Source organism: Lynx canadensis, chromosome B1, assembly GCF_007474595.2.
Source record: "Lynx canadensis isolate LIC74 chromosome B1, mLynCan4.pri.v2, whole genome shotgun sequence".
Classification (NCBI taxonomy): domain Eukaryota; kingdom Metazoa; phylum Chordata; class Mammalia; order Carnivora; family Felidae; genus Lynx; species Lynx canadensis.
Window position 1 is genome coordinate 52883292 of NC_044306.2, and position 141963 is coordinate 53025254.

The 141963-nt window shown below is 45.5% G+C and overlaps 3 protein-coding genes across 11 annotated transcripts; 2 read left to right on the forward strand and 1 right to left on the reverse strand.

Annotated features, from left to right (window-relative positions):
• The first annotated feature begins 1226 nt into the window (after positions 1 to 1226).
• On the forward strand, positions 1227 to 16990 carry NEIL2 (nei like DNA glycosylase 2). Of its 4 annotated transcripts, XM_030312724.1 has the most exons (6): positions 1414 to 1575; positions 1906 to 1994; positions 3515 to 3654; positions 8685 to 9037; positions 13830 to 14026; positions 15949 to 16990. In XM_030312724.1, the coding sequence occupies exons 3-6, from the start codon at positions 3517 to 3519 to the stop codon at positions 16260 to 16262; spliced, it is 1002 nt and encodes a 333-aa protein (XP_030168584.1). In that variant the 5' UTR covers positions 1414 to 1575; positions 1906 to 1994; positions 3515 to 3516; the 3' UTR covers positions 16263 to 16990. The 4 variants fall into 4 exon arrangements, with proteins under 4 accessions (XP_030168582.1, XP_030168584.1, XP_030168583.1 ...); XM_030312722.1 differs by lacking the exons at positions 1414 to 1575; positions 1906 to 1994 and adding an exon at positions 1227 to 1346; XM_030312723.2 differs by having other exon boundaries at positions 1414 to 1994.
• Positions 16991 to 26379: 9389 nt separating this feature from the next.
• Positions 26380 to 67442, forward strand: FDFT1 (farnesyl-diphosphate farnesyltransferase 1). 4 transcript variants are annotated; one of them, XM_032592875.1, is made up of 9 exons: positions 26387 to 26574; positions 35840 to 35937; positions 36775 to 36958; positions 43324 to 43452; positions 46830 to 47021; positions 54613 to 54789; positions 55870 to 56022; positions 63670 to 63895; positions 64330 to 67442. In XM_032592875.1, the coding sequence occupies exons 1-8, from the start codon at positions 26476 to 26478 to the stop codon at positions 63889 to 63891; spliced, it is 1254 nt and encodes a 417-aa protein (XP_032448766.1). In that variant the 5' UTR covers positions 26387 to 26475; the 3' UTR covers positions 63892 to 63895; positions 64330 to 67442. The 4 variants fall into 4 exon arrangements, with proteins under 4 accessions (XP_030168591.1, XP_032448766.1, XP_030168590.1 ...); XM_030312731.2 differs by having other exon boundaries at positions 26380 to 26574; positions 63670 to 67442; XM_030312730.2 differs by lacking the exon at positions 26387 to 26574 and having other exon boundaries at positions 35499 to 35937.
• On the reverse strand, positions 67184 to 88782 carry CTSB (cathepsin B). 3 transcript variants are annotated; one of them, XM_030312732.2, is made up of 10 exons: positions 88656 to 88758; positions 76339 to 76489; positions 75268 to 75353; positions 74376 to 74490; positions 73045 to 73163; positions 72149 to 72234; positions 71749 to 71892; positions 71109 to 71225; positions 69989 to 70117; positions 67184 to 69488 (listed from the first exon to the last, which is right to left on the reverse strand). In XM_030312732.2, the coding sequence occupies exons 2-10, from the start codon at positions 76462 to 76464 to the stop codon at positions 69391 to 69393; spliced, it is 1020 nt and encodes a 339-aa protein (XP_030168592.1). In that variant the 5' UTR covers positions 76465 to 76489; positions 88656 to 88758; the 3' UTR covers positions 67184 to 69390. The 3 variants fall into 3 exon arrangements, 2 of the variants coding, with proteins under 2 accessions (XP_030168592.1, XP_030168593.1); XR_004343516.1 differs by having other exon boundaries at positions 68497 to 69488; positions 69989 to 71892; positions 88656 to 88782; XM_030312733.1 differs by lacking the exons at positions 73045 to 73163; positions 75268 to 75353; positions 76339 to 76489; positions 88656 to 88758 and having other exon boundaries at positions 68497 to 69488; positions 74376 to 74449.
• Positions 88783 to 141963: the final 53181 nt, after the last annotated feature.

Below are 141963 nucleotides of genomic sequence, written 5' to 3' on the forward strand. Positions count from 1 at the left end.
TGAGTCAGCCAGGTGCTCCTGGTTTCTTAACTCTATAGCCCTTTGGCCTCAGCAGAGCCTTCTTAGGCACCATTCATTCCAAGAGCTGAGGCAATGATTGCGTTCTGTCTTCCTTCCTAACTCAGCCAGAGTCTAGAGAATGGGGATTTAGGGGCTCCAGAAGCTACTGTTTGTCCAGATCCTACAGCAGGGGGCATCCTGATGGTGAGGCTGTTCTCCAGAAGAGGCCAGATATACAAAGAGGGAGACTAGAAGGTTCTCAGGGGATCCCAGTTTCCAACCTGGAAATTCAGCACCTGTAAACCTCATCCCGTCCCCAGGGTCCCTCCATGCTGAGGAACTTCAGTATCCCAAGCCTCCCTAGCCCTCCTCTCCTCACTTCCTGCCCCATCCCCTTTAGTAGAAGGCCACCTGTTCCGTTCCCTCTCAGTCAGAAAGACACCATCTGGTAAGGGACTGGGCCTGTCTCCTGTGCTGGCCAAGTCCTCCTCAGGATCCTCTCGGCCAGGGTCTATGGTGCCTGCTATCCTGGATAGTTTCCAGAACACCTGCTCTGGCTCTTCCCCAAACTTCCCTGCTGTCTTCTTGGAAAGTGCTGGCTCCCCATCCTCTTTGGAGAACTAACAAAGGAACATTCATTTTTAAATAATCTACCGTTTTATCTTTATTACTCTCTGAAATAAAATTTTAAATATTAATTTTAAAGCAAAATTTGCTTAGGGCAAAAATTAAATAATAATATTCAAATAATATAAAGTGAAAGATCCCACCCTTTAAAAATTTCATGAGACTTTCTTGAAACTTGTTTCCTTTCCAAAATGACCTAAGCTTGGACGCCGTGCGAAATCAACTCAAAAAAGGTTTTGCCCGAACCACCCAAAGTTCTCCTATTCAGGAATTTAACTTTTCACTATAGTTGCCTGTCTCCATTAGACAATAAACGTTCCCAAACGCGGTTTGCTGGTCTCCTGCAGGTGCTCGATATCTGCCTCTCTGTGCCCTTCCCTCCCTTTCTCCCGCCCTTTACGCCCAACACGCGGCCACCCCCTCAGCCTCGCGCCCTCCCCAGCCAGAGCAGGGCCCCGCCCCCTGCGCTCTCCCCCCCTCCCTCTCGGGGGCGGAGTCCCGCTCCACCACACGCCCCGGCCGAACACCGGAGCCCTGCCCCCCTGGGGGAGGAGCCTGGCGCTACCCCGCCCCTCCCCGCCTCGGGATCTGGACCTGCTTCTCCCGGGACCGTTCCGCGGGTAGAGCCGGGCGCACGCCAGCCTCCGCGTCCTCTCCGTCCTGTGCTCGGAAGCGGCGCCGTGGTCCTGGGGCGGGCTGAGGGGTGCGGGCCGCAGCCGGTGAGTTCCGCCGGCCGCCCCCGCCGTGGCCCGCGCCTGCGGGGAGGGAGGAGCAGGCCAGGACGGTGCAGGCCCCTTGCGCAGCGGTGCGCGGAGCCCCTGCGGCCGGGAGTGCCCGGTTTTCCCGCGGCCTGCGCGGGGTCGTCACCAGCTACCTGCGCGACGACGCAGTGACCGACAGTTTTAGAAGCATCCTTTCCGGAATCCGCACCCGCGGCCCAATTTTTTGGTTGGTTTGTTTACCGCTGTGAGTCCCTGCATTTACCCCTGGGAGGTTCCCCCCCGTGCTCTTCAGCCCTGTCTCTGCGGCTGCCCATCTCCCTGCCTCGCCCTGGGAGACTTAGGGAAAAGTAGCCATTTTAGAGCCACCCTCGGGGATTGAGTGGTTTACCTCAAGAAGGGAGGACGCCCTGAAGCCCCTCTCCTCTGCCGATTTCGGCGTGGCCGCTACGAAGCCATTAACCAGCCTCACGGCGGTTAGCCTCTCTAAGGAGGGGCCTTGAGAGTAGGCAAGATGTCCCCATCAAATCTTTGTCCTTTCCCCTTCTGGTCCCTTCAGGCTATGGCAGAGGTAACTTGCTGCCCAGTTTTACATCTCCATAAGTATACCTAAAAGAAATACGCCCCTGTGTCAAGAAATTTCAAAGGGTAAGTGCATTTCAGATGGACGCTTTTCCAGAAACTTCCTCCGTTGGAGATGGCCTGGGTACAGAGAGCTGGTTGAGGTTTAGGTCCGCTCCAGTCTGGCAGGTCTCCTTGCAATCCAGAACTTTTTGTCAGTAAAGCCTCTCCAGTATCTTGAAGGCCTGATTAAGAGAAATAGCACTACTTTTTAGCGAATCTAAAGCACCATCAAATTTAAAATACACATTATTGAACGTGCTGCTAATTAAACTATGAGAAAGAAGGGGCGCCTGGGTGGCGCAGTCGGTTAAGCGTCCGACTTCAGCCAGGTCACGATCTCGCGGTCTGTGAGTTCGAGCCCCGCGTCAGGCTCTGGGCTGATGGCTCAGAGCCTGGAGCCTGTTTCCGATTCTGTGTCTCCCTCTCTCTCTGCCCCTCCCCCGTTCATGCTCTGTCTCTCTCTGTCCCAAGAATAAATAAACGTTGAAAAAAATTTAAAAAAACAAAACAACAATAAAAAAAAAAACTATGAGAAAGCACGCATATAGTAAGAGGCATCCCCATTTTGGAAAACTTTAAATGTTTTTTAGAACTGCTGAAATACGATAGCTCCCACCATACCAGGTACCTGCTTAGTTCTTTGGGGTTTTGTCATAACTTATAGAGTCTTGTGCAGGTGAGGAAATGGATGGTTAAGTAGTGTGCCCTGGTTAAGGGGAGGGGTGGGGTGGGGAGGGACTCCTAGCTGCAGGAAACCTGGGTACAGGCCACTCAGACTCAAACATCTGAATGCTTATACGTAAACTCTGAGTGAACTTGGGTGATTGGGGGCAGAGAGAGATGGAGGTCACAGATAACCATGGATCAGGGTTAAAACAACCCTAGCTGTTTGCAGTTACCAGGAATAATTATCTGTAGTTAAGCTGGATGTGGCCTCTCCCTGCTCGCAACGAACATGACCCCCTGTCTGCACTTGTCATGGTTCTGAGCTCTGTATTTGTCATCACACACACAGAACCCCTACTAGTGGGGTGGTCCTGGGAAGACCACATCCACATCTGTGTCTCTGTGTCCCTTACAGCCTTCTCTTCCATCACCATTTCTCCCCTAAAAGTGGGGAGAGAAATCAGCAGCAGTGGGTTGGAATAATTTTGCTGAAGGGGGAGGACAGGGAAAGTGTGGAGAGGAGTTTGGGGCCCACGGTGCAGGCAAATTACCTAGGGCCAGCTCCCGTCCAAGCCGCCACAGGAGCAAAGTGGAGGCTCCCATGACGTGATGCCTAGCATGCTGTTGGTGTGTAACAAGTTTGCTGCATGAAGAAAGGTGAGAGGGACTGGAGAAGGAAACTGGGCCATTACTGGGGAACTGGCCCACACCCTGGCACAGCTGATCCTTCTCTTTGATCTGACCCCTCTTCTCAGCCACACTCTCTTTTTGGCCATCTATACTCTTCAAGCTGATGGCAAAACACAGCTGCTTGGAACTTGGCACCCATAAAAAATGCTAGAGAAAAGCTAGCTTCTTTTCCCCACTTCTGCCTGCAGGGATGCCAGAAGGACCATCTGTGAGGAAGTTCCACCACTTGGTCTCCCCCTTTGTGGGGCAGCAGGTGGTCAAGACAGGGGGCAGCAGTAAGAAGCTAAACCCTGCCAGCTTTCAGTCCCTGTGGCTCCTAGACAACCAGGTGAGTTGATTTGGGCTTGATACCTCACATAAATGGGCTGGCTCCATCAGCATGTCCTGTGACTCCCGTAGAATTTATCTCTAGGGGCGCCTGGGTGGCTCAGTTGATTGTGTGTCCGACTTCGGCTCAGGTTATGATCTCGCGGTCTGTGAGTTCGAGCCCCATGTCAAGCTCTGCGCTGACAGCTAGGAGCCTGGAGCCCGCTTCCCATTCTCTCTCTCCGCCTCTCTCTCTGCCCCTCCCCTGCTCATGCTCTGTCTCTCTCTCTCTGTCGAAAATAAATAAACATTAAAAAAAAAAAAAAGAATTTATCTCCAGACTTGCCATGCTGTCGCTTCCTTGAGCCCAAGACAGCCATGCTAAGACCCCATGCAGCCTCTCCTCTGAAAGAGCATAGCCTTCTGATCTAGATTCCGGTTGGCTCATCCTTGCCCTGAGCATAAGTCAGAATTGCCTCAAGGAGGGTCCCAGGGCTCCTGTGGTCTGACTTGTGGCTCTTCCTCTAGGCCTGCTTCTTACCCTGCCCTAAATCTCGCTTCCAATCATATTGAACTATCTGGAGCTCCTCTACCAATCCTTCTTGCTCAGGGTTTTGACATGCTGCTCCCCTGCTTGGGCAAGTCTTCCTTTTTTCCCCAAATCTGCCCCATTCTTATCCCTTCATGTGACCATGGTAATTCCTTATTTTCAGGATTCAGCCTTGCCATCACATCCTCTGAGAAGCCTGCCTGCCTGCTCTAAAGCTGGGGAGAGACTTCTCTGTGCTTCCAGGCCCCCCTACCCTGAAAGGCGGGCGGGGGTGGGGGGTGGGGGGTCCTCCAATTGAATTTGTTTTACTTGTTGAATGGAGGAGACAGATAAACAGGTCAGGGCCTGTGCCCTCATCAGTATTGTATGCCTAGCACTAAGCTGAGTGCCTGCTCTTAGGAGGCATATATATGGTAATTACCTATAGAAAAAATAAATTAGCTCTGGTTTTTAGCTGTGTGCTCCTAAGCAAATTGCTTAATCTCTTAGCTCTAGTTTCTGCAATCATAAAATGGGGATAAATCACTTACCAGTTAAAATTGTATTAAACCGACTTTATGCCTGGCACAGATAGGCGTTCCATAAATGCTAATTCTCTTTTTTCCACCTTACCCTTCACACACCCCCCCTCAGGTTATAAAACCATTCTTGGTTAGAACTGAAAGAGGTCTTCTAGAGCTTCACGTATATTTTCAACGTTTGGAGATGGGGGCTCAGAGAGGTAGAACTCTCAACCCAAGTTGACATAGCTACCTGGAAGCCGGCTCCCCTGACTTCCAGGTCTGTGCTCCTCCCACGGGAGCCTTTGGACTCTTTGACCAGATGCTACACTGCAAGGTTTGCAGGGGCAGGATTATATCCTTTCACCTCTGGATCACTAGCACTTAGCCTGTGCCCGCCACAGAACTAGCTCTCCGAGAATATATATGGAATGGCTGAGTGGACTGAAGAATGTGTGGAAAAGGAAATCTCGAGACAGAACTGGGAGCCAGTTTCCTAGAAAACCAAGGTAGAAATTGGGTGTTGTGGAAGCCTGAGAACCCTGCGGGACATGGCCTTGGGGAACAGCCTGGCATGTGGGTGGTAAGTTCTCATCACTGCACTTCCTTCTCTGCACGTCTCCCTCCTAAGGGTCCAAGAGTCGAATTTGGAAAGTAAGACCTGGATGGACAACAGAGGAAACTGTTAGGTAACAGTGAACGGGAAGGAGAAGAGCATATGATTAAGCCCCATTTGAGGGCCTCAACAGAGAAGAGGTCCTTGGGGCCTAGAGTAAAAGACTTCATGAAGGAGGTGGGATTTGAGTTGGACCTTGAAGGATGTAGGAATTTCGATGGACCAAAAGGAAAAGAAGGGTATTTCAGGTTTCTGAAGCAGTTACAGACAGGAATGAGAACAGTGGGCTGATGAAGCAGGGAAAAGATTGGCCCCACTCTGTGCCACCTGTTTTTCTGGCATGTCACTTTCCCTGTCTTTCCTTGTTGGTTCTATATCTGGAATTGTGTTTGATTACTCATGACAGATTCAGAAGAACAGCTTATTCATGTCTGGAGGTTCCTCCGTGCCACCCCCTGCCCCCCGCTCCCCCCTTCACTTCCTTGACATAATGGGAAGTCTAGAGGAGGCAGTCCAGAGTGGTATGGGAACAACACAAGATCATTAGGCATCAGGGTCTCTGCTTTCCCCTCCCTGGGGTGTGACTCTCATCCTCATGATGATAACATGGCTGCTGGGATTCCAGCCATTACATTCTAGGGAGGAAGAAAGAGGGATAGGGCAGAAGGGACCTGAAAGCTGCTTGTTCACCTGTTTTATTTTACTACTTTTTTTTAAGTTTATTTATTTTGAGAGAGAGAGTGGGGGAGGGGCAGAGAGAGGAGAGAGAGAATCCCAAGCAGGCCCCCTCACTAACAGTGCGGTGCCTGATGCAGGGCTCCATCCCACAAACTGTGAGATCATGACCTGAGCTGAAACCAAGAGTCAGACATTTAACTGACTGAGACACCCAGGCTCTCCATGGTTCACCTGATTTAAAGAGCTTTTCTGGAAACCACATTTGACCACTCCTGCATATGTATCACTGGCTGCCCCATCTCTAAGGGAGTCTGGGAGACAGAGATTTTTAGCTGAGAATATTGAGGTTCCCATAATTCAGCAGGTTTGTCAGTAGGGAAGAGGAGAGAGGGAGCTTGGGAGGCAGTCAACAGTCTCCCTACACCAGGTTCCATATCTTCTTTGTTTTTCCCTCTCATTTTGCAAAGCACACACTCCAGGAGCTGCCTGAGAAAGAGTGCATGGGGGATAAGTATTGAGTCCTTACATGGCTGTTAATGTTTCTATTCCATCCTTTTTGGGTGGAGTGGGAGATCTAATCCAACCCCCCTACATACTTAGACTTTTAACCAATCCTCCAATTTAAAAAAAGTCCGTAACAGCCTTACTGAGATATAATTGACATAACATACAATTCAGCCATTTAAAATGTGCAATTTGGTAGTGTTTAGTATCTTCACATAGTTTTACAACCATCACCACAATTGATTTGAGAACATTATCATCTCCCCAGGAAGAAACCCTGTGCCTGTTAGCAGTCACTCCCCATTTCACCCCAACTTTCCACCCCTAGCCCTAAGCAACCATTAATCTATTCTCTGTTTCTATAAATTTGCCCCCCCCCTTTTTTTTAAACATTTCACATATATGGAATCATGCAACATGTATTCTTTTGTGACTGCTTTTACTGAGCATAATGTTTTCAAGGTTCATCCATGTTGTAGCATGTGTCAAGAATTTCCTTTTGAAATAATGAGTTTCCAGAGGGAAAGAGTGGAGACTTACTCATCTGTATGCCCCTCAGAGCCTAGCGCACTGCCTGGCACATTGTATAAGCTCAATTAATGGTCAGTTAATTGAAGTAACAACAATTTCACAGGAATTTAAAAGAGGGACAGTAGAAATTGCCAACAGTGTCTTGACCTAGGCATTTTTTGACCTGATGAATGTTTTGATCCTCAGGGGCATTTGACAGATACAGCATTATACCAACATTGGTGAATTTTCATCAAGACGGTATTTTCTGGAACAAAGCCTGTTTTTGCCCACTTAATTCTTGCTCACTTTTTTATGTAGCTCAGTTAAAGCTGTTTCTAATATGTGGCAGCAAACTGCCGTGCTCAGACTTGCAGATGAGTTATTCTGGAATTCTTTAGAAAGGTAATGCCCTCTTTTAGGGAGAGGATTTCGAAGAACTACAGTTATAATGTGTATACTCACTGACAAATTGGAGATGACATCAGAACTGTGTGATCTCTAAGTACGTACTTTGGGTGGCTGAAAAAGCAACATAGGCGATTCCATTATTGACGCCGGGTGTTTTGGTTTTGCCTGAATTTCAAATCATGCAGATCTGGCTCATCCTGGAATCTGGACATGCATATTCCATACTAGGGCTAGCAATATGAAAATAGAATACGAAGCAGCTGGAACATTCTTTTACATACATTTCCCTTTCTCCTCTTTTACTGAAATCATTTTCATTGGGATGAGGTGAATTCTTATTACATTTTATATACATTTTATGGTTTGATTCATGGATCAGTTTTTGTTGATCGATACTCAATTTTTATTGATTATAGTTTTTTATTGTGAGTTCTCTTGTGGTTTCTTCTGAATCCAATTTCAGTGAGTTGAGAAGTACCAGTTTTTACAATGTGTAAAATACATTGTGTATTTAGAGTGTACACAGTACTTTAGCTGCTGTCAATTTGTGTGGTGTGTGTGCTGGCTATTTCTAACAAAGAAAGGTATTAATTAAATACAAGAATGACAATTTGCATTTACTTCTTAGCCAATCCGTGAAAGCATTTCCCCTCAGGAATTCTAGGGTGGTCCTGCTGTATAGCATGGATCTGTGTCGTTGCTAATCTAAGTCTTCTGCTTTCAATCACTTTGAAAACTGTGTGCTGACTGCCCACACCACTTGAGTGGAGAGCAAAAGGCAAGTACAAAACATTCAACTTGGGAGAGCTTCATGGAAGAGGCAAAAAGGGATAAATTTGCATTCAGAGAGATACCTGCATACCCCTTTTCTCGTCTTCCCTTCTTTGGGGCTGTAAGCCTGTCCCAGTCCATTCAGACTACTTTAGCAGAATACCACAGATGAGGTGACTTATCAACCACAGAAATTCATCTCTCACAGTTCCAGAGGCTGGAAATCCAAGATCAGACAGCCTGGCGGCTTGGGTGTCTGGCGAGGGCCTGCTTCCTGGTTCATAGACCGCCACCTTCTTGCTGTCCTCATCTGGTGGAAGGGGTATGGGAGCTCTCTGGGGTCTCTTTTAAGGGCACTAATCCCATTCATGAAGACTTCACTCTCATGACCTAATTATCTCCCAGAGGCCTCACCTCCAGATACCATCACACTGTGGGTTAAGTTTGACTGTACAAATGTGGGGAGAACACAACTCCATAACAAAGGCTTAGATCACTTTCATTTTTTTCAGGTCCATGGAAAGAAATTATTCCTTAGATTTGATCCAGATGAAGAACTTGGGTCCCTTGGCAACAACTCACTACCGGAGCCTCTGCAGGAAGGAGAGAAGAAGGAAGAGGCTGAGGACCAAAAGCAGGCCTTGGGGCCCAGCAGCCGGGAAATCAACCGGTCCTCTCAGTCCCTGGAGCGTGTTGTTCCCAGTGGAGACAATGGTTTGGAGTGTTTGCGGGGAGACACTCCCACAGAAGGTGCTGAGAGGTGGCTGCAGGTCAGCTTTGGTTTATTTGGCAGCATTTGGATGAACGAGTTCTCCAGAGCGAAGAAAGCAAACAAGAGGGGTGACTGGAGGGACCCCATTCCAAGGTAATGGCGTGGTTGAGTGGGCTGTGGGCTGTGGCTCTGCAGTGTTTAACACAACGCCCCCGTGCAGGCTTGGGGCTAGGCTCTGTGGGCTCACTCACATGGCTATCCTCCCTGCTCTCCAGCTGCACACTTCCTAGGAGAGAGAAGACACTTCTGTGTCTACCCATAGTAGACAGCAGTCTGTGGTCTGTACTCAGAGAGCGGAGGAAACATACTGGGGCAGCTTAGAAAAAGGGAAGAACTTTCCCAACAGGTGTGGCTCCTGAAGGGGGGGATGGCTCTGAAGGACATTTTATGGCTTGACTAGTGCACTGTGAGAGCAATGCCTTGGTGTGTAAGTCTCTGTCCATTTCCAGGATTATTCCCTTAGTACGGATTCCCAAAGGAGTCATTGCTGGTCACGGAGAACGCACATTCTCATGGCCTTGCAGAAGTGCTCACACTTGGCTGGATTCTTTTATATTTATATATATGTGTATATGTATATATAAAGCTTATGGATATATGGATCTGTAGATATGATCTATAGATATAGCATGTATATATTATACATTTTTTTCCATGGGGGTAAAATATGTTGGTCAGAGTTTAATGGATAATTTGTCCTGAGACCTTGAAAACTTACAAATCAGGGGCGCCTGGGTGGCTCAGTCGGTTAAGTGTCCGACTTCAGCTCAGGTCACAATCTCACGGTCCATGAGTTCAAGCCCCGCGTCGGGCTCTGGGCTGATGGCTCAGGGCCTGGAGCCTGCTTCCGATTCTGTGTCTCCCTCTCTCTGTGTCCCTCCCCCGTTCATGCTCTGTCTCTCTCTTTCTCAAAAATAAATAAACGTTAAAAAAAATTTTTTTTAAAGAAAAAAAGAAAACTTACAAATTAGAATGTACATCTCAGCACTGTGGGAAGGGACAACCAGGTAGTCCTGAGGCTGAGGCTGAACCCCCTGTGCACTCTCAGAAGACAGATAATGAAGATTAAGTTTACTCTTATTATGATGCCCTTACTTTATGCAAGTCTCAATATTTTAAGCCACACAGTATGTGCACAATCGCAGATAATGGCGGGGAAAATAATGCCACTAAATAAATTCACAACAAAAGATTTCATGTGTCTGTTTGCCATCTGGATGTCTTCTTTGGAAAAGGGTCTATTCATGACTCCTGCCCATTTCTTCACTGGATTATTTTTGTGTGTGTTGGGGGGGGGTGTTGAGTTTGATAAATTCTTTATGGAATTTGGATATACCCTTTATCTGATATGTCATTTGCAAATATCTTCTCCCATTCCATTGGTTACCTTTTAGTTTTGCTGATTGTTTCCTTCACTGTGCAGAAGTTTTTTATCTTGATGAGGTCCCAATAGTTCATTTTTGCTTTTGCTTCCCTTGCCTCTGGAGACATGTCAAGTAAGAAGTTGCTGCAGCTGAGGTCAAAGAGGTTGCTGCCTGTGTTCTCCTCTAGGATTTTGATGGCTTCCTGTCTCACATTTAGGTCTTTCACCCATTTTGAGTTTATTTTTGTGTATGGTGTAAGAAAGTGGTTCAGTTTTATTCTTCTGCATGTTGCTACCCAGTTTTCCCAACACCATTTGCTAAAGAGGCTGTCTTTTTTCCATTGGATATTCTTTCCTGCTTTGTTGAAGATGAGTTGGCCATACATTTGTGGGTCCATTTTTGGATTCTCTGTTCTGTTCCATTAATAAACATATTTGCTTTTGTGCCAGTACATACAGTCTTGATGATTACAGCTTTTTGTAATACAGCTTGAAGTCGGAATTGTGATGCCTCCAAGCTTTGGTTTTCTTTTTCAACATTACTTTGGCTATTCGGTGTCTTTTTATTTATTTATTTTGAGAGATAGATTGAGATTGTGCACAGGGGAGGGTCAAAGAGAGGGAGAGAGAGAATCCCAAGTAGGCTCCAATGCTGTCAGCACAGAGCCTGAACACGGGGCCGATCCCACAACCATGAGACCATGACCTGAGCTAAAATCAAGAGTCAGATGCTTAACTGACTGAGCCACCAGCACCCCAGGGGTCTTTTCTTTAAATCTTCTCTTGCCAAGTTATATCTGTTTTTTTTATCCTTCATGTTTTATATTTTCCTTTGTCCCCCACCCTACTCTTTTTCTTAATTAGGCTTACCAGAGTTTTATCAACTTTGTTCGTCTTTCAAATAAATAATACTAGTTTTATATACTCTATAAGGGAAGAGTGTCTACTCATTTTCCAAATGTTTGAGTGGGGTCATCATTTTGTTGTCATTTTATTACTGGATTCTGATCAGGACAGTCAGCCTGTAAATTTTCTACTTTAGGCATCTGTTAAGATCTGTAGCCAAACACATCATTGATCTTTGCTTACATTTTTATGTACGTAAATGAAGATCAAAGTAAAACATTATGAAACTGTTAAGAATAGGTTATTGCTTTGAGAACTCAAATTTTCTCTATCCTTGCTTATTTTTTTATTTAATATGCCAAGTGTGGGAAGAAGAGTGTTAAAATCCTCTAGGGTGATTGTGGTTTTATAAAGTTTCTCCTGTCTTTCTAGTGTGTTTATGTTTTTGCTGCCCTGTTGTTCAAGGCATCAAAGTCTCTGACTCTCATAGGTTCTTTGTAGCTTTATTATTAAATAATAACATACATTCTATTTGCCTTTAATCTTGAATTCTGCCTTTCCTGATGTGAATAATGCTACTCTGGTTGGCCCCCCATTTGGTCTTTTTCTACTTAGTTATAGGCATGCTTTTTCATTGATGTTAGGTATGTTTCTTATAAACAGTGAACATCTGGCTTTCGTAGCTATTTCTTTTAAAAAAAAATTTTTTTTTCAACGTTTATTTATTTTTGGGACAGAGAGAGACAGAGCATGAACGGGGGAGGGGCAGAGAGAGAGGGAGACACAGAATCGGAAGCAGGCTCCAGGCTCTGGGCCATCATCAGCCCAGAGCCCGACGCGGGGCTCGAACCCACGGACCGCGAGATCGTGACCTGGCTGAAGTCGGACGCTTAACCGACTGCGCCACCCAGGCGCCCCAGCTATTTCTTTTTAAGTTGACTTATTTATTCTGAGAGAGAGCGTGCAGGGGAGGGGCAGAGAGAGGAGAGAGAATCCCAAGCAGGCTCCACACCAGCAGCCCAGAGCCTGACACGGGGCTCCAACCCATGAACCATGAGATTGTGACCTGAACCAAAACCAAGAATCGGATATTCAATTGACTGAGCCACCCAGGTGCCCCGGCTTTGGTATCTCTTTAAAGTCAAACCGAAACTGTGTTTTGGAATGGGGTAGCTGCAGTATTTGGATTTCTTCCATTTGCCATTTTATTTTATCTTGTTTCTTTCCTTCTGTTGGATTTTTCAAGTTTTTTTTTCCTCTTTTTAACTCCTGTTAATTTGGAAGTGCTTCTGTTCATCTTCTTTCTATTGCTAATAATCTTGTCTTTAAATTAGACCTTTGTTTTTTCTTAGCTAATAATGACTGAGTTTTTAATGACATTAAGTGAATGACACCTGTCCCTTATTATTGAAACTGGTTTTTTGCTCACTCTCCTTCATCATTCTGAGAGGAGACCTTTAAAATGTCTCTACTTCACTGCTGCTTTTCTGTCATACCCACCCTATCTCCTGCATTTGCTGAGATCGTTTAGAACCTTAGTTCCAGGTTGTTAACTATATAATAGTATTAATTATGTGTAGGTAAATTAATTAATATTAAAAACACATGAACATGGGTATCTTCTGATTCAAGAATGCCTTCCTAACACATTACAGTTCTCCGGTGTGCTACTGTATAGTCTGCTTAGATCTCACAATAAATATTACACAACCCAGTGCTGCCCCTTATGACCCCCCCTTTTCATCTCCCCTTGGCTTGAGGTCCCTGCTGCTCTCATCCCATTGGAAAGTTAGTCTTCCTTGAGTAGTTAACCTCAGTTGCTATGGTAGATGTGTCTCTGAGTCCTCTTCCTCTGAAGTTGTCCCTTCACTTCCACATAAGGTGCCAGCTACGTCAGATACGTGGATATTCCCTTTCAGATGTGGAGTCCGGTTGCGGTCTGATTATCTGCCCTCACAAAGTAACCCATTGTTTCTTTATCAAAGTTCCTAAAGTTTCTCCTCTGTCCTTGGAATTCAGGAAGCCCCTGGGAGTACATGTGGGTATGGATTTCTCAGTAAATCTTGCCTGGACTGGGAGTAGTGGTACCTCTTTAGTATTCATTTCTCTGTCCTTCTTAACGAACTGTGTTTTGTGCAGGTAGCCACACGTGCTGGGCTTTAAGACTTTTCTGTGTGTTCCACATTGTCTTCAGTGAACATGTATTGCTGTGATCAGAGAAATGAAGCGATACAGATGTCTTCTTTTAATCACCGCATTTAGCCCTGAGATTTTTCTGATGCTGGCAGAGCCATCCCTTTTCTCTTTTGGGATCTTAACTTCCCTGGGTTAATCTTTTTTTTTTTTTTTTTTTGTTAATGTTTATTTCTGAGACAGAGACAGAGCATGAGTGGGGGAGGGGCAGAGAGAGAGGGAGACACAGAATGGGAAGCAGGCTCCAGGCTCTGAGCTGTCAGCACAGAGCCTGATGTGGGGCTCAAACCCACAAACCAGGAGATCATGACCTGAGCCGAAATCATTCACTCAACCGACTGAGCCATCCAGGTGCCCCATGGGTTAATCTTGACTGTGGAGTGGGAGCACTATGGATGTCTGGCCTGACTCTCGAGTGGGAACTGTGTGTATAAAATGTATGGACTGAAATGTATGGACTTACGATCTTTTCTTTCTTCCCAGGTTGGTCCTGTACTTTGGCGGTGGCGGCTTCCTGGCATTTTATAATTGTCAGATGGCTTGGAGCCCTTCCCCAGTGGTCATACCCGCTTCTGACATCTTGTCCGAAAAGTTCCATCGAGCACGAGCCTTGGAAGCTCTGAGCCAAGAGCAGCCTGTCTGCTATACACTGCTGGACCAAAGATACTTCTCTGGTTTAGGTATGACTGATGGGAGAGGGAGGAGACCACCCCCCCCCCCCCCCCCCCCCCAAAGTGTGCCAGTACTGCTGGTCTTGAGGAGGTCATTTAATCTCTTCAGCTTCACTTCCCTCATCTTTAAACTGAGGGAGTTAGATTAGGCAATTTCTAACTTCTCTCCTAGCTGAAGAATTCGTATCCTAATTATATTATAAGCTGGAGTCTGCCGGTGGCCACAGTCCAGTGTAACTTCCTAAGGGGCAGGAGCCCTGTCTTCTTCCTCCTTGAATGCTCCACTGCCTGGTGCGGTGCCTGGCACCCGGCAGGTACTCGATCACCTGATCCGTATCTGCTGGGAACTGAGAGCTGTACAGTTTGCTGAGGGAGAGCACCGCGTTCGCTGGTGGGGCCTCTCTTGGGCAGGTGGAGCTGCCTGCTGGCCGAAGCACACAAGCCTCAGGCCTCCTCTGGGAGCTTAAAAGAGATGACCAAGGAAGCAGGTTCCCTCTCTCTGTGCAAGGGTCATGAGCAATGAAACTGTGAGCGCTTTGAGGCGGGGAGAGCTGAGCACTGTGAAAACTAGAACAGCCTGAACTAGAAAAACTTACTGCTCTTCCTGCTTCAGCAGAAGAATAAGTGCACCTGTGATTGGCTGCTGAGGCAATCGAGCGAGCCGGTGATGACAAAATCACCTCATAGCCGAGGCCTCGTGTTGCCTGCCGCAGCCACGGCTCACCTCGTGAGCAGGGAGGAGGCCCAGGGGCTCACCAGACAGCGGCCTCACATTTTCACAGTAAGACTGTGGGAGTCCCTGAGCCCTGAGGAATAAAGAGACCCTTACAAGTAGCCTTTGGGATATTTATAGCGGGAGCTAATGCTCTACTAACTAGTCATTATTACTAACCATAGTAATAACAGCCAACATTTTTTCAAGTGACTCTAATATGCCAGGCACGTGCTTTCATTCTTACTGTTTCTCTGTAGGATAGTTACTTATTACTTTTCCCTTTATTCAGATGAAGCAACTAAAGCAGAGGACACATTGCAGATAAATGGTACAGCTGAGCCGTGAAACCGGTTTGCCAGTGAATTGGTCATGCATCCAGTCCACACATGCTGAACACTTGCTTTCCGCCACGCTCAGCTTCCCCTCTTAAGGAGGTTATTAATGGCCTGGTGAGCATGGACTCAGGTCACCACAACTTAAGATAGATTGTGGCAAATGCCTAGTAGAGATTAAAGAAAGTGCGCTGCTGGAACATTTTGAAGAGAATCAGTTAACTGATTCTGGAAGGAGGGCTCAAGGCTGACTTCAGAGAACGTGGCAGCAGTAGAAAAATAATGAAATAATACCTCTTAAACACTTTCTACTTCAGGCATTATGCTTGACATTTTAAATAATAACAGCTAATATTTATTGAGTATTTTCTGTGTACCAGCCACAGTGCTCAGCATTTGTGCTTGTGTGTGTGTGAGAGAGAGAGAGAAAGAGAGAGAATTCTCATTTACTGCTCACAAAAGCAGGTAACCAAGCCCCATTTTACAGCTGAGGAAAGTGAAGCTTACAGAAGTTAAGGAACTTGCCAGAGTTACATAGCTAGGATCTGGTTGAGCAGGGGTTCAAAGGCAGATGGTCAGGTTCCATAGCCTGTTTTGATAACCTCTTTGCTGTAACATGGACCATGCCTAAGTTTACTTCATTCCGTCTTCACAGCAACCTTAAAGGTAAGTATTAGCAAACCCGCTTGGGAGACAGGAAGTTGACTCAGGATATGTGACTTGCCCAAGAGCCTCCAGTCCATGGTAGAGCTGGCTCCATGTCTCCTGGAGGAGCCCCCTGCCGCCATCTGACCAGCTACAGTTTGCTCTACTAACTTTGCAGACCGCGCTCCTCATGGATGTGTTCTTTTTCCTTCCCTTGCCCTCTCCCTGCCTCCTCCCAGGGAACATCATTAAGAACGAAGCCTTGTACAGAGCTGGGATCCATCCCCTTTCTCTTGGTTCCCTCCTCAGTCCTCCGCATCTGGAGGCCCTGGTGGATCACGTGGTGGAGTTCAGTGCCGACTGGCTTCGGGGCAAGTTCCAGGGCAAACAGCAGCACACGCAGGTCTACCAGAAGGAGCAGTGCCCCGTCGGGCACCAGGTTATGAAAGAGGCATTTGGGCCTCCAGGCGGCTTCCAGAGGCTCACCTGGTGGTGCCCGCAGTGCCAGCCCAGGCTGCCACCTGATGAGCAAGAGCAGGGCCGGCTCTCCTAAGGCTCTCTAGCCCCTTCTTCATAACACTTTGCCCTGCAGGGGCTGATTCCTGAGTGTCAGGAAAGCGGGCACTGTCAGTATGTGGGACTGGGCACAGGAAGTGGAGGGCAGCGTGGGTCGGGGGCGGGGGGCGGGTGTCAGTACCATTGCTGTCCATCTCTCTGGTGTTCTAAGGCACTTTCTACAGGGTTAGATTTTTTTCTTTTCTCTAGTTTTGGTTAATTCTTCTTATCTAATTCTGCCATTGTGAAAGATGAGAAAAATTATGACAACGGTAAAGGGAGAAACCTCCCAGTGGGGTATTGAAAGTGATAGCATATGGAGAACAGCTATGCCTCCACATTGCTTTGCAGGCCTTTGGTTTTGTTTTTGAAAGCTTGGTTGGTTTTCAGGCCCTCCATTTGGAAAAAGGAGTTGTCTCTCTTTGTTCCCTTAGAGGGATCCAGGGATGAGGATGGAGTAGCACATGAGGGTAGTGACCCACCTGGATCCTTTCCTGTGGGATGGAGACCCCGAGAGAAGGGTGGGAGGAAGAGAGGGACCGGGAATTGGCTACCTTCCTGCCATGCCCAGTGGGCTTAAGAGAAAAGCTGCTTATTTCCTCCTTAAGGTGTTGATATGTTGAACAGTGCAGGAATCGAGGATTGTGGAGACATGTTGTCAGGTTGTTAGCAACATGTCCAAGAAACGAGGACAGTGACGTGAAAATAAAGCTCTTTGTTCTTTTCCGTTGTTGTCTTTATTTGGTAGTCAGGGCTCTTAGGCTGTAAATACCTGAGCTCTCGTGAAGGCGGCTGTGTAGGACTGGCTGAGTTGGTCCGACGGGTCCACTGAAAAGGAGCAGGGCAGGGAGGGGGTGAACACACACCTGCTCTTCTGCCCGTAGGTGTGCTGCATTGCCATGAAATGTGGCAGAGCACAGATGGATTTATTTCCATGCGCCAACCTCTGGCCTGTAGAAGACAGTGATTTGCATGAGCAAAATGGAAAAACGGTAAATATTTTAAGGCTTTCCTTTACATTCATCTCTTATGTCATCAAGAGTTGTTAACACTGGGGAAAGCCACTTTATGGCAGACCTGTAACCTGTAGGGACAGTTAACATGTACCGAGTACTTTATGAGGAAAGCTGTTAGCCCAGTTATTGCCATATAATCTGCAAAAAAACCTTTCGTGGAGATAAGTACTCACTGTTACAGTCTTTGTTTTGTAGATGAGGAAACAGAACTCTAGACTAGAGGCTGAGGAAGTTGCTTAAGATCACACAGTTAACAGAGTTCAAGGGCACACACATATCACTCACAACTTTGTGGTTCCTTCTGTACAGGCCTCTATAACTGTGCCCCCATACTGACCCAGGTGATGACTGACATCAGTAGGGGTATGTCCCTAAAAGTAGCCAAGTTTCCTTCAATGCAGCACCTCTGAAAATATGACCTTAGGAAGAAGCATCACCCCGATGTCTCGCAAATGAAGGGTTCTGTCATCAGATAATGCCTTATTCCCCTCGTGGTGCTTTGTGGACCTCATAAAAGGCTCCCAGAAATTCTGCAATGAAGCAAAGTGCTCTTACTTTGCCCACTGTTTCCAAACCTTATTTTACCATGAAACGCATTTCACCTTTACTCCTCCTTGGAACAGAGTGTGGAAAAGGCAAACTTCTTCAAGCACCATTTGAATCTGCTCTCACATGTGCCTCTCCACTGTCTGTTTTTCCTTTGGATCATTGCCTGCAACCAATATCAACAACCCCATTCAGTCATGACTTTTTTTTAAAGTTTATTTTGAGAGAGCACACAGGCGAGTGGGGGAGGGGCAGAGAGAGAGAGAGAGAGAGAGAGAGAGAGAGAGAGAGAGAGAGAGAATCCCAAGCAGGCTCCCCACTGTCAGTGCAGAGCCCGATGTGGGGCTCAATCTCGTGAACCGTGAGATCCTGACCTGAGCTAAAATCAACAGTCGGATGCTTAACCGACTGAGCCACCTAGGTGCCCCTCAGTCATGACATTCTTATATCCAATCTAAATCATTTCTGCTTTCTTTGTATTTCTTTCATAAATATCTTACACAATTGTACCTTAGTTACCTTTTATACTTTACAGAAGTGCCATTCTTTCGGCCTTAGGCTGTATACGAGTCAGCTAGGGTTGCCTGACAAAATAGTATGGCATGGGAAACTTAACAGAAATTTGTGCTCTCATGGTTCCAGAGCCTGAAGTCTATCGTCAAGGTGCCAGCATGTCAGTTTCTCCTGAGGTCTGTCTCCTTGGCTTACAGCTGCCTTCTTGGTGTCCCCACAGGGACTTTTCTCTATGTGCAGGTACTAACTGGGGTCTCTTGCCCTCCTTAGAAGGATACCAGTCCTATATATAGGTTAGGGCCCCACACTTACGACCGCATTTAACCTTAGTCACCTCTTTAAAGATCCTATCCTAATATCCCACATGGCAGGTTAAGACTTCAATGTAAGAGTTGACTGGGGAGAGAATGGGGGTATTCACTTAAATTAGTTTGTAAAACCCAACTTCCAGACTGGATACTGTGAAAATACTATTTGAGTAATAGACTGCTTTTTGTATCTATAAGAATTATTTATCCACTCTTGCATGTATGTGTGTGCATGTATATATATTATATGAAAATGTTATGTGTGTGTATGTGTATATACATATGCATATACGTATATATATGTTTCCTGAATTCAAATTTATCTTTCTAACTCACATGGGAAAACCTAAGTGTAAAATATTAGGTATGAGCTAGGGCAGTGACAATGTCCAGACTGTTTCCTCTAAGTCAACATCTTATCAGTACACTTGGTCCAGAGTACAAGAAGGGGAATGGCCTGGGAAGGTTCTAGAGACACGGGAGGGTTGGGCACTGTGGCCTGTGTGTGGGTCTATCCCATTGTGATTGGTAGAAAAGGAAGGAGAAAAACGCTGTGGCTGCTGTTGATAAAAGAAGTGACAGAACTGGAAACAGCAATGGGAATGGAACGGAGGGGAGGTGCAAGGGCAGTCACGGGGTCGAGCTCCTAGGTGTCTAGATGTGGACACTCGAGGCCGGGGTTGGAGAGGGAGAGCTGAAGATAGCTCAAGCCTGGCGCCTGAGCTAGAGGAGCTTCCCCGCTGACGGATAGGGAAAATCAGTGAGGAGGTGAGCAGGTTCTGGGGAGAAGATCAAACTTGAGGCATGTTGAGCTGGAGAGGCACCTGTACGGCACCAGAGCTGGGGAGGACAGCGTAGTTTGGAAGTAGACCTGGTCCTCCACAAGTGCAGGCCGGGCTGAGAGGCACGGATGTGAGAGCTTTCCTCGTAGCACGATGCTCAGTTAGAGAAGGTTAACAAGGGCCATCACATATCATGAGAAAAGATGGCGGTCACAGTGGGACCTTAGAGAATGTCTTGTGTTTAAGCGGCAAGAGCAGAAAGAGAAGCCAGTCAATGAAAGATCAAGTATAACAGGAGGAAAAGTCAACTTCAAATAGAAGCTGATAGTCCATAATACTGGCTCATGCCAAGTTGAAGGAGGAGAATGAGAAGAGGCCTTTGGATTTGCCAATCAAATGTGAGGTCATGAGAGCCTTCAAGAGAACAGTTGCACAGGGTGGCAGCCAGTCTAAAGGGGCTCAGAACTGCACGGGAGCTGAGGAAGTAGAAGTGATGAGGATGGTGTGCCCTTCAAGAAGGTTAGTCTTGAAGGAAATGAGAACGAAGAGGTCAGGGAGGAGATACTTATTAAAGGCTGGATATTGGGGCACCTGGGTACTTCAGTCGGTTAAGCATCTGACATCGACTCAGGTCATGATCTCAGGATTCATGGGTTCGAACCCCGCGTTGGGCTGTGTGCTGACAGCTTGGGGCCTGGAGCCAGCTTCAGATTCTGTGTCTCCTTCCCTCTCTCTATCCCTCACTTGCTCATGCTCTGTCTCTCTCAAAAATAAATTTAAAGAAATAAAACATTTAAAAAATTAAAATAAATAAAAGGTGGATATGGTGTGAGGATTTGTACGTAATTAGTTGAGAGGAAAAACTAGACAGCACAGTAGCGCTGGCACTTAAAGATGACCAGGCAAGGATAGGAAGAGAAAAATAGATCTGGAGGAAATTTGCTGAAGGTGAGATCTCTTTAAGTACAAAGGAGGAGGGGGCGAGTTTTGTAATAGCTGTTCTGGGAATTTAGAGCCACTTAGGGTTCAAGGGAAGGGTTGTAGAGCCACACTGAACACGCAGGGTGAATTGCTCTACCTCCCGACTTTCTCCAGCAGTATCCAGTAGCCAAGCCTCCAAAACAATGAAATGGATGTTGTATTAACCCACATCTGAAAGTGGCCTGGGGGCGCCTGGGTGGCGCAGTCGGTTGAGCGTCCGACTTCAGCCAGGTCACGATCTCGCGTTCCGTGCGTTCGAGCCCCGCGTCAGGCTCTGGGCTGATGGCTCGGAGCCTGGAGCCTGTTTCTGATTCTGTGTCTCCCTCTCTCTCTGCCCCTCGCCCATTCATGCTCTGTCTCTCTCTGTCCCAAAAATAAATAAACGTTGAAAAAAAAAAAATTGAAAGTGGCCTGGATAAGAATGGTAGAAGGCCAAGAAGGTGAATGAGAATCTTTATTATTTAAAGTGTTTTTATTATCTTTTAAATTACAGATATCAAAAGATTCAAGTGATAAAGTTTACAGAATAGGGACACTTCTTCGATGGCTCAGTTGGTTGCATATCTGACTCTTGATTTTGGCTCAGGTCATGATCTGTGTGCGAGATCAAGCCCCCAGGTCAGGCTCTTTGCTTGCTGACAGTGCAGAACCTGCTTGGGATTCTCTCTCCCTCTGCCTCTCCACCCCCCACCCCACCCCCACTCACATTCTCTCCCTCTCTGAAATAAAATAATATAAACTAAAATAAGATAAAATAATAAAGTTTATAGAAAAACATGGAAGAATCATCCTTACACCTGCTCTGTCCTCTCAGGAGGACTTCTTATTTCTCTGACTTCACTGACTTACCTAAAGTCTGTAGAATGGGGAAGATACAGCACCTACCAACAGTTGAGTTGTAGGTGTTGCTGTTGGCACCATCAGAACTTCATCAGAATTACACAGACTGGGGGGGGGGGGGGGGGAGGGCGCCGGGGTGGCTCAGTCGGTTGAGCATCCGACTTCAGCTCGGGTCATGATCTCACGGTTCATGGGCTCGAGCCCCATGTTGGGCTCTGTGCTGACAGCACAGAACCTGGAGCCTGCTTTGGATTCTGTGTCTCCCTCTCTCTGCCCCTGCCCTGCTGTGTTCTCTCTCCTTCTCTCTCAAAGAATACATAAACATTAAAAAAAAAAAAAAGAATTACACAGACTGGGTTCTGCATGGAAGAAATGTGGAAGCAGAAACGTGGAGAGCTGACAGAAACCACAGCTACCATGCTCCCCTCTAAGATTTTATTCATCATGGCAGGAGGGTGTCAGAAAGTTTTAGTTGGTCCTGAAAGGAGGGAGGAAGGTGTGGCATAAGCGGAGGGAATGGGAGCTAGAAAAGAGGTGATGGTGGTACAGAAACAACAGCAGGGGTGGGGTGGTGGGGGGGGTAGAACAGTGAAAGTACTCTTATCCTGTGCCTTTTGGATGGAAGGAGAGGCTTTTGCTTGACAGAATTGCAGGTGAGGGATGGGATTCATAGAGGGAGAGACCAGGTTTCACTTAGAAGTAAGGAGAGGTGAGATTTGTATTCAACAGATTTAGGGGAAAGATTTATTTATCTCATGAGCTGGAGTTATGTGATGACTGACATTGTGAAAAACTTGGTATTTAATGTTGGGTTTCAGTGGCCCTAGCCATTCAATAAATTTTTTCTTTCTCTTTCTCTTTCTCTTTCTCTTTCTCTTTTCCTCTCTCCTCTCCCCTCTCCTCTCCTCTCCTCTCCTCTCCTCATCCTCTCCTCTCCTCTCCTCTCCTCTCCTCTCTTACTCTTCCTCTCTCTCTCTCTCTTTTTTTAAAATGTTTGTTTATTTTTGAGATAGAACACGAGTGGGGTAGGGGCAGAGAGCAAGGGAAACAGAGAATCGCAACCAGGCTCCAAGCTGACAGCAGAGAGCCTGATGCAAGGCAAACTCACAAGCTGTGAAATGTGACCTGAGCTGAAGTCGGACACTTAACCAACTGAACCACCCAGGTGCCCTGTAATAAAGATTTCTTAAATGGCTTCTAAGTGCTGGGTCTGGGAACACAAGGATAAAAAAGACAAGAAAACCCCTACATTAGTAGCAGGAGGCTGGCTTATTACAAAAAGCATTAAAAGTGTTTCCGTAGGTTATGGAAAAAAATGTTGTGTTGAGGGTGGGGAGGATAAGTGAGTGCCGATCTTGTGTTCTAAAAGTTCCAGTACAGAGGTGCCTGGTAGTCTCAGTGGAGCATTTGACTCTTGATCTTGGGGTTGGGAGTTCAAGCCCCAAGTTGGGTTTGGGATTGCTTAAAAATAAAATCTTTTAACGGGGTGCCTGGCTGGGTCAGCCAGTGAAGTGTCTGACTCTTGATTTAAGCTCAGGTCATGATCTCACGGTTCACAGGTTTGAGCCCAAAGTTGGGCTCTGTGCTGACAGCGTGGAGCCTGCTTACAATTCTCTCTCTCCCTCTCTCTGCCTCTTCCCAACTCCTGCACTCTAGCACACACACTCTCTCTCTCCCAAAGTAAATAAACTTTAAGCCGTATATATAAAATATAAAATCTTAAAAAAAGTAAATTAAAAAAATGAAAATAAAAGTTCTAGTACAGTCCCAATTTCAAGCATTGTTATTCCACAGAAAGTAGTGGAGGTTTTGTTATGTGGCAAGCACTGTGCCAGGTGTTACATTTCGACATGGTCTCTGGCCTTGAGTTCACAGTGAAGAGACAGAAAAGAGATTTGGGACCACACCAATTTCAAGATGAGAGCATCTGGTGAACATGATCCAACTACTAAGGTTTATGGAAATAAAGACTACTGAGATAACAAATGAGGCCCTTTATTCAGAGCTTGCTATATAGCAAGGGCATCAGCCACTGTCACTTGTCATCCGCATCTGGCAGAGACTCAGGCAGGGGAGTGGGAAAGCTTTATAATGAACAAAAAGGAAGGACTCAGGTGTGCTGACTGGAGGATGTTGGCACAGAGAAGCTGGAAGCAGGCTACCTGGCAGCTGGGTATCTTACGCGATTTCTTTGGCTTTCTGTGGTTGTTCTTGAGTTGAAAGGAAGCGCAAGAGAGAAGTTACTGACCTGGCCCTGACTATTCTGGGCCTGCTGCTGCAGAGGTTGTGGGTCAGAGTGTTGCTATGGTATATGGTCTGGCCATTGACTATTTGTATACGTAGTCTCTGGTTGGGCACACAGGTCAGACTCAGGGAGCTGGATTAGGATTCAACCATGTCTCTCATAAATACCAGCACCATTACGCAACCGCATCTGGTGTGGTGTGGAAGCTCTTTGGGGTCAAAGCTCATCTTGCTCATCTTTGTTTTTTTCAGTGCCTGCCACATTGCTGATGTTCGGTGGATGCCTGTTGAATCTAAAGAACAGATAATGGTGAGGCCAGGGAACTTCAGAAAAGGATTTCCGAAGGAGGGGATTCCATTTAAGCTGTAATGAACGTGAGGTGGGTGGCTAGATGAGGAGCAAGGGAGAGCATGCTAGAGGTGAATTACTGGGGCCGAGACTGGGGTATACTGTGGCCTGTTTGGGGTCTGCAGGTGCTGCCAGGGCTGGGTCAGGGCTAGAAGTTAGGGTAGTGATGGGATAGAAGGTGGCTAAAATCCAAAAAAAGGAATGGAGGTGCCAAATGATGAGAGAGCTTTCTTTCTTTCTTTCTTTTTTAAAGTTTATTTATTTTGAGAGAGACAGAGAGCGGGGCAGAGGATCTGAAGTGGGCTCTCGTGAACCTCGAGATCATGACCTGAGCCAAAGCTGGACGCTTAACCGACTGAGCCACCCAGGCACCCCGAGAGAGTTTTTATTTCATGCCAGAATCATTAATATTATTGAAAGGCATTTCCTTTGAGGAATTTAAAATTGAAGAATTGTAGGCAAGAGGGTAATATAATGAAGTGTGTGTTTTAAATAAATTAAGCTGTCACTAGGCATGCATGGAGAGAGAGAGAGATGCGAAGTTGATTTCAAAATAGTTTGGGAGAGGGGCGCCTGGGTGGCGCAGTCGGTTGAGCGTCCGACTTCAGCCAGGTCACGATCTCGCGGTCCGTGAGTTCGAGCCCCGCGTCAGGCTCTGGGCTGATGGCTCGGAGCCCGGAGCCTGTTTCCGATTCTGTGTCTCCCTCTCTCTGCCCCTCCCCCGTTCATGCTCTGTCTCTCTCTGTCCCCAAAATAAATAAACGTTGAAAAAAAATTTTAAAAAAAAAACAAAAAAAAAAAAAAACAAAATAGTTTGGGAGAGAAGATGGGACTTAAACCAAGATGGATCAGAGAGGAGAGATTAAGACGAGAGATGTTTGTTTCTTGGACTCTAGACTTGATGAATGATTTCAAAGGGGACAAGTTTAGGGAAAGGAGAAGTTAGGGATGACATCTGGATTTGATAATTTGGCAGCTGAGAGGTTGTTAGTGCTATTCACCAGAAAAACAGTTTCAGTGGGAGATTTCAGTTATGGACATGTTAAGCTTGCACTGTTTGGGGAACACCAAAGAGGGGGTCCGGCTCAGTTCAGTAAACGTTCATTGTGCAACTAGTATGTGTCGGGCACTGTTCTAGATACTTGGTGTGTTAGTGAACAAAACAAAGATCTATCTCATCTTCCTCCAGCAAGAGGAAACAGACACTAATCATCATAAGTAAACCTTGTATTATATTAGCACATGATAAATTCTATGGAGAAAACTAGAGCAGGATGGGGATCAGCAGTGCGGTGGGCGTGGGGGGACAAACGCCGTCTAAAATAGAATGATCCGGGTGGGCCTAAATGAGAAGGTGAGATTTCAAGGACATGAAGGAGCTGGGTATCTGGCGGTAAGATCTTGCAGGAAGGGTGAAGTGAACAGCTATACAAAAAGGCCCTAGGGCCAGAGAAGGGGAGAGAGAAAAGATGGAAGCCAAAGAGGTAATGGGGGTGGAGGGGTAATGATACAGGCCTTTGTAGACACTTGTAGGGACTTAGGCTTTTACTAAACAGGGAAGAGGTTTCAGGGTTTTAGGCAGTGATTGCATCTGGCTTAAATTCAAAGTGATTGCTGGTTGCTGTGTTAAAATAGATTGGGTGTGGGAGTGTGCAGTAGCAAGGCGTTTCTAGGACTGGAGAGATCTAAGATGGAGATACAAATTTCCACATCCCTGTAACAGAGGTTATAGAAACGCTTCAGATTCATTTTGGGGACAAAGTGGGGTCTAAAACACTTATTTAAAAGAGGTCCTGTTGTTGAATTTCCAGGAGTGAGTGGTATCAGCCAGAAAGAAGTGAAAGGCTTTGTGAAGCGGGCAAAGAAGGGGTGTTACTGCTGGGGCAGGTGCCCGGGATTCCATGGGGTTGCAAGGGCCGCGGATGACTCTGCCAAGCTTTTGCTCTCCTGTGTTGCAGTAAGCACCTACACCTTGGTGGTGGGCCCACTCGCCTTTTGCTTTGCGCGGATCCAGCACAGGAGGTGCGCGGCGGCTCTCAAAGCGCGGCACTGAAGGGCTAATCTAGCCGACAGGACAAACACGAATAAACAGGTGGAGGGATTACTGACGAAATCATAGCGGACTGTCGCCCGCTGGGCTCTTCTCTGCTTGGTTCTCACCAAAAGCCCGCGCTTGAGCCAGAATCCACTGCACCTACGCCGCAGCGCCCTGGTTTGGTTCCCTCTGTGCTCGAGCCCCAAGCTCCACCTAGAGAGAGGGAAAAGGCCCGCCCCCATAGAAGCACCAATCCCGTTCGCCTGTTTCTTTCTCATCTCCAGTTAGCTTAGAGGGTGTGGTCGTCACGCCAGACTCGTCCTACCGTCGATTGGCCGGCGTCTGCCTGGTGCGAGCGGTCCTAGCCAATCAGAGACCGTCAGTCCACCCCGCGAGCCCACGAGAAGCGGCGCGAGAGCCAGGGACCCGTTGAGATGGGCGGGATGTGGGCGTGGCATCATGAACTGGGCCCGCCTACGCCCCGCCCCACCCGCCGCGCCTCTTGGCTTTAATCTTTTGCTGTGTGCGGGCGGGTGTCCACCGGAGGTATACCGGGAGGTGAGCACTGATCCCCGGGACCCGCCGCCCGCCGCCAGAATGGAGTTCGTGAAGTGCTTGGGGCGCCCCGAGGAGTTCTACAACCTATTGCGCTTCCAGATGGGGGGCCGGCGGAAGGTGATACCCAAGATGGACCAGGTGGGCCGAGCATCCCTGCATCCTGGCTGGGGCGGGGCGGCTGCGCGCGGCGCCGGGCCTGGGGCCTGGCCGACCAGGCCCAAAATCCTGGGCGGAGGGTGCGGCGAGCGGGTGCCAAACGCCTCAGGCGCTCTTCTTCCCTCGGGGCGACAGACCCCCGCCCCTTCTGGCGGCCCCACCGGCCCAGCCTAACTCTGCTTTCCTAACCCCAAATGGGGCCCAGGTGGTAGGCCTCCTCTTCCCACTCCAACCTTACCCCAGGTTGTCTTGATGTTTCTGCTCTTTCAAGACATTGCTTGCCAGGTCGTTTTCCTTCACTTTTCCTTCTGTCCTTGAGCGTTGATGTTATCTGTGTCTTAACTGGTGATTGCAAAATTGAGATTGTGTGGGTAGATTAAGTGGGGGAGGACCTGTGAGAGAATTTGGTGAATGTAAAAAGCTATGCAGATATTGTCCCAGTACCTTTTCTGGAATGAAACCTTGCTCATCCTTCCAGTTTTCGGTTACATCACTTCTTCTATAAGCTTCCCTCACTTTCCTTGGGTCTGATCAATCCCTTATTCTCCAGTGCTTCTTAGGTTTTTTTTTTATAACACATATTTACTCTTCCAAGCTCTTTAGTTACCTGCATGTCTGTCGTTTAGCAACATTGTTGGTTGCTTGAAGGCCAGACTTGGTTTTATTTATTTATATTTCATCTGCCTCATTCTTGTATCCTTTGTTAAGTGAATGCTTACAAAGGTATTTATTCCAACAAGAAACTTACTCTTAAGTGATTAGTGGATGAATAAATACATTCAGCCGAATTAGTGGGTTGTATCAAAAGTTTTAAATTCTTTTTGCCAATGGAAACATCACACATACTATTTTTTGCCTAAATGCACTCTTAATTGGTGTCCTTTATTAAGTAAACACTTTAAATTTCCCATCAGAAAATTTTTTTTCATAACTCAGGATCCATGTCATCCTTCAGGGTCTAGCTTCAGTCAGTGCCACCCCTAGTGACCATTCAGCAGACATTTTTAAACACCTGTTTTGTGCTAGATGTTATGGTGGGTGCACCGTGGCAGGATGTCATGCACAAATAGGACACACAAAATGCTCCCCATCTTGTCAAGTGAATAAGACATTGTAAGACTGTTCACAGAAAATTTAGAAAAGCACCATAACAAGTTACCTGTGAAACTCCCTCAACCATTTTCTCTAGTACTGCTTACCTTATGTCGGCCCCACCTTATGTCGGCCCCACCGTCTTGAATGGTGGTCCCCAAATCCCTTTCAGATCCAAGATTCTATATTTGATTCTGGATTTTTAAGCTATTTGGATGTGGAAATCTTGTTCGATGTACCTTTGGTGAATTAATGAATAAAAGGTGGGTACACTACCCCCAAGAAACCTCTAGCGTTTTAAACAAGATAAACTTAAGTAAATGTGGCAGAATATAGTAAATGCATAAGGACATTTATAAAAGGGAAAAATCACTTGTGGCTGGGACAGGGGAGTCCTTTTTTGAGGGATGCTCCTGTGCCTTGTTCAGTAGGTATTTAATTAGAGATTCTTACTGAGAGTTTTTGGAGCTTTCCTGAAATTATTTGCAAACATTTATGTTAGTGTACATTTGTGTGTTTTGAGAGAACAGTGTCCACTATTATCCTATCCTTCCAGGGATCTGTGACCCAAAATACATAGTCACTGCTTTACAAACCAGTTTGTACAGTCTCCTGGGCACTACCTGTGACAAGTAGTTAACTGCCTCTGGAGACTTGCCCACTTCACCCCCCAGACATTTTTCGATTTTAGGAAGTGCTACCTTCTAGTACAGTAAGCGGGATTGTTTCACTATGTTCTCCCCCTGGAGCCAGGGTCTAATCCATGTTTGTAATCCAGCACTTGACATATTTTAAGAGAACGCTCCTGTTCTTAGGAATACTGATAGCCAGGCCAAATATTCTATATTCTTCCTTTAGTTATTCATTATATGTTATTCTTTCCAGATCATTTACCAGCCTGTTCTCTCTCCCTTTAAAGTCTAGTGTCCAAAGTTGAACAGTACTCTTTCGGGTTGGTCTGCGCATTTCAGAACTTTAAATTCCTTCTTTATGGATGCAGTATTTCTATGTAACATAGTTGAAGACTGCTTTCGCTTTAAAAAATGTATTTTAATTATAAAATATTTCAAGCAAGTAGAAAAATACTGGAAAAACTCTAACAAACCATTTTCTATTTCCAAGATTAACTATATCGTATAGTAAGTGTTTGCTATATTTGCTTCATCTTTTTTTTCTTAAGAAATAAAAGGGCCATATACAACTAAAGTCCTTTTCTCCATCTTACCTCCCTATCACATTCACTGTCTTTTTTAGGCAGTCTCATCATGCTGTGGGCTTAGAATTGGGGTCAGTCAGATTCCTAATTGCACTTGTTCAAGACCTTTTATTCCATCTTGATGCCCTGATGAAACACTTCAAAAAAAAGTACATACATATATATATATATATAATGTTTTATTTATTCATTTTTGAGAGGTGGTGGAGGAGCAGAGAGAGAGGGAGACACAGAATCTGCAGTGAGCTCTGTGCTGACAGCAGAGAGCCCAATACGGGGCTCGTGACCTGAGCTGGAGTCCAATGCTTACCCGACTGAGCCACTCAGGTGCCCCTGTGCTGAAACACTTTTTAAACCTAGATCTTTACCTTTTAGGTAAAGGGTTTCATAATAATGGCTAACGTTTATTGAGCTCTTTGTGTGTGCCAAGCATTATTTTATACACCTCCTTGCATCTATTTTTTAAACCTTCCAGTAATCTTATGAGGAAGGTACTGTTATTTTTCCTGTTTTATAGATGAAGAACAGAGACATAGAGAGGTTAATTAATTGCCCGAGGTCTAGTTATTCAGGGGTGGAGCCTGTCTTTGACTCTGGCTGTCTGACTGCAGAGCTCATTCTCTAAACCCCACCATGCTGCTTATCAGTCAGGTGATGGACCACAGAGACGCCTCAAACAGAGGATTATCCAGATTCAGCTAAAATTGACCCACTTGAGTGTGATGGACACAGGGTGGAAAATGCCCACTCTGATGTGTTCACAATCTAATGGAGAATAGGTGTACAAAAGTAAGATAGCCTAGGGAGTGCCAAGTATTCTTAAGTACATTTTGATTTCAAGAAATTTTAGTGAAATTAGAAATGTTTTAGAGGGAAAAGTTTTCAGAAAACACAGGAAAAGTACTTTGTAAAGTGTTAGATTTAGTTTAGTGGGGAGGATCTTCAGTAAAAGCTACCATGAGCCAGGTTATATAGGACTAAGCATGATGTGTGTGGGATGATGAGGAAACCAACTTGGCTGAAATGAAAGAGTGAAAGCTAGAAGTATAAAATTCATTAAGTGCATGTGGGAGTCCAAAAGCTGAGCTGTGATCAGTAAAGCAGGTGATGGTTAAGAGCAGAACTATGACACAATGAAAGCAACATTTTTGGAACACAAATTCGACAAGTGGGTGGGATTGGGAAGAAATTATATTGTGAGTTAGAATAATCAAATTAATAATGATAATAATTACCTAATAATAGCAATGGACATCATTTATTGTGTTCTTATGTTTGCCAGGCACTACGCTGAGCTCTCCAAGTCTGTTATCTCAGTGTATTAGGTTAGCTTTCGCTGAGTAACAAACCATTCCAAAACTGAGGGACTTAATTCTGGAGACTGGTTACACACCAATGTGAATGTATTTAACACTGCTGAACTGAACACTTAAAAATGGTTAAGGTGAAAAAAAAAATGGTTAAGGTGATAAATTTTATGTATATTTTACCACAATTTACAAAAAAACTCAGTGACTCAGAATATCAACAACTTTAGTTCATAGTCATCTGGGAGAGCTCGGGAGTTCTACTAGTCCGGGCCAGTTTGGTTGATTTCTTCTGGGCTTGCTCAGCTGGCCGGCTGGCTTATGGCTGGGCCATCTGGTGGTTAGCAGGCTATAGGCTGCAGTGTTAAGGGGAGACCAGGCCATATGTGTCTCATCATCCAGCAGGCTAGCCCTTGGCTTCCGCATGGCAGCTGGAGTTTTCAAGCCTCTGTTGGAATCACATTTGCTACTGTTTTATTGACCAAAAATACTCACAAGGGAACCCAGATTCAAGGATGTGGAGAAAAACCGTATCCCCTGATGGAAAGAGCCATAAACTCCTGTGGCCAGTTTGTAACTCATCACACTTAGTCAATCTTGACAACAGCCCGAAAGTGAGAAGTGTTATTGTTACTGCTATTTTACAGATTAGGAAACAGTGGCATAAAGCAATCAGATAAATTCAAAGTCACCTGGCTTGCAAGAAGTGGACCCAGGATGCCAACTCAGGCTAGTCTGAAAACCTCCATGCTTCTAGTTTGCCCTCGATGAAGAGCTTAGGTTTGACTGGCCTCAGATAGCTGATTAGATCCCACCACTGTCACTCCTGGTGCGTCCCAGATACTCTATAATTCCTAGTTCCTTTCTTCCCTTCTTAATCTGATGTAGATTAGCTTCCTTCCCTTCCCTTCCCTTCCCTCCCCTCCCCTCCCTCCCTTCCCCTCCCCTCCCCTCTTCCTTCCCAAATATGTGACCACCAATTGCATGTCAGATACCATTTTAGGTGCTGAAGATATAACAGCAAACAAGATAGGTGAAGACCTTGCTTTTATGAGCCTTACTTACATGCTAGAGGAAGAGAGAGAAAATGAAAAAAAGCAAATACAGTTCACCCTTGAACTACATGAGTTTGAACTGCACAGATTTACTTATACATGGATTTTTTTGATAAATGCAGTACAGTACTATAAATGTATTTTCTCTTATGATTTCCTTTATTTATTTATTTATTTATTTATTTTACACGTTTATTTATTATTGAGAGACAGAGAGACACAGAGCATGAGCAGGGAAGGGGCCAAGAGATGGAGAGACACAGAATCCGAAGCAGGCTCCAGGCTCCGAGCTGTCAGCACAGAGGCCAAAGCTGGGCTCGAACTCACAAACCATGAGATCATGACCTGAGCCGAAGTCAGACGCTTAACCGACTGAGCCACCCAGGCGCCCCATGAAGTTTGTTTATTTTTGAGAGAGAGAGAGAGCGCTAGTGGAGGAGGGACAGAGAGGGGGACAGAGGATCTCAAGCAGGCTCTGCTGTGCTGACAGCAGAGAGTCCAGTGTGGGGCTCAAACTCACAAACTGAGGTCATGACCTGAGCTGAAGTCCGATGCTTAACCAACTGAGCCACTCAGGTGTCCCCCCCCCCCCCGACCTTAGGATTTTCTTAATAACATTTTCTTTTCTCAAACTTACACATATGACATACGAAATTATTTGTTAACTGACTTTATGCTATCAGTAAGGCTTTTGGTCATCAGTAGGTTAATAGTAGTTAAGGTTTTGGGGAATCAAAAGTTATATGCAGATTTTCTACAATGTGGGGGTTAGCACCCCTTACCCCAGAGTCTAGAGACTTGACTTCTCTCATTCTCAAGTCTCCTCTATCAAATAAGAGTGTTGGAGAAAATGGTAGCCTTGGTTATTCCTAGAGAGAGAAGTGGTAAGGAGGTAGGAGAAAGACCTTCCACGCTATAATCTCTTGATTTTCTTTTTAAGTGAGACTCTTCTAGCTCCAAGATTTGATGAACAATACAGTATAATATTATTTGTTTTGTTGCCTGCAGCTTTTCTGAGTCCTTTTTAAGCCCAAAGAGCCATTAAAAAAATAGTTAAATAGAGGAAACATAGGACCATACGTTTTCCTTAGCTTAACATGATCTTAGTTTCTCTCTTAATTAACAAAGAAACTGCGGGGAAATGTACACTTCATAGATATTGACGGCTGACTATTTCTGTCACAAAAGGATTTGGCTGTAGGATTCAGGGTTCAGTAAACTTAATTTATACTGAATTTTTAGGAGCGTTTCAGTAAATAGGGACTTGCTGCCACCTGCAAGTTGTATGACATCACTCAGAGGGGCACATAGTGGAAAAAGCAGATGTTTCATAATGATGCATTTCTGGCTTCTATCAAGTCTAAATCCTGACTCTTAGCTGAATAACTTTTGGTAACTTAAGCTCCAGGCAGCAGTTTCTTCATCTAGAAAGTAGAAATATTGATCACAGGCCCTTGGCCACAATTTCCCAACTGGCAAATGATCTGAAAATGAGGAGCGTTTTCATAAATGTGGCTCAAAATCATTTGGCAGCAAACCTGCCCTGAATCGAAATGATCCTGGCTTAGTATATTCACACTGCTGTGCAGAAGAAATATTAACAATTAATTATGGGACGTTACTCCATAACAACCGAGGCTGTATGTGCTTCTTATTGCCTGCTTTCTACAACACTAAAAATTCTGAATTCTGCACGCATCTGGCCATGAAGATTCGATGTAGGTGGGTGTAGGTCTGTAATATCTTCCTTAAAGCGTTTTGTATGGGTAAAAGGTAATGTCTGTATTGTGCTTAGCACGTAGTATCTGCCCAGCATATGGTAGTTATTAATCTGATTGTTACATAAATTTGGCTTCGTGTATAGGGTTTCTCCCTATTCTGGGCGATCTGTGTTAAAGTCTTAAGGAAAGCTGTCAGAAGGGTTGGTAGCTTGTGGAACTTGAGGCTGGAGCCCCAGTCCTGGAAGCTCAGTCTTGCATTTCTGGCCACTGCACACTCTTCCTCCAAATGCCCTTCATCCCTGTTTTCTCTTACTTGAGAGTTCTCTGGAGTGTACTTCATCTCAGACAGCAATGGATAATGTCAGGAGGCTCTAGGGACAGGCAGCAGTTAGCCCTAGACTTTTTTCCACCCTCCCCTGCCTGCCAACTCATGTGAATCAAGCAGTGGAAATTTTTATAGTGAGCAGAGTTTTTTCCAGTGTTTAGTAGTTAGAGCTTCCTATATCTTCTTGATAATTTGAAGAACTTACTGCTCAGAGCGAGGAACTGAAACAAATAGGTGGCCGAAAAAGAATGATGGAAGGAGATAGGGAAGGGAGTTATTGACTTTGTTTTAAGAGTGGAGGAGGTGTTGGTAAGGAGGGGTAGTATTCTTTAAGGTTGCTGCTGCCCAGCTTTTTAATGGAACTCATGGTTAGAAATCAGCCCCAAAGCCATTAGGTATAGCTGAGGATTAAAACATTTGGCAGTGTGGAGAAAGGCATCATTGTGGCCTGGTAACAACAGTTTATGTGGAGAGCTTGCCATGGAGATCAGTAATAGCTGTTGTTCTGTTTCTTTTGTTTCATTGTGAAGCCTTGCCTCTCCATACTTGAGAGGGAAGGAGTTGGTGAATGGTTTTTAAATACTCTGAATGTATTCATTTATTCATCAAACCTTCACTGAGTATTTTTATATGCCAGACACTGCAGTAAATGATTTTACTAATATACAGTACTCAGTAAATATTAATTTTTATTAATAATTAAAGTTTTTTAAAATGTTTATTTATTTTTGAGAGAAAGAGAGAGAGAGAGCGTGAGCAGGGGAGGGGCATAGAGAGAGGGAGACACAGAATCCAAAGCAGGCTCCAGGCTCTGAGCCATCAGCCCAGAGCCCCACACAGGACTCAAACCACAAACCACCTGAGCCAAAGTCGGAGGCCTAACCAATTGAGCCACCCAGGCACCCCTTTACTAATAATTTTTTTAATTGAACATTTTTTTAATTGAACATTTTTTTAATTGAACTGAAATGAAATTCTCATGAGTATATGATATTTTTTTTAAAGGTTAACTCTCTTGACAGTATGATATGCATCCATGATAGGAAATTTAGTTAATATACACATATGAAAAGGACATGGGTCCACTGGGGTTCAGGGTTCATCGTTAACATTCCAAAGTGGTATATCCAACTAGTGATATGCCATATGTATATTTTTAACCACTGTCCTGTTTGATATTTCAAATGTTTCCTTCTCTTACAAAGACAGTGAAGAGACTGGGGTTGGGGGGAGAGTAAGTATATGGAAACTCTGTACTTCACACTGAATTCTCTTGTGAACGTAAAATAGCTCTAAAATTAAAGTCTGTAAAACACACACATACACACACAGTCAACAATTCTTTGAGATGTGCTTGAATTGAAAACATGGCTTTTTTTTTTTTTTTTCTAGAAAAATGATTCTCGTTTTCCTTAGGGAAGAGTAAAGTTCAGGAAGCAGCTCATTACAGCTCACTAGTTTGAAAGAGAAAGAGGATTAGAAATATTAAAAGTAACTGCTAGCTTTCCAGGGGATAGAAGACGTTCAACAGGTGTTAAAAGCCAGAGGTGGACAGTAAAGTGCGAGAAACAGGTTTTATTCGGAAACACTAAAGGGGAAAAGAGACCCCAGTGTAGACTTGGGCTCAATTTCGAATACGACAAGGAAGAGTGGGGATTTCTAGCCAAGGAGCAGAGTGAAGGGGTCGGTGGATGGAAAATGACTGAGATGAAACATCTGGGGTGAGGGGTGTTCTAGCTAAAGGATCTAACCTAAAGGGATTCTTGCTGGAGGCAGGCCAGGGCGATGGGATGATGGGAGATGAGGAACCCTGCAGGACGGTCAAGGTGATCGGTAGCAGGATTATTGCTAAATTTGGGCGTTGCGGGGATAGGCACAAGCACAGAAATGTAAGGTTCAGAGACCCCGACTTAAGTTTGGTCAAGGAGAGGTTCTGTCATCAGGAGGAAAAGCCAGCTTGGCAGAGTGGACAGGGCTCCGCCAGCCATCAGTGGGTTCTGCGGCCTCGGGGAAGACCGGGAGGAAGGTGGGGGTGGTGGAGGGGTCTCCCGCCCCGGGGCCGCGGGGGCGGGGCTGACCTCAGGAGGGCGGTGCCCCCCCCCCCCCCCCGACTGGGTGGGCGGGGCAGGCGGAGGCGCGCAGCCGCTGGGCCTACCGTGCTGGCCTGGTGGGGTGGAGGGAGAGCCCGCCCCGCCCTCTGGGGCACGCCTCCCGGATCGGCTCGGGTCTATGGAGGAAAAATTCTACGCCAGCCCTGCATTTCCATGGCAGCAGCCGCCTGCGGCACCAAGGCCATGTCCCTGTTCAAGCGGACCTTGGTGCTGAGCCCCGCCGCGGCGCCCCGGGGTACGGGCGCGGGCTCCCCGCCACGCGGCTGCCCCTTGCCTCCCGCCGCCTGGCCCTCCAAGGACTGGCCGCGCGGAGAGGGCGTCTGCGGCAGGCTGCGGAGCCCTCCGGTGGCCGGCCGCCTGCCCCATTCCCACTCCTGCTCCGCCGCGTCTCCCACCGCCGTGTGTCTTCTCTGCCCGCAGGATTCGCTCAGCAGCAGCTTGAAAACTTGCTACAAGTATCTCAATCAGACTAGTCGCAGTTTCGCAGCTGTCATCGAGGCGCTGGATGGGGAAATGCGGTGAGTGGCCAGACAGCTCCTTTTTGCTTGGGGCAAGAAGGCTTTTCCAGGGGACTTTGAGCCACTCGAAGCTACTTTCTGACAGTCCCTATCATTTCAGTCTCTGCTTGTGGCTCAGCTAGAACGTGCCCCACTCATGCCCCACCTGAGTGAAGGCAATGTCTCGTTGGAACACCCGTGTATTTACTTTAGAATGCCCTTCCAGGCAGTTAGCCATCCAGTAGTTGCCCTGTGGGCCCAGCTTCAGGGAAGCGGGGAGGAAGGGGGGGGGGGAGTGGATGGTGGCGTTTATTAACTTTTTTTAGTCCTGGCAGCAGAACCTGTCTCTGAGGAGGTCATGCATTTTTTTTTCTTGGCTTCCCTTATGCTGCTTTGCAATTCTAGTATATGGGGTTAATTCTCCCCAAGTTGCTGCTGTGCAGGCTGCATACATGAACCCAGACCAATTGCCTTGGTGTATGATAGCATTTATACCGAGAAGTTTTAGCGTCTTTTGACATTTTAATCTGCAAAATATTTGCTCCATGTAAACACTTGGTTTGCTGATCTTTGTATGGTTGTTCTACAGTAGTTAAATGTAACTCATTCTGGGAGTAGTTGTGACATCCAGCTGCTAGGTTTTTTATTTCGTGTTTTATAAATAAACCACTGAAGTCCATTGCTCCCATCTAAGAAAAGAAAGCTGAGATGGCTCACTAAGTACAAAAGGGTTTGGCTCTCCTTTCAGAGTTCTTTAGAGGTAAGGCTATAGGAGGTTTGCATTCATGACATGTTATTTTAAAATACGTATCTTTGGATGTTTATCTGTTACATTAATAGTTCTTCCATTTTTTACAGCCATGCGGTATGCATATTTTATCTGGTCCTCCGGGCTCTGGACACTCTGGAAGATGACATGACCATCAGTGTAGAAAATAAGGTCCCACTGTTGCACAACTTCCACTCTTACCTTTATGAACCAGACTGGCGGTATATGGAGAGCAAGGAGAAGGATCGACAAGTGCTAGAGGACTTCCCAACGGTAGTGGAATTACAAATGTCTTCTGCCTATGGTTGTGTTGATAACTGATGATATAGTTGGCAGCTAGCCCCCATACCTGGAGAGAGCAGTAAATAAGCAGTCTGAGGACAGTGTCATATACTGTGCTGGGTAAGAACTCTGGTAGCCAAGACTCTGAAGCCAGACTGCTACCTCTTCCACTTAGTAACCGGTGCTTAGTGATGTAGCCTGTCTAAACGTCAGTTTCTTCATCTATAGAGATAATAATAATACGTACCTACCCATAGTATTGCTGTGAGATTTCTAAGATTTAACACAGGTTAGAATGGTGTTAGCTTCTATTATTGTTACCAGTATGCTGCTGAGAAGTCCAGTATTTCCTTCTTCAGAAAGTTACATTCTAAATCCAGTGTGGTAAAAGATGGATTCTCAGGCTCGTTCACAAAACCCATTGCCATGTAATACAGCCGAAGGCTTCTGGTACCCTTAACCTGGTAGTGTGGATGTGTTGTTCTTGATGTTGTTCTTGATGGGTAGTTGCCATGGGGTAGGGAGCAGGCTCTTAGCAGCTGGGGTGAGGACTGACAAGCACAATGATGCCCTGCCATTTATGGCCTTTGTCTGTGCCTTGGTTTCCTCATTTGTAAAGTTAAGAGCTCTCAGGATTGATAAGTTCATATGTATAAAGTACTTAGGGACACCTGGATGGCTCAGTTGGTTGAGTGTCCACCTCTTGGTTTCAGCTCAGGTCATGATCTCAGGGTCATGAGACAGAGCCCAGCATTGGGCTCCATGCTGAGGGTGGAGCCTACTTCAGATTGTCTCTCTCTATCTGTCTATCTCTCCCAGTCTCCCTCTGCCCCTCTCTCCCACTCACGCTCCCTCTCTAAAATAAAATAAATAAATGAACATAAAGTACTTAGAAGATTGCTTGCTGCATACTAAGTATTCTATAAATACTAGGTGTTTAGTCCATTTTGTTGGAGTAAAGTGGGTTATAATTAAACTCTTGAGCTTTAGAAAATTGACAAGTTTATGTTACACGTGTCATTAGGTCTTTTCTGGAATTTGCATGTCTTATCACACAAATAAGTGTTTCTTTCATATCTTATATATAAAGGTTTGATTTAGCAAAGTCTCATGTTCTCTAAGAGCCCAAAGAAGCCCTTCTTTTTATGCACAATTTCTAGAATCTGGGGGGAAGAATAGTCCTCACGTGGCTGTTGCCATTGAAACAGGTCTATATTCCAGTGGGGAGGGGAGGAATCCACCCATTACAGAAGAGTGTTTGAGCCACTCCTTGGGTGAGGAAGGGCTATTTCAGAGTACTGAGATCATACCTTCACTGTCAAAGACAAAAATAAAATACGGTATGATTCAAACCAAAAGAAAAAGTCTATGAGGAATTAATAGGTGGAGCTGATCCAGTGCACTGCTATGATACAAGAGAGGAAGAAGAACCTGGGACGCGTAATTAGGTGAGGAATTAGAGCTCTCACCTAGAGAGGGTACCAGTGATTTGACTCTTCCAGGATACCTCTCACATGAGCAGAGGTTGGGTTTCCTCTGACTGGAAATCCACAGACATTCACTGATGAGCTTGTGACACTCCACTAATGCAGAGAAAGTGCTGCAGACAGAGTCCCAGAGCCTTTATTTATTTATTTGTTTATTTTTGAGAGAGAGAGAGAGAGAGAGAGTGCGAGCGGGGAAGGGGCAGAGAGGGAGACACAGAATCCGAAGCAGGCTCCAGGCCCCGAGCTGTCAGCACAGAACCTGATGTGGGGCTCAAACCCACAAACTGTGAGATCATGACCTGAGCCGAAGTCAGATGCTTAACCAACTGAACCACCCAGGCGCCCTGCTCCCAGAGCCTTTATTATTGATGTGTATTCTCACTTTAAAAAGTGATATTCTAGTTAGAGCCTCCAAAACCAAAAAAAACCTTCCAAACTACTTTTGACTTGAGTAAATTCATAACAAATAATTTCTAGTCATGGGAAAATGTCATAGGTATTTTAAAAATCAAGGTGCCCCTATCCACTCAGAAAAAATGGATATGAAAATGTGTGAATGCTAGAATAATTTTTGGGGGGTAGAGCTGATAAATGTTTAGATAATTCCAATATGCTTAGAAAACCAAAATCTTCTCCTTTATAAATACTGCATTGCAATGGAAAAACGACAGTTTGTTCAAGAAAATTGCACCATTAAATCTATCTTTTCCTGTGTTGGGGAGTAGAGTGAGAGCTGACAGGCACTTCTGTCCTGAAAGCAGAGACTAGCCCTGGAAGAGGAGAAGGGAGCAGAGAGTACAGGCCAGGCATCATTATTTTGCTGTTGTTAACCCTTCATATCCTTATGAATGTGAAATCTATGGGAGCTAGGTGTTTTGTGAGAGTGTAACTGTGTTTTGTTTTGTTTTTTAATTTTTTTAAGGTTTATTTGTTTTGAGAGAAAGAGAGGGAGTGAACAGGGGAGGGGCAGAGAGAGAGAATCCTAAGCAAGCTCCATGCTGTCAGCCTAGATCCTGATGCGGGACTCGAACTCATGAACCATGAGATCGTGACCTAAGCTGAAACCAAGAGTCAGACGCTTAACAGACTGAGCCACCCAGGCGCCCTGTGAGAGTGTAATTTTGAATTGGAGGTCCTTTCAGCCTTTTGTTCGAGTGAGATAGAAATATATGGAAATTCACGGTGCCTTACTTTCTTAAGGAAAGGTTTGTGCACATGCTGATCACTCCCACCATCTCCTTGAAATAAGATACACAGTTTGAAAGGTAAAGCCGTCTGGTTAGGCGGACAGTCAGTTTTGGGCAAGGGCCTAAAGGCAGAATAGATAACTTGGCCTCACTCACAGTACTGCTCTTTCTTAGACATGGCACGCAGCCATTTCTTTTTTTATGTTTTATTATTTACTTTTGAGAGAGAGGGTGTGGGGGAGGGGTAGAGAGAGAGGGAGACAGAGGATCTCAAGCGGGCTCCAAGTTGATAGCAGAGAGCCGGATGCGGGGCTCAAACTCACAAACTGTGGGATCATGACCTGAGCCAAAGTCAGACGCTTAACCGACTGAGGCACCCAGGTGCCCCGCACAGTACTGCTCTTAGACTGAAGCAAGGAGGGCCTTACTCTGAGGCAAAAGGGGGCTCCTCACTCTCAGCTCCCCTTCTAGACTATGCTCTGAGTGTCTGGAATTCCCTACCCTCAATTCCCTGAGCCACCACACCCCTAGGCCTCCTCGTGCTGGACAGAGTGGGTGCAGCCTGGGAGTGGGATCAGTGGTCTGCCCTGCTGCCTTTCGGAACCCAGTCCTGAGGGAATTGTAAATTCAAACCTGAGGCCTTCAGGCTGTTGTGGAGGTATCTCTGTCAAGGCAGGAGAACAGAACGTACTGTTTCACAAGTTACTCGTTTAACAAGCGACTGATAATTTTAAGATAACTTTCATCCCAGGCAGTGTGGATTTTAGGCATAAGCCTAGACAGAGAGTTCTGTCTAAGTGCACACTTCCTCAATGTGTGTGCCTTGAGATTGAACCTGGTATTTTATGCTTTAGTGGTCAATACTTGAAAGTCAGGCTTTCTAGAACTCTCATTGTACATTATGGATGAGATATCTTTTTCACCTGGTACTAGTGGAAACTAGCAGTCTTCAAGATAACATGGGGTTATTTTTAAATGATAATAGCAATAATAATATTTATTGAGCTGTGAATTAGTTACAAAGTATATTGCATTAGTGATTTACTATTTGTATGATTTTCTGTTAATGTAGTTTTAATATTTAATCACTGGCATATTTCACTGCTCTTTTATTTTTTTTATTATATATTTTAATATTTATTTTATTTTTGAGAGAGAGAGAAAACATGCAAGCAGGGGAGGGGCAGAGAGAGGGAGACAGAGGATCCGAAGCAGGCTCTGGGCTGACAGCGGAGAGCCCGATGTGGGGCTCAAACTCAATGATCCGTGAGATCCTGACCTGAGCTGAAGTCAGACGCTTAACCGACTGAGCCACCAGGCACCCCATTTACTGCCTTTTTAAAAATTGGTCAAAAACAGGACTTGGCAAATAAGCGAAGGTAGAATTACCTGGTGTTTTGATCATAATGTCCTGAAATTTATAGGGAATTTTTAGTATAGGTTAATGGAAATGTCTTGCTACCCTTGACCCCTACTTTGGTGTTTGGCCTTTCTCCATTATACGAGCGGATTCACCATGCTATCCTTGAGTGTGACTCAAGGACCTAGAAATCTGTAGTTGTGAAGCACAGTTACCTGGAGGGACAGTAAAAAGTCCTCATGGCTCAGGGCGCCTGGGTGGCTCATTTGGGTGAGTGTCTGAATTCATCTCAGGTCATGATCTCACAGTCCTGAGTTCGATCCCCGTCTCAAGCTCTGTGCTGTCAGTGCAGAGCCGGCTTCAAATCTTCTGACCGCCTCTCTGCCCCTCCCCCGCTTGTGCTCTCCCAGAAATGAATAAATATTTAAACAAAAACCGTCCTTGTGGCTCATTTCACTCAACAGAGCTTGCTGTTGCTCCTAGAGAGTATGTGAAACTGGGTGCCAAGCACGGAGGAGCCCCTTAGTGCTCTCCCTCCCTCAGGTGTCTGGGAAAACATAGGGCTCTTCACTGTCACCCTTTTTTTTTGTTGTCGTTAATATTTGTTTATTTTTGAGAGCTAGAGAGACAGACCGCGCATGAGCAGGGGAGGGGCAGAGACAGAGAGGGAGACACAGAATCCGGAGCAGGCTCCAGGCTCTGAGCTGTCAGCACAGAGCCAGAAAGCGGGGCTTGGACTCATGAACTGTGCGATCATGACCTGAGCTGAAGTTGTACCCTTAACCCACTGAGCCACCCGTGCGCCCTCCTAGATATTTTTGTTTTCATTTTTTGAATTCTATAATTAGATAATGGTAAGTCCCAAAAAGTTGTTGAAGGGGATGGTTCACAGTCAGCAGTGAAGTGTTTCTTTTGGTGTGCTTGATTTTAAGAATCTAAGCCGCTCCTCTTTCCTCACCTCACTGGTCTTTGTTCTCATAACCAGAATGACCTAGTCAAGGATCTGTTGAAAGAATGGGGTCCTAAGAAGATTCAGGGATTCAAATGCCCTTTGATAGAGTTGCTCATTTGTTTCAGTCTGTAATAGAAATGACTTTTTGGCTTTGTCTTCCAGCTGTTCTGGAAAGAACAGTGTTCTGGAAAGATTGGATTGATTTTATGGACTTTTGGGATTGTTTTTAATTTCAATTTTTATTTTTGGGGGGAGAGGGAGATTTTTTTGCACTGACAGTGGCGAGCCTGATGTGGGGCTTAAACTCACAAACCGAGAGATGATGACCTGAGCTCAACCGACTGAGCCACCCAGGCACCCCGGACTTATGAGGTTTAACAGTTTATGTTATTCAGAGTAATGGTAAAATATCTTAGGCCTCTGAATCCCGTGCTGTGCCACCAGCTGGTTTTTCCTCAGGTCCTTACGTATAGGTGTTTCTTGAACAAGTTTTTCTAACATTTCTGCAAACACAGACCAAGTCATTGTCACACTTCTGATGATTAATAAAGTCTGTTAACTGTTTTCAGTATTGTGTGTTGCCTGTATTAATATTTTGTAGCATTTTATGAAGTTTCATGGTGTTTCCATATTGTGTTTTGATCACCTATAAACACTTCTTTGAACTTAGGACGTTTGTATAATAGCAGTGAATTTAAAAAATATCAGTATGATTTCTACATTAGAGTTTGGGTTATGGAAAAAAATGTTGGGTAGCATGCCTCAGGTTGGTAAATTGAGTTGTTTGAGGAATTAAAATGTATAGCCTTCTAGAGGGGAGACACTATAACTTCAAGATAGAAATTTGGGAATTGATGATAGAAAATGGTTGGCTGATCTCCTCAGTAAACTGTACAAGGGGCATGAGTTTCTGGTCCTTTCCAAGGCTGTGTATCCCCATTGCCTAGAACAATGCTTGTTGTGGGGGAAGTGCTTGATACATGTTTGCAGGAATGAGTCTCCCATCCCATGAGGTTTGTCTAAAATGGGGCATTCTTCCTAAAATTCTTATGTTTATGCCTACTCTATATTGAGGCATCTTATTTATTATATAATGGAAAGATGAGCATTGTGAGATTTTGAATTTTCTTTTGAGTGTAGAAATCTTAGCATTTTTAGACCCTTCTATTTTAATAAATATAAAATTTCTGAGTTTATTATTCAGTATATAGACTAGCATAACCTAGATGTTAGGCTTATAGATGAATCATTTGGGAGCCTTAATGGGTTCCACTATTGCTTTGTTTTACAATCTATAGGTAACCATGTTGGTTCCCAATGTACCTACATGTTTCATATTTTCTCTGTTTTTTGTGTGATTTCTATTTCAGATCTCCCTTGAGTTTAGAAATCTGGCTGAGAAATATCAAACGGTGATTGTTGACATTTGCCGGAAAATGGGATTTGGGATGGCGGAGTTTTTGGATAAACACGTGACATCCGAACAGGAGTGGGACAAGGTGAGCGGTTACAAAGCAGTGTTGGTGTGTGGTACGTGAGACAGAGCTGAGGATGTTCACTGTCAAGTTCAGAAAGAGGGATAAAGTTGTCTACCCGTTCCAGGTTTTCTGCTTTTACAACCCATCTGTTTAGTTTGAATGGCTCATCATAAACACTTAATATAGGGGCTTATCCTTGAATACTTGAACTAATCCATGCCCTAGAAGGAGTTTACCAGTAAGTCAGGCCAAAGTAGATACAACTTGCCCCAGGGGTACAGATGTTAAGCTTCTAAAAGTGTCTCTGACTCACTGTGATATTTTAGATAAATGGCCAAATTGCTTCATGTAGTATAAAGATATCAGTGGTTTTCATATCTTAAAATTTTTTTTTTTTATTATTTTCTTCCGTTTCTGAGTACATGTGTATGTGTACACACCTTAGTATCTGAATCCTTTCTCCAGTTCCATCTTAACACAAGATTACATTTTATTTGTTTATTTATTCATTCATTTAAAGTTTATGTATTTTGAGAGAGAGAGCATGAGGAGGGGGAGGGATGGGGGCGGGGAGAGAATCCCAAGCAGGCTCTATACTGATACCCAGAGGCTCGATCTCACAAACTGTGGGGCTCAGTCTCGCAAACTGTGAGCTTATGATCTGAACCGAAATCCAGAGTCAGATGCTTCACGGACTGAGTCATCCAAGTGCCCCTACCCAAGATTACTTTTAAACTCAGTGCCAGCTTGACCCCATTTGTTTGGGAGAAGTAGACATCCCTCAAACTGTTAAATTTGTATGTGTGTTTCCTTAGAAACAAAAACAAGTTTAATGAGAAACCAAAGATAGTGACTTTGGATCTTGGGTGTGTTGTGCTGAGGAGTGAGCACCTCTCCAACACCTTACCTTTTTCTTTCCCATCATCTCCTTACAGAATTAACACAGTATGAGATGTTCCAAGTTTCTTGACCTCCCTCCCCCAATTCCTATGGTGGTTATAAATGGGTATGTGCGGGGATTAGCGGTGGGAGACCTCACATGGATGAGGTTATCTTCTTCAGGAGACAGAGTAGCTGGAAAGGGCTATGAGAGCAGATGATGTGGCAGATAAAATTATAATGGCTTTTATTTGGCCTGAGTTTATTCCTGAGCAGCAGCTGAATAGGATATTAGGGTAGGAGTAGGGGGCAGGGAGAGAGTGCTTTTCTAGACAAAGTGACCTAATTGACTCTGGGGACTAAAGTAAACATCAGAATACAGGATAGAAGGGAGAGGTCTTGCCCATTTTCCATAGGCATGGTGTTTGTGAGCCTTCTTCGTCACCCTAGTGGAGGCAAAGACATTTTAATCATCTGAATTGTGTACGTATTTTGTATCTTTAATGGTATTCAGGTTGGGATCTCAGAAGAGACACTACTGCATACATATGCATTGGGTGAGTGTAGGTCCAAAGTCCGGCCTCTTAATCCTTCAGTCATCAAAACTTGCTGGCAACGTCTTTGGAACTGCTGGCTTATGCTCTCCAGATGAGCATGCGTGTGACTGCTGCTGGGCTATCAGTTGATCAATTTAAAGTTAAAGCTGAAAGAACTCCTGGCCAAGAATCAGCACTCGTTAGCTGCATGGTAGCTTCCTTTTCTGCCCTGCAGACCTACACAAGGAACCTAATGATTGGTTGTTGAATACAAGTTCTGATTAGATCAGTACTTTAATGATTTCCCCCTCTCTCTTTAACTGTGGAGGAGGAGGACTACCTCCATTCTAGGAATATTTCTATCCAAAGAACCATTATCTTAAAATATACTTTTCCTTGGACAGCTCTATGGATGTACTCATGTTTTTTAGTTTCTAGTAGTTCTTTGGAAATTTATAGTTTCCCACAGCTCATTTCTGTCTAATTTTAGCATATCTTTACTCTTTCCAGATTCTTCCTTTCCTAGACCGTATTTCGAGTGCATTCTTTTTGCCGTTTCATTGTGCCCCTTGATTGGTCTCTGGCTTTGTGTTACTTTCAACCAAAGACCCTCCTCTGTGGTCTTTCCCTAATGTTTACCCTTCCTAATGTCCTCCCCAGAGTGTACCTTTAACTGCCCTCCACTTCTAAAATTGTCTAATGGACATTAATTTCATAAGAGTATTGCATTAAGTTGTCTTGCAATACTCTTCTCAGGAGAGGATAGCTTTGACAAGCCACTTTTATGGAGAAAAAGTCTTTGACGATTAAGAATGACGTTTGCCAAGATCTCTTTTTAGGAGAGGCAGTTTTATCGAAATTGTTAAATCCTGCCTTTACGCCAGACCACCTGGCTTTGAGTCCCTGGCCTCTGACTTCTCAGATGAGTGATCTTGGACAATTAACTGACTTCTTTTCTGTCCCAGCTTCCTAAAATGGTGGTAATAATAATACATGCCTCAGGGTGCTGGGTGGCTCAGTCAGTTCAGTGTCAGACTTCAGCTTAGGTCATGATTTCACGGTTCGTGAGTTCAAGCCCTGCATTGGGCTCTGCTGTCAGCACAGAGCCTGCTTTGGATCTTCTCTTTCTCTCTCTCTGCCCCTCCCCCGCTCTTCTGTCTTCTCTCAAAAATAAACAAACATTAAAAAATTTTTTTTTTTAATTTTTTTATTTCAACGTTTATTTATTTTTGTGACAGAGAGAGACAGAGCATGAACGGGGGAGGGGCAGAGAGAGAGGGAGACACAGAATCGGAAACAGGCTCCAGGCTCTGAGCCATCAGCCCAGAGCCCGACGCTGGGCTCGAACTCACGGACCGCGAGATCGTGACCTGGCTGAAGTCGGATGCTTAACCGACTGCGCCACCCAGGCGCCCCAAACATTAAAAATTTTTTAAAAATAATACGTGCCTCATAAAGGTGTTTGTGAGGACTGAATATGCAGAGTGCTTAAAACAGTGTCGAGAACATAGTAGTTGTACTTTGTTCTTCTGTATAATGAAGATTTTGAGACACTGCCAGATCTCTAAATGTCTTCAATATTAAACTCTACTTACTATTCTAGTTTCTATTAGAATATTCCTAATTCCCTATGGCCTTCACTCTCAATTTTAGATCTCAAAAAGTTTACTGTACTAGTTTATTTTTTCAGTAACCTTTTATTCAAGAAGTAATGAATGTTCACAGTAGCAATACAGAAAATGCAGGTGAAACAAATAAAAACATCACACGAGCCAGAGATCAGAGATCTCTGCACATCCTTTTTGGATGTTTTTTTATTCCTTATATGTCCATAGTGTATATTTGTGTCTGAATCAAAATGAGATGTTGTACTTTCTGTTTGGAACCTGTTTTTGTTTTTGCTTTTGTTTTGTAGTTAATGATCTTTACTGTTTTCATGTCAGTAAATACATATTAAAGTACTTTAAAAATAATCTTTTACAGTACTGTCACTATGTCGCCGGGCTGGTGGGAATTGGCCTTTCCCGTCTGTTCTCAGCCTCAGAGTTAGAGGATCCCCTAGTTGGTGAAGATGTAGAACGTGCCAATTCTATGGGCCTGTTTCTGCAGAAAACAAACATCATTCGTGATTATCTGGAAGACCAACGAGAAGGAAGAGAGTTTTGGCCTCAAGAGGTAACAGAGTTAGGGGATTTGGGAAAAATAATGTCAAATACTTTTCTGAACACAAAACAAATCTTTTGGTTGCAAGTGATAGAAACATGAATCAAACTGCCTGAGACAACGGAAGAGAGTGTATAAAACAGGTTAAGATTTAGTTTGCTTCAGGGTGGACTGGCCAAATCCACAGGTTCAGTCGTGTGTGTGTGTGTGCGCGTGTGTGTGTATGTTTGTGTGTGTGTGTGTGTGTGTGTCTTTTCCCCCTTCTTTCTATCTCTTGGACAGGCTTTCTCCCAAGTAGTAGGTGTAACAACCCATGACTCACAACTTATTATCTTAACAGAAAAGTCCTTAGGAAGGCCTACTTGGTGGGGCTTGGTTCCTGTGCCCATCCCATAATCAGCTGCTGTAGCCAGAGGGCTGAATACTTTGGCCAGACCTGGATTATCTCTGCCCAACACACATAGATGGATTCCCCCCACCCACCCCAGGAAGAAAGATGCTAAATAAATAGACAGAAACTACAGATGTTCATTATAAGAGACCAGAGTTGATCTTTGACTCAATTTTAAAAAAACAGGGAAAGGAAAGACTTGGACGTTGGTTTTATTCAGAAAGAAAGCTATAAAATATTTTTCCTTATTTTTTTTTTAATTTAAGTAATCTCTACACCCAATGTGGGGCTCAGACTCACGACCTCAAGATCAAGAGTCTTCTAACTGAGCCACCCAGGCACCCTGGAAAGCTAGAAAATCTTATGACTATTTCCTACATTTGCCTATTGATTTCCATAAAATGGTTTCCTAAAACCAAGTGGTTTTAAAGTGGAAAAAAAGGTGACAGAGTAGGGAAAATATTTGCAACTTACGCCACAAATAAAAACTGCTAAAAGTTAAGACCAGTTACCCTATAGGAAAATGGAGAAAGAGGTGAGAACAGATCAAGGAAAGAAAGATCATTAAACAGCTGAAAAGATAATCAATCTTACTCCTAATGAGAAAAATTCACATTAAAACTACCCTGGGCTGAGACGCCATAGTTTGTCAAGCTTCCCAGGGGACTACTGTGCAGGCAGGGTTGAGAAGCAGCTCTTGCACACCCTTCCTTTGACACCAGTCCTCAAAGAAGGGGAGAGATTCGTGTGAGGACCTACAGTGAATGAGTCAGTGGCCGCTAGAAGGGACGCCCCAGTCTCCTGGATCCCTGCCAGGGTCTGTCCACCGTATGACACTGCTTCTCACACAAGCGCATCACCCAAGTGTGGTTCATGAGTACCAGCTCTGCAGTCCTGCACATATTTCACTTCCCTCTTTCTGTAAAATTGAATAGTTTATACCACAGGGTGGTGGTGTGCATGAAGTGTCCTGCACATATTTCACTTCCCTCTTTCTGTAAAATTGAATAGTTTATACCACAGGGTGGTGGTGTGCATGAAGTGACATAAACTGCAGCCCAGGGTGCTTAATGAATGTCAGTTCAAATAGCCTAACCCAAAAAAGATATAAAAGAATCCTGAGATACTATTTCTTGCATTGGACTGGCAGTCAAAAGTTTGATAGGCCTGAATGAAGCAAGATTGGGGAACCAGGCACTCTTGTGTGGCCGGTGAGCGTATACTGGTACAGCCCTGAGGCCTGGCAGTTTGGCAAATGACTCATATGGGCGCATATGGATTCAGTGTTGTTTGTAATAGTTACAATTTATTAACAACCCGGATGTCCCTCTACACAGGACTGGTTGAATGAACCTATGGTATATTCACCTGGTGGAGTGCAAGAAGAACTATACTATTACGGAGTAATCTCCAGGCTATATTATTAAATGAAAAAAACAGGTGCACAATACCATAGTTTTGTGTTTTTGTTTTTTACTTTTTATTAAAATTTTAGTTAGTGAACATACAGTGCAGTATTGGTTTCAGTAGAATTTAGTGACTGATCACTTACATACAACACCCAGTGCTCATCACAAGTGCCCTCCTTAGTTCCCATCACCCATCTAGCCCATCTCCCACCCACCTCCTTCCACCAACATTCCAGTTTGTTCTCAATCATTAAACGTCTCTTGTGGTTTGTTTCCTTTTTTTCCTCCTTTTCCCGTATGTTCATCTGTTTTGTCAAATTCCACTATGCGTGCAATCATATGGTATTTGTCTTTCTCTGACTTATCTCAACAGCAGAGTTTAAATGGAAGGATAAACCAAAAGTAATAAAAGGTTTTCAGTAATCATATTGTGAATATTTTTGTTGAAATACTGAAACTATTACAGAAACTTGGCAACATAAGGTAAATAGGCAATTGTGTTCTTATCAGTCTAAGAACCAAGGTTTTTCAGTCTAAAATACAAGATACAAATAGGAAACAAGTTAAGCAAAACTCCCATAATCCTGAACTGAATTGGAAATATCAGTATGAACTCATGATACAGATTCTTTAAAAAAAAAAAAGTCTACCTCTGTTTAGCAACAATGACCAAACCAGTAGTAATATGTACCTCTGGTGTTCCAATTTGGTCTTTTAATACCATTTCCCAGTATAAGGAACAGTAAGGGCAGAAAATACATAAAAGGAGCTTGAAATATACTGTCATGCCAGAAAGTAAGGGAACTATCAAAGTAAAAAGTACAGGATAAAGAGGCACACAATCCAATTTGAAGGGGCTTTCACTGGCACATATGGAACACTTCGAGTACCAAAAAAGAATAAAAATGGCAATGGGTTAAAACACATCAAATGTGTTTAAATAAAAATGAGCATGCACCTCTTGATGAAAGATGTTGGTGTGCTGTTTTATCAAGAGGCACGTAATGTCTGATTTTTGCCCACTTTTGATGTTAGCAATCAGGCTTCATCCCTAGTTCTGTTCATTTATTAGGGTTGCGAAATAGTATTTTTATCACAGCTTTATTGAGACAGAGTTCACTTACTATATGCAGTTCATCCTTCTAAAGTTTTTAGTGTTTTTTTAGTATGTTCACAGAGTTGTGCAACAATCACAATTAATTTTAGAACATTTTCATTACCCCAGAAAGAAACCACATGCCTTCGAGCAGTCACGATCTGTTTTCCGCTGATGCCCACTCCCCAGCCCTTGGCGACCAACCATCTTCTTTCTGTCTCTGTACATTGGCCTGTTTTGGACCTTTCGTATAAATGGAATCCTATATTATGTGACTGACTTCTTTCCCTTAGCGTGATGCTTTTAAGGTTCATCCAGGAGGTAGTATGTTATCAACACATTATTCCTTCTTATAGTCAAACAATATTCACTTATATAGATATGCCACATTTTATTTGTTTATCAGTTGAGGAATATTTGGGTTGTTTCCACTTTTTGGCTTTTATTATTTTTTAATGTTTGTTTATTTTTGAGAGAGAGAGAAAGAGCAGGGGAGGGACAGAGAGAGAGGGAGACAGAGGATCTGAAGCGGGCTCTGTGCTGACAGCAGAGAGCCCGATGTGGGGCTTGAACTCATGAACCATGAGATCATGACCTGAGCTGAAGTTGGATGCTCAACCAACTCAGGTGCCCCCACTTTTTGGCTGTTATTAATATGCTGTGAACATTTGTATACAAGGTTTTGAGTGGACATGTGTTTCCATTTCTCTTGCATATATATACATATAGCTTGGAGAGGAATTGCTGCTTCATACAGCTACTAACCTTTGAGGAACTGCCAGACTGTTTTCCACAGTGACTACACCCTTGTGCCAGTCCTATCAGCAGTAAATGAGGGTTCCAGTTTCTCCACAGCTTTGCCAATAGTTCTCACCTTTTTTTATGTATGTGTTTAACATCTTTTTTTTATTGTGGTAAAGTTTATGTAATAGAAGATTTACCATTCAAACTATTTTTTAAGTGTATAATTCTGTACCCTTTAAACAATAACGCCCTACTTCTCCATATTATCTATCTTTTTTTATTATACCCCTCCTCGTGGGTGTGAAGTGGTTTCTCATTGTGGTTTTGATATGCAATCTGATAGCTAATGATGTGGAGCATTTCATGTGGTTGGCCATCTGTATATTTTCTTTGGAGAAATATCTATTCAGGTACTTTTTCTGAAAACTACTAAAATACTTTCAGATATTTTAATGGTATTGTTTGTCTTTATTATTGAGTTGTAAGGGTTCTTTCTGTGCTCTGAATACAAGTCCCTTATCAGATACGTGATTTACAAATATCTTCTCCCAGTCTGTGGGTTATCTTCTTCCTTTTTTGATGTCTTTTGGAGCGTAAACGTTTTTAATTTTGATGAGGTCCAATTTATCTAGTTTTCCCTTTTGTATTGTGCTTATGTAAGAAACCATTGCCTAATCTAAGGTCATGAAGATTTATGCCTATATTTTCTTCTAAGAGTTTTATAGTTTTAGCTCTTAATTGAGTGCTTTGATCCATTTTGAGTTAGTTTTTGTATGTGGTATGAGGTAGGGGTCCAGCTTATCATTTTGCACAAATGTCCAGCTGTCCCAGTACTATTTGTTGAAAAGATTGTTCTTCCCCCCATTGAATTATTTTAGCACCCCTGTTGAAAATCAGTTGACCCTAAATATGAGGGTTCATTTCAGGACTTTGAATTTTATGCCATAAAATAAGAACTTTTTAATTCTATATTTGTGCCTTCCTTTATTAGCTGGGCAGATTTTATAGGAGATATGTTCTCTCCTTTATTATTTGCTTATTGAGTGGTACAAATCACGTATGGAAGGCAGTACATATATTTGATTCTTTCCTTTACCTAGCTTTTAAGATAATTTTCTGTCACCCTCAGAAGGTGACCAATTAGTTATCTTTTGCTGTCATTATAAACTTATAGATTAAAACATATTTGGGTTTAATCGGTTGTAATTATTCTCATTATTAAAGCTTAAAATTTCCCTTCTTTGGTCGGGAATAGATTCAGGTTGGCTCTTGAGTCCTCATGACCCTTAATAGTCTATGATAGCTTCCTTGCCATTTGATATGTGAAGATGTTCTAAACTCATTTTGTACATTTACTAAGATCTGGACTCCTCCAGCTATTCAAGAAGCTCAGGGAAGACACCTGGGCTAATGGAAAATAATAGCCAACACCACACTTGGGCAGGATAGTCATTGCTCTTGGGGTAGTCCGTGTGTGTGTGTGTGTGTGTGTGTGTGTGTGTGTGTGTGTGTCTAGTTTTAAAGCTAAAATACCTTGTAATTTATATTGATAAATTTACAAATGCCTTGTAAATTTGTATTGATATTTCCAATTCAAACACAGGACAATAGAATGGTTATATAATCGCTTCCTCTATATTATATCTCTACCTCATTTTTTCCTCATTGAGATTCATATTTCTCAGGGAAATAAGAGATGTCAGAATTAGTATATGCTATAACTACTCATCTGCTTTTTTTCCACATTACAGATCTTGCAGTCTCTGAATAGTGATACTGATGCTACTACCACCAAATATGCTTACGGACAGTAATTCAAAAAAAATTTTTTACATATGATATCCTAATTGCCAATTTTTTATGATTATATTTATATCTGAATCGTCAGATCAGATAGCCATTACCACCGTAATATCTCCCTTTTCTCCTTTATTTTGTCTTGGTTTATGCTCACTACCAGCCTTTATGTTGATGTCTCTAACCATTTTGGTTGTCTCAAGCTCGTACTCTGGTAGATAGGAAAGAGCCATGAGAATAATAATTCTCCATGTTTATACATATTGAAGATAATTTGTGTCCTTGATATTTGAAAGTCAGTTTTTTCTAGCTATGAAGTTTTTAGCTCATAGTTTTGAGTACCTTAAATGTGTTACTCCCATTTTCTTCTGCTTTTACAGACTGGCTGTTGAAAATATAATGATCGTTTTCTTTTCCTTGTAAGTTGCGGGTTCTTTTTTGTCTTGGTGGTCGCTCCCTAGACTTATTATCAGTGAAGAGGCCAAAAGGTGCTATCCTAATTCTGTCATCCTTTCTGCATCTATCAGCAGGAAGTTTGGATTTTGTAAAAATGGTAGTGATGGTGGCAGCAGCATGGTTTGGGGATTTTTCTCAAATTCTCAAAAAGAGATGAAACAACTCGACAAAAAAATCCAAACAAACACCCAAAACCCAGCCCGTGGATAACCTGTACAAAGCACCCCCAGGAGCTCCAAGACAAAAGTGGGCACAGGCGAGATGCCAACGCCACAGATAGAACCTGCATGATGGAACAAGACGGGCCAAGTGTCAATAATTGTTGAGGCTGGTGGATGTATACATAGGGGTTTATTAACTATTTTCTCCAAGTTCTGCAGATCTTGTACCATCATTGATCTAGTACCATCAATCTGAGTGTGTTTAAGGTGCAAATTAAGAATGGATAACAAATTTGACTTTCCATAGAATCTCCTAGTCCTATTAGGCCAGTCATGTATTTGGGGGAGTGCATAAGGTTACAATGAGTGTCATTCTTTGGGCGGCTTAAGAGTTTTCAAAAATGGGGTGCAATGGCTCAGTTGGTTATGTGTCTGACTCTTGATTTCAGCTAAAGTCACGATCTCACAGTTTGTAAGTTTAAGCCCCACGTCGGGCTCTGTGCTGACAATATGGAGCCTGCTTGGAATTCTCTCTCTCTCTCTCTCTCTCTCTCTCTCTCTCTCTCTCTCTCTCTCTCTCTCTCTCTCTCCCTCTCCCCCTTCCCTGCTCTCACTTTCTCTCTCAAAATAAATAAACTTAAAATAAAAAAAAAAATACTTAAAAAAATGGTTACCAAAGATGAAAGTAAGTTTTATGCTAGCTTCAGAAACTACTTTATTTTTTTTCTGATGTTTAATTTGTGTGTGTGTGTGTGTGTGTGTGTGTGTTTGGAGAATACGAGCAGGAGAGAGGGATTGAAGGAGAGAAAGAGAGACTCTTAAGCAGGTTCCACACTCGGCACAGAGCCCGATTCGGGACTCAATCCCACGATCCTAGGATCGTGACCTGAGCCGAAATCAAGAGTCAGACACTGAACCGACTGAGCCACCCGTGTGCCCCTAGAGATTCCTTTAAATATTAACATTAAAAATTGTCAAATCAGTCCCACCATTGGAGTTGAAGATGTTATTTCACTTTTGAGTTACTAAGATCCAAGGAGGTAATGTTCTCATAGTACAGACTTAGCTCATTTTCCCCAAATACGATTGTTTGGCAGCATTCTGAATTCTCGGAATTGGGTACGTAATGTTAATCACTCATTACTTGGAGACCTGACCATCTTCAGAATTTTACTGTTTAGCCTGCAGTATTGTTGTAGCTGGTTTTGTATATATCTGGTTATTTTTTTCAGGAGTAGACTAATGCCTTCTGAATAACACGAGTTTTCTTTATCTGAAGTCATTAAAGTATTGCTGTAGTACATGCTGTACTAATCTTCCCAAAAGGACAATTTCCCAGAAACTTAACTGACTCCCAGGTTGTGATCAGACCCTGACTGGCTGTCACAAATAGCCCCTGTGTGGAGCTTAAAACAGACTTGATCTTGGTGAAAGAGGAGTCCGCAGCTAAGAAAAACTTTACTGTCTATCATAGTTCTTATTCACGAAGATTCTTTCGTGTTGCTTGGAAACCTTCTTCCCTTATGCACATGCCGACTTCTTTTTTAAGGTTTGGAGCAAGTATGTTAAGAAGTTGGGTGATTTTGCTAAGCCACAGAATATTGACTCGGCTGTGCAGTGCCTGAACGAACTTATAACCAACGCACTACACCACATCCCAGATGTCATCACTTACCTTTCAAGACTTAGAAACCAAAGTGTGTTTAACTTCTGTGCTATTCCACAGGTATGCAGTGCTGCTGTTCTTGTTGTAGAAGAGAGGTGGAAGCTACAGGCAGTGGTGTGGTGGTGGTGGTGATGGGGGTGGATAGAATGCATTTACTATTTTGGTTTGCTGTATTCGGAATATGGTTCCTTAAAAAGAGGACTCTGGTCTGTTTTCTTTTGCTGGCCAAGAGGCAGACAGTGTCTCACCATACCTCCCCTTTGCTCTATGACCACCACCCTCAGCTCAGCCTCGCTAGATCCTTATTCTCACAGTTAAATCTAGGGCTTTGGCTTAGATTTATGGGGAGTGCTGGGTAAAATGTAGGTGAAGGTGTTGTCATTACAAAGTCTTAAGCGCCTAGTTTTTGCTGTGATTTTCCTAGACTCATGAGAACAGAACCTGACCCTATGGACCTAGCCCCTCAATATCCTAGGAGCTTACACTTTTTAAATGCCTTACCAATTACTTTAACTCCAGTAAATGAAAGTTCTAGGATTTAACTGATTTGGAAACTCGATTTAATCTTTTAATGGCCAATCTTGAATGGTTGTTGGAGCTAAAATCTGTAGGCTTGACATGGGTTTCCGTTTATCCTAGAAATAATACACCTTTGAGCTTGGGAACTATCCCTCCTTCCCATTTGTGCCCTACCCCCTCCTCCATGCTGGTTTTTTTCATGTATGATGGTTATGTTTGTTGTAGGAAAAATAGAAAATTTTTTGCAGATATTATTTTGAGATATATTTTTCAGCTCTATGACTCATTATTCTAGCATAGAAAATGTTGTATTGGCTCGTGTTTGTTTTTTCCAAATAAAAAGTTTTCATGGTCAAACCAAAGAATCATTTAAGATTGCAAAGATCACTTGAGGCTGTTGTTGAGGAAGGGAGGAGTGGGAAAGGTACAAGTTTTGATATGCTTTCTTCATGGGTACTTTTTCTTGGTTAGTTACATCTTAGCTCTTTGGCACTTTCTTATTCTGTAGAAGATTTTTTTTTACGTTTTCACAATGGTGATTGCTTATAGTACCATTTCTTTTCTTTCATGAAATGAAATGAATTAGCATTTTCTTTTGTCTCCCCCACCTTATATCTGTAGGTAATGGCCATTGCCACTTTGGCTGCCTGTTATAATAACCAGCAGGTGTTCAAAGGCGTAGTGAAGATCCGAAAAGGACAAGCAGTAACTCTAATGATGGATGCCACCAATATGCCAGCTGTCAAAGCTATAATATACCAGTATATGGAAGAGGTGGGTTTCTATGTAACTACATGGATAATTTCTAGCTATTTTTTATAGTATTTAAATAATGTCATTGTTTAAATAGTTTATATTTGAATATTAGATGATCCTAACAACTTATTGTGTTATGGTATAAAGAGACAGGACAGGAGTTGGTCTCCTTTATTTGGAAAGTTCGTGTATGCATGAGTTACTGATTGTTCAGAGTTGCACAGCACCCTGGTGAGAGTGTATAAAGGCAGCAAGCCTTTAGGGTGGAGCTCCTAAGCAGAATCATAGGTTTTGAGCTGGAAGCTGATGTTAGAGGCCAGTCAGGCTTTTTGTTTTATGGGTGAGAAAAATGAGGCTAAGTCTTTTGGATGCAAATGCAGTATCTGACTGAGTAGATCTGGGACCTCAGTCCATCCACATTGCCTCACACCCAATCCAGTACTTTCTATGACTTCATAGGCCTCAACTGAGAAACCACAGTAGGGAATTTTGGCAAAGGAAAACCATCAAGTTGCAATGATATCTAAATTTTTTTTTCTTTTTTTATAATTCTTTTAATGTTTTTATTTATTTTTGAGAGAGAGAGAGAGAGAGTGTGCATGCAAGTGGGGGAGGGGCAGAGAGAGAGGGAGACGCAGAATCCGAAGCAGGCTCCAGGCTCTGAGCTGTCAGCACAGAGCTCGACGTGGGGCTCAAACCCACAAACTGCGAGATCATGACCTGAGCTAAACTCGGATGCTTAACCATCTGAGCCACCCAGGCGCCCCGATTTCTAAATTTTCTAATGCAAATCTCATTTCAAGTACCAAAACCATCCTATAAAACAGAACATACTTGTTCGAGTCAAATATCCTTCTGTGGAGGGTATAATATATGACTAGGTTCAAAAAAGCCTTTTCTTAGAGGCTAAAACTCTAGGTCCTAGATCAGTGGTTCCTTTGTTTTTTTTTTTTTTTTTTTTTAATAATGTTTGTTTATTTTTGAGAGAGAGTGTGAGCAGGGAGTGGGCAGAGAGAAAGGGAGACACAGAATCAGAAGCGGGCTCCAGGCTCTGAGCTGTCAGTACAGAGCCTGATGTGGTGCCTGAACCTACAAACCACAAGATCGTGACCCAAGCTGAAGTTGGATGCTTAACTGAGCCACCCAGGCACCCTAGCAGTGGTTCTTAATTGGAGATACTTTAGTACCCCCTTCCCTGCAGGGGACATTTGGCAATGTCTAGAGACTTTTTTTTTTTTTTTTTTTTTGACTGTCACACTAGGGAGCTGGGTGGCTCTGAGATCCTTAGGTATGTTCTTACTGAAGATTGAAATACTACAGAAATACATGAAAACATAATAAGATCTTCCTCCCCCCGCCCCCTCCCAGAGGTAACTATTGCTGTCAATAGTTTTCTGCCTCCTTCCAGTCCTCTGGCTATGCCTTTACAGGGATGCACTTGGTAATAGTGGTTTCCTCTAAATAGAATTCTGCAAAAACAGTTATTTCCTCTGATTTCTATGGCATATTGCACATTCTCCTTGGAGTTACGCCCTGTCTTCTGACGAGCTTTGGACTTCAGCATTTCTACCAGAGGTACCTGTAGAAGGCGTAAGAGAAAACTAAAGAAAAATTTTTTTAATCCTAAAATTCTTTTAGTGACTTACGTGTTCAGCTATTGACCAAAAAATTTCTGCTTATGAGATTTGGGACGGTCTGATTCACCATATAGCCAGCACTTACTCTGAGCTTACTGTGTGCCTGGCATAGCAACCAACAAGGTGGGTGCTATTAATATCAAGGAAACTTGAGGCTGGTGCCATAATTTGGACCCAGATCTGGCTGACTTCAGACCATATGCTGTTCACTACAATTCTAAGGGGGTTGGATTATCCTTTCTAAACTGAGTAGTACTTTATTAGGCACTTTTTCTCTGTTTTGTATCAGTTAGAATCCTTTTATGTAGTGTGTAGTTCAGAGAATATTTTAGTTTTAATACTGACCACCGATTTCAAAAAACCATTTTTAAAAAATGTTGTTTGCTAGTTCCGTTACTATATTAAAATTCAGATTTTATCTGGTGTTTTCCTTACCCATTGGAATTAAATCCTGGTTGTGATCAACGGTTTGATTTGGGGCATGGGTACCCACACTACAGCTGACTGACCTCCCCGCCCCTACTGCTTTTGTAAATAACTTTTTATTAAAACACAGCCATGCCCATTCGCATATGTCTTGTCTGAGGCAGCCTCAAAATACAGTAGCAGAGTTGAGAAGCTGCCACAGAGGGTGACCCACCAAGCTGAAAATAATTTCTGGCCCTTTAAGGAACACTGATTGAGGTCATCGGTTTCTAAAGCTACTCTGGTGAAACCCAGCGTGATTTGGAGGAAACATTAATACTTGATTTGATTCAGAAAAATCTCAAGTCTTTCAAGTCCAAAGGAATAAAATGTGATAATGGTTTTAATGTCCTCATGAATGAAATTTCAAGTTAAAACTTTTTGAAGACCACAAGTTGTCTGTTTGCTGGTGTCCAGATATTAACCCTGATCCTACTTCTCACTGACCAAGTCTGTCCTTTGCAGGAAGACTGCAAGTCTTCTGTCAGCTTGGGGAGCCTGGGTGGCTCAGTTGGTTAAGCGTCCGACTTTGGCTCAGGACATGATCTCATGGTTAGATTGAGTTCGAGCCCCACATCGGGCTCTGTGCTGACAGCTCAGAGCCTGGAGCCTGCTTTGGATTCTGTGTCTCCCTCTCTCTCTGCCCCTCCCCCGCTTGCTCTCTCTCTCTCTCTCTCAAAAATAAACATTATTTAAAAAAAAAAAAAAAAAGGTTCTCAGATTAAAAACAAAAAGTTCTGTCAGTTCCCTGGGCTTAACTGGTGGTAACAAGAATGCACTTGCAGGGGCGTGTAAAGGTCTCCTCATGGGACTCTAATATTTACAGGAGGAGTTAGAGGGACACCGAACCTTCCTGAGGAGGTGGGCGCTGCTCTTCCACACCCTCTGTCCTCTGGAGCAGCCTCAGCTGCAAACCAGTCTGGATACCTGTCAGCTGGCGAGAAGCTCAACCAGCTATTTTGGGACAGAAACAAATACTCAGGCAAACGGCCAGAAGCTGTTTCCTTCTGTGCCAATGCTCACTCCTCGGCGAGGGCGACCTCTCCTAAGCGGGCACACCTTCCCATTTCACGCTACGCTGTGCTTCCTCTAGAGCATCATCCTGCTCTCCAGGCCCTTTTTGTGCTCACAACTCACAAGTGTTGTGCAGCATCGGTGGCCCTTGGGCACTTGCTAGAGCCTCACCCCTACTCAAACCTGTTGACTCAGAATCTGCCTTTACCAAGATCCCCAGGTGATTCCTGTGAACATAAAGTTTGAAAAGCACTGCTGGGGGCGCCTGGTGACTCGGTTGAGTGTCCGACTCTTGATTTCGGTTCAGGTCATGATCCCTGAGTCCTGCCGGCCTCACTGGTCCAGGATCCTGCTTAAGATTCTCTGTCTCCCCCTCTGCCCCTTCCCCTCTCGTGTGCTCGCTCACTCTCTCTCTATCTCAAAACAAGAAAAGTACTGCTGTACATCCATCTTTTCCTTCTCTGCTGACTCTGCCTTTAACCACAGGAGGAAGTACGAGATTATATGTTGTGAACTGTCTCCACTTCTCTGTCCATCTCTCCTGTGTGAGCCTAACCCCTGCAGGTATGCACTCCTGCTCCCGCCTCTCGCCCCCTCAAGATCCGCCTCCTCTTTATCTAAAGCCCCCTCCTTTTTGGGTCCCTCCTCTAGTTTGTATTTGCACTCTGGCCACTCGGCTTCAAAAAGTAAACAGATCAATACTTGGCTTGACTTTGCTCCTCTCTACCTCATCCCCATCCTCCTCTCCCTCACAGTTAAGCTTCTCAAAGGATTCATGTACTTCATGTTATCGATTCCCATTTTTTTCTCAACCCACCTCATCCTAGCTTTTGTTCATTCCTTGTCAGAACTTTTCTTACTGAGGTGATTTAATGACCTTCTAATGACCAGTTTTTGTTTGTTTAAAGTTTATTTATTTATCTTGAGAGAGAGAGTGGGGGCAGAAAGAGAGGAAGAGAGAGAACCCCAAGCAGGCTCTGCGTTATCAGCTCGGAGCCCAACACGGGGCTCAGTCTCCCCAACTGTGAGATCATGACCTGAGCCAAGATCAAGAGTTGGGCGCTGAGCCAACTGAGCCACCAAGACTGAGCCACCAAGGCAGTGCTCTAATGACAAATTTTTTAAAAATTCGACACTGGATCTTTCTCACCTTGAAAGCCCTTCCCTGTCTTGGCTTCTGTGACGCTTACCTCAGGTTTAACCTCTTACCCATCTGTCTCCTCCCTTGCCTTTCTGGCTCCTTATCTCCCAGAGTTGTCTTGATTTTCGTTTCTTCTGGCTGCACAAAATGTTCCTGGCATTCTCTTCTATGGCCAGGCTGTTTCCTCCACCCCATGCTTCACTCCAGACTTGATTATTCCAGTTCAGTCCTTGGTCATAAACCTTTTTTTCTTTTTTTTTTTGACGTTTATTCATTTTTGAGAGAGTGAGCGAGCAAGCAGGGGAGGGTCAAAAAGAGAAGGAGACACAGAATCTGAAGTAGGCTTCAGGCTCTGAGCTGTCAGTACAGAGCCCCATGTGGGGCTTGAACCCACAAACCACGAGATCATGACCTGAGCCTAAGTTGGATGCTCAACTAACTGAACGACCCAGATGCTTCTAAGCCTTTTTTCTTTTTTCTTGTGGTTAATGACATTAGCTGTTCATACTTGTCAGAATTTTGTGTGCATTAGCCTTTGACCAAGCAATTCTAGGACTTTACCTACACAATTAACTAGAAAATGTACAGAGACGCTGATTGTAGCATTTTGTCCTCGGTCCTTATTGGGAGGGGGTTGATTATAAATTATAGTGTGTTCACATTACGTAGGTTGTGTTTAAAAGGAATGACCTCTTTTTCTAGGTTCTGGCATTAAGAAATGTCCATAGAAGCTCCTGGCTCAGTTAAGCGTCTGACTCTTGATCTCAGCTCAAGGGTCATGAGTTCAAGCCCCGCATTGGGCTCCACAGTGGTCAAGGAGCTTACCTAAAAAAAGAAAAAAAGAAATATCTATAAAAAATTATGTGAGTGAGACACATAGGTGGCTCAGTCGGTTAAGCATACAACTTCAGCTCAGGTCATGATCTTGCAGTTCATGAATTCGAGCCCCTCGTCAGGCTCTGTGCTGACAGCTCAGAGCCTGGAGCCTGCTTCAGATTCTGTGTCTCCCTTTCTTTCTGCCCCGCCCCCACTCTGTCTCTGTCTCTCTCAAAAATAAATAAACACGAAAGAACATTTTAAAAAAAGATTAAAGAAATTATGTGAGTGAAAAAAGTCAAATTACAGCATAATATGTTTATAACCTATCTTAAAAATAAAGTGTATAATTTCATATACACAATATAGTCATATTTATACATTATATAGAATAGCCATTCTGTATAGTGTGTAGACTATATAATACATATATATAACCTTTTATATGTTTTTATATTGGCTTATATGCACATGGCAAGAGGTATAAAAGTAACTACACCAGTATATGATAATACTGTATTATTGTGTATGACATTTCATACGTTTTTATCTGAGGTTATAAGGGCATAGTGAGGAAAAGTATAAAAGTAACTATACTGGCCTGTGGCTGAGGGGCAAGTAAGGGAATTTTGGCTCCTTTTTTAACTTTATTTTTGTATTGCTTGTTTTTATAAGCTTAACTCCATTATCTAAATTTTTTTGAAAAGAAAGAGGAAATTGTAGTTTCAATGAAACCTTTTTCTTCTTCTTTCTAGAGCTATTCTTGGTATCATAATATTAGGTATCAGATATCATTAGCATATTTCTGTAGGCATTTTTTTCCCAGTGAGCTCTCTGCCCATTGTGGGGCTTGAACTCATGATCCAGAGGTCAAGAGTCACATGCTCTACTGACTGAGCCAGCCAGGCACACCTGTGGGCACATTCATTTATTTTCTTGTCCTACTAAATCGCAGCTGTGCCCTTTCAGTGGTGAGGTGGGAGGGTGGCAAGAATATAATCTGTCTCTGGAAAAAATACCCATTATATCGTTCAGTTGGTTAAGCGTCTTACTTCAGCTCAGGTCATGATCTCACAGTTTGTGGGTTTGGGCCCCACACTGGGCTCTGGGCTGACAGCCCGGAGCCTGAAGCCTGCTTCACATTCTGTGTCTCCCTCGCTCTCTACCCCTCTCCTGCTTGTGCGCTCTCTCTCCCTCTCTCTCTCTCTCTCTCTCTCTCATAAATATTAAAAAAATATTTTTTTTAATACCCATTATATAATGAAAGTCTGGGGAAAAAAATTATTTTAAAAATATGCCCGCTTTGTAATCTTCCTCCTTTTTGTCTCTGGGCTCACATCATTGTCCCTTTCCCCCTCAGTCATCTCTTAACTGCTTTGTCAGCTTAGTGAGGGCCTCCTGTGTGCCAGGCTCGGTGCTGGGCTGGAGGCAGAAAGGTAAGACGTGGTGCCTTAGAGGCTCGCAGTCTAGTGAGGGAGGCGCATAGACATAGATGAATTCAGTGCTAAGTGATAAGGTAGGAGTCTGTGTAGGAGAGTGGCATGTGGCCCAACCTGAGAGTTCAAGGCAGGTTTTCTAAAAGACTAATACCTAAGACTTGGGCAACAGGTCAAGTTAGCCAGGTGAGTTAGCCAGGTGAAGGAGTGTGACAGGGGCATTCCGGGCAGAGGGAACGGTGTGAGCAAAGGGGAACAGACGCATGCAGAGCATCAGAAGTAGAAGACGACAGCGGGTAGTTGTTCTAGAGTGAGAAGAGACAGGTGGGGAGTGGCACGCGAGGCCGGAGAGGCCCAGTGGGCCCAGGTCATGGGTGGCCTCGCGTTCCACATCACGGAACTCAGAGCTTATTCAGCTGGTGATAGGTAGCCACTGAGGGTATCAAGCAGAGGTTTTTAGTTTCTTTGGTGACAGCGTGGAGAGCAGGCGAGTGGACTTCAGGGTTCAGGCAGAAGGAGAGTCAGGAGCTCAGGTTGGAGGTTGGTGACAGCTCAGATGAGAGGCATTGAGGGTCTAGCCGGCAGCAGTGGCTGTAAGCATGGAGGCGAGGCCTGGATGCAGCAAAGGTGTCAGGTCTGTGGAGGTGGAGGAGGGTGAAGGCACCGGGAAGACTCGAGGATAACTCTCTGGTGCCCTGCTTCTGCTCTCGCTTTTCTTCATCTAGCCTGTTGCCCACACCACAGATTCCATCTTGTTTGGCTGTGTTCGCCCAGTCTTCGCGATATCATTTCCCCTTTTCTGTGTTGCTCTCCTCCAGCCCAAACTATGCTGACGTTACCAAGCTCCACTCTGTTCCTGGCTCTGAGGCGTTGGGGATGCGAAGACCAGGGAGGACCTGGGTGGCTCCCCAAGTACAGGCCTCCTTGCTTGCTCCCTAGGACAGGCTGTGGGATTACCGGGCCTCGGTTGACATCCTGCCTTATTAGTGGAGTGACTTGGAGTTTCCTTTCATGTTCTCTGAATCTGTTTTGTAAGAGAAATGTGGATATAAAATACCTACCTGTTTAGGGTTATTGTAAGAAGTAGACACAGAAGATAAAGTTCCTAGGACTCCATAAGTGGCACTTAACTATTTTTTTTTCCTTTCTTTAACAGATTTATCATAGAATTCCCTGCTCAGACCCATCTTCTAGTAAAACAAGACAGATCATCTCCACCATCAGGACACAGAATCTTCCCAATTGTCAGCTGATCTCCCGAAGTCACTACTCCCCTATTTACCTGTCATTTGTCATGCTCTTGGCTGCCCTGAGCTGGCAGTATCTGAGCACCCTGTCTCAGGTCACAGAAGACTATGTTCAGACTGGAGAGCACTGATTGGGTAAGAGTGGGAGCTAACGCTCGCCGTGGAATAGACTGACCTTTCCTTCAAGGAAGGATGTTGGTTTCCCCCTCCCCCCTCCATTTCCCTCCTGCTCTAATTCCTAAGAGAACTCTGTGGACTTGGACCTTTAGAAACTGTGACATGCAGTTGAGAAGATGACGATAAAAGGGAAGGATAGCTCACCCTTGGCTGGCAGGTACTTGTGGGCGTGCTCACATCTGCGCAAGGTGGCCAACAGCCGGGCGCTCCTCGCTGCAGGGCAGAGGAAATGGTTGCGTATGGGGTTGCTGAGAGATCTTATTTCGTGTGAGTCCTGGCTAGAATTCTAATGAAATGTATTTAATTTGAAGCAACCTCGGAATACATGTCCTAGCAGGAAGTGAATTTTTCTCGGTTTGGTTCTGATTTTTCTCATTTTGTTTTCTCTTCAGTTGATTGGAATGTGGCAGATGTCATTGTTTGTAGCTCTAGGTGGTGGTCCCACGTTTCCTAAGAATGCAACTGTCTTCTGCACGTGAAGGCTAAGGATTCACTTCTGGGTGTTCTGGAATGGTTTCCTCATTTAAAAGGAGATTAGCTTTCCCAGAGAAACTGCAGGATTGCCTTTGGCCCCATTGTAGAAGACTGGCCTCCAGTCAAGGCTGACTTTTTGAGAAGACACCATATGTAAAGATACGTTTGTAAAAAAGAATGGAATTACTCTGCATTTGTCAAGGGCAGTTCACTTGAAATCCTGGAGGCACATGGCAAATAAGAACTCAAGAGCGGAGTTAGTGATCGAGGGCCAGGGGGCCTGGCCCGCTGCTGCCCGCAGAGCGGACCAGAGCAGTACCAAGAGCGAGGATCCAGCTGCCTGGCCCCAGCTCCACGGCGCCCGCCGGAGATGAGCAAGTGACAGCATTGCCTCACTGCCCAGCCCGTAACCTGCATTAACTCTGCCAGCCTACTCTAAAGTGGGCCGATTCTCTTAGCCGCAGCAGATTTCATTACATCCAGGGGGCTTGTTGTGGTTGTGGTTGTTGTTGTTATTGTTTTGTCCTTTGTTTCTGTTTTTAAAAAAAATCACGTTTATACACTGAAGTTTCAACAAAGACAAAAATATTTTCAGGTGATGGGCTGGGAAGCCGAATGTACTTAGCCTAATTCTTCTAGCATCGCTGTTTGCCTTCTTCTTTACTCCCATGCAGCCGGGGTTGGTGATGCGTTCTCACCCAGTGACTCACCGAGAATCTCAGCCTGGACCAGGGAGGACCCCTCTCTAGGGGTGTTTGAAAAAGCCCCTCAAGCTGAGCAATCACTGTCGTAGGGCATTAAAGTGCTTTCTAGAAGCCATTAATGCTCTCCATGTACATAGTATATAGTCTACTCTTTTGCTGCTGTCCTTTGTGGATGGTGACTTAATCACAGAAGTTGAGGGTTTTCCCCAGCAATAATATTGGCCTTGCATTGTTATACGCACATCCACACTGATTTTCGTCCTGTGACTGCCGCCGCCTGACACAATGGCTTAGTTTTGGTCTGTGGGTTGGTTGATTGTTTTGGGGCTCAGTTGGTTGATTGTTTTGGGGCTCAGTCCTGGACAAACTTGGCACCACGCTGAAGCCAAAGTCCTTTGCCACCTGGAGTACAGCTGTGAGCTGCACTCAACAGTAATTTCCCAAGTAATTTAAACATCGGAATTTGGTTAAAGATTCCAAGGTAGGTTGTTATAAATTTGTGCGTTGAAGTACCAGATTAGTTCTGTCCTGTGTAGAACACAGGACAACTTGGTGGAGAGCCTTGGTCGGATGTGGATGTACTGGAAGTTTTCCTCCTGGCTCACTTGTGACCTGTGCGACTTTCTAAGCTTCTGTAAGGTTTATTAGATGACCTTCTAGGTCCCTCCCAACTGTAAAGCTGTGGATTTTTTTGTATCGCTGACTTGTGCCAAGGTCTTAGCTCTACTGTCCACTCCTGAGTGCTTTGGAAGACCATTGCCCTTCTGTTTCTCTACTTAAATTGCCATGTAAAATACAGGATACGCAGTTAAACTTGAATTGCAGACATAATAGTGTTTTTTAGTAAAATTATGTCCCCCAAATTGTATGGGACATACTTTTTTCTTTTAATGTTTATTTTGAGAGAGCATGTGAGCGAGAGGGGGAAGGGCAGAGAGAGGAGAGAGAGAATCCCAAGAGGGTCCTGCACTCAGTGCACACAGCCAGACACAGGGCTCCATCTCACAAACCTTGAGATCATGAGAGCCGAAATCAAGAGTCAGACGCTTAACCGACTGAGCTATGCAGGTGCCCTGCACAGGATATATTTCTACTAAAAAATTACTTGATCTGAAATTCAAATCTAATTAAGCATCCTTTATTTTTGTTAAATCTGGCCACCTCACTCTGCTCCACACTAATTATTCATCAAATATTTAGCATCTCTGGCCCATAGTCTACTTGATTTCTACTTACAGTGGAGTATTTTTAGCTTTTCCTCAGAGGAGGATCTGACCCATCTGAATCTAAAATTCCATTATAACAGACCTGAGCAGGAACCTGCTCTCCACACTCTGGGAGCTCCTAGAGCTCCAGGTAAGGCCTGTGCAGACACACAGAGCCACCTATCTCCCTTTGGGAAAGTGCTTGGAGCAATTACCCAGAAGCCCATTCTATCAGAACCATTTCTCTGGGTCCGGCATGCACATGTGCATAGGGGAGGAGACATGGCTAGCCATTTGTTAATTATTCTTAGCAGCTTTGGAAGCAGAGCTCTAAGGCTGTGGTTCTCAGCCTTTAGCATCAGAGTTGCCTGAAGGTCCCAGATTGCTAGGACCATTTGTCTCTCAGGTCTAGGGAGGTACCCCAAAACTTGCATGTTAAGTTCTCAGGTGATACAAATACTGCTGCTGGACAGGAGCCCAGTTTGAGAACCACTGCTCTAAGGCCTTATTCTTCAAACTTGAGTGAACATATTGAATTACCAGGAGTCTTGTTAAATTGCAAATGCAGACTGAGGTCTGGCCCAAATTCTGCATTTCTGACAAGCTAGGTGATGGCCATGCTTTTCAAGTGTAGCTATCTGATGTATGTGAAGAGTGGGACAGGTTCAACTGTGTGCTCAGATGCGAAGTCTAAACTAAAATCACGCCCTTCTCCAGGGAATAAACGAAAAGGCACAGACGGTCACTTCCATCTATCAGGACAGGCACCCCAGGAAAACATGGCACCAATTGAACTGAGGTGACAGGGTGGTGGTCAGTGAGGTAATTTGAGGTTTATGAAAGAATTGACATCGATTCCAATCCTAAATAGACATTGTTTTATTTTCTAACAAAGACTCAAGCTGACCCTGAGGATGCCATGAAGTTCATTTGGGTACTTCGTTTTAGGGCAGCTCTTTCGCCTTCCAGGGGGGAGGATGGGCTGCAGGTGGGCACGTGGCAGACAGGATGGAAACGGGATCATTCAACTCCATTTGGAGAGCAGGTCGAATTTGTTAGAACTACATTGAGGTTATGAATGTCTTCTGATTGCAATTTTAAGAATAAAGTGATTGCAAAATTTGTGGCTTTGGTAGCCTTTGTTAAACACTTCTGAAATGTCGGGTTTCATAAATTTTCCCTTCAGTATTCACCGGGTGTAAGCGCTTATTTGATGATGCAGTTTCGGATTCCTTGTTTTTAATGTTCATTTATTTTGAGAGAGAGTGCGCAAGCTGGGGAGGGGCAGAGCATGCCAACCAGGCTCCGCGCCATCAGTGCAGAGCCCGATGAGGGTCTCGATCCCGAGAGACACGAGGTCATGACCTGAGCCAAAATCAAGAGTCAGAGGCTTAGCTGACTGAGGTACCCAGGTGCCCCTCTGATTCCTAACTTGCAATTCACATCAAAAGTCACACTTTCCATGCTTCTGGAGCGAGTCTACCTCTCAGGGAAAGAAGTCACGTGTTGATAGGCCAGTGGGATGGCTGCAGTTTCCCCCGTTCCCAAGAACTGGTACGCATCTTTGCTTAGGATTCTTAACTAGGCCCATGCAAAGCCACAGTTCTTAACCAGCAGTGTAAATCAGAGACCTAGGGAACTGAGAATATGACACACAGGCTCTGCCTCCATCCCGTTCCCTGTATCGTTCCAATTTTAGTATATGTGCTGCTGAAGCGAGCACTCCATCCCGTTCCAACATCGGAGGGGACCAGGGAAAGCCGGTCCTCCGCTAGGACACCTGGGTCATGGCATCACTGATACGCCATTGCTTGTGTGAATCCTCACACAGGTCACTGCTGGCCTGTAGCTGGTAAAATGCGGAGTATGGCTTTATTCTTAGCTCTTTAAGCAGGGGCAGAGTTCATCAGGGCTTGAGGCAGTTTAGGGGATGAATTTACAGAACAGGGTGGATGAAAACGGCAGAGGCCTAAGAAGAGAGAAACTGGTTTGAAAGTGCAGCTGGGGCAGCGAGGAGTTAAAGTAGGCATTTATCTAGTTTCCCCTAATTGAGGCAAGAGACCCCCGGTTAGAGTTTCAAGGACCCCCAGATGCAGGAAAATGTTGATTCCACGGGATAAGGACAGACAGCAGCTCCGAGTCTACAGACAGCGGGATCCCCACCAGAACACAAGGCTTCACGTTAAGGGAGCAAACTTTTATTGGCACCGTCATTCCTTTCCTTGTTAAATTAACAGAGTGAAGCAGTGATTTTTTAAACGGTTAAAGCTGGCTTCTCCCAAACGAGCTCCACTGTGTCAGGCTGATAGGCCTATTCGCTCACGACCACCCGGTTTTGTTGTAAGGAGACAGCCTGTAAAGCAGGCCAGCTCTTCCAAAAAGTTTCCTCGTTTGTCCGTATGACCAGCTGAGGTGCACAAAATTAAAAACCCCTATTTAAAAAGGAGCCATGCCACGGAGAAGACCAGAGAGGGGTTGTAGCACTGCAAAGCTCAAGGGATGCAGGGCCCTGGGAGAACAGCTTTCTCCAGAGAGCTGCCGCACTATTTTCCTCCTCAACTTACTCCAAATCTAGAAAGTTCCTCGCTCAGAAGTACTGCCGCTGGTGGCAATCTGTCTTGTGAGGAACTCCACTTCCTATTCCTGTGGAAAGCCTACAGGCCCATGTGGATGTTTGTCTCGCTCCCTGGTGCACGCGGGTTGGGGGGGGCGGGGGAGCGGCGTGGAGGTGGCGGCCGCAGGAGTCGGAGCAGCAGGCACTACGCGCAGCACTAGTCTACGGGGGAGGCCTCGCCGTGCCTGCAGCGGGAGCTGATGTGGGCTAAGTGTGCACTGTGACAGCAGGTCCACTGAACGGGCCGGAAGGTGGCAGGCTTCGGATGTGTCTCCTTGGAAGACAGTCTGACGGTAGACACGAGGTTTGGCCCAATCCTTCAGGCCCTGTCCAAAACCTCTTGTATCTCAACTGAATGCAAAGAATAAAAGACATTCCTACCCTCCGTTACCAGCCCAATTGGCTCGATTTAGGGAAAAACTGCCCCGGGGCTGGCAAGACCAGTGCCACAGCAGATTAGATCCTTTTCCAGTACTGCTCAGTGCATGGGATTCCAGCCACAACTTCCGATTCGATTCCACAGTGATCCCGTCCCCGGAGGATTTTAAAGAAGCCTGGGAAGCAAAAGTAATATGCCTTTAAAGTGTGCCTTGGGTTTTGGTCCTTGTCAACATACTCAGACTCACCCCAGAAACACCTAGGAGCGGCAGACCCCAACCCAGCCCTAAAGCAAGCATCAAATCGGCATCGAGGTGCCCTATCGATGTCTACTGTTTGCCCAGGAGCCTGGCACCACATCGTGAGGCCTCTGGACACCACTTCCAGTGGACCCCACATAAACCGGCTCTGCGCCTGGGGCGATGGGGGAACTGTGCGGGCACCAGCGACCTGAAGCTGTCACCTGGTTCACACCACCCTCTCAGGATCAGAGTCTACCCTTATGGCAAGGGAACCCCCAGCTCACTAGCACCCAGAAACCTGGAGGCTCACAGCTGAGCCCCGGGCCTAGTGTTAGGAGCTGTGCAGCAGCTTTTCAGCTGAGCAGAAAAGGACAAGAGGACCACTACGTGCTGGCTCACCACACCCTTCTAGCAGGAAGAGGGCTGCCACTCACCATTGTCGCCCCAGTCAGTGTTCCAGGAGTTGCCAACCAGCCAGTAAGGTGTGTCATTCTCCACGCCCCAGCCCAGGATGCGGACAGCATGGCCTCCCATCATTTCTCCGGTGACGTGCTGGTACACGCCTAAGGGAAAGCCCATTCAGGTAGAGACCAGGCCGATGCCCCATTTCCCATGGCATCCCTGCACCTCAGCCAGCTACCTGTCAGGACAAATGGGGTCCAGAGGGCCCAACGAGCCCTCCCAAAGAACTGCTTGCAAACAGGGTAGTACAAGAGGCCTGGTGTTCTCCCAGAAGGCTCCAGGGGCTCCCACAACGTTCGGGAAGTATTTAAATAGGTTTTTGAAAGCCCAACTCTCAAATATGTTGAAAAAATATTAAAATGGGGGTCCCAACAAAATACGCTTCTTGGTCACCTTTAAAACTAAAGTTACAAATTCTAATTTAAGGAAAAAATGGAATGTTAACAAACCAGTTATCTGTTCTACATACTGGGACTCCACGTAAGGATTTATTTGTCAAAAGGGTTCTATAAAACTTAAAAGAGTTTTAACTGCTGCCCTGGGATACACGCAGAGGAGAAGTAGGAGACAGGCCGGATCGGTGGCGGCGAGCACTGATGGATGAAGAAAGATACAGGCGGAGGTGCCCATGGGCCTGTCAAGCAGGCCATCCCCTCATTGGCCAATCACTTTGTCAAATGAAAATGCATCCTTTTGTAATATGGGTGGGGACTGTTAAAAACTGCCAGCTTTATAACTTTTTCCTTGCCAGAATCATCTTTATCCAATGAGGTTTCATAAAAGTTGAGAGGTTTGAAGTTTTCCGTCTGGCACAATGTAAATGAGACCGAAGTGGTCAGCTATAGACCGTTCATCTAGAATGGGGGGTTTCCAAGAGGGCTCTTGGGCCAGGGGCTGTCCTCATTCCCCGGGTGAATCCCCACAGCCTCCCACACGGCCAGGTGCTTCCTGTCTTCTCATCCACTGAATGTGAGGCATGATCTGGGACGTGGCCAGGACAAAATGAGGTCTTCTTCCTTGATAGAGTCCTGGTGGTCCCCCGGAACCCAGACCTCCTCTGCTCCCACTGCCATCAGAGGGGCCAATACATACCAGACTTGTACAGCAAGAAGTCCGAAAACACAGAGAAGGCCGCCTCTACAGGGCCATTTTTGTAGATCTCCGCCATGATCTCTTTCTCACTGTTTGACACGCTGTAGGAATTGCATCCTGGCAAATGAATCAGCCGAGTGGGGGTTGAGGCGTGCTTCCCACGGTTCCCTCAGTCAACTATGCACTGCTTTAAAGGGGGATTCGCCCAGCCCAGGGGGTCAGGGAAGGCTTCTGCAGAGGAGAATGATGGAATTGGACCCGGAAGCCAAGAAGTGGGAGAGCAGAGCTCTGTATCGGGAGGGGCAGTGAGCAGGAGACCCTGGAAGAAGGGTAGAGTGGCACCCAGAAAGATTCTCGGCCAGATTACTCCTCTGTAAAGCAAGGGGTCTGGTCCCTCCCCACTCAGAGGGTCTGTGACTCTCAAACAACAGGAATCCTGAGGCCAAATTCAGGGTGGAGACATGCAGAAATGCAGCGTGCTGCTCTCTGGCAGGAGAGTCCTTCATAACTTTTCTTTCTCCATCCTGCGTTCCTGACTCAGACTCACTTGCCCTGGCCTCTCCCTTTCTCCGGCCTGGGAAGGGCGTCGGCAGGTCCCCGGGGCCCGGGGTGCTGGGTAGTAGCCCAGGCCCCACCTTACCGTAGTGCTTGTCTTCTTTGTAGGATGGGGTGTAGCCGGGCTCACAGATCTTGCTGCACTTGGGGGTGTCCCCCTCTCCTGTGCATGGGGGCCGGGAGCCATTCACGTGGTGCTCACAGGGAGGGATGGAGTAGGGTCTGCAGCCTGGGGGGGGACCAAGTGGAAAGGAGGGTGTCAGCCGACAGCTTCTTCAGAAGCCCCTTGAAGCAGAGGGCAGAGCTGGGGCGACAGGAGCAGTAGGTCAAATACACAGCACTCCCCACACTGTGCTAACTCTGCCTTCTTCTCCAGCCTCCTGCCCTCCACCCTCAACCGTCACTTTGTAATGCACAATGAGCCTGTTACTGTTCTTTGATATAAAATCCATCTAGCCAGATACGCGCTGATGGCAGACACTCACCTACATGGGAATCATAGAGGCCACCAGAAACCAGGCCTTGTTTTGTCCAGAAGTTCCAAGCTTCAGCAGGAAAGCCCCCATTACAGCTGAGAAAAGAGCCATCCATTAAATTCACTGTGAGAGAAGTTGTAGCTGCTCCCAGACCACTGCCTGAGGCCCCAGGGTTGCAACTGGCCCAGCAGCTCTCCTGGGTCTCAGCCAAACCCACTCATCCCCTCCTTGGCTAGTCACTTCTTCCAGGGAATCACCACCACCATCCTCAACAAGTCGGAACGACTCTCTTCTTCCTGTCTACCCCAAACTAGGCTGTGTCCTTCCTGGAACACGGAATGCACATTGCAATTCCCTGGTGTTTTAATACAGAAAATGCGAAGGCCAAAGACTGGTGTGAGGTGAGGCCTTGGCACTGTTTTTTAAACTCCCAGGTATTTCTAATCTGCAGCCACATCTGAGAACCACGTTATAAAACCAAGGCCAGAGCTGGCAAAAAGGCAGGCACCCATCATTCTTAATTACAGAAAACAGACCCCAAGGCTATTACATTTCCTTCAGCAAGAAGAGGGAACAAAGATGACAAAAACCAGGCCTGAGATCTGAAACTTAATCACATATTCCAAGACCATCTGTGTTGTGCCTGGACCCCACCACCCACACCCAGCACTGTGGGGTCAGCCCAGTTTTAGGCGGCTCCCAGAAAAGAGCAGTCACGCCAGGCCTGCTTCTGGACTCCCCAGGTCCCCAAGATGTCCCAGCAAAGGACCGTTATCTGACCTGCAAGTACCACTCCTGTCCTCAGGGAGCCCTCAGCCACTGTCCAGGAGGCCTCGGCCTGGGGGCTCCCAGTGCCATTCCCAGGGGCCTGGCTCCCACAGTGGAGGATGCTGCTTCAGACTCACCCATCCCCACACTGGTCACCACAGCAGGTGAGCATGTCCTCGGCGGACACCTCCACATTGACGTGGCCATTGGTGAGGATGCAGATCCGGTCAGAAATGGCTTCCACAGCCCCAAATGCCTGCAGGAAAACAAGCCCCACGCAGGTGAGCCCCACTCCTGGACTGTGGGCCCCACCGGCCACCGTCCACAGCGTCAGAGGACCACAGCAGGCGGCTCAGACCTTGCTGACTAGTCTCTCCCAAGGTCAGTGAGGGTCTTGGTGCTCAAGCTGGTCTTTAAAGTTAGGAGACCCATCCACCCCACATCTCTATCTGGTCACTCAGCTCATTTCTAAAATGTGGTTTCTGTTAACAGAAAAAACAGCTCACACAAAGGACAAATACTGTATGATTTCACTAATACAAGGTATCTAGGCTGGTCAGTAAGAGAAAGGAGAGGGGTGGTTGTTGGGGGGCAGGGAACGGAGGGGCAGTGTTTAATTTCCACACTTACAGATGACAAGAGTTCTATGGATGGACGACGGTGATGCGTTCACAATAACGTGAATGTACTTAACGCCACTGAACAGTACACTTAAAAATGGCTAGGACAGGGGCGCCTGGGTGGCTCAGTTAAGCATCTGCTTCAGCTCAGGTCATGATCTCGCGGTCCGTGAGTTCAAGCCCCACATCGGGCTCTGTGCTGACAGCTCAGAGCCTGGAGCCTGCTTCACATTCTATGTCTCCCTCTCTCTCACTGCCCCTCCCCTGCTCACACTCTCTCTCTCTAAAAAATAAATGATTAAAAGAAAAACTTTTAATTAAAAAAATGGCTAAGGTAGCTCAGGTCATGATCTCACAGTTCATGGTTTTGAGCCCCAGCTCAGGCTCTGTGCTGACAGCTCAGTGCCTGGAACCTGCTTTGGACTCTGTGTCTCTCTGCCCCTTGCTGGCTTGTGCTCTGTCTCTGTCTCTCAAAAATGAATAAGCGTTAAAAAAAAATTGCCGACCAAAAATGGCTAAGATGGTTAACATACCACGTGCACTTTACCACAGTTAAACAAAATTAAGACAGCTCATTGACAGAGATGGATGTTTCTCCACGAAGCAGAGTAGGAGTCTAATGGTGCTTGCTGATGGCCTGGGACAGCGCATCAAACAGAAAAATAGACAGCCTCACAGCACACACACGGGCCACCCAGGGCACTTTGCGTGTCTATCTATCTATTCTTCCACCACAGATCTTCATAATTTTTATGTTGACAGAAACGAAGGCTCAGCAAGTTCCCATAACTTGCCTAGTCACGGCTGATCTGACAGCTGTCCCCCCGCCTCACTCCAGCCCCTCTCACCCAGCAGGAACCACAGGAACCCTGGTCTCGGATCTCTTTGATGGTCGGGCAGTTAGGCCAGTGTTCCCGGGCATCGAAGTTTTCAGGCAGAACCATGTCCTCGGCAAACGAAACTCTAGATAAAGGAAGGCCTCCGTGACAAGCTCGCATGTCACAAACCACCCCCACCCCTAAAGAGGCCAGTGACTTCGGGCCAGGCCACCGCCTGGCAAGGGAGACACAAGGGAGACAAGCCCAAGATGATGGCTGCAGGGCTGTCCCCTGGGAATTCTGTAGAACCAAACCAGGAATTCTACTGCTCAACACAGCTTCTCATTCCCTATGCTGTTTTCCGGTCTTATTTTCTGGGGTATCTTTCAAGAGTTTTGGCCACAAAGTCCACATAACTGTGTTTCGTCCTCCCCTAACCCGCCCCACACAGGGTCTGCCCAGGGTCCTTGCATCAATTTTAGTATCTTCACCACCGTGTTAAGTCTCATAGCTATTCCATCTGTGTTGTCAGAGATTTCTAATGCTTCTTACAAGGGTAATGTCTACATGAAAATGCCCACTGCAGAGTTCTCTAGAAAAAAATGGAACATTAATGGAGATCATATGACTTTTCTTAAATTCTCCTTAAACCATTTAAGACTGGGTCCATCCCGGTCATGCAGAACCAGACCTGGGGGCCTTTTCCACTGGGGCTCTGAGACACCTGCAGCAGCACAAAACACGGGCACCGGGGGCTGAGCCCTGTCAGGTGGCGTCCTTGCGGCTCTGGGAGGGGGAGACCTGTGGGTGCCAAGGCCTCCTTTCTTCCCTCCTTCCCGCTGTGCCAAACGCACACCTGTGGTTCCCATGGCAGCAGGGCAGGTGCAACAGAGTATCTATCCCCCAGCGAGCAGGCACTCACCTCTGGGGCAACTTGGGCCCACCCAGGATGGTGCCGCACAGCCTCCTCAGGTAGCTCGGCTCCACATGGTAGAAGTTGTGTCCAGCCTGGAAGAGAGCCCCGCCCGCAGCAGTTAACAGAGGGGGTGTCTAGGGATGCGGGTGGACGGAAGTATGCACACCGCCCACATGCAACGCCTGACAAGGCTAGGGCTCCCATCCAGCTCAGCAGAGCGAGGGGGGTTGGGGCCCTCTTAGAGAACACACGTGTCCCCAAATTCGTGGTGAAACCTAACCCTTGATGACACCTGGAAGTGAGGCCTTCGGGAGATGATTACGTCATGAGGGTGGAGACTTCATGAATGAGATTAGTCTCCTTACAAAGGAGACCTCAGAGAGCTGGCCTGCCCCTCCCACTAAGCGAGGACACAATGAGCAGTCACCCATCTGCAACATAAGAGTGCCCTCCCTAGAGCCCAACCATGCTGGCGCCCTGAAATTGTACTTCCAGCCTCCAGAACCACAAGCAATACTTTTCGATTTATAAGCCACCCAGTCTGTGGTATTTTGTTACAGCAGCCTGAAAGGACAAGACAGGTACCCTGCGAGCAGGCCACGATCAGCCCAGAGCGAGCCACACAGGCAGCGCACAGCTCCCAGGCCAGTGGGTGTCTCCTCTGATCTGCTATGTTTACTGATGTCAAGAGAGACGCTCTGCAGCCCTGAACGTGGCTTATTCCTCATTTCTTAATTCCTGAAGCCCCAGGGCTGCGGGCCAGCCAGAATCGAGGTGCTGCCACTACTGATGAGCACTAGCACCTACCATGGTGGGGTTCAGGGTCTTCCTGATTGTGAACCCTTCCAAAGCTCGTTTATCACCCAGTGCACTTCTATGGATGCACACACACACACACACACACACACACAGGGAAGGGAGCAGGTAGGCATGGGCCTGAGTGGCCAGGACTCTCAATCAGACCAACTGTCCAGGACAGAGTGTCCTGTGGGCCACAGCTGCAGCTACCTCCCTCGGGAGTCAGAATGCACAGACCGATCCCCAAAAGGGACACGCACAGAAGTCGCCACAGCCCACCTTCCATGTAGTGTTACGCTTGTTAACATAGTCGACCAGCTCATCCGACAGGAGCTGGAGAGGCGGTCTGCTCTGGGCATTGGTCAGCACCACCAGGCAGCTAAGAGTGGCCAAGAGCTGCCACATTTTGGATGCTGGATCTTAGAGTCACCTAGAAAAGAAAACACACAAGACATCAGGACACTTCTTTCAGTTCAAGTGCTTAACATACACAAGGGTGCCATCTCTGATGGCATGGTTCCAGGGCCAGAAACAACCCAGTAGTCAAAACACCCACGTCCCCTTCCCGGCTCTGCCATCTCTGCCCCCTTCTGTTCCTCAGTGTCCTCTCCTGGAAAGCTTGGGTGTGGTGGCAGAGAGCCCTCAAGGACCATGGGCTCCCAGGCCTCGTATCATCAAAATCCCAACCTATGCCCACATCACAGGGCCGTGCCGTGGACTGAACGTCCGTGCCCCCCAGCCCCCCAAATTCATGGTGAAATCCTAACCCCAATGTGGTGGGATTACGAGGTGGAGCCTGTGGGGGGTGATCAGTCAGGAGGATGGAACCCTTGTGATGGAACCAGTTTCTTATAAGACACCCCAGAGAGCTCCCTTTCCCTTCGGCCATGTGAGGACTCCACAAGAAGTTTGGTGACCTGGAAGAGGGCCCTCATCTGACCATCCCGGCACCCCGACCTCAGACATCCCCCCATCATCCAGAACCAAGAAACAAATTTCCGTTCAGAAGCCACCCAACGTGTAGTATGTGTTGTAGCAGCCCACGGGCTAAGACGGACTGTATTTGCTTCTCCTCCAGATGCCTGGGAGACAGGACAGAGAAAACCACATGGCTGCATTGCAAGCGGCGAGGCCCTTTTGCAGCTGCGTCCTGGTGATGCATGTGGCCTGGGTCTCGGGGGCTGTCCTCAAGCTGTGTCTGAGTCACTGCTGTTCCCTGGATGGTCTGTGGCTATCTTGGGAGCTGAGAGGATGGGGCGCGCACTGACCCGCTGCCTGTCATAACCCCGGGGCCCAGGCCACAAAGCAGGATCGGTGACTCCACAAAACAAATCAATGAACGCAGATACTAAGGCTAAATTGAGTTCAGTGCCCTCCCTACTATTGCCAAACTGCCTCTCCATGGGTCTGTAGAACCCAACCAAGTCTTGGAGACTTTTTTCCAAGTCAGTGCTCTGAAAGAGTCAACAGATTAGGTCCCAAGTAGAGGCCCAATGAGAACAGAAAAATACAAAAGAAAATACATTTCATGAGACACATTCTGGATATAAAACAAGCAAAACACATGGGGCGCCTGGGTGGCGCAGTCGGTTAAGTGTCCGACTTCAGCCAGGTCACGATCTCGCGGTCCGTGAGTTCGAGCCCCGCGTCGGGCTCTGTGCTGACTGCTCAGAGCCTGGAGCCTGTTTCCGATTCTGTGTCTCCCTCTCTCTCTGCCCCTCCCCTGTTCATGCTCTGTCTCTCTCTGTCCCAAAAATAAATAAACGTTGAAAAAAAAAATTAAAAACAAGCAAAACACAAGCGAGCCAAGCCCAGCGTGTGCCAAACTCAGCAGAACCAGGGAAGCAGGGCTGGTTTGGCCAGTGGCACAAGTCTGAGATTTTTCTCTGGTTTTTCCAGTCAGCCAAGGGCTCTGTTTCCTGGTTCAAAGCGGGAGCTCCCGAGAAGGGAAGTCATCCCATTACAACCACAGTCCTTAGATCTTGGACTGGCTTGCAAGTCAGGAGACGGGCAGTTTCCCGCTCGGCCTCTGAATCACGCTCTTAGGCAAGCAGCTCTAATGAAAGCAAGAAATGCTCTTCTGGGTGTCACAGCACCATGGGGCCTTGTGAGATGCCCACACAGTGGGGAGTGGCAGCGGTGGGGAGAGGGGGAGGATTTCCTGTCCCTGACCTCTGGGGCTTCCAGAGTGACCCATCTCCTCCGGGGTCATGGGGTTACAGGAAGATGCACTGAACATGCCGCCTCCCACAGTGAAGTATGTCTGAGGGAAGATTTAAACTTGGCGGCTGCCTCAGCAACAATTCATCCCAACGAATAACTATGATGGCAGCAAACGATTCTGGAAAAGAGCACTGATGGAGGCTTGCTTTCTGAGACAGTCGGTACATTATAAAACCCTGGGTGACTCCTGCCTGGGAACAGTCTGGTCAACAAAACAGACCATTCAGAAGCATCTCCTATGTGTGGGTGCTCAGCGTATGTGGTACAGGTGGGTGAGGAAACAGCACGTGTCATAAATGGTGCTTGCACATCTGCATCTTGGAAAAAATAGTAAGGCTGAACGTTTACACTTGGTTTCTCACACACGAGAAGCGCTACACGGAACAAAGTTCTTGAATTAAAACAGAAACTGTATGAAGAAAATAAACGCAGTTTAAACAACCTATTATCAAAGTAAGATACTTAAGACTGACGTAAAACCAAGGGACAAGGCTTGCTTACGTAAAAATAAAGCCACTCTTCTAGAAAACAAAATAAAAAGTGACCAACTACAAAATAGTACTTACATATACGCAAAGCTTCATTTCCTTAATATGCAAAAGGCGCCTAAAAATCTGAATAAAAAGAGGGGTGGCTCAGTCGGTTGAGCATCTGACTCTGACTTCAGCTCAAGTCATGATCTCATGGTTCGTGGGTTCGAGCCCCATGTTGGGCTCCACGTGGGGATTCTGTCTCTCCCTCTCTCTGCCCCTATCCTGCTCATGCTTCCTCTCTCCCCCTCCTTCTCTGCTTCTGTCTCCCACAAAATAAAAAACTTAGTAAACTTGAAAAAGAAACCTGAAAAAGCAGAATAAAAAAGTGGCAAATGGACACACACAATGAAGTATAGGAAAAAGAATTACAAATGACCAGCAGATATTAAAAGATGCTCCACCACAGGGAGGTACAGATAAAATTAAGGACTGGCAAAGGCAGACAGCTGGACAGCTCCTGGGGGGTGGATTAGGCGTGGGGAGGCAGAGGTGCTGCGCTTATGAACCCCATGGAGACGATTGGCCTGGCTTTTTGTTTTTTTTAAATGTTTATTTATTTTTGAGAGAGAGAGCATGAGCAGGAGAGGGACACAGAGAAGGGGAGACAGAGCATCCAAGGCAGACTCCAGGCTCTAAACTGTCAGCACAGAGCCCAAAGCGGCCCTTGAACTCATGAGCCGTGAGATCATGACCTGAGTCCAAGTCGGATGGATGCTTAAGCGATACCACCCAGGCGCCAACCCCCCCCCCCCGACCATTTCTATTAATTTGGCGATCTGCACACGCTTTGACTCAACAATTTGACATTCAGAAATGTATCCTACGAGCTTCAAATTCACAGATATAGGTATACAGATGTTTACTGAATATTCTTTGTATCACAGAAGACCAGAAACAAAGCAAGTGTCTACTAACCGCAACTGTGAAGTTACAGTAAATGATTAATAGAATACAAAGTAACCATTAAGATAGGAACTAGCTGAAGCGAGAATCACATTGTACTGATAAGCAAATAAGCCCAAGATACCCGTAAGTGGAAAAAAGCAAGCAGCCGGTGAGTCATGGTAAGCGTGTGAGACCATGAAGCAATATACATTCACATTACCGTTACCACATGTAAAACATAAGGAAAAACATATGAAAGCAATATCTGTGGCGGGGAGATTTATTTTCCACTAACCCCCCCCCCTTTTTTTTAAATTAAATTAACATATTATATTCAAAGTTTTGGTCTTTTAGGAAGAGTAGCCGGAGCTACCAAAACCCCTGAGCCCAAAGGCACTTCCAGTTGATTTCCAGTCAACAGTGAGGCTTTCTCCCTAGTGACTTTCTGCTCAAAACACAGAACACCTTCTTTCCAGTGACTCACAGGGAGGCTGGTGTTCACCAGACCACATCAGGGACCCACGTGACCTCCAACTGTTAGGTGAATGTCTATGTCCTCACATGGCGGAAGGGGCAAGGGAGCTGAGGTCTTTTTAAAAAAAAGTTTTTAAGTTTAATTTGAAAAAGAGAGAGAGGGAGAGAGAGAATTGCAAGCAGGCTCCATGCCATCAGTTCAGAGCCTGATGCGAGGCTCAGACTCACCAACCTCAAGATCACGACCTGAGCCAAAATCAAGAGATGGATGCTTAACCGACTGAGCCACCCAGGTGCCCCTGAGGTCTCTTTTAGAACTTCTGGGCAAAGAAGCAAAGCAGTCAGATTCCTTCCTTTTTCACGGCACCCTCTGAATTACAGCCGGTACCTTCACATTTTCCCCAGATGTAAGAACCTGGCGCACAAACACTGCAGTATACACTCTGGGCACGGTGGGCGTTGAGACCCATGCCAGCAGGTTGGGACCTGAAGAGCCCATCAGAATCACACCCTATCCTCGGCTTTCACTGTGACCTGTCAGGCAGGGGGGACAGGAACGTGGCTGGGTCCTGAGCCAGGCCCAGGTGAATGCTCCCTATATGTCTCCAGGTGGCCCCCGGGGCTTAGCCATCTGCTGAGATATTACATCATAGGCAAGTGGAGAATGGGGGCAATTCCATGGTAGCTTGGATTTTACACAAGATTCCTCTGGTTTTTCTGGTGGCAGAGACCACAGCCACAACCCATTTATCGGACGGTTCTCAGTTCCTGCACTGACGGCTGCCATGGCCATACCCGGGCCCAATTCCTGAGGTCTGCCAGGCCCCCCAGATGTGACGCTTTGGTGCAGTTGCCCTTTTCTTTCAGTTCCACAGGCCCTCCTCCAAATTTCCTGTTAACTTCATTCTCCCTACTCACAACCCTGCGTCAGGAAGAACCAGGGGCCCCAGTGAACTTCAGAGACGTGAGCCTGGAGGGTGGGAGCTCATCTTGAACCAGATTCCCAGCCCCACTAGGACTGAGCACTTCTGAAACTCCTCTTTTCAGCCCAGCCCTCCAGGCACAGGGCTGTGGCATTTGGTGGAAAGTCGGGGTTGAAGTGGTTAATAGCTGCGGTAGCCTGTGGGGCAGAGGAGCACTGGGCTTGGAGTCAGGAGACCTGGATTCAGATCTTCCACTTACTAACTGTGCACCCTTGAGTACCAACCTGTACTGAGCCTCAGTTTCACCACCTGTAAGACGGGGCTAATGACCATTCATTGCTTCAGGTGGAAATCAAGAGTGTCATGAGGGTGGGCAGAAGCCCCTGGTACAGCGCCTGCTCTACAGTAAGAAAGCAATAAAGGGCTGCTCACGTGGGCACGCTTAATGCCCAGGTCCAACTCACTGCCCTGCTTCCTTCCCTCCTCCATCTTCCCTTCTTCCCCCTACTTCTAGCCTGTGCCAGAGAATTCCGGTTCACTCCAAACCGGTCCACAATACCCCTCTATCACAAAGAGTCTGAATTAAAATGAGGTTTTAACCTCAATGAACCTCCAAGTGGGTTTCCATTTTGAGAGTCTGGAGACTGTTGAGCTCAAAGAACATTAAGTCAACTTTCTCCTCCTTGAAGGGGACACAGATGTCCTGAGAGCAGTGGCAATTTGACTTCAGTGAGCGCCAGGCATCTCTCTGCATCCACACAAATCATGCACACTGGACAACCTATGTGCAAATGGTTAAAATAAGCTTGTTAACGTCGGGCTCTGTGCTGACAGCTGGGAGCCTGGAGCCTGCTTCGGATTCTGTGTCTCCCCCTCTCTGCCCCTCCCCCACTCATTCTCTCTCTCTCTCTCTCTCTCTCTCTCTCTCTCAAAAATAAACATTAAAACAAAATTAAAACATAAATAAATAAAATAAGCTTGTTAACATGTTGGTCATGGGTTCCCTGGCCTTCGCATGAAACAGAGCCAGCTCTCACTTCCCCTCTTTTGGGCAAATACTTCCCTTTTAATTTCTCAGTTCTGTGGTCTTTTTTTTTTTTTTTTTTTTTAATTACAGCAGAGAACGAACAGCAAGTCCTTATTCTGTGAGAAAAGAGGGGCCCGAAGTGGATAAGCACTTCCAAGTCACCAGACTCCCTCTCAGGGCGTGGGCTGGTGGAGGGAACATCTGCGGGCAGATGGTGCTTCTAGCCCCGGGTCAGCTGGTCCTCCTGGGTAGACCTGGGGTTCCACTACACCCCTCTGCCATTTTGCCAAGACAACCTCCGGCTAAAAAAGGGCAGACTCTCACATCTCTTTCCTCTCCAAACCCTGCGGCACTTAACGGTTTACATGAAAGCACATCCCACTGAGGGTCTATAGAATGTCGACATGGGCACAGAGGGGCCTGGGGCCAGCTGATCCCGTTAGCCATCCCCCCCCCACCCCCTTATAGCAGAACCATTCCCCAGACTCCTTTGAAGCCATTCCTGGGACTAATGCAGACCTTGGGACTCTGGAAGGTGCTGGAATAAACACAGGAGAGGGGCTGATGCCAAGTCACAGAAGGCTGAGAGTCCTGATATCCCTAAGGACATGCAATCAGTTTGGACTGTCACCAAGCTTGATTTTTAAAAAAGCTTTCTCATGTGACTGTAGAGCCCCTCAGGTAGATCGGATTCGAAATCTGTACTGAATCTAAGGAGACAGGTCTGCAATTTCCACATAAGCCAGTGGCAATCTTGTGGCCCAAACAGAGGAGGAACGCCTGCCTAGCACGTCTTCCTTCCCATACGTGGCTCGTGCCTGTCCACTGCTGCTGTTCGTACACTGCCAACCTCTTGCACAGTGGGCTCTAAAGAATCAAAAACTGAGTGTGCCTAGATTTTACCAACAGCCACAAACTAAAGTTGTATCTTGGCTACAGATTAGGGGGAAGGTGGACAGGCAGGAGGGATATGAAGACTGAGTGGGACCTTGCTAGAGAACTTCGTCAAGCTTCTTTCTCCCCCACAAAGACGTATCTTGCCTCCTGCCATCACCACTGACGGTTGTTCCTGAAGTTTCGACCGCTTTGGTACACCTACACATCGAAACCAGGCAGCTCTTCATTTCCTCTGACTTCAACTTGCCCAGTCACACCTCAGCTTTGGAGCGGCTGTGATGCTGACACAACGTGCCTTCATCTCAGATACGCTCGGACCTTGCCTTTGAGTCTGAATCACAGCCTTGATGTGTCTTTCGTGTTCATGTCTTTGTTCCTGATGGAAACACGTTCAACTACTTCATGGCTTACGATCTTTAAATTAAAAATAACACAACAAAAAGGGCTCCTAGTCGCCATCCGTCTCCTTAAAGCTGTGCGGGTGAGCAGGCAGCAGTTGGCGATCTGTCCTCTAGAGCCACGCTCTGCAGCTGAATGCCCCAAAGCAACTCCTGGGTGACCCAGAAAGGGGGTCCACTGCGTCAGCCACCAGCTGTGCAGCTAACAGCCCTGCAGGGTCGAGGGGAAGCAGCGAGAAGGCCCCAGCTGCCTCACCCACCTAAACAGCTTAGGCCACTCACAGGTACTTCCCTTGCAGCACACCTGCCAACCATCTGTCCAAAATCAGTGACTAATTCCCACCAGGTTGAGCAGGGCGGGCCTGCTCAACGCTAGTCTCCCACAGGGCCTGGAAACCATCTAGCTACACGGCCCACAATGGAACATCGCTTAAGATCGGCCACGGCAGCCCACATCCTGCAAACAGAAGAAGAGAATTACTACCTTAGGCTTAAAACAATGGACCCCAGGAAGGCCCTCAGCAGCTGAAAAAACTTGTATCGCTGAGAACCAAGAGAGTTTGGGCAAAGTCCTAGAAAGTTCTGGAAGCTTTTGCTCACCAGCTTTGCTCCACAGCCCTGATACTGACTTGCTGAGATGCTAAAGGGGGCACTGCATTCTCATGTCTCTGTTTCTCCCATGGACATACTGCCTGGATTCTGAAGGACCTCAGGACCGCTTTGCAAAAGCTTTCAGAAATCCTTGGAGATTTAAATGAGATTAGGGTTCTGTGCCTCACCAGCCTGCAGGCGCACAGCAGCTCCGTAATTCGATTGCAGGCTAGATCACATCTCTCTGCCGGCTGGGTACGGAGGTGGCTAAGACTTCGGCAGTGCCAAACACAAGCGACAGAAAGGCCTTGCCTCTCTGCTTGATCCGGGTTCCTCTCAAAGCTCCAGGAAAACATACTCACCTCACAAGGCTGTTGGGAGATGTAAGGAGATGGTCTTTTTGAAAGCGCCTTCCATACAGCCTGGCTCAGAGTGGGCAGCCCTTATAACGAACTGCCACCAGGAAACGGCTGTGGGCTCACTAGTGAGGGGAGTACACATCTCTCTAGTCACAGGCCAGTTAACTCTTGATGATGTCCCAGGCTCATTCTTTTTACTCTCAGAAGTAAATGAAAAAGCAGATGAAAAATTATGATCGCCCTACTTGCAGCAACGGGTCCCCAAACACTGGTTCATTCTGCTCTCTTGACCCACCAGAACAAAGCACTCCCCAACACCAACCAGGTTAAGTGACTGAGAAGGTGGCTCCCGGCTGATGTCTGACAAGGCCTCCAGTCTGGAGTGGCGGAGGCCTTTGGCTGGCACAGCCTTCCCAGGTCTTGCACAAGCCTGGAAGCCGCGTGACTTACACATGTGTGAGCACATCCTGCCCAAGTCTGGGTCAGCAGGTCAGAGGGTCATGGGAAGCCAGCCCCTGCTGGGTCTTTTGGCAGAGTATCTAGGTGCCTTACCTGGGTCAGTTTCCTATTTTGGTGGGCTCTATCCCACCCTCCTCCCCTCATCCTTCCTGGTAACTAGGTTATCTTGATGGACCAGACCAAAGTGAGTTACTGGCCTGGTGGAGACAGATTACAACAGTCAAGACTGTAGGCATGCATCTTTCTCGGCGTCCAGCATTCATAAGACAGTAACGCTGGAAAGGGACCTTTGGTCTTGTATGAAGCCTTTGTTTTATCACATGTGAGGGAAACTGGTGCTTGAGAAAACAAGCAAGGCCTGAGGAGTATATCTGAGTAGGGACAGACAACTGGCAAGAGATCAAACTCTAGGAGAAATTCCACCTCAGTTATTTTAGTGACCCCTGTCATGTCACCAACTTGCAGGAGCCTCAGTTTTCTCATCTGTAAAGGGGAAGCATCAAACTACAGTACCCAAAACACACATGCATTCTGAAAGTTAAAAAAAAAAAATTAGAAAATGCCACCTAATTACAGAGAAGTCCAGATACCTGTTAGGATGTAGAGAAACCTTAGTACGCTCTCGCTGTTAACAGACACATTAAAACTACAAACACTGTCAGGGATCAACAACAAAAATAGAAAACCTCACTAGATCAGTGGTTTCTTGGGCAAGAAATTAATTTGAATTCCTGGAAATAAAAATTAAATCAGCGACACCATTTCAAGCCCATCAGTTTGGTAAAAATTAAAGTCTGGTGATAGTGGTGGTAAATGAGGAACAGGAACTCTCAACCCCGCTAGCAACACATACTGATAACATCCACTGGACAGCGCTCTCTATCAGCATCTAGCACAACGGAAGTGCACACACACCTTATGACCCAGCAATTAATGCGACTTCTCCTGCTCTTGCCCTCGAGAAACTCTTGCAAGTGCCTGAGACGCTGAGGGTTTACTGTAGTGCAATGGTGAATAATGCAAAAGTAAAAACTAACTGTAACCTTGGTAAATACTCTGTGCATTGGAGAGGAACTAGATCTTCATGTATCAACATAAATAAATCGCACAAACACTAGCGGGAAGGGAAGGGACACACCGCAGCACAACTACAGTAATATCAATTTTAATAACATTGTTCACAGATTGATATAAAGTATTAAAATTACCAAAAAAAAAAAAAAAGTGTGCAGGAGAATTCTAAAGAACAGAACAGACAGGAGCCAGATGTCTCCCAGGAAGATCAGAGGCAGGCTCCGGTGGGTAATGGATTTGCAGAGCCAACAAGCTGCAACCTGCCTCCTTCAAAGGGGAGCTGTAACCAAGAAGTGCACTCACCCTAGGAACCCCACACAAGCCTGAGACTTGGAGGCCGCAGGGGCTGTGGGAAGGGTGTGGGCATGAGGCTTGAGGTTAAAAATGAGACTGGCTGAAGTCTAAATATATAAATGGCATTTGGTTCCTAGGTCCCCTTCCCTATCCAAACGAGGGTGGAATAGGAACATTAATTAACAGCCACGGAAGGAGGCTTTATCGCCCACACACCCTTTCTTAGCCTCCGGAGTGTGTGCTGAGCTTAAACCAAGAGGTGACGCTATATATGGGACCAGATGCAGACACTGCTGTCTATCCAGTATATACAATACATACCTGCATGTGCCTCACCTAGATTCATCTCCATGTCAACCCCCACCATCTCTCTGCAGGTGAGGCTGAACCCTACGAAAGTGCCCAATTTCAATCCTTCTTGATCCAGAAAAATTCCCATTTCTTTAACACCTTCCTTATGTGAAACTATCTACAATAGGCGGCAGACGTCATGTCATGAGCCCTCCCTCTGAAATACTTCAGTTTTTCTCTCCCTATGACAGGGAAAGTCTACACAACCACAAGTCATGACCACATTTAAGAAAATGACCCAACAGATGCTCGACAGCTCCTCTGGATATGCTCTCCATTGCCTCTCAATCCAACAGCCAATAGCAACACAAAATCTCTTATCCCTAAAATGTGTGCAGCTTCCTACTCCAATTCCCAGGTCCCGTAACTGGGAAAAGAAAGAGCCAGTCTAGAAGAAAAGTCCTCAGCTCAAGCTGCGGAATCAGCAGCACACCGGCGGGTTCATCCTGGAGCCAAAAGGCCTCACCGCTTGACCAGTTCAGAAACAGAGTTGTCCTGACCCAACAGCAGGGCAGTTACTAGAGCCAGGCCTGGACTGGCCTTCGAAGCCCCCAGATAAGGGATCTACAGCTTTCCACTGCTGAGCGGCAGTATCCCAGCTGTGGGACAGATGCCCAGAAAGATCTGAGCAGAACCTTTCTCCAGGGCACCTTCAGGGTTGTTCTTTGGGAAAGCCACTGCCTGGGGGGTGGGGGCAGGGTGCGGCTCAGTCCCCTTTTCCCATAAGTTCAAGGGCTCTGGGTCACCATCACCTGTGCCAACAGGAAACAATTCTCCATTAAATTAAGGATGTTAGGGCAGAAAAGCAGCCCTTACTAAAACAGACACCCTTCTAAGCCTCGTCACCTGTCACATTCTTATCATTCTGAATCTATTATAAAGTCAACTGAACGCATGTATCTCAGCTGTGTTTGCCTCTGGCGGAGGCACTTGAGGATTTGTTTCCCAAGGTAACAAAAGGAGCTAGGTCTGCATTTGAACCCCACTTCCTCCCCTCCCACTGGGGATGAGGGACTGGTAGGATGTGGGCCTAAGTAATTGTCCCGTCCCTGTCCCCATCCCCCCCCCCCAGCCTGTTGGCCTCCTCCAGCCTGTGGAAGAGAATGCTCTAGGCCCACTAAGAAGGCAAATCCAATTTACATCTACCAGGACGGCCTGCTGCTACCCTCCGACTCCCTTGCCCAGGCCTCCAGGGTCACTAGCTGAGGGAAGAGGTGATGCCCCAGAGGCTCTGGCCTGCTTTCTCCTCTCGCACACAACCCTGGCCTGTGGAAGGCGCCGCCTTCGCTCCACTGCAGTAGGGAGTGTCATCTTCCCCTCCACCCCCAGCCTCCCAGGGAGAGGTGGACTGGAGCCCCATGCCCTTCACCCAGTCTCCCAACCTTCTCTCGGCTTAATTTCCCCGTCCATGGTGGAATTAGCTCAACATGTGGCCTCCACCCGACTCCACCCAGTTCCAGGCTCGTGTTCTGGTTTCTATCTTCTGGGGTCCCTGGAATCGTGTGTGGTCGTGTGCAGAAAAGTTGCCCAAGCAAACCCTTTGGAAACAAGAAAACACCTGCAGGGAGACACTATTTTATTCAGCAATTTCCTGAGGAAACTGAGGCCAGAACTCACAAGGGGTTGGGGAGGTAGATCCTACCCGGAAAGTCACCAGAACCCAGGCCAAGCGCTTCCCCGCAAGCTCCTCCCCCGGATCTCCCCCGCAAACTCCCCAGCTCCGCCCGGGCTGCTCCCCAGGCTCGACCCTGGAGCCGGGCGGATCGTGGGGTCTGGCTGAGCCGACCCGGGGCCGCGAGCACAGCCCTAGGGGAAGGGCCGGCGGGTGCTTGCTTTCTGGCCGGAGTTGGGGCGGGTGCCAGGCTGCCCTCGTGGGATTGTTTTTTTGCTTCTCTCCCCGCACGGACTTTGAGAAGTGTGCGGGCTGCCATCCCTGCCCGCCCAGCTGTGACAGCCCGAGGGTCCCCCCCCCTTCCCGCCCGCCCCGGGATATCTCGGGACCCGGCCTGGGCCTGGCGGGGGTGCAGAGGACCCGGTTGTCCCCGTCCCATCGCCAAGGTCACTTCCATCGCGGCGGCGCCGCGTCTCCACCGCCCGCCCGCACTCACCGACTCCGCAGCCGAAAGCCTGGGCCTGCAGCCTGCGAGCTGGAGTGCCGACGCCCAAGCCGCCGCCGGAGCTTCCCCGAGCCGGCCCCAGCGCCTATTTACAGCGCCCGGCTGACTCGCCACGCCCTGCGCGCCCAGCTGACTCGCCACGTGACCGCTGCGAGCCCCGGGCCCGCCTCTCCACCCCCTCCCCCACCCCGGCCCGCTCCCCCACCGCCTCCCCCACCCCGGCCCGCCCCCCGCATCTCCGCCCTCGGCCCCCCCCCCCCCCCCCCGCAGCGGACCCTGCACCCGACACGGCTCCGGGAGATCCCGCGGCTGGTGGGAGCTTACGGATGGGGGCCGGTGGGGAGCCGAGGAGAGATGCAGGTGGCCCTAAGGGCCTCCATCCAGCCGGGAGAAATTCCCCAGGGGCCGCCGGAGCCTGAAAGCAGCCATTCAAAGCCTGATGGATCCCTGCTGGGGGGGAGGGGTAACTGTCCTTCATTTCATCATTCAGAAACCACTGACTGAGTGGGGGTTATCATGAGAGTAGGCCTCCCAGAAGAGCCTTTAAAAGGCTCTTTTGGCGTTTGAATATTCGAGAACGTGCCTGTAAAATAATCCGGCTGTGTAATAATAAATGGGTATGAATTTCAGGACCTGCGTCAGGATGTCCATGGAAGAGAAGGGGCAGAAATGTTTGAAAGAGGGGTGCCAGGAGACCTGTCCTAAAGGTGACACGCACAGCAAGTACGCTATTTTATTTGGAATTTATTTGGAGAGTGCCTAGGGAGGCTGATGTAGAGGTGGGGTGACCTCAAGACCCACCCCCCTCCATGAATCCCAGTGCTTCTCATCCTTTTGATGACTTTGCTAGGTCGGTATTGTCTCGATTTTATTCGAGAGGCTCAGGAAAGTCCAGTATATCTAGGTGCTTCTGATAATTAGAAAACTCTAGGTCTGTAGATCTTGTCCCCAAGAGGTCCTAGCTGATAGCTGCCGCATCTTGGGGATGCCTGGCCTCCAGCTTGTCAGTCCCTGTGCCTGCAGGGCCCATCAGAGAGAACCATCTGACACATGTACCTTCTACCTGTTTGGTCCCCATTAAAGATCGGAGTGGAAGGAAGGAAGTCTCAGGGTCCACCCACGGTTACTAAACCTTCAATTGAGTGGGATAGCTGAGGAACTCACAATAGTGGGGAAGAAGACTGGCCACCAAGGTGGTCCCACTGCAAGCTTCCCCAGTCATATCTTGAGAACCAGGGACTCTAGACTGCAAATCAGTGTTTTTGATGGGGTTTGGGGGTGATGGTGCGGTTTGGAGCTGATGGTCAAGAAAGAATTCTTGAAGACATATTTGGTGCAGAAAGGTGATTTTATTAAAGCACAGGGACAGGACCTGTGGGCAGAAAGAGTTGCACCGGGGTTGTGAAGAGTGGCTGGTTACATACTATGGAGGTGGGGCAAAGTCAAAACGGAAGTTTCTGAAGAGATTTTCTTATGCTAAAGACTCACAGATTACTGGAGGCCTAGCTATTGTCCAGCTAAGGTTGTTTTCCCTCTAGCAAAGCATTAACATCAAGACAGTATGGAGTTCCTGGACAGTAGGCTATTAATTTTTTTTTATTTTGTTTTTTTTTATTTTTATTTTTATTTTTTTTTTGAGACAGAGAGAGAGAGAGCATGAGGAGGGGAGGGGCAGAGGGAGAGGGAGACACAGAATCCGAAGCAGCCTCCGGGCTCCGAGCTGTCAGCACAGAGCCCGACGCAGGACTCGAACTCACAAACCGTGAGATCATGACCTGAGCCGAAGTCGGATGCCCAACCGACTGAGCCACCCAGGCGCCCCGGACAGTAGGCTATTGATGAGATTGCCTTTTTCTGGTAAACTAGTGGAGATTTTTTTCAGTTTAACAATTTGTAGGGTTTTTTTGTTGCTGTCGTTTTTTTGTTTTTTGTCCTTTTTGGGTAGCTGGGAGTGTCCAGGGAATATCATACATATCCCACCTGGGGGCGGCAGGTGTGCTGGCTTGTGCTTTGCTCTCAGCCTGCCTTATGCTCCCTCATCATTTTGACATGTCACTTTCCACAGGGTGTCAGTCATTTTCAAGCCCCATAATGGAGCTCATAAAAGGAAGCCCACATGGGGGTGACACGCAGATAAATATGATAAATCTCTCATCGTAACAGGAGTGCTCAGTACTTTGCACTGTCTCATTTGTATGATGTTTTCAATGGGTGCCATTATAGAGCTAGAAATCACTTTTGAAATAAAAAAGAGATAAACAAGTACTACCAGAGTAGAATTTGACCCTTCCTACCACATCTGGGAATGCTTCACGGGGAAAGGAACACAGCACATAACTTACTTGTTTATTCTCCCCGCCGCTGCCCTCACTGGATCTTAACTCCGTGAGGACAAGCATTTTTGCCTATAGTTAAAAAGAGAGCCACAGGGCCACAGTGGAGTCATTTGCCCCAAGGACAGCAAATCAAGACTTAACTGCAGGTTCCACCTACCCAAGAGTGGAATTTTAAACTAATCTATCTGGAATTTCTGGTCAGCATCAATGAGGTCATCTGTCCCACAGGCCCTTTCCATGCCCCCTCCCCTCCCCTGGGAAGATGACATTACCCACCTAATAAGACCCCCTGCCCGCTAAGGGAAGGCAGCGGTGCCTGGAACGGTCTTCTTTTGCTATAACTCTTTGCCCCAACCTCTTTCCCACAAAAACTTTCCATTTTGTACAGCTCCTTGGAGCCCTCCTTACTTGCTACATGGGGGGTGCTGGTCAATTCACAAATTGCTTAATAAAGCCAATTAGATCTTTACATTAACTTGGTTGAATTTTGCTGTTTAATGCTATGTTGTTCTTTCTGCATCCCCAGCATGTCACAGAGTGCCTGGCACCTGGTACAGAATCAATAAATATTTACTGAGTGACTGTATCAGTGAATGAAGTGGGCCTTGAATCTTAATCTGCCAGGTTTGAGGTCAGGCTCAGGGAATACCCCTCAGAGCTTATAAGGGCCTGGGCCTGTATAGGCAGAAGCCATTCGCCTGCTGAACCTCTGGAAAAGAGGCCTAGGTATATACTCAAAAGACATGAAAAGATATGTCTTCACAAAAATTTGTGCTCCGTGTTGATTGCAGCATTATATACAGTAGTCAAAAGATGGAAAAATCCAGTGTCCATCCACTGATGAGCAAAATGTCATACACACATACAATGGAACATTTTTCATTCACAAAAAGGAATGAAACACTTGTGTATGCTACAACATGAATAAACTTTCAAAACATTTATGCTAAGTGAAAGAAACCAGTCACAAAGGCCACATAGTTATTAATTCTATTTATATGACATGTCCAGAATAGGCCACTCTATGTATAGAGTAGACAGATTCGTGATTGAGGCTGAAATAGGAGATTTGGGGGTGAAAGGTAAAAGATACAGGATTTCTTTTCAGAGCGATAAAAGTGTTCTAAAATTGATTGTGATGATGGTTTTATACTTTTATTTATTATGTTTATCTATTTATAGATAGTATTTATACATTTTTAAGTTTATTTGAGAAAGAGAGAGAGTGGAGGAGGGACAGAGGGAGAGAGAGAGAAAGAGACAGAGAGAGAGAGAGAATCTGAAGCAGGCTCTACACTGTCAGTGTGGAGCCCAATATGGGGTTCAAGCTCATGAACCGTGAAATCATGACCTGAGACGAAATCAAGAGTTGGACGTTTAACCGACTCAGCCACCCAGGTGCCCCTATTTATATTATTATATTATTATAGTAAATAATATATTTATAAATATATGTTATTTATAAATATATGTTATATAAATTGTTACATATAAATACAAATTTACATTTATATTTATAATATCTTATAAAATTATATATAAGCTATTGAATTGTACCCTTCAAATGGATAAATATTATAGTATGTCACTTATATCTCAATACACCTATTACCAAATAAAAGAAAATTGAGGAGAGAAGTACAGGAAAAGGCTAAGGTAGCAATAATTTATTTTTTCTTTTTGGGGCTGTCCTTTTTTTTTTTTAAACTATTCTTTTTTTTAATAATTTCTTTTTTTTAATTTTTTTTTTAATTTATTTTTGAGACAGAGAGAGACAGAGCATGAGTGGGGAAGGGGCAGAGAGAGAGAGGGAGACACAGAATCTGAAACAGGCTCCAGGCTCTGAGCTGTCAGCACAGAGCCCAACGTGGGGCTCGAACTCACAGACTGTGAGATCGTGACCTGAGCTGAAGTTGGACACTTAACCGACTGAGCCACCCAGGCGCCCCTATTCTTTTTTTTAATGTTGTTTATTTTTGACAGCGAGCAGGGGAGGGGCAGAGAGAGGGGTACCGAGGATCCAAAGCGGGATCTGCGCTGCCAGTGCAGAGCCCAATGTGGGGCTCGAACTCACGATCCGTGAGATCATGCCCTGAGCTAAAGTTAGAAGCTTAACCAACTGAGCCATCCAGGTGCCACCCCCTTTTAAAAAATGTTTTTATTTATTTCTTTATTTTGAGGGTGGGAAGGGGCAGAGAGAGAAGGAGAGAGACTCCCAAACAAGCCCTGTGCTGACATGGGGATCTATCTCACAAACTGTGACATCATGACCAGATCTGAGATCAAGAGTTAGATGCTTTAGGGGCGCCTGGGTGGCTCAGTCGGTTAAGCGTCCGACTTCAGCTCAGGTCACGATCTCACGGTCTGTGAGTTCGAGCCCCGCGTGGGGCTCTGTGCTGACAGCTCAGAGCCTGGAGCCTGTTTCAGATTCTGTGTCTCCCTCTCTCTGACCCTCCCCCATTCATGCTCTGTCTCTCTCTGTCTCAAAAATAAATAAACGATAAATAAACGTTAAAAAAAAAAAAGAGTTAGATGCTTTAAGGGCACATGTACCCCAGTGTTTATAGCAGCACTTTCAACAATAGCCAAATTATGGAAAGAACCTAAATGTCCATCAACTGACGAATGGATGAAGAAGATGTTGTTTATATGTACAATGGAATACTACTTAGCAATGAGAAAGAATGAACTCTGGCCATTTGCAGCAACGTGGATGGAACTGGAGGGTATTATGCTGAGTGAAATAAGTCAGTCAGAGGACAGATAGCATATGTTTTCATTCATGTGTTCATCTTGAGAAATTTAACAGAAGACCATGGGGGAGGGGAAGGGGAAACAAATAGTTAGAAACAGAGAGGGAGGGAGGCAAACCACAAGAGACTCTTAAATACAGAGAACAACCTGATAGGAGGGGGATGGGGAGAGAGGGGAAAATGAGTGATGGGCACAGAGGAGGGCACTTGGGATGAGCACTGAGTGTTGTATGTAAGCCAATTTAATGATAAATTATATTCATAAAAAAAAAGAGTTGGATGCTTAACTGAGCGATGAAGGTGCCCCCTTTGGGCTGTCTTTTAAGAAGTCCTTTTTCTGAAGAAATGCCTGATTTATTTTCATTTTATTTGTAAGTGCTTGTAAATTTGTTTTCCTCTGGCTTCTCTCTGCCGGCTTCTAAATCCCTGGGGAGTTAGACTCTGTAGTGGAAAGATTTTTCACCAATGGTCTGTTACTATTCAGTGGGTGCTTTAGTAGTTGGCAATGGTTTCTGGTGGTATTGCAAGCAGAAAGAGTTAGGGTTCCCCAGAAGAAGAAAGAGAGACATAGCTCTCTTGACATAAGAAAAATCATTTTAGGCCTCCAGCTGTCTTGTGAAAGAATGTAAGAACAAACAGCCACTGGCAGGTCAGCAGGTAGCCTAATCATATTCAGAAGTGAAAATTGACCTGACACACACTGAGCACTGGTGAGTTATCTTCACAGGATCTAAACCCCTATGAGCACTCAAATACCAGACCAGCTGGAGTCAGAGAACTGATAATGCTGACCCTTGCTGGCCCTAGTGATTTTGACATGGACTCCTTCGCTTTAAGATGACCTTTGGCCCAGCCTCATGCTGTATTCCCATTACACAAACCCGTTTGTGAATATGTATGCACCCTTAGCTTAAAACTTCCCCAGGCCTGGGGATGTCTGGGTGTTTCAGTCGGTCAAGCCTATGACTTCGGCTCAAGTCATGATCTTGAGGTTTGTGAGTTCAAGCCCTGCATCAGACTCTGTGCTGACAGCTCGGAGCCTGGAGGCTGCTTCAGATTCTGTGTCTCCCTCTCTCTCTCTGCCCTCCCCCGCTCATGCTCTGTCTCTCACTCTCTCTCTCTCTCTCTCTCTCAGAAAGAAATAAACATTAAAAAAATTAAAAAAAAACAAAAAACGAAAAACAAAAAAAAACACTTCCACAGAACTGTTGTTCGAGCAGACACTGATTTGGGAAAGATCCTAGGTGTTCTTCTGTATTTGTTGCAAGCAAGACCCTTCCTTTTCCTATTCTTTGGCTTGGTTGTGACTTGAGGCCCAAAATCCACCAAGGGGAGAAACCAGGTTCGGGTAACAATTTTAGCAGTGGTCATGGTCTCAGTTCCTTCTCCCAGGTGTTGGCTCAACAGTGATGAGTGAATCCCCTCCCTATCTTTCTTTTCCTCCCAGTTAGTGCTCAAACCTGTTAGTTCAAATTCGCCTGCAGGCTTAGAGTTGCAAGGGTCTTCCAAGATCAGACCAACCTTCCTGCCCAAATGGACTTAAAAGGAGAGCAGCTGGACAAGAAGGTCATAGGCCCAAGGCAAAAGTGTGACAGCATGGAAGTCTTTTCACAATCCCCAAAGGAATAGGATCATATTTAACACAATAGAACAAGTTAACTTTCTTTTTAACCATCTATTTGGCCAAAGACCAGAGGAAAGGAAAATAGAAAACAGTTAATTGTCTATTCTGTAGTACACTCTATTATATAATACATGCCTTTTAAAGAATATTCTCAACCACTGCGTGATGAAAGGAACAGTTTTTACAGATGAAGAAAAAGGGACTCAAAGACAACTTGAGACAATTTATTGGGAGCAGAGCAGCGTTTATAACAGCACTTTGTGAACCCGCAGACTCAGCCTTTCTCCTGCTTCAACAGGCAATAAGAGAGGCCACAACTCACACACCTGTGAGCCACAGAGTCTGTGATGGGATTTTAGGAAGGGACAAAGAGTGGCTTTTTTACTGGCCAAGGTACTGTGTCCTTAGGAGATTGCTGCTAAAATGCAAATAGGTAACCTGTAGAAAAAAGTGCCCAGGATCCCATGGCACACTTTCTGCTAAGAATTACTCTCCCTTTACTGGGTCTGCTGGGGAACTTCCTTCCCCCGCCAGCTTCAGGCTCTAGTCCCTACTAAGACCACTTGGAAGGCACTGCCTTCCCTCAAGATCCCCACGCTTCAGCATTCTGTCTCAGAGGTGGGGGTCTCAACACAGAGCGGGTGCAGCAGAAGCTGAGGCCGTCTTGTTGAGAATTTCACCATAGTGTGGATTCTCATGGGCAGTCTGGCGGGTTATGGAGAGGGTTCTGTCAGTCCTTCAGCTCCAGGTCTGTGATTCTACAGCCCCTGCATCAATCCTTTCCTCTGGGAGGTGGAAGATGTTTGGAATCTGCCATGTATGACTTTAGATAAGTGACTCAGAGCCTCTGACCCTCAGATTCTTCATCTGGCTAATGAAGATATTTATATTTACCTCATACCATTGTGGGGACTGGATGAACAGGGCTCCATGCATTCCATTTCCTCTCCATTTGTATCCCAAATCCCAGCAATGACATATTTCCTCAAAACTGGAAGCTCCCAGGGACATAATTGGCTCCCACTGGGTCAACCAGTCCATTTTGGAGGATATTATATAAGCAAGGCAGAACTTTAACTGGGATTAGAGCTGCAACCAGAACCCTGTAGCCCCAGAGGTTCCTTCTGCCAGAGGCTTAGGGATGTAGAAAAGACCTTCGGAAAGTCTCTTTAGGCCCCTTATTCTTCCTTCAGGCCTTTTATGAGCCTGAGAGCTTTATTTCCTAAGACCTCTAGCAGGTGGAAGGAAGTGAGTGTTTGGAGAAGGATTTCTTTCCCCCCTTATTCTCTGTCCCCAAGTCATCCAAACCTACAGGGCCAGAAGCATCAGCTTCCAACGTGAACCGGAATCTTCTGAGCTTCCTGATGGGCTCTGACTAATGGGAAAAGGTTGGCTCAACAGTGATGAGTGAATCCCCTCCCTATCTTTCTTTTCCTCCCAGTTAGTGCTCAAACCTGTTAGTTCAAATTCGCCTGCACAGGAGTCTCCCTTTTCAACACCTTCTTGTTTCTAATGAAGCTGGGGGAAAAAAAAAAAAGAGCCAGGAAAACCTGGGTTTGAAGCCCAGTTCTACAATTATTCCACTTCTCTCAGCCTCTGAATAAGTTGCTATGAGGAGTAAATTTAAATTAGATCCTGTACAGTGCACCAACCCCAGCGCCCACTGACACATGCTTAGGGATGGCAAGCCCTTCCCATTTCCTAATGTCCAGAGCCAGATATATAGGAAGGTCTAGTTTTCCTAAAAACACTGACAACACCAAATGTTGGCAAGGACGCGGAGCAATGGGGTAATTGGACATCGTTAGTGGGAAAGTAAAAGGGTGCAGGCACCTTGGTTTAAGAAACACTCTGACACTTTTTTTTTTTTTAAACAAAACTAAACACGCCCTAACCCTATGACCCGATGATTCCATTTTTATGTATTTACTCAAGAGAAATGAAGATACGTGGCCACAAAAATGCTCATACAAGAGTGTTTGTAGTGGTTTTATTCATAATAGCCCCAAACTGGAACCAGACCAAGTGTGCATCTGTAGGAGGATGAATCAACAAGCCCCAGTATATTTAACCATACTTCCCAAGCAGAAAAAGAGGTCAACTTATTGTTACACTCAACCAACCACAGGATCAGTCTTGAAAGCATTATGCTGACTGAAAGAACCTGTAAGCAAAAGAATGCATACTGTATGATTCCTTTCAAATGAAGTTCTAAGGCAAGCAAAACTAATCTATAGTGGAATGAAAGTTACAGTAGTTGCCTCTGGGGATAGTGAGAGTGGAATTGACTGAGAAGAGGCTTGACCACTTTCTGGAGTGATGGTTATGTTCTACAGCTTGAGAGGGGTTTGGGTCACACAGGTGTGTGAGCAAGACTGATGCCATCTTGGACAAATCTGCCACCTTCGTGACCTTGAAACCTCTCGAGCTCAACCCGCCCTCCCCCCATTTTTTCTTTTTGTTTAACCACACACTTAAGCACACCCTCAAGCACACCGTCAGGGCATAATATTCATGTTCTTCCCTGGAGAGAAGACTGTGACGCACACCTATTCCTAAACATTCTCTTTTTGAGTGGTCTCCCAGGAAGGGCTCCCAGCTTCTAAGGGCTATAAAAAGTAGATTTTCAGGGAGGTGGGATTGCAGAAGTCTACTAGTCTTGCATCCACGCAAGACATGTGTCTTTCCTAAGTTCCCTAAACAGATCATTTCTTGCCTCAATACATTTGTCAGCCTTTTTCTTTGGTCACGGGGATCCTTTGGCCTTTAGAAATCTTTTTGAATATACTTCCTTTTCACAGAACAGCAGATGTATATCCTTGTCAACACTGGGGGAATATACACTTCAGCTTTGTGAGTTTCCTCATTGTTGATACATTTTACATGAAAAGAAACCACTGAAAACAAATACTGGATTCTGGTTAGTGATGTAGATGCTGAAAGGGAAGTTACAGATACCTGCAACTTACTTTGAAATGCATTAGGATGATGGAAGGATGGAGAAATTGAAGGAGGGGAGCAAAAATGGATAAATGTGCGTGAATGCAGTAAAATATTAATGGTAGTATACTGGGTATACATATCAGTGTTCATCATAAAATTCACTGTAAAATTCTTCCAGTTTTGTTGTTTTTGAAATTTTTCTTAATATCACATTGGAATAAAGTTCTGGTCTTAGAACTATATGAACCAAAACATAATCTAAGTTGAAAACAACTCCACAAAAACTATACTTAAACGATGGGTTCAAATACATCTTTTTTTTTTTCTTTGCACACACAATCCCTGGTGTTTCTTTTTGTGTCCTAATCTCCTTTCCTTACAAGGACAACAGTCATGTTGGATTAGGCCCGCCCCTAATAGAATCATTTAACATAATCACCTCTTTAAAGGCCCTATCTCCAAACACAGTCACATTCTGAGGTCCTGGGCGTTAGGACTTCAACATAGGAATTTTGGAGGGATACAGGCCAGCCTGTAACACTGTCGTAGTGTACAGGGCTGCTTTGGACTTTCCCAGAAGAGTCCCCAGAGAAAAACCTGGGGACATTCTGGACTGTATGTGTAGTGAGCAGAAAGCAATGAGGGAGCAAAGGCCAGTCATTCTCAACAAATGTTAATTGACAGTCTCTTAAGGGACAGGGGATATGCTGGCTCCTGAAAGTTAAAAGGAAACTTTGCTGTAGAGCGTAGTGGATTAGGTTGCACGAGTGTTAGTAATCAGAATAAATTTCCTTGAAGACAAATGCCACAGTGAATGAGCTTTCCTATATTCCTTTTAAAAGTATCATATGATTTCACTCATATGTAGAATTTAAGAAACAAAACATGGGAACGTAGGGGAAGGGAAGGAAAAATAAGATAAAAAGAAAGGGAGCAAACCATGAGAGGCTTTTAAACCCAGAGAACAAACAGAAGGTTGCTGGAGGGGTGTTGGCTGGGGGGATGGGCTAAATGGGCAAGGGATATTAAGGAGGGCACTTGTTGGGATGAGCACTGGGTGTTATATGTAAGTGATGAATCACTAAATTCTACTCCTGAAATCATTATTACACTATGTGTTAATTAACTTGGATTTAAATAAAATTTAAATATTAAAAAAAAAAGTATCTTTGTGTTGTTTCCTGGTTTATAATCAGAGGTGGTATTCAGGTTTTTACATTACAAACAAGTATCTTCATCATTTTTATATAAAATACTGGTTTAGTTACCTTGGTGTTTAGAATTCACCTTATATAATTAGAATTCACCTGAGGTAATATGAGCTTCTATAACAAATAGACCTATCCCAACAGCAGTTAATTTCTTTCTTTCTTTCTTTCTTTCTTCCTTCCTTCCTTCCTTCCTTCCTTCCTTCCTTCCTTCCTCTTTCTTTCTCTTTCTTCTTTCTTTCTTCTTCTTATTTCTTTCTTTTCTTCTTTTCTCTTTCTATTCTCCTTCTTTCATCCTTCTTTCATCCTTTTCTTTCTTTCTTTCTTTCTTTCTTTCTTTCTTTCTTTCTCTTTCTCTCTTTCTCTTTCTTCCCCTTCTTCTTCTTCTTCTAACATTAGTTCATCTCCTATTACAGTTGGAGACCAGTGAGGGTTGGGGGAAGGTGCTCTCCTTCATGATGTCACTGAGGGACCCAGGCTGCTCCCTTCTTATCACAGGGCCATCTCCTACACATGGACTCTGAGTTCCCTGCCAAAGGAAAGGGAGAAAATGGTGGAAAAGTCCATGTCCTCTACACCACCCTGGCTTATGAGCAGTATACAATGCTTTCACATACATTCCACTGAGGAGAACTCTCCCGGTACCAGGGCTGGGAAACATGGTTTAGCTGTGTGCCCAGGAAGAAGAAATGGTTTCGGTGAGCTCCAGGTAGTCTCTGCCATGAATTCATAATCCTGGTTCCACCATTTCCCAGTTGGTGGCCTTGGCCTTGGACAAGTTTATTCAATTCTCTAGATTCCTTTTCCCTCATCTGTAGAATGGCAGTGATGATAGAGGTGATCTCAGGGTTGTTAGGAGATCAAGGGAATGTCTTAGTCAGCTTGAGCTGCCGTAACAAAACACGATAGACAGGGTGGCTTAAAGAACAGGACTTTGCTTCTCACAGTTCTGGAGGCTGAAAGTCCAAGCTCAAGGTGCCTGCAGGGTTGGCGTCTGGTGAGGGCTTTCTCAGTGGGTTGCAAATGCTTTTGCCTTCTTGCTGTGTCCTCACATGGCCTTTCCTCTGTGAGGACAGGTGGAGAGAGACAGGAGGCAACCTCACTAGTGTCTCTTCTTATTTCATGAGTGACCTCATCTAAAGCTAATTACTTCCCAAAGGCTCCATCTGCAAATACTGTGCCACTGGGGATTAGGGCTTCAATGTATGAAATTTGGGGGGACACAATTCCATCCATGGCAGGGAGTTAGTACCTGTACAGCATTGAGTGCCCAGCACAGAGCAAGCTCAGTAAACAGCCTGCTCCAAATCAAAGCACTGGCAATACACGTAAGCATGTTTGCACTCATATGGCTTCTTACAGTTTACAACATATTCTCACCCTCAACGTTTTCTACTTGGAGCCTCTTAGCAGCCCTGTAAGGTAGGCTTTTTCCGGATGACAAAACCAAGGAAAGGCTGGGCGATTTTCCAAAGTCACATGCACGTAAGCAGCTAAGCCTCCTGACTCAGTCCAGTGTTCTTCCTGTCTCGTTTTCTGAGATTATAGTCATCACCTTCGGCGCCACATGGTCCCCTGGACCTACTCCAAGGCTGCTGAGAAGCTCGCAAAGAGGGTCTGAGGTAGGAGAATCGATGAGTCTACTTCGGGTCTCAGACTTTGGGCTCTCATGGAATGTTTCAGGGCATTTTTGTCTTAGGTGCTAAATTTCCCCTCCGGGCAGACTTACTGACTTAGGTCTCTGTGAAAAGGCAGCCCTATGCCACCAGCAGTGAATACTCACTGTCCAATAGGAAGAGTGACATTAGGGACGTACCCCAATTTAGGGTTTCTCAATGATCGGCCATAATCCAAATGAAGGGAAGGAGAAGAGTAAACTGTTCCCATTTAAATGCATACTCGTTGCTCGGGCTCATTTTAATATCACTGAGATGGGCCATGGAGAATGGTCTAACTTCTCTATCAATTTAGAAACATTGGCTCATTTGCTATCGATAGCCGGTGAGCAACTTTCAAAAATTAACTAACCTTGGGGCGCCTGGGTGGCGCAGTCGCTTAAGCGTCCGACTTCAGCCAGGTCACGATCTCGCGGTCCGTGAGTTCGAGCCCCGCGTCAGGCTCTGGGCTGATGGCTCAGAGCCTGGAGCCTGTTTCCGGTTCTGTGTCTCCCTCTCTCTCTGCCCCTCGCCCGTTCATGCTCTGTCTCTCTCTGTCCCAAAAATAAATAAACGTTGAAAAAAAAATTAAAAAAAAAAATTAACTAACCTTTAAAGAAGTGTTTTTATTTTTCATAAATTCTGCATTTGCTTGAGAAGGCCTTCAGATTTTAGAGATCCATGGTAAGGCATGAAATCCTTTGTTTCCTCCAGATGTTTACGAGTGTGCGCTTTTCATCCTTGTTTGTTTATCTAGAGTTATGTGTGGATGAGAAGACCTCCTCTAATTGATGTGTGTGTTTGTGACTAAACGTAGAAAGCATTTTTTAATTGTTAATCATCTCATTTTGTGTGTGTGAAGGGAAGTGGTAGATCAGTCATGGATCAGGTGGGGGAAGTTGGTGAATTTTGTACCAAGGGCTGAGAAGGGGTTGGACATTCAATGGAGGCAGGGTACAGCTTACTCCAAACTCTGTTTGCTGCCTTTCACTCAGCCAGACATGGCCTTCGGTCCTGGAAAGGAGCTTCCTGGAAGGTCATCTGGACTTATGGGCTGTGAATCTGTAAAATAATGGAGCCTCCCGCCAACAGAGGGGAGTTGACATGTAGGAGGCAGCGTTGTAACGTGACCAGACCCGTCATCAGAGGGTGCTTGTAGCACTGAGCCAGACGTGGGTCAGGTAGCCTAGGGCAGGAGGACAGTCTTTGCTCAAGCCTGAAGCCAGCCTTCAAGGTGAACCAGCACATCAGCTCAAGACCATGGGACAGGAGGGGAAGCATGGTCTGTGTATCTAAGATTAACCTGAGTCAGTCAAAGCAAAAACATCTGTGTTCTGTCAACTTGTTCCTTTTATGCTTTTCTATTTTGGTGCTTTTGCTTTAGGTTTTCAACTGGGGGCTTCCCCTTTCTTTAGAGCCAGGTAATATGGATGGAAACCTTCCATTTTCATGGCCCTTTGGATGTTTAAAGCTGTCCCTTTCATGTTTGCCTATCTGTGGGTGGAGGAAGCACACTGGGGGAGGGGTGTGCTTGCTTTCTGAGGACATAGAACTCCACGCCATGCTTGATTTTCATACACATCTGCCCAAATCCTGGGGAGTTTTGTAGACCCTCCTGGAGATTTGGGAGTGCGCAGTGAGGTGGGCCGGAGGCGGCCAAGAGGTGGAGGAGGGTTTTACTTGGCCGAAGAGGGGCTCCTGGGTGGCTCAGTCGGTTAAGCGCCCGACTGCAGCTCAGGTCATGATCTCACGGTTCGTGGGCCCGAGCCCCATGTCGGGCTCTGTGCTGACAGCTCAGAGCCTGGAGCCTGCTTCGGATTCTGTGTCTCCCTCCCTCTCTGCCCCACTTCTGCTCATGTTCTGTCTCTCTCTCTGTCAAAAATAAGTAAACATTACTTTGCAGAAGGGTGTCCAGAACATGAGGCATCTCCCTTCAGATAATGTTCTTTAGTGACCCCACCTGTGCTGGGTTCCATTTAGTCCCCACCTCTCCATCTTTTGGGCTCTCTTGCTCCTTTACATATCTCTCCCCTTTTCTTTCAGTGGCCAAACAACTCATTTCTTCCCTCTCTCTTCATGCACAGCAGCTTCCCCATTCTCTGAAGTCCCTCAAGGCTTATCTACCCCAACCTGGCCTCAGGAGGTCCTGTACCAATTAGAACTCTGGGACCAGTCTCACGCTATCTTTTCAATTTCACTTCTCTGCAAAAGTTCCTTTAGGAAACTCCAAACTTGCTCAGTTGAACTAACTGCATCCGGGCAGGATTGCTGGTGGGATTGTATGTGCCTGGAAACCCAGTGTTGTGCTGATCTCCCAGTTCTGGGGTCTGGATGTGGAGAGGAATGAGAGGACGAGATGGCTAGCAGGGGGCCCAGCCACTGGTCTGGGGGTGGGGGTAGGGGTGCAAGTCCTTCCCAGTTGGTATAATGGCTTTGCTGGTGCTCCAGAAACTCTCCTGGGAGAGGGAACATGTTCTAGACACACCTACACAGACCACAAACTTGCCCGGAAGTTTTTTTGTGTTTGTGTTTTAGAGCCATTTTGGGTTCACAGCTGAATTGAGAGGAGGATAGATACATTTCCCATATACCCCCTGCTCCCACACATGCACAGCCTCCCTTACTATCAACACCTCCCACGGAGTGGTACATTTGTTACAATCAATGAATCTACATTGACACATCATTATCACCCAGATTCCAGGATTTACATTAGGGTTTACTTTTGACTTTGTACATTTTATGGTTTTGGGCAAATTTACAATGACGTATCCACCATTACACAGAGGAGTTTCGCTGCCCTAAAAAAACTCTATGCTCCACCTGTCTGTGCCTCCTCACTTTTGCCCCAAAATTTTCATCTTAAAAATGCATGTAGGGGCGCCTGGATGGCTCAGTCGGTTAAGCAGCTGACTTCCGCTCAGGTCATGATCTCGTGGTCCGTGAGTTCGAGCCCCGCGTCGGGGTCTGTGCTGACAGCTCAGAGCCTGGAGCCTGTTTCAGATTCTGTGTCTCCCTCTCCCTGACCCTCCCCCATTCATGCTTTGTCTCTCTCTGTCTCAAAAATAAATAAATGTCAAAAAAAAAATTAAAAAAATATTTTAAAAAATGCATGTAAAATTTGACTTGCATCTGTAATTTCATATTCATGTTTGTATTAGTATAAAAATAATGTATTCTTCAGGCTTGCACTGTTTATTATGTATTTATTGTGCCTACCATGAGCCAGGCACTGTACTGGGCATTGGACATTGAGTGGCAAGCATGACTTGTGCATAACTTAGGATCTAAGTGGAGAAACAGATGTTAATCAGTCAGCCCCCCAACAAAAAACACCATGGCTGTGGTTTTTATCTAGAGGCTGCATATTTTTTGGGGTCTGGTAAGCCAGGTTACCAAGTGCTATTTTACTCTTTTCCAATGATTTTCTGTAGCTATTCCAATGGGTGGCTCACAGAAAGCACTTAGTAGATGTTGGTTGAATGATTGAGTAAAGGGATAAATGTATGGATTATAAAGTTTGACTCTGATTCTTATCTAGGAGTGTGATGGCTAATTTTATGTGTTAATTGGACTGTCCTGAGGGATGTCCAGGTAACTGGCAAAACATTACTTCTGGGTGTGTCTGTGAGGGTGTTTCTGGAGACAGTTAGCATTTGATTCAGTTGACTGAGTGGAGATCAGCCCTCATCAGTGCAAGTGGGTATCATCTAATCCACTGGGGGCCCAAATAGAAAAAGGCAAAGGAAGGGTAAATATTTTCTTTCTTGTTTAGCTGGGATGACCATCTTCTCCTGCCCTCAGACATCGGAGCTACTGGTTCTTACTCTTTGGACTCCCGGACTTATACCGTAGCTCCTTGATTCTTGGGCCTTTGACCACAGACTAGGAATTATACTGCAGGCTCACTCCCCTGGTTCTCAGGCTTTTGCACATGGACTGAATTATACCACAGGATTTCCTGGGTATCCAGCTTATAGCAGATTGTGAGACTTTTTGGCCTTCATAACTGCATGAACCAACTCCTAGGATAAATCTCCTTTTTATCTCTCTCTCTCTCTCTCTCTCTCTCTATATATATATATATATATCCTATTGGTGTGTTTCTCTGGAGAATCCTGACTAATAATAAAGAGTTTGGTACAGCCAGACTGGGATAGAGATGAAATCCAGGGAATGAAATCCCAAAACACTGGTGCTTTGATGATCTACTGAGATATATGTACATGTACATGTATATGTACATGTACATGTATATGTATATGTATTTATCTTCTGAGATGATTTAGCTTAACTCCTTAACTGGGGCTTGAGGAGGATAAGATGTAGAGAAATAACACAGACATGAAACTATCCGAGGTAGAACAGAAAGAACCCGAGTTCCTGGGCGGCGCTGTAAATGTGAATCTGCTGTCCATTCTTCCGGACACACACAGATGATGGCACCACTTGACCCAGATGTCAACAAACAGGACGTAGGCATTCACCTGATAGGGATCATCATTGTGCTGGTGTTTCCAGAGCCGGAGTTAACAAACACAAAGATTATAGTGTGGATGCTGGCTGCTTCCCCGCCCTCATGGCTGTCTCCTGCAGTGTGGGTCAAGGGCATGGGGCAGAGAGATACAGGGTGCTAGAAGCTAGGGATATGGCTTGGTGGGAACGTGCTGTCTAGAAACCATCTTTGGTCTCCTCCTGGCTGAATTCCCACTTTATCAGGTGGATGATGAGGTTGCCATCTGTGGAGGTCTCCTGTCTCTTGTGGTGAGGCTACAAGAAGAGGCTTCTGTGGGCGTTTGAGTGTGTCTTCTTAGGGGTCTTGGGACCAGCACTCATGGGAGCATAAGTGTGTCTCCACATGTCCTTTGGCTTCTGTCAGCATGAGGCAGGGTGGTGGAGAGGAAGGACAAGTTTTTGGAAACTGTGACGTGGGCTCTGTGCCTTTCTAGTCGGTGCCTCCTTGGGCAAGCTACTCAGCTTTCTAAGCCTCAGTTACATCCTCTGTGCGCTTTGTAATAGGGGATAGTATTCACCTCATGATACGGATGCCAAGTGCCTAGCATAGTGCTTGGGAGACGGAAGTTGTAGGTGGTGGTCATCATCCTAATTGGTAGGGAAGGGGTCTGACTCTGCTATCCATCAGAGAAGGGGGCTGAGGTCAGGGTTTGTAGAATAATGTCTCTTTGAGAGAGTACAAAGGAGCCTTCCCCTCTCCCAACTTGCTTCCCATCAGGTCCTGTTGGACACCACGTGGCTCTAATACCATGAGAGGAGCCCACAGAGCTTCTCCTGTCAGGTTGTCCTCAGCTCTGCGGGTGCACGTGACCTTTGCCATGGGTGGTGGCAGAGCGCGTCCAGGAGGTCAAGTTGAGGAGAGCCCAATGTCCCTATGGTACTGGCAAGAAATCCCTTCCACCGGAGCATCTTGCTTTGATTGGTCTGGTTACAGGACTGGTTGTAGAGTGTTTTCAGTAAAACATTAATTTTACTAGACAACTTGATGCGATAGAGACAATGTGGGTTTTGCAACCCACAAACCTGATACAAAATCCTGGCTCTGCCACTCACCCACTGTAAGAATTGGGGAAAATTAAGTGACTTCTCTGAGCCTCGATTTCTTCTGCAAAATAAAGAAAATAAGTTGAGTAGTTCTAAGGGTGAAACGAAATATCCCAGGTACAAATGGTTTGCTAGGGCTACCATAGCAGTATACTGCAGATTGGGGAGCTTAAAGAGCAGAAATTACTTTTCTCACAGTTCTGGAAGCTAGAAGTCTGAGGTCAAGATGTCAGCAGGTTTGGTTTGCCCTGAGATCCCCCTCCTTGGCTTGTGATGGCCATGTTCTCTCTCTGTCCTCTTGTGGTCTTGAGCACCACTGAGTTTTCTCAGTTTCCAATTTCCTGGGATTATAAGGACACTGGCCATCTTGGATCAGGGCTCACCCTAATGACCTCATTTTAACTAGATCACCTCCTTCAAGACCCTATCTCCCAAATACAATCACATTCTGAGGTACTGGATTTTCATTCATTCATTCCACATATGAATTTTGTGGGGACACATTTAGCCCATAACAACAGGTGAAGCTTCTAGCTAAGTACCGGCTCCCATAGATGCTCACTATGATGAGACTCGACATCTCGTTCCCAGTTTCTTTCTCCTGGCTCCCGTTCTGGAATGTTTCTGTGGTTTGGGAGTTGGTAATTATGCAGGGGGTGATAGTAATATTTTGCACAGAGTTCAATAGTAAAAGCTAATTAGTGGCAGGAAGAGAATCACAAAAAACCTCCTCAGCATTGCTCTTTAAGCAAAGAGTCTACCCTCAGGTACTTTTCTTGGGATGTATTACTGAGAAATCATTGGCTAGTTCTGGAATATTCAGAAGTGTGGCGACCAGCTCAAAAACATGATTGCGGTCACCGCCCACCTCTTGTTCCCTGCATGAGTGAAGAAAGGGTGTTTAGTGGATATTTATATACCCACATAAGTGGACCCTCTTTGGTGAGAAGGTCTCTCTCAGTAGCATTATTATTTTGTTATAGTCCTTGAAAGAATCTAAATAATCTTAAAATTGAAAGGTACTTCAAACATGATTTTATGTGCCAGGTACTGTACTGGATATTGGGGATAAGATTGTGTCTTGACAGGCTCTCTGCTCTCGAAGAGATCAACTTTTCTTTCTTTCTTTCTTTCTTTCTTTCTTTCTTTCTTTCTTTCTTTCATTTATTTGTTTTTGAGAGAGAGCATACAGGAGGAGCAGAGGGGGTGGGGGGGCAATCCCAAGCAGGCATAGAGCCCGATGTCAGCATAGAGCCCGATGCAGGACTCGAACTCATGAACCCTGAGATCATGACCTGAACTGAAACCAAGAGTCAGTCACTTAACCAGCTGAGCCATCTATGTGCCCCAAAGAGATCAACAATATCCCACACATAGCTTGTCAAAAGTTTACGTAGCACTTTCCATACATAAGGTGAACCCAAGCCAGTGATCCCTGGCCCAGTGCTTGCACATATGGGATGCTGGAATCCTTGCAACCTCACAAATCCTCTCTGATTGTGCAATTTCCTGACATGAAGTTGGATCTCCGCCCTACCTTCCCTACTCCTCAGCTTCAGATATCACTTTCTGCCCAGGCAAGGCTGCCATATCCTTTGGTGTAGAGCCAAATGGCTTTAGTTCCATTAGCTCATGTTCCTGGGATACAGTTCCCAGACCTGATATCATTCTGGCTGGGCCTCTTACCATTTGCCCCTATCTTTCTAAAAGCAGAGCCTCTAGAATGGACCCAACCCTGGAAGAGTACAGCAGCTGGGGGGTGGAATGAGGATAGCACTCCCCACTAGGACCGAAGTGCTACTTCCTCTGGGAGCAGTGAAGTTACAGATAGTTTTTCTAAGGGCAAGAGTCTTTTTTCTCAGTTTTCTAATGTTCAGACTCTTCATTAAGTCACCTGAATTCTCTCTTCCCCACATTAGGGTAACATAACGAAGCCACTGTCTCTCACCTTCGTTATTATTGTGAACAATAGTGTTCATTTATTTATAAAAATGTTGACCAGCTAGGGAAAGTTGGGTGTCACAAAAGCCCCGTCCTAAATATTGATGGATTTCTAGAAGCCTGACCCGTGGTTTGAGCTGCAAAGAGGATGACAGGAATTCCTTTGTCTTTCCAGAATAGTCCCAGGTCACTGTGAGCTCAAGGACAAGTCAGTCTCTTTTGCTCATTTTCAGTCATTGAAGGAAATTCTTATCTCTGGACTCAAGGTGAAAAGGATCTTGGAATTCTCAAAGAGAGATTTAAAAATATATGTGATACATACATAACAAATAAGTATAAATGGTAGTAATAGTCATTATGCTACTTTCAGTGTACAATGTCATTCATTCTTTACATCAATCTTATAAAACCTCTTAATGGATGAGGAAACTGAGGCACAGGGATTGAGGTAATCTGTTCAAGCACCCATAGTCAGTCAGCAGTAAAACCAGGATACAGACGGAGTTCATCTGGCCAGGATTCAGCAAATCAGTCAGGAGCGGTAATCAAGACCAACTGAGTGGGGTTGTGGGGGGGGGGGTGGTACAGAAAGCAGAGGGACCCCCAGTGCCCAGCCCAGGGGGGTATTCTACCTGGGGAACCACATGAGTCACACTTCAGCACACATACAGACACACACACTCCACACATGCGCACACACACACACACACACACAAATACACACACACTGTCAGACAAAAGATGGGGGGAAAGAAGGCATAATTGGAATTGTGACTTGGAGAATCAGGGAAGGCTTCACCAAAGACCTCTGAATTCGGATCTCTAAAGACAGTAGAATTTCAACAGGAGGAAGAGTGGGGAGCAAATGCCTCAGATCCTTCTAAGCCAGGAATCAGCATGAACACTTGGGGAGGAAGGACATGGCAGGCACATCCCTGAGGACGGCTGGATGTGGCCAGAATGTTGGACCTGTGGGAGGGGGTTAAGCACCCGGAAGAGGTAATAATAGACTCTGCAGCCTTGTGAAGTTTGTTTTTGCGGTGCCCTGTGCTTTATATGCTCTCCCTCTCTCCTCTTCCACCTTGGAGTTCCAGGCTAAGAATAAATGCATCTTTCCCCTGAAGTGTTTATTGATCACGGTGGCGGGAAGTGCACTCTCCTTCTCCTGCAGTTGCTGGAGTCAGTTCTCAGTTCTCTGTAGTCACCTTGCCGGCAGCTTTGTGGTTATTTGGTGGTAAACACCCTGGGGAGCCCCAGGAGGGAGAGGCTCATCTCTGCCCCTTTTCTGGACCCTGTTTCTGACCTTGCACATGGGCATCTCAGTGCAGCTCATGGCAGCCTCCAGCTTCAGTCCTTCTTCCCAGACCCCTCCTGCTAAATTCATACCTAGTCTTGCCCTCTCAGCCCCTCAGCCAGTCTCAAGAGGCCTTGGCACTCACTGGGCAATAAATTCATTATACTCTGGGGAGCAGGTGGAACTAAGCTGGGGCCATAGTCTGGTCTTGACCACTCACGAAGGTTTATATGCCCTTCTCTCAGAAAATATGCCAGGTAGAGAAAGGAGAAAGTCTTGAACCTGCAGAACATTTTGAGTCTATAAAGTAGGCTTGCTTTTTAATGCTGCAGTTTGCGTTTAGAAAAAATCAAAGCACTTGCCCCTCATTATTATAAATGAAGTAAGTGACTTGTGATAGCAGGTCTTGTGAGCCCACATTCATCCCTAGGGGAAGGGAAAAGGAGGCTTAAAGCCACTACCTGGTGGCTTTCCCAGACTTGGCTGCAGGACCCATCAAAGGTCCTGTGGCTAAGGGAGGGCCGCCCTATGGTGAGGAAATAAAGGGAACACAAAATATTTTGTCTAGTCTCTGTCTCTTAGTGTCTAGAAACTTCTTGTTTACTACAATAAAAAATATCAAGTTGAGACCTAATCTAGAGAGGTCAGCTATGCCTTGTTTGCCCCTGAGATGGGAGTCCTCTGTAAGTCCCAGCTTCCAGCCCATCTGACAAGGGCAAGATGCATATTGCTAACCTTGGACTTCAGAGGCCTCCTCATGTTTGCTTTGTGTTCTCGCCTTTGGGGATCATGTACTTTCCTGAAGATGAAAGCAAGAAGAGTTAAGTGTGTCCATGTTCTTCTGAGGTCTGCCATCATAATTAATCCCAAGCCTTCGTCATTTCTCTTCTCTCTTTTAGTAAAGCTGAAAGGGCTCCTTCTGTGGGCTTAGTGTGCTCTCCCACCCCATTTGGGGCCATACCCTGCCTGCCCTATTCTCACCAGTCTGTGCCATATCTGTACCTTTCTCATGCCTCCGGAATGTACTGAACAGCTGTGCAGATTGCTCACTGCACAACCTTAGGGGGCACCATTCACAGAGGCAATGAGACGAATTGCACAATGGTACAAAACAGCTCCGTGGGCCCCCTCCATCCTTCACACACTGCTTTTGTCATGTCAGAGTCCATCAGAGGCTTCCTGGAGTCGGCAGCTCTGAGTTCCTTTCCCCATTTTTGAGAGTCTTGCCCAGAGAAATATTTCTCTATTATCAGGGAAAAAAGTTCATTATGATGAATGGTAATTTTTGTGTGTCTTAGTATTAGGGAGAAGCTTGGGGAATGGTGAAGAGAGGAGAACCATGGAGCACATAGGCCTTACATAAAGGGATAACTTCTACTCAGTTCTAGCAGATTCTTGCCATGCAGGGGATGCCAACAGAATGTTGCTGTATCTTCTGGTTTATTTGATACAAGTAGAAATCTGGAGTTTTAGGGGTGCCTGGTTGGCTCAGTGGGCAGAGCCTAGGACCCTTGATCTCTGGGTCATGCATTCAAGCCCCACATTGGGTGTAGACATTATGTAAAATAAATAAACAGAATTAAAAAAAAGAAGAAATCTGGATTTTTATATTTTTACTATTTTATTTATTTTTTTTAAATTGAAGATTTTTATTTTATGTACAAAGAGGTATCAGCATTAAGGTAGAAATCTTGGATGACCCACTGAAGGCAGTTCACTTAACCCAACTTAAGGGAGCCTCTATCCTTTGCGTACTGACAGAAACACCAGAGGCATATGTGGAGGCTGTATTTCTGGATCAGACCGTGCTGGTATGAGCAGACGAGGCAAGAACGACAACCCTAGCTGCCTTTTCTCATGCAGCTACAGCAGAGCTGCTGGTGACCCCACCCCCTCCCCCCCTTCTTGGATGCAACCAGGCAAAAAAGGAAGAGCTCCCAAATTTTAGTTGGGGAGGTGGGGGGGAGAGGCACAGTTTACCCAGAATATGGTGCTGACTGCTTTGGGCTGTGTGGCTAACTGCTTTGCCCATGAGAATGAGAGAAATCTGAATTTTTAGAGGAATCCTCCAGCTTTAAATGCTGGTTCAAATGAGGAACCAATACCAGATGGGACCAAACAAAAACGATTGTGAACTGTGTTTGTCCTACAGGCTGCAGATAGTAGTAATTTCTGCTTTGCATCCCAAAAGGCAAAATTATGGCAGAGAAGGAAAACTGTTATCAGAGGTTCTGACTCAAGTGCTAGAGACTTTCTTTTGGGCAGCATTTTGCAGTCTTGAAGGCTATCTGACCAGGTAGTGCCTTGGGGATCTGCAGGATTTTCCTCTTATGATGGCACCTCGCACACCTTGGTTCCATAATTTCCTGATGAACACTTCTTTGTCATTATGGCAAGGCGGAGACATTTGATCTCCAGGGATGACAGTCAGTTTGGATAGAGTGGTGTGCCCTTACTGGTCATAAAACAGCGACATAAATTGTAGTGGTGAAGGGTCCCCGAGTACCTCCCCAGGTTTCAAGGCCTGTTTGGAATGCTTTAAACTAACGAGTACTAAAGACTTAACTAGCACAGCAGGAAACCTCCAGGCACCATGTTGGTCACTAAATACTTTGAATATTATCCACATGGTTTCTGTTTTTAGACTGAGAAGGAAAATCTAGAGGTTTTCTCAGTGTGGCCCATAACCTCCTGCCTGGTGAATGGTAGGACTAGATCATCAGTTCGGGTCTTACTTTGGCTCTCTCTTCAAGAGACCACATGACTTTCAGATATTTAACAGCTTTGCGTTTGAAATTTCAAAGACCAGTGTAGTACTTAGGTCCTCACAAAAGCCAAAGGAGCACTGCTCTGAGTGAAAGGACACAGGTCGGAAAGGGCATGGTGTGCACACAAGAAGGGCCTCCAGGAGAGTAAGACCCTGATAAAGAACATGCCCCTGGGAGTCTCTGCCTCTTCCACAGGGGCCTCCGAATGAACATGGAGGTTACCTGAACAACACGTGCAGCCTGCTCCTTGAAGCAAGTCGCCCAGCGGAAACTTCTGGATTGCCAGGTCTAGACCTGCCAAAGTAGTCAACCTGAAAACCAGTAAGCTGGAGACCAAATAGTCGTGACAAGTCACCCAGGTTTGGGGTGGTTTGTTATGCGGCATCGTTGTGGCTGTATTGACATACAGAAAATGTGACTCACACAGGAGTTGGTTAATATTTTGACATGAGTCAGACAGGAGTTTGGCTTGGCTTCTGCCTCCACATGTGCAATCCTGACCAAGTTACTTAACTTCTCACGACCGTAGCCTAGAGCTTATTTTTGCAAAGATTGAATGAGGCAACATGTGTCATTTGCTTCGAATATGATCTGGCACATGATAGGTTCTGAATATCCTCATTAATAATAATGCCATTTGGTTTTTTTGAGGAAAAACGTACTCCCATTAGTCTAACAACAATTCTCATTTTACACCTTTCTTTCCACTCTTGCCCACGTGAATACATGTTCTAGATCCTTGCAGTCATAATGTGCGTAGCCACCGTTTTGATCATAAACATTTCCTTTTGTTTCTATATAGCTTTCATGATCTCACTTTTTTACTGTTTACGGAAGATTTGCGGAGAAAGACTGTAAGTTTTTCATGAATTTATAATATTTCTGGTTTAAAAAATATTGCCAAGGCCACCATAAATATGAAATCAAACATTTTATTGGGCACCTGCTATGTGCCAGGCACTGTTCTAGGAGCTGGGGGTGCAGGAGGAAGTGAAAGCAGACCAAAATCTCAAGCTCGCAAAACTCACACTGCAGCGGTAGAAGACAGAAACTAAAAAATACAAATAAATAATGATATATTGTGTCACCTGATGATAAGCGATGGAGAAAAATAAAACAGAGAAGGTGGATGGGAAGTACCAATGGAGTGCAGGGTGTGGCTTGCAATTTTAGATAGGATGGAGTGGAAATGTTGTCTCCTCACGAGAGGATGAGGAGGTGAGAAGTTGAGCCATCCACATATTTGGGGAAAAGCATTTTTCCTTAAGATTTTATTTTTAAGTAATCTCTATGCCCAATGTGGGGCTCCAACTTACAACCCCGAGATCAAGAGTCTCATGCTCTGCTGACTGAGCCAGCCAAGCGCCCCAGGGAAGAGCATTTTTGACGGAGAGATTAATGAGGGCAAAATGTGGTGAATGCCCTGTGTGTTTGGAGAACAGTCAGGAGGTCTATGTGAGCAAAGTGGAATGTACGAGATGGGAAATGGTAGGAGATAAAGTCAGGAAAATAAAAGGGAGTCAGAATGTGGAGGGCCTTGGCTTTTTTTCTTTTTAAGCTATCTATCTTTTGTTAGATTGCTGGGCAACCAGCACCACCATCTACCTCCAGAACTTTCAATCATCCCAAACTGAAGCTCTGTACTCATGAAACACCACGTCCCCCTCCCCTTTCGCCCAGTTCCTGGCAGCTCCCATTCTACTTCCTGCACCTTGGCTTTTACTTTGAGTGTTATGCAAACTACTGGTGGGTTTTGAACACAGAAGTGCTGTGATTTGACTTAGGTTTCAACAGGCATATCTGGCTGCTGTGTTGAGAGTGATTGAAGGGGAGGAGGGACAGAAGCAGGGAGGCTAGTTAAGTGGGAGAGACAGTGCCTTGAATCAGGGTGGTTGTGGGGGAGGTGGTGAGAAGTGGAAATATTCTCAAGGCAGAGCCCCCAAGACTTTGGATGGATTTTATGTGGGCTATGAGAGAAAAAGAGAAGCCACGGATGACTGCAAGATTTTTTGGCTTAAAAAGCTGGAAGATGTTGGGGTTCCCGGGTGGCTCAGTCGGTTGGGCGTCCGACTTCAGCTCAGGTCATGATCTCAGGGCTTGTGAGTTCAAGCCCCACGTCGGGCTCTGTGCTGACAAGTTGGGCTCTGTGCTGACAGCTTGGAGCCTGGAGCCTGCTTCAGATTCTGTGTCTCCCTTTCTCTCTGCCCTTCTCCCACTCATGCTCTCTCTCTCTCTCTCTCTCAAAAATAAATAAACATTCAAAAAAATTAAAAAAAAAAAGCTGGAAGATGCTATAAAGTTAGGTGGGGAAGACTTCAGAGGAGGAAGTTTGGGGGGAAGGTGGAGATTCAGGAGCTCACTTTCGGACATGTCCAGAATGAGATACCTTACTAAATGTTCAAGCTGAGATGTTGTATAGAGAGCTGAGTCTGGAGTTCACAGCCACCACACTGAGGGTCAAGATTTGCAAGTGAGCAGTGTATAGATGGTGTCTAATGCCATAGACTGATTGAATTTACCAAAGTGGAAAGAATAGCCCCAAAAAACAAGTCCTGGGAGTGAACTTGAAGAGCCTCCAAGGTTAGGAGGTCAGGGATACAAGGAGGAATCAAGAGGAAAAATGAAGAGAAGCAGCTAGAGAAGGACAACCAAGATAGTGTATCTTTGTGGAATTCTAGTGAAGAATCTGCTCCAAGGAGCAGAATCAGTGGTGGTTTGTTCTTGATGAGATACGTCCACAAACCTGTTGAGTGTGAGGGCCACTGGTAGGTCAAGGAGTGGAGTTTATGACTCAGCATTTAGGAAAGGGGATTGAGGCACATTTCAGGGAGGGCCAGGGTGTGGGGTTAGAGGGCTTTGAGGAGTGAGAAGAATTTATGGATTAGGGAAAAACAGCTGTCCAGAAACATCCATTGTGGGCTCCAGATGCTGAGGTTGAGCCCCAGAGTAAGGAGACTGGGTCAGTGGCAAGACATGGGAACACAGCAATCCCTGAGGGCCCTGGACCTTCTCTCCGTAAGAAGGGTCTCCAATGAACTCTGAGGCTGCTGGTGGAACTATCCTCAGTCAGATGCACTCAGAGGCTACCAGTGTGATGGTGAGAGCCAAGGAGAGTAAGAGCTGCTAAAATAAAGTCAGGTCTATGTTATGGGCTTAATTATGTCCCTCCCCAACCCCAGTTTCCCTAACCCCCAGTATCTCAGAGTATGACTGTATTTGGAGATAAGTTCTTTGAAGAGGTGATTGAGTTAAAATGAAGCCTCGAGACATCCGGGTGGCTCAGTTGGTTAAGCTTCTGACTTTTGATTTCAGTTCAGGTCATGATCTCATGATCATGAGATCGAGCCCCGTGTCAGGCTCTGCACTGGGCATGGAGCCTGCTTAAGATTCTCTCTCTCCCTCTCCCTTGTCCCCTCTCATGTGTTCTCTCTCTCTCTCAAAATAAATGAATGAATGAATTAATTAATTAATTAATTAAAGCCATTAGGGTGGGCCCTAATCCAGTCAGACTGTTGTCTTTATAAGAGGAAATGTGATACCAGACGAGCACACAAAGAGGTGACCATATGAGGACACAGTGAGAAGGTGACAGTCTGCAGACCAAAGAGAAGTCTCAGAAGAAACCAACATTTCTAATACCTTGATCTTGGAGTTCCAGCCTCCAAAACCATAAGAAAATACATTTCCTCGTTTCAAGTCACCCAATCTGTAGAGGGGCCCATAAGGCAAGAAACTGAGGGTCACCTCCAGCCACAATCCAGCTAGGAACAGAGGCCCCCAGCCCAACAGCCCAAAAGGAATTGAATCCTGCTGACAACCACATCAGTGAGCTTAGAAGTGGATTCTTCCCCAGCTGAGCCTTCAGATAAGAACACAGTCTTGGCCAACACCTTGAGTTCAGCTTTCCGAAAGAGGTTGAAGCAGAAGACAGCAAAGCTGGGGCACCTGGGTGGCTCAGTCGGTTAAGCGGCCGACTTCGGCTCAGATCACGATCTCGTGATCCATGAGTTCGAGCCCCGCGTCGGGCTCTGTGCTGACAGCTCAGAGCCTGGAGCCCGTTTCAGATTCTGTGTCTCCCTCTCTCTCTGCCCCTCCCCTGTTCATGCTCTGTCTCTCTCTGTCTCAAAAATAAATAAACATTAAAAAAAAAATTAAAAAAAAAAAAAAGAAGACAGCAAAGCTGAGTCCAGATTCAGCCCATAGAAGCTGTGTGATAATAGATGTATGCTGTTTGAAGTGTTAAATATGTGCTAATTTGTTCCTCAGTGGTAGAGAAATAATATAATCTTGGGAAGGTCCTTGAGATATAGACTGGGCCCAAGATATACTCTTGGGCTCAAGTAGCATTGGCCTGAGGTGGCCTCCTTGGATGTAACCAGAAATTTGAGTCTCCTAGGATAGATCACCTTACCACTAACCCCCTCAAATTCCTTATGGTGAAATGAGAAGTTTGCACAGATCTCCAAGATCTCTTTGAGTGCAAACTCTCTACAACTTGGATTAAGAGCCCACAGCCAGTACACCTGGATTGGTTGGCTTGTGGCCCCTTTTGCCTTAATTATTTATTTATAAAGTTTATTTATTTATTTTGAGACACAGAGAGGGAGAGAGTACAGAGGAGGGACAGAAAGAGAGAATCCCAATTAGGCAGGCTCCGTGCTGCCGGCACAGCGTTCCACACGGGGCTCGAACTCACAGACTGTGAGATCATGACCTGAGCAGAAATCAAGAGACAGATGCTTGACCAGCTGAGCCACCCAGGCGCCCTTCCCCTTTCACCTTATTTAAAAGCCAGATTCTTGTTTTCAGATTTTTGCAAAAGGCAGCTGGAGCGGGTCAAATAGTGTCTCCCAAAATTCATGTCCATCTAGAACCTCAGAGGGTGACCTAATTTGGAAGTAGGATCTTTGCAGATATAATTAAGTTGAGATCATACTGGACTAGGATGGACCTTTTTTTTTTTTTAATGTCTATTTTATTTTCGAGAGAGAGAGGCAGAACGTGAGTGGGGGAGGGGCAGAGATCAGAGACACAGGACAGGAAGCAGGCTCCAAGCTCTGAGCTGTCAGCACAGAGCCCGATGCGGGGCTCGAACCCACGAACCCTGAGATCATGACCTGAGCCGAAGTTGGCGCTTAACCGACTGAGCCACCCAGGCGCCCCATGGACTAGGATGGACCTTAAACCCAATAAGTGATGTCCTCACAAGAAGAGGAGAGGACACACAGAGACAGAGAAGAAGGAGATATGAAGACAGAGATGAGAGTAGAGTGACCAGCTACAGGCCAGTGAATCCCAGGATTGGCAGAGTCGGCAGAAGCAAGGAGAGAGACAATGAAGGAAGTTTTCCTAGATAAACTTGGAAAGGAGAGTGGTCCTGCCAACACCTTGATTCAGACTTCTGACCTTCAGAACTGTGAGAGAATAAATTTCTATTGTTGTAAGGTACCTGGTTTGTGGTAATTTGTTATGCCAACATTAGGAGACTAATAAAACAGCATTACTTATTTTCTTTTAAACTCACATATACCATACAGAATCACTAGGATTCTTAGAATTTTCACGAAGAATTATAGAGATCCCATTATGTGGCCATGAAAAAGGACGATTTTGAAGATTTTAGAAAATTTGGAAAACTGCTTATAATTCAATGTTAAGAGCAGAAGCAGAGGTATATACAGTATGATTACAACTAGTTAAAAATGAAGCCATGTACATAGGGAAAGAGAGGAGGCTGTGAGCTGAAATACAAATAAAGGGGTAGGACTATGGAGGAATTTTTCCCTTTTAATTTTTCAAAATTCTTAAAATTTTTTTTTAAATTTATTTATCTATTTTGAAAGAGACAGAGACAGCATGAGCAGAGGGGCAGGGAGAGAGGGAGAGAGAGCCAAGCCGTCTCTGCACTGTCAGCCAGAGCCTGACACAGGGCTCGAACCCGCGTACCCTGAGATCATGACCTGAGCCAAAGTCGGACGCTTGACTGACTGAACCACCCAGGCGCCCCTAAAAATTCTTTAATGTGTTTGTATTCACTTTTGCAGCTAAGATTACAGGAAAAGTGAATAAAGGAAATGTAGATTTTGAGAGAGAATCTGCAAAATATGCAGGTTATGGACCATGATAATGAAATGAAGTAACACTGCTATCCAATGTAAGAATAACAACACTAGTCACCAAAGTGTATCACCTGTATCCTTCCCTATCTATCCCCCCACTTCCAGAGGTGACACCTATTCAAAATTGACTATGTATCACTGTTTTGCCTTTTGAAACAAACAAACAAACAAACAAACAAACAAACATTTATTTATTTGCTTGTTTATTTTGAGAGACAGGGAGAGAGCTCAAGCAGGGGAGAGGGGCAGAGGAAGACAGAGAGAGAATCCCAAGCAGGCTCCACGCTCAGCACTGAGTCCATCACAGGGCTGGATCCCATGACCATGAGATCATGACATGAGCCAAAATCAGTGAGACCGTGACTTGAGCCAAAATCAAGAGTCGTACATTCAACGGACTGAGCCACCCAGGCGCTCCTTTATTGTAAATATTTTAAAAATTATTTTTAAGTCATCTTTATGACATGGTTTGAAGTGTTGGGGTTTGGAGCCAAAGGCCAAGAAAGAATTTGGTGCAAAAAGGTGTTTTTGTTATAGCACAGGGAAAGGACCCACGGGCAAAAAGGGCTGTGAGGAGTGACTGATTACATACTTGGGAGTTGGGGGTGGTAAAGACAAAGGGAATTGCCAAAAGGTTTTTCATATGTTAAAGACGACCTACAGGATCCTGGAGGACTAGATATTATCAAGCTGGGGTTGTTTTTCCCTCTAGCAAAGCATTAAGACAGTTGGGAGTTCCTGGAGAAATGTCCTTCTCTGCCTATCTCAAGTATTTGTCAATGGGCTGCAGGTTATAAGGAAATTTAATTTTATCTATGTTTCTTTTGCCTTTGTCCTCCACATCATTCCCCCTTAAACAATTTTGACCCAGTCTTTAAGGTTGTTGAGGGTAGATAGGTCTTATCTTCTGTAACTTCGTTGGCTGAATAAAGTTGTAGAGATGTCCCTACCTATGCGTCAACATTGGTCAGTTGAGGAATTTATATTTAGGAATTACCAAAGGCAGAGGGAGCCAATCCAAGGTAGACAGCACATATGAACCTCCGTGAGGAGAAAGGATCATCTGTCAGCTGGAGGTTATGGCAGTAAAGGCGTCTTAGCACCAGGCAGGGAGACACCAGAAAAGACAAGGTTAATATTATTATGAGAAAGAGAAGTCTGATTAAAAGACTTTTTTTTTTTTTTTTGACAGAGAGAGAGAGAGAGAGAGAGAGAGAACGAACGAGAGAGAGAATGAGAATGGGAGAGGAGCAGAGGGAGAGAGAATCTTAAGCAGGCTGCATGCTTAGCACAGAGCCTGGCACCAGGCTTGATCTCATGACCGTGAGATCATGACCTGAGCTGAAATCGAGTCGGATGCCTAATTGACTGAGCCACCCAGGTGCCCCCTGAAAAAAAGACTTCTGAGGGTTGACCAAAAATTCAACTCCAGTTGAAAAATTCAGTTCCAGTCCAGGAGTTTAACCAATCACTAAAGGAAAGCGAGAGATCGTTTAAAGTACTGATTTGAGTGTTTATATCTTTTAGCAATCCTGTTACATTTTTGTGATATCTGGAATATATACACAACATTCTGTTTTTATGATAGCACATGTTCCACCTTGCGCAGCAGTTAAAATATCTAATGCCGTTTTGAGAGTCATTTAAGGCCTTACTTGTGTAGCAAGTGGTGTTAGCCGTCATGTACTGTTTTAGTTAGCAAGCAATCAGGTAGTTAATAAATGGCACTTCTATAGAAGCAAAAGAAAAAATATAGGTTAATGGTTAGAACAAATCACAAACCCAGTGTCTGAGTCTCCAGGGCTGCCAGTGAGAAGAGTTTTAGATGCCAGGCTCAGGTGGAGTGAGAATCCATCATGCCTCGGGAATACGATGGGTTTTTCCAGTTTGTAATTCAAGTAACTCTGGTGAACTTTCTGAATGGCCCATTGTAAGAAGGAATTGCCAGTATAAGTTGGGGAAAGGAGAATGAAAAAGAGAGGTACAACCATCATGTTCATTTGAAGAGAAGTTTGAGGTCTTCCTCAGGTTCACAGGAATAAGAAGGCATGTTAGCTGGCACACTGGATTCCTGTGAGGAAGGTGATGTGGGAAACAAAGGCAAAAGAAGAAATGAAATTTTCTTGTACTTCCAGCCCATTGACAAGTCCTTGAGATAGGCAGTGACCTTGCCCTAGGAACTCAGCCGCCTTGATGTTAATTAACACTTTTGCTAAGGGCAAAAGGCAATCTTAGCTTAACAATATCCCGAGGTCCAAAATCCTGTAAGTCTACTTGAACATGTAGATATTTTTTTGGAAACCTCCTTTATCTCCCCCCAAGATATATGCTAGCAATCGTCCTCCAAGTATATGGCCCACTGATATACATAGGAAGAGTCTCATGACTAAGTTATTACTAAATAGTGATAAATCACCTGTTTCTAACAATAGCTAGCCTCCTCAGGGTTTCTAAAGTACCTTGGAGGTTTATGCTATCCCTAACCCCTTCCTAACTTGAAAGTGTATAATCAGTCACCTGTCACAACCCCAGTGCAGCTCTTTCTGCCCATGGGTCCTATCCCTGTGCTTTTTTTTTTTTTTTTAATTTTTTTTCAACGTTTTTTATTTATTTTTGGGACAGAGAGAGACAGAGTATGAACGGGGGAGGGGCAGAGAGAGAGGGAGACACAGAATCGGAAACAGGCTCCAGGCTCCGAGCCATCAGCCCAGAGCCTGACGCGGGGCTCGAACTCACGGACCGCGAGATCGTGACCTGGCTGAAGTCGGACGATATCCCTGTGCTTTAATAAAATCACCTTTTTGCACCAAAGACATTTCAAGAATTCCTTCTTGACCATTTGCTCCAAACCCCAACATTTTCACACCAGAAGGTACAGGTTTAATTCTTGATATATATGAGTCCATGAGGAATGTCCTAATTTTATGGCTGTGGGTGTATATAATATGATCTGGTAGGGGCCTTTCCATTTTGGAGTTAAATCCCCTGCTGTACTAGAGTTTCAATCCTTTAAATAAACCATGTCAACTGGGTTTATACGGGGTGGGTTGCTAGTGCTGTTCGGTCAGGTTTAGGGAGGATATGGTTTGCATATTCATTTAGAGATTGATGAATTAACCGGGCCTCAAGTGAATAATTTAATAAAGCACTATAGTCTTCATCTATTGATAGGTCTACAGTGAGAAAAGGCTTTTCATATACAATTGTTAGGGAAATACATCCCATTTTCCAGTTGCTCAAATAATCGTATGCCCATGGAGTCTTTGTTAGTATCCCCACAGAATAACAAGCAACAAGATTATCTATACATGATCTATTTCTCTGACGTTTACCTTAAGTTGTCAGTGTCAATTTTTATAGGGCTTTTAGGAAAAAGGCAGTTTTGGTTTTTAATGACTTTAAGTCAAGTGAATGGAAGAAGATTGGAAACCTTAGTTGGAAAGCCATGGTCAAATATTTGAGGAAACCAGAAGAATTTAGGATCTAGCCTAGTTTATAATAAATAGTATTCAACTGTAATAAGTACAAAGATGTGTTATTGAAACATAATTTTTCTCTATGATTACCCTCATTCCAGAGTTAGCCAAATCAAGGCTAATTTGTTTGTAAAACAAGCCCAGTTTTAACAAATTTGGCCTAATTATTTACATAGACACAGCAAGAATAGTAGCTGATCAGCGACACCTGGGTGCCTCAGTCAGTTGAGCGTCAGACTTTAGCTCTGGTCATGATCTCCAAATTCATGGGTTGGAGCACAGGCTCTGTGCTGACAGCCCAGAGCCTGGAGTCTGCTTTGGATTCTATGTCTCCCTCTCTCTCTGCTCCTCCCCCACTCACACCCTGTCTATCTCTCTCTCTCAAAAATAAATAAACCACTTAAAAAAAAAAAAAGAAAAAGAATAGTGATTGATCATATAGATCGTTTAAAATCTGCTTTGCTGGAATTTTTTATAAGGAATTTCAATTGAACTTTTAGTAGCCTCTCTAGACCAGAAGCCAGCCAAATTCTTCCATCAGACATGCCTGCAATACCTGTAGATTTGGGCAAATTCCTCTTCTTGAGGTCCCCAAATATCCTGAGGTTCCTCACCTGCCAGGAACTGACATTCTTTACTCACCTGGTAAGGCTGCTGGGAACTCTGCAAGGTATTAGGCCAACATTTCCAAGGGGCTCTCTTGGCTTCATGCTTCATTAAGTCAACTTTAGTTCCTTAAAGCTGTGTGGTCATATCTGAGTCTATGTATGCACGTCTCTCAAATAGGACATTCCAATCAACGTCTTGGTAAAATGAGAAATATTTCCAATGGTTTCCTGTTATAAGGAGAGCAGATTCATATTGAACCTATGCATGTAACTATGATTGCCATGAAAGAAGGAATATTCACTGAGGGTTTGTGAATTTCAGAGGGTTCAGGTAGAGAGAAAAGTCAAAGGCTTCAATTTGTTTACTAATGAATATTTCTGTAAGTCATAGATATCTTAAGATATCTTAAGTCATAGATATCTTAAGAGAAAGTTTCCTTAATCTGGAAGGGCAAATATTAGAGAACCAGCAATATATCAAACAAGAATCTCAAACCTATAATCATCTTCCTTACTTTATTTAATCCCACATTACTAATTCTTACTCAGTTTGGATGCAACTTTTTAGTTAGTTCTTTGGTGAATTTTTACCAATTTCAAAGAGATCAAAAAGCCTGTATTTGTCCAAAGCCCTATTTATGAATCTCCTTGAAGATGACACACGTTTCACAAGAGAATAAGGACAATAAATAGAAATGATAGAAGACTCAAAAATGGACATGGTTAAGGATCTGATGAGAGGTCAGAATAATATAGCTGACAAGGAAATCCAGTTACTTGTGACACACTTCAGTAATCAGAATATTGAGCGAAGACCTCATACCAAAAACATTTAAACTTTAGGAATTGCATATAATCTTTAGAATAGTTAACAGCATTTACCCAAACATGACCTAAGGCTTATTATTTAACTGTAAGTTAAACAAGTAACTTAACATACCAAATAAACAAGCCTAATTGGTCAAAAAGACTTCCTTTGCAATTTGAATCTCCAGAAAGTTGGTTAAAAAAACTTCAGAGAGTTATAAAACACATGCCTAACTGGGATTACAGACTGTTACAAAAGTTAAAACGTAATTATTCAGAGGCTCCTGGGTGGCTCAGTCAGTTAAGCATCCGACTCTTGATTTCATCTCAGGTCATGATCCCACGGTTCGTGGGTTTGGAGGCCAGAATCAGGCTCAGCGCTGATGGTGTGGGGCTTGCTTGGGATTCTCTCTCTGCCCCTCTCCCCACTGTGTCTTTCTGTTTGTCTTCTCAAGTAAATAAATAAACATTAAAAAAAACCCCTCAATTATTTATTTAACCAAGGTAACAATAAGAGATTCCAAAGGCAAATATGCAGGGTTATATAGTTAGCAAAACTTAGCTCCTTCAACATTGAGAAGTAGTCAAGGACCTGATAAAGACAAAACATAGAAACTGGTCTCCTGGGCAGATAAAGAAAAGAAAAATGTTGTTTATATTTTCTTATCAAGAGCACACCAACAATCCAAGAAAACTTTGTCTTTTTAACAGAGAGAAAGCAGACTTTCAATCTTATACCAGTGTACTTTTAAAATCCATTATTTCGGGATGCCTGGGTGGCTCAGTCAGTTAAGCGACCGACTTCGGCTCAGGTCATGATCTCATGGCTCGAGAGTTTGAGCCCTGGGTCAGCTGTGCGCTGACTTAGAGCCTGGACCCTGCTTCGAATTCCGTCTCCCTCTCTGCCCCTTCCCTGCTTGTGCTCCGTCTCTTTCTCTCTCAAAAATAAATAAACATTAAACAAAAATTAAAATCCATGCATTTCGACTTTAGTCCATCCTGACCACACATAAAATTCCTTTCCAAAGATTTCCTTCATAAACCCTCCATAACTTTCCTTTGCATTCAGATTTTGTCCCAAGCCATTACTTTCCAAACAACCAGTTTCCTTTTGGGACAAAATTACTTTCTTTTACCTTCGACAAAAATGTATTCTTATGCCTTAGATCTTTCTTGCACATCTCCTACCTTTCTACATGTTGAATTGCGTCCCTTATTTCTATCAGTCTTGGTTACATTTAGCAGAATTTTAACTCTTAGAAACCCTAGTTGCACCTCCAGTGAAAACCAAGTAGCAATCAATTGTGAACTGTTATACCAGAATTCTTTAGATCTGAAATTTATAAATACGTTCCATAATTTTAAAAACATGTTTCTCTATTGTGTCATCTTTCAATAAAGCACAAAGCATGTTCACCAACAGACTCAAACATCCTTAGGTTCTCTGCAGTAAGAAGTCAAAAGCAGGGGCATTTCGGTGGCTCCGTCGGTTAAGTGTGTGACACTTGATCTCAGCTCAGGTCTTGATCTCAGGGTTATGAGTTCAAGCCCCATCTTGGACTCTGTGCTGAGCATTGAAGCCTACTTAAAAAAAAAAAAAAGTGAAAAGCAGATAAACCTTGTGCTTAGTCATCCATGCTTTAGCACTCCATTATATTTGGAAAAGTACTAAATGTCTGACAAATTCGATCCCAATTTATCATCCAAGCAAAATGTTAAGGTTTTAGGGGTGCCTGGGTGGCTCAGTTGGTTGAGTGTCAGACTTCTGCTCAGATCATGGTCTCATGGTTTGTGAGTTCAAGCCCTGCATTGGGCTCTGTGCTGACAGTTCACAGCCTGGAGCCTGCTTTGGATCCTGTGTCTCCCTCTCTCTGCCCCTCCCAAGCTGATGCTCTGTCTCTTCTCTCTCTCTGTCTCTCTGTCTCAAAAATAAATAAAAACATTTAAAAAATTTTACGGTTTTAGGTTGCCAAAGACCGTCTTAACAATTACCTATGAAAACTTAGAGACAGACAAAATTAACAGTCATTTTAAGTCATCCTTTTGTAAACAAATTGCAACAGAGATAACACAAGCTTATTTGACCTGCAGCAAACCTTGGTAGAATAAAAGTTTCATATTTAATGCTTATAATTCTAAAGACACGTCTATCTTGATTAAACTAAAAAGCTTAAGTTAGTTTAAATATGGACTGTGTTTCACCTGGGCCACTTAAAAGTCAATCAATTTGTTCCCCATTGTCAATTTTACCCAGGACACTGGTGGGAAAATCTGAAGTGGGTGGTGTTAAGTCTGAGGGGGTGCTCTTTGCCCTTGACAGTGAAGATTGGAGGAGGAGCCAGTGGGGCTCCAAATGTGCGGGCCTCACCCAAGGTGGTGCAGAAACAGGAAGAGGGGGAGGGGAAGGCAGAAGTAACGAGGTGCCACCAGAAGGCAGGGAAAGAGGTTCCTGGTTCTAAACCTCATCAGCTTGGGGGCACCTGGGTGGCTCAGTTGGTAAAGTGTCTGACTCTTCACTTCAGCTCAGGTCATGATCTCACGGTTCCTGAGTTCAAGCCCCTCATTGGGCTCCGCGCTGACAGTGTGGAGCCTGCTTAGGAGTCTCTCTCTCCCTCTGTCTCTGCCCCTCCCCTGCTCACACTCTTTCTCTCAAAAATAAATATATAGAAAAAAACTTAAAAAAATAAACCTCAATAGCTCGGACAGATGAACAGACGCCATGTTTTTTCCATCGAAGTGGAAATATGCAGTCCACGTCAGGCTGGAGAAGACCGAGAACTTCTCTGAAACAAAATGAGTTTCGTCACCTGCTTGGGAATATTTCTTAAAGTCCCCATCCCAAGGTAGATTTACCAAAGACAGTTGACTCCAACTATACCCATTAGCTTGAGAAATGAATGAGGGAGAAACCCCCACATCTATTCAGAGGAGGAACTGTGACAGAGAGAGTCAGTGTCCCCTTTGTCAGGGACAGCCTGTGTTTCCTTCAGCAACCTGGGTTTATTCGGAGGCCTGTTTAGACCATTATCATCCAACATATCAGGAGGGAGTTTACTGGCCTTGTTAAATGGCCAAACACATTCTGTCTAGAAGCCCCTAGATCTGGGTTCTGATTTAGAGAAGGCCTGGACCTAGAGTATCTCTGTCCATTTGCTGTTTCCTGCAGAAGAGATCTAACTGATAGATCCTACTAAGGCCAAGCAGTGCTACAGGAGATCAGTCCTTTCTTAAATTTTGCAATCTGAATTGTTTCAGGTGGGTTAAAAGGCATCCCAAAAGACAGTCCTTGGGAACTAAAGAAGCCTAGAGAAGGTCCATTACCAAAAATCTCCCTTGACTCCCGACTGGCCTCCCACACAGAGGTTCCGGATGTCAAAAATGACCTGGGGCACCAGTTGGTTGAGTGTCCAACTTTGGCTCAGGTCATGATCTCACAGCTTGTGGGTTTAAGCCCCACATCAGGCTCTGTGCTGACAGCTCAGGGCCAGGAGCCTGCTTCTGATTCTGTGACTCCCTCTCTCTCTGCCCCTCCCCCTCTCACACTCTGTCTCTCCCTACCAAAAATAAATAAATGTTAAAAAAATTTTTTTTTTTAAATAACCACAGGCTTCCCTTGAAAAAATTGCCCTTAATCACCGTCCTGCTGTAAAATCCTTGTAGGTGGGATTGCTGGCAACGCCCCCCTTCCTGCTTCTCCACTGTATTCTAGACTACAAAAGGACGCCTGTGTTTGGATGGAGATACTGTGCCTTGCCTTGCCTTGCCTTGCTCTGCCGTAGAGGCGCGTAGAGGCGGTAAGAACCCACTATTTTAAATCCATGGAAAACAATAGAAGAGTTTTACAAGGGGAAATTACCCAATTTTGTAACTTAACTGGTCAGTAAGGGACACTGATGGAAAACCGTAAAGATAGAAATCGATCATGATCTAAGTGACATTCCAACACCTGTAGTCTTTATAGCCAACTTCCCTGGTTGGGTTTTAATTCACTCAGGTACTGGTTTTGGCCGGCTCCCAATGGAGGGTTCATGGCCAGAGGCAGCTAGACCAGAGATGTGGAGGGGATCATGTTAGATCAATGAGGAGGAAACCTCAGATGGGAGTCTTAAGATCAGCAGCCCTCTTGGTGACTTAGGTGGCTGTCCCATGCCCAAGGCACACAACTTTGTATAAGGACAGAAATGAAGAGAGGACATCAAATTTCTGGGTCTATTACCATTCCAGCCAAGGTACTGACTTCCAGCTAAAAGGCATGCTTTCTCCTCCTTATAGAGTGAACACAGGACAGAGGATTGGAGGCTGAACAATCAACATGAAAGTGTTCCAAGAAGATCATACTCCTTAAAAAAAATTTTTTTAATGTTTATTTTTGAGAGAGAGAGAGTCAGAGCATGAGCAGGGGAGGGGCAGAGAGAGAGGGAGACACAGCATCAGAAGTAGGCTCCAGGCTCTGAGCTGTCAGCACAGAGCCTGGTGCGGGGCTCAAACCCACGGACCACAAGATCATGACCTGAGCCAAAGTCGGACTGACTTAACCGACTGAGCCACCCAGGTGTCCCAAGACCATACTCCTTGAAAAGCCCCTGAAATGAAAGTAAATGGGGAGGAGACAAACTACTCACCAAGTTTGTACCAAAGCTCAGAGTTCAGATAAGAAGACTCAGGCTACACATTTGGGTGCCAAAATGATGTGGTTTGAAGTGCTGGGTTTAGAGCAATTGGCCAGAAAGAATTCTTGAGACAGTTTTGGTGCAAAAAGGTGTTTTTATTCTAGCACAGGGACAGGACCCCTGGGCAGAAAGAGCTGCACTGGGGTTGTGAGGAGTGACTGATTTTATACTTGGGAGTTGGGGGAGATAAGGCCCAGGAGAAATTTCCAAAAGTCATTCCATATATTTTTTTTAATGTTTATTTATTTTTGAGAGAAAGGGTAGACAGAGCATGAATGGAGGAGAGGCAGAGAGAGAGAGGGAAACACAGAATCCGAAGCAGGCTCCAGGCTCTGAGCCTAACACAGGACTCAAACCCACGAGCCATGAGATCATGACCTGAGTGGAAGTCAGACACTTAACAGATTGCACCCAGGCACCTTTGGTTTTTCACATGTTAAAAAAGACCCACAGGATCCTGGAGGCCTAGCTATTGTCATGGTAAGGTTATTTTTCCCTCTAGCAGAGCATTCACATTAAGACCGTTGGGAGTTCCTGGAGAAATGTCCTTCTCTGCCTGCCTCAAGTATCTGTCAGTGGGCTGCAGGTTATAAGGAAATTTCATTTTATCTACATTTCTTTTGCCTTTGTTCTCTATATCATCTACACCCAAGGTGGGGCTGGAACTTACCACCCTGAGGTCAAGAGTCACATGCTTCATCAACTGAGTCAGCCAGGTGCACCTAGTTTACCTTGAAAAAAGGTAGTATTATTGTGGGTTATGCACCTGTAAATAACCACTATTGGGTTCTCCTTATTTTGAGGTTTATTAAAATGGTTGTATGTTCTTGTTCTGTGACATGCTTTTTTTTTTAAAATTTTTTTTTTCAACGTTTATTTATTTTTGGGACAGAGAGAGACAGAGCATGAACGGGGGAGGGGCAGAGAGAGAGGGAGACACAGAATCGGAAACAGGCTCCAGGCTCCGAGCCATCAGCCCAGAGCCTGACGCGGGGCTCGAACTCACGGACCGCGAGATCGTGACCTGGCTGAAGTCGGACGCTTAACCGACTGCGCCACCCAGGCGCCCCTGTGACATGCTTTTTTGATCCAGTGTTAAATACATAACATCTATACGTATTGATCTATAGAGTTATACCTCGTTCAGTTTCCCTGATGTACATAGCCTGGTCTTAATATGTATTCATTCATAGCTTTGTCTAGATAAAGGAGGAGGGGGGAAAATCTATTGTGAGGCAAAGTTTTCAGACAGTGAAACTTTCACAAATAGGAATTTGCCGGCACGATTTGAGCAAGTCATGGTGGTTTTTTTTTTCTCTTTTTCTCTTCACCACTGTACGTATTTCCTTGCCTGCTGTCAGGCGTGATTTATGTCAGGCACCCCCAGCCCAGTTCCTATTCCGGGAGGTGGTGAGGGCAGAAGGGTGGGGGAGGGCGCAGTCCTTGCTTGAGGGACACCTGACAGCTCAACACAGGGCACAGACTTCCCAACGCAGCAAAATTCTGCTGGTTTCCTGGAAGTCCTTACGAAGGATCTTTCATTTTTGGCATTTTGGCTTCCTCCCTGGGTCTTCGGTCCATGCAGTGACCTCAGTGTCTCCTGACTGTGGAGTCACATGCCTTTCTCTACTTTGAAGTTTGAGCCTTACAAAGACTCAACTCTTTGGCAATAGATAGCTTGTGGGCCTGATGTCAGCAGCCGGCAAAAGTCTTTCTGTGACTCTCCATCCACATCCACATGACACCAATGACTCCTGGTGGACCCCTGATCTGACCCTCTGATAGAGGAAGCCCCACTAAGCAGATTCTCCTGAGATAGGCTCTTCAATGCTAATAACAGCATACGTGAAATACTTGACAGTTTATAAAGCCTCTTCAAATACACATTCCCCAGAGGTGGGCAGTTCAGGTCCATTGGACAGAGAAGATCCGATGTTAAGGGAGAGAATGAGGAATAGTGTGGTTAAAGAAGCAATGGGCACGTACTACGTTTCTTGCCCACGCCTCCTGCTGTACTAGGTGCTTTATGCACATTTGATCCTTTGAACAAACTTGGGAGGCAAGTAGTATTTTTATGCTATTTTTTTTAAGATAACTGTTATGAATTGCATATTTGCTCCCCGCCCCCCATTCATATGTTGAAGCCCTAACCCCCAAGGAGGATGCTATTAGGAGGTAGAACCTTTGGGAGGTAACTAGTTTTATAGGAGGTTATGAGAATGGGGCCCCCAGGATGGGATTAGTTTCTCCACCACGTGAGCATATAGCAAGAAGGCAGCTCTCTACAAGTCAGGAAGCAGGCTCCCACCAGACACTGGATCTGCTGGCGCCTAGGTCTTGGGCTTCCAGCCTCTAGAACTATGAGAAATTAATGTTTGTTGCTTAGGCCACCTAGTCCATGGTCTTCTTGTTATAATAGCCCGAATGGACTAGGACAATCACCAGGCTCAAAGAATAAAGTGACACAGCAATAATGGGAAAGCAGGAACTGAAACTCAGCTCTGTTTCCTGTTCAGTGCTTTTGCCCATCACTGCTCATGTTATTCTTTGCTGAGCAACTGATTAACCCAAAACTTAGTAGTTTAAAACAACAGCAATCACTTATGATCTCACAGTTTCTATGGTTTAGGAATTTGGGAGCTGTTGTAGCTGGGCTGCTCTGGCTCAGGGGCTCTTGTGGAATCCCAGTTAGGATGTCCCCTGAGGGGTCACTTGAAGACTTGACAAGATCTGGAGGATCTCCCTCCTGGAGGATCTCCAGCCTTCCTGGCTAACTCACATGGCTGGCAAGTTGGTGCTGGCAATTGGCAGATGGCCTATTTTCTCTGCCTCTGTGCTGCTGGAGTGTCCCCACAACATAGAGGCCCACTTCCTGAAGTGAGACACCCATGAAAGAGTCAAGACAGAGCCTCCATGTCTTTTATGACTTTGCCTCAGAAACCACAACTGTCATATCTGTAATATACTATTGGTTGCAAAGGCCAGCCATATTCAGTGTGGGAGGGGACTACACAAGGGTGAGAATACTGGGAGGTAGGAATTATTGGGAGTCATCTTGGAGTCTGGGTACAATGCAATGTATGACATTGCCCAGAAACATGGAATGTTGGTGTTGGTTAAAACCCAATATGGAGATAGCATTTTCATAATGTTAATTGAGTTCCAGAATCTGACAGTATGAAACTTTTAGGTTTCCATGATTTTATGATAAAAATTGGACTTGAGGGCTTTTGCTCACCGATAATGTAAACATGGGAAAGGATTAATGTAAACATAGATAGTATTTGGGGGGAGGGCATATTTGATGAATTAAAACAAATTAAAGAAATTTTTTTTAATGTTTATTTATTTTTTTTTACAGAGAGACAGAGCGTGAGCAGGGGAGGGGCAGAGAGAGAGGGAGACACAGAGCAGGCTCTGGGCTGTCAGCACAGAGCCTGATGCAGGGCTTGAACTCATGACTGTGAGATCATGACCTGAGCTGCAGTCAGACACTTAACCGACTGAGCTACCTGGGTGCCCCTAAAAATTTTAAACATTCAATATATGTTTTTTAAAAAAGAACGTTTCCCAATAGACTCAAGTTAACATGATCACACTTAAAAAAAACAATAATTTCTTAATATTGCCTAATCTCCAATCCAAGTAGTCTCCCAAATGTCCTTTTCAGTTGGTTATACAGAACCATACATTGCATTTGGTTGTTATGTCCCGTAAGTTTCTTTTATTCAAAAGTAGGCCCTTTTATCACGACCCTGACTTGGGAAGTTCCCGAGCCAATAGTTCTGCAGAAAGTCCCATTTTCCGGGCTTGTCTAATTGCTTTGTTGCTGTGAAGGTTAGCCTGTTTCTCTATCTTCTAAATTTCCCATAATTGAAAGTTAGGTCTAAAGGTTTGATAGGTTTAAGTTAACTTTCTTAACTAGAATACATCATAGGAGACAGATTTGGTGTTTCTGCATTTCAAGAGACACATTAAATCTGTCTGCTCCTCCATTGGTGTATGTGATATTGTAATATAATAAGAAATATATATTTGGTCTGTGATAAAATAAGAAATATATCTTTGGCCTTCTCCCTGGCTCCTGGCACAAGGGCTTCTTAAACCCTTGGAATTTCCTGAGTGGTGTAGGTAAAAGGATTGTCTTTTGTTATTAATAAAAAAGCCCCTTTCAACCTTCCCTGGGTTTATACGAATGAGGTAACTCTTGGTGGACCCTTAGATAGCTTCAGCATAGGGGCTGGTTGCTAGTGATCAACCATGCGATCAGAGAATTGGAACTTTCTGCTCCATTCCCTGGCCTCCAGGGGTATGAAGAGCTTCCCGGTTGATAAAGACATCCAGGTGCTGGGAGGGTGATGCACCCCAACTCTACTGGGACAGAGGCTCCTGTACTAGTGAGCCTTCTGGTCCTCACCCTATGCACCTCTTCACTTGGCTTTTCATCTGTATTCTTTGTAATATCCTTTACACTAAACCAGCAAATGTAAGTCCATCTTTTCCTGAGTTTTGTGAACCATTCCAGAAAATTACTGAACCTGAGAAGGAGTTTTGTGGGAACCCCTGACGTATAGCTGGTTGGTCAGAAGTATGGGAGACTTGGACGTACGACTGGTGTTTTTACGTGGGGACAGTATAACTTGTGGGGTCTGGGCTAACTCTGGGGAGTTAGGTCAGCATCGAATTAAATCATAGGACACCCAGTTGGTGTTTGCAGAGAATTGGAGAATTCGTTGGTGTGAAGAATCCTCTCTCTTCCCACTTGTCCCATATGCACACATAATAAACTGCAGGGTTAGGGGTTGATAGCCTGGTCACTCTGCTGGGCAGCCGTGCTATTCCTCTTGTGGCTCGGCAGTAATGACTGGGTGTTACTTTGTCACACAAAGTCCAGTTCCCCGCTTAGAACTCACTCCACAGTTTCAACATTAAGGAATAAACCTCAGTGGAGTCAGGAGTTTTATTAAGATTGGAAAATAATGATTTTCCCAAATCAATTAATCCTCTTATGTTTATAAGCCAGCATTTTTCTGGAGGGTAGAACTTTCTCTCATCAACTGAAATACAGTTCTTACTGGAAAAGTAGAACCAAAGCTAATTCCTTCCCTTTAAATGACTCATTTTCAAAATAAGGGGTTGGTTTTATAGTCCTCTCAAATCATAACAAATGAATTTTTTTTTATTCCCTTGGATTACTCTTCTTGGATCATCATCATGGATTTGTGGATTTTTATTAATTCATGTGCTTCAAGTAACTGTATTCATAATTTTTTGATGCTCTAATGCATTTTTAAACAATTATTTTGAAGTATAATTGCGTGATGGTAAACTACACATACATATATATAGTGTAAAGTTTGATGAATTTTGTCATATGCCCATATCAATGAAACCATCACCAAATGAAGATAATGAATACTTCCAACACCCCCAAAAGTTTCACTACGCCCTTTGTGATCCACTGATATACTGTCTGTTACTATTTGTTTTCATTTCTAAGAATTTTATTTTTATTTTATTTTTGAAGTTGATTTATTTATTTTGAGAGAGAGTAAGTGCGGGCACGAGTGGGGGAGGGGCAGAGAGAGAGGGAGAGAATCTCAAGCAGGTTCCTCACTGTCAGCATAGAGCCTGACGCAAGGCTAGAACTCATGAACTGTGAGATCATGACCTGAGCTGAAATTAAGAGTTCAATGCTTAACTGACTGAGCCACCAGGCACCTTTCATTTCGAAGAGAGAGAATCCCAAGCAGCCTCCACACTGTCAGCACAGTGCCTAATGGCAGGGCTTGAACTCATGAACTGTGAGATCATGACCTGGGCCAAAACCAAGAGTTGGACGCTTAACCAACTGAGCCATCCAGGCATGCCAGTTTGTTTCTTTTTGAAAATTAAAACAATTTAAACAGCGGGGCACCTGGATGGGTCAGGGAGTTGAGTGTTCGACTCTTGATTTCAGCTCAGGTCACGGTCTCACAGTTTGTGGGTTCGAGCCCTGCACTGGGCTGCACACAGACAGTGTGGAGCCTGTTTGGGATTCTTTCTCTCCCCCTCTCTCTGGCACTTCCTTGCTCATGCTCTCTCTCTCTCTCTCTCTCTCAAAATAGGTAAATAAACTAAAAAAATTTAGCAGCTTTACTGAGGTATAATTGACATACAATAAACTGCATGTATTCAACATGTACACTTTGATAAAATTTGATCCATGAATATACACCATAAAACCCTCACTGGAATCAAGATAATGAAAGCATACATCACTCCCTAAAGTTTTCTTATGCCCCTTAGTCATCCCTCCCTTCTGCTTTTCTCTCTGTCTCCATCCCCAAACAACCATGGATCTTGCTTTCTCTACAGATTTGACTATATTTTCTAGAATTGTGTATAAATGGAATCATAGAGTATGAGCTCTTTTTTTTGGAGCTGCATCTATGTAGGTGCATGTGTCAATATTTCACTTTTTTTTTTAATTGTGGAGTAGTATTTTGTTAAATAAATAGACCACAATTTGTTCATTCATTCATCTATCAGTGAAAATTTGGGTTGTTTCCATTTTGGGGGCCATTATAAAGAAGGGTGCCATGAATTTGAGTACAGTCCTTGTGTGAATGTATATTTTCATTTCTTTTTTTTTTTAATTTTGTTTTTAATGTTTATTTATTTTTGAGAGAGAGAGAGAGAGAGAGAGAGAGAGCGAGCGAGCACAAGCGGGGGAGGAGCAGGGAGAGAGAAGGAGACACAGAATCCGAAACAGGCTCCAGGCTCTGAGTTGTCAGCACAGAGCCCAATGCGGGGCTTGAACTCACAAACCGCGAGATCATGACCTGAGCTGAAGTTTGACACTCAACAGAGTGAGTCACCCAGGCGCCCCTGTATATTTTCATTTCTCTTGGGTAAATGCCTTAAAGGGGAATGGCCAGATCATCTGTAGGTGACTTTTAAAGAAAACTGTCAAAACTGGTTTTAAAGTGGTCACACCATTTTACCCCCCCCCCCCAGCAGTGTACAAGAGTTCCAGCTGTCCCCCATTCTCACAAACACTTGGTGTGGTCAGCCTTTTTGTGTAATTATTCCAGTGGGCGTGCAGTGGTATCTCATTGTGGTTTTAATTTGCATTTCCTTGATGACTAATGATGCGGGGCATCTTTTCACGTGCTTATTGGCCATTCATTTATCTTCTTTTCTGAAGTGTTTATATAGGCCTTTTGCCCACTTTTGAAATTGGGCTGTTCATCTTCTGAGTGTATAAAACACAAAGTATATAGAGTTATAAACACATAAGGTATTTGCGCAGGGACCGTGAGTTCTGCCTATAGCTTGCGCTCCTGCTATGACCAGGAAGCTGGAAGGGAATTGTAAGGTCCTGGGCAAATGCAGCAAAGAGGGTCACATAGCAGAGGAGGAGGGCAGGTGGAAGAGGGGGAAAGGTGAAGTTGGCAGGCATCCTGTGGCGCTGTAACCTTTGAGATGGGGCCCGTGTGACTGGGAGGTTCATTGGGTCTGGGCATCTCTTTCTACTTTTTGGTCTCAGCCCCCATATGGCTCCAGGTCAAAAATCCTTCATACCACAAATTACCAGGGAATTTGGCTGCAAAGTATAAACACTGTAGATTAATCCCATTTCCAAACTGGTGTTTCTGTGAAGTAGAAGTGGCCGGGAGTGCAGGTTTGGCTGTCTTTGCTGCCTCAGAGGGGTTTCGTAGATCACTAGGATGGCGGCTCTACCCTTTTCTACCCTGACTGTGCATGTAACAATTTTACAAAGTGTGCCCTTGCCTAGCATACTTCTTCCTTTTGTGATGGGCAGAGAGAGCATCGGTCAGTGCGCCCATTTTACAGTGAAACTAACTGAGGTTTTGCCAAGTTGGGAGTAGTGGAGCCAGGACTCCTTCTCCAGTCCAGAGACCTGGGTGGAGTCTTTCCCCAGGCCAGTGTCTGGCATCACCTGGTGGTGACCTCCCACACGTTTACCAGCTCTGAAATCACAGATCTGGCCTGTTGCATACCAAAAACTCAACCGAGTACATTTCAAAGATTTAATTGCTTTTCTTAAACAATTCATGAATCAGGCAGCATGCCGTCTAGCAAGTAGAGGTCCTTGGAGGAGGGGAACAAAATGTAAGGTTTCTGTAGAAGGAGGGCAGGGCAAGAAAGTTACCAGCAAAAGAAAAGAATCCTTCCAGGCAAGGCTGCTTTTCTTTAGGGAAAAAAGCAAGAGGTCTCATCTTGCAGCTTACCTCATCTTTGGGGGAAACAGAGAGCCCACGTGGTGGGCTCATTGGCACTGATTGAAAAGTTCCTAACTGTCTGGTTAAGACTACCTTTCTGGGTACTGACGCTGCAATTCTGGTTTGGGAACTTGGCTGAAGTGACACCTTTGGGGGCATATGGTTTTCTTTTTAACAGACCCATCTTCTCTTTTCCCTGTCAATCCCCCCCGCCTCCCATTATGATTTATTGCGCAATCGTGCCTTGTTCACAGAGCAAACAACAGAAAGAGAAGCACCTGTGCTTACTGGACCTCCGAGCGAAAGAAACTTGGGTAAGTCCTGTAACCCCCAGGGACCAGTTTCCTCCACTTTATAGTGGACAGTCACCATTCCTGCCCTCTCATCTTAGTACATTCGACAGACCCTCTTTTGGAGCCCCACTCCGAAACCAGCCAAGAGCTGGAGGCCCGGGCCGGAATTTGTTTCTAACTCAGGCCCGCAGTTGGGCCCCTTGAAGTCACGGAGCCTTGGTTTTCCCTGACCTCCGTAGGGAGCTTCTCAGACATCCCTCCCCGGGGCTGCGCGGCCCGGCGGCGCCCTCCATTCTTGCGGACAGCGCCACCCAGCGGCCAGCCTGACGAACAAGCAGCCGTCCCCAGGAGCCGGTGAAAGATGTTCAAGGGCAGAGAGGGTGGGCGCGGGTCTGGTTCTGATCCGGTGGAAACCACCCGGGGCAGGACGGGGTCTTCTCCCCTCGGAGGCTGGATGGCGACACATATGCTAGTTGGAGCCACCTCTGTGGTTGCTGCTATTGGGACTGAAGCTTTCCCCCCTTTCTCGTGCTCCTGGAAGTGAGATCTGTGCACAGGGCTGTGCCTGGAGGAAGCCCCCTCCTGAGGTCTGTTTTGGGGACGCTCTCGCGCGTGCCTACATTTACAGACTGGGTGGTGCGTGCAGGTTTCCATCTTCCCCTTCCCCCCAGGTCTCCCTGGGAATTCCTCCCTCCTCCTGCCTCTCCTGCAGCTTCGTCCTACCTCTTTTTCTTTAAACGCCTTCGTTTTTTTGGACACCCAGGTGTCTGGCGTCTGGATAACGAAGCATGGGGTCAGGAGACTTGGGATTCAGATGCAGCTGTGCCACGTCTTCTCACCATTAAAATCAGAGCCTCCTTTGGGGCGCCTGGGTGGATGGGTGGGTTAAGCGTCAGATTCTTGATTTTGGCTCAGGTCACGATCTCGTAGCTCATGAGTTCCAGCCCCACCTCGGGCTCTGCAGAGCTTGGGATTCTCTCTCTCCCTCTGTCTCCGCTCCTCCCCTGCTCACTCTGTCTCAAAAATAAATAAACTTAAAAAATAAAATAAAGTCAGAGCCTCCTTGATTGGCTCCTACACTCGGGACCCTGCTGTGGCCTATAGATTAGAGGAGAAAAGACTGCCTGCAATTCCAGACCCCTGTTCTTCCAGCCTAACTGTAACTATTCTCTCTCTACCCAGGCAGATGGGCCCGCTGTGGCCACAAACCATCCCCATGATTTCCCGCCTCCACACCACGGGCGGTACCATTTTCTTGTCCTGGAAGGCGTGGACCCCAGCTACAAGCCGTGCTTGCTCCGCCAGCCATCAGGGACATCCAACAGGAGTCTGCCACCTGAGCTCCAAGACCAAAAGCACAGGTTGGGTTGTGGATGCAGTTGGTTGATTATGCTATTGGTTTCTACCCAGAGGGGCAATATATACGTATATGCTGTTTTACACAGAAACATTTTAAAGAAAAAAGAATCGTCCATTACCCTACATAATTACTATTTATTTAAAATCAATCTTAATTAATATATGCCTCTAGACTTATAATTTGTTTTCTCTGTAAATACATGTATTTTACAAACGTAAGATCATATATGTTAAACATCTTTTAATGTGTAAAAGGGATGCTTCTGTGGCTAGTGAGCTTTGAGAAAGCAGGAACTCCTACTCACCCCTTCAAAGGCCAGCCCATGTCACTCTTCGCCGCAGGACTCCGACTGGCCCAGGCAATGGTAACTGCTTATCTCCGTGTTCATGACACCTTGACCATACTTTTATATCAGTACTTATTATCTTGTATTTGGCTGTTGGTTTATGCATCTGAATTCCCCATTTGATTGGAAGTCTTTGAGGCTGAGGGCCCTTCTGATAGATTTTTTGTGTTCCTAACTGTTAAAAAGAAATGATCCTGACAGTTGTTAAAATGTAAGGAAAACTCGATTCAAGAGTATTGCAGTGGGGGTCTATGGCACTAGGGGAGAGAGGTGGGGCTAAATTCCGAATACGACAAGCACAAGTGGGGATTCATAGCCAAGGAGCAGGGTGGGGCGAGTGGATGGAAAATTACTAAGAAGAAACATCAGGGTAGGGGGATTCTTGCTGAACTGATCTAACAGGATTCTTACTGAAGGCACGCGAAGGACTTAGATGTCAGTGGTGCTGTGTGAGGAACTTGATCAGATATTCAAGGTGATCAAGATAATCAAGGGTGGGGAATTCTTGCTAAATTGACTTAGCAGGATTTTTGCTAAATTGAGCTAGGTAGTCTGAAGACAGGCTGGGGGCCAAGGTCAAGGCCTCACTGAAAGGAGTACTCAGAGGAGCCTGACCGAAGTCAGGAAAAGAGGGAGTTTTTGTCACACTACATATTCACTGAGTGCATATATACTGAAGTGAATGTCAAGCACGTAATTAAAATACACCAGTGTATCTTTCTAGCTCTCTTCTAAAAAAGCGAAACTCTTAGTTTCCTCTCTAGGGTTTGTTGGTTTGGAAAGAAGGAGTTTGCACCATGCACCGTATCACCCTGGGTCCTGGAAGCCGTCTGTAGAACAAAGAAACTTTGTGAAGACAAGGGATGCCCCCCCCCCCACCCCGGCCTGGCTTCTCTATTCTGGCATTTCGATGCCCCAATTCCAGTATTTATTCAACAGATGTTTATCGAGCACCTACTATGTGACAGATACTGTTATAAGTACAGAGAATATAACAATAATCAAGACAGATCCTTGCCTTCTTTAGGGCTTGCAGTTTACTGAAGGGAATCAGGCAATAAGTTAAACAAATAAGGAAAATACATAGTATATCAGATGGAGAAAAAATTACACAGGGAAGGGACAGTCCCATCCTTAGACCTGGGCAAGAGGGACCCCTACCCTAAGCTCCACACTTTAGAGGCCTGCCCTGGTCCTCTTCCGGGGTGATGAGTTTACCAGGCCGAGGGGCTATGCCCCTGGGAGCCTGAACCTCCTTCCTAGACACACACTCTGGTTACTTAGGACCTCAAAAGTTCCTTCTCACATGGCACTGAATCCACGGCCAGGGCTTGCATGGATTTGCCTTGGGTCTGATCTTAGAAGGTAGAGTGGAACACATGTGTATGGCCCTCTGAGCCTGAGGGACATAGCTGGGATGTTCACATGTATGTGTGAAGCTCCTTGAGGTATTGGTTGGAAAAGGGAGGTGGGCCATATTTGGGGGACCATCAGTTTTACTCTTGCTCCAGCCTCCACAAATGTTAAGGGCAGACCTGAAAGGATAAGGATAGGAACTTTTTCTTGGGTTAAACAGGATGGATCAAGGAAGGCATCATGGAGGAGGTGACATTTTACTGAAGACCAGAGAAAGGTGAGGAAAGGCATGATGTGAATATCTCTGGAAGAGTATTCCATGCAGAATAAAAGGTAAGTGCAAAGGCCCTGTGGCAGGAATGTGCCTGGCATGTTCAGGAAAAGTAAGCCTGGCTGTTCCCCAGGCACCTCAGCCCCTGGGGACCTGCCACATTTGTGTTTGTGCAAAACATAGAAGAAAGAGGTCCTCCATAAAAGTTGTGTTGAATGAATGAATGAATGAATGGGCCAGCTTCCTTGAGGAGCCTCTCCCAACAGCACACAGATGCGTCTTCCTTTCCTGCCCTCTGCCAAAGGGTATTTCTGGGCCAGCTCTCATATCCTGATGACCAGGGACTGCTACTCTTTGGGCCAGGATTTTCCCAAACCTGCTGTTCTTAAAAGTTTTTTCCCAGTTCCTTCCAGACTCTCTCCTTATCACTTCCACCTTCCTGTTTTCCTCTCCCAGCCGGCACCCCTGATCCCCCCATGGTGTCCCCATACGTCTGCCTGTCCTCAGGGACACCAATGTCTCAGATGCGGCTGCAGACACGGAGCTGAGTGGGGGGCAGCGGGTGGTGGCGGCGTGTGGCCAAGGCCCCCCTGGCTGAGGGGATCGGGTTAGGGCCCGAGGAAGGAAAGACTCAGAGGTCAGAGGCTTGACCTGGTCTTAGCCCAGGGGAACAAGTGTGGGTATTTACTTGATAAGAGGAAGAGGAAAAAAAAAAAGTCCCCTTATTTTTATTTTTAGAGACAGGTCCTGAGGTTTTAACCTAACATAGAGCCTGGGTCTCAGATTTTCAGCTGGTGGCTTCTGAGCTTTGCTGCCACTGCTCTGAGCTTCTATCCTCAGTCCCCGGAGATGGAGGAGCTCCAGGTGGGGGGAAGGAGTTGTGGCCTCCCTTTCAAAACCGCGAAGATGACACCCCTCCCCCAGGTCGGCCTTCAGTGCTTCCCTTCGCACAGGCTGCTCCTCTGAGTCTGCTCTTCCCTCCCTGCTTTGTTCAGGCACCGCCCACTCATGGAGGACTCTGCTCAGGCCTTCCTCCTCTGGGCAGCCGGCCCTGGCCAGTGAGGCTGCGGGGGCACCCCCTCCGCCCCCGTACTCCTAGAGACCCCACACTTCTTTGTTTTGCTTCCTTGATCACTCCTGGCCTGGCCCCCAAAAGCTCCTTAACTTTCCTTGGTGGCAGAGGCCATCCTTATTCTATGTCCCCGGAGCCGGAATGGGCTGGAATGGGCAGTCGGTGTTCAGACTGTTAGTTTGGCGGATGAACGGGTAGAAAGTGAACCCTTGGAATATGCTCGCTGGAAATTTAGCATGTCTGACGAAACATCTAACGGTGAAGGAGGGTGCCATGGGAAGGGACCCTTGTTGGGGGTCCAGTGTTTTTCATGCAGTCTCTGGAGGCCGAGGAGGGTGTGCCTGCTGCCTGGGTCGGCGGGGAGCAGTCGGGGAGCTGGGGGAATGCTTGAACTGTGTTTGTGAAATGCTTTAGATACAGAGAGTTCAAATTTACCATCTAGTCCGAGGTCCAGTCCACTTGGGAGGTAAGCGGGGCAAGGACGGTGTGTTCATTCCACATGGGGAAACTGAGGCTCGGAGAGGTGACTTATTTGCTCTGAGAGGCTCAGAGAGGTGACTTACTTGCTCTTGGCCAGAGTCGAGCTCAGTCCTGGGTTTCCCTGGACCCCGT

What these genes read in the sequence shown, in the direction of transcription:
- NEIL2 (XM_030312722.1), top strand. Translation starts at nt 3,517, where the DNA reads ATGCCAGAAGGACCATCTGTGAGGAAGTTCCACCACTTGGTCTCCCCC. An exon ending in TGGAGGGACCCCATTCCAAG is followed by an intron (nt 9,038 to 13,829) that starts GTAATGGCGTGG and finishes CTTTCTTCCCAG; the next exon opens with GTTGGTCCTGTACTTTGGCG. An exon ending in AAGATACTTCTCTGGTTTAG is followed by an intron (nt 14,027 to 15,948) that starts GTATGACTGATG and finishes GCCTCCTCCCAG; the next exon opens with GGAACATCATTAAGAACGAA.
- FDFT1 (XM_030312729.2), top strand. Translation starts at nt 35,573, where the DNA reads ATGGCAGCAGCCGCCTGCGGCACCAAGGCCATGTCCCTGTTCAAGCGG. An exon ending in GCGCTGGATGGGGAAATGCG is followed by an intron (nt 35,938 to 36,774) that starts GTGAGTGGCCAG and finishes CATTTTTTACAG; the next exon opens with CCATGCGGTATGCATATTTT. An exon ending in TGCTAGAGGACTTCCCAACG is followed by an intron (nt 36,959 to 43,323) that starts GTAGTGGAATTA and finishes TTTCTATTTCAG; the next exon opens with ATCTCCCTTGAGTTTAGAAA.
- CTSB (XM_030312732.2), bottom strand. Translation starts at nt 76,464, where the DNA reads ATGTGGCAGCTCTTGGCCACTCTTAGCTGCCTGGTGGTGCTGACCAAT. An exon ending in GGGCCCAAGTTGCCCCAGAG is followed by an intron (nt 74,491 to 75,267) that starts GTGAGTGCCTGC and finishes TCCTTTATCTAG; the next exon opens with AGTTTCGTTTGCCGAGGACA. An exon ending in CAAAGAAGACAAGCACTACG is followed by an intron (nt 71,226 to 71,748) that starts GTAAGGTGGGGC and finishes TTCATTTGCCAG; the next exon opens with GATGCAATTCCTACAGCGTG.